Raw genomic sequence first — 108,403 nt, forward strand, 5'->3', positions numbered from 1 at the left:
ACTTAATGAAAATGAAAAATAACATATCAAAATTTGTGGGACTCTGCTAAGACAGTACTCGGAAGGAAATATATATAGTTTTAAATTCTTATTTTAGAAAAGAAAATTCTCAAATCAGTAAGCTTAGCTCCTCCTGTGTGTGTGTGTTAAGCCTCTTTAGCCATGTCTGACTCTGTGACCCCGTGGACTGTAGCCCGCCAGGCTCCTCTGGCCATGGGGTTCTCCAGGCAAGAATACTGGAGTGGGTTGTCATGCCCTCCTCCAGGGGATCTTCCCGAACCAGGGTTCGAACCTACATCTCTTATGTCTTCTGCATTGGCAGGCAGGTTCTTTACCACTAGCACCACCTGCGAAGCCCTAGCTACTCCTAGCTTCTAGAAAAAGAATAGGAAAACAAATCCAAAGCAAGCAGAAAGAGGGAAATAAACAAACAAAATCAATGAAATAGAAACCACAAGTATAGTAGAGGAAATCAATGAAACAGAAAGCAGTTTATTTGAAAAGATCAATGAAATGACAGATTTCTACCAAGAATGACAAAGGAAAAAAGAAGAAAACACATATTACCAAATTCAGGAATGAAACAGTCACTACAGACCCTGAAGGCATCAAAAAGATAGTAAGAGGCTACTATTAACAAATATACACACATAAATTTGACAACCCCAGTGAAATGGGCTGATTCCTTGAAATATAGACTCTCACAATTCACCCTATATGAAGAAGATTATTTGAGTAACACTATATCTATTAAGGAAATTTAAATTGTAATCTAGAAACTCTTGGAAAAGTTTGTTTATTTATTTGGCTGCACCAGGTCTTAGTTGCCACATGTGGAATCTAGTTCCCTGACCAGGGATCGAACTCGGGCTTCCTGAATTCAGAGGGTGAAGTCTTAGCCACTGGACCACCAGGAAAGTCCCTCTTTTTTTCCCCCAACTATTACTTTATTTATATTACTATGCTGAAGTTACATGGATAAAGATTATACCAAATATTTAAAGATTAAACACCAATTCTACATTATCTATTTCAGAAAATAGAATGTGTAGGAGCAATGTTTTCATTCATTTTATGAAGCTAGTATTACACTGATAACAAAAAACTCAGACAAAGATACTGTAAAAAAAACAAAAAAACAAAAAAACAACTTTGGACCAATATCTCTTGTAAATATAGATTCAAATCCTTCAGAAAGTGTTAGCAAATATAATGCAGCGATAGATAAAAATAATTATTTGCCATGACTGCACTGTGAGCTTAGTTGCTTGGTCATGTCCAGCTCTTTAGGACCCCATGGACTGTAGCCCACCAGACTTCTCTGTCCTTGGAATTCTCCAGGCAAGAATACTGGGAGAGGAGGGTTGCCATGTGCTTCTCCAGGGGATCTTCCAAACCCAGGGATCGAACCTAGGTCTCCCACATTGCAGGCAGATTCTTTACCATCTGAGCCACAAGGGAAGCCCATTTGCCATGAATAAATGGGCCTTATCCAAGAATGCAAGGCTAATTCAATAACCTTGGTGAAAGTTTCATAGACATTCCACCAAACACATAATAAAAGAAAAGAAAAAGATCAATGAAGTGGGCTTAAAAGCTTCTGCTCTGCAAAAGGATGCTTCAAGTATGAAAGAACAAGCAACAAATTGGGAAAAAAGATTTGCAAACTACATATCTGACAAAGAACTCAGACCTAGGATATACAAAGAATGCTCAAAAGTCAACAGAGAGAGGCTTCCCTAGTGGTCCAGTCGTTAAGAATCTACTTTGCAATATAATGGACACAGGTTTGATCCCTGATTCGGGAAGAACCCACATGCCACGGTGTGTGCCATAGCTACTGAGGCTGAGCTCTAGAGCTTGTGAGCCTCAACTGCTGAGCCATGTGCTGCAGCTCCTGAAGCCCATGGGCCTAGAGCCTGTGGTCGGCAACAAGAGAAGTCACTGCAGTGAGAGACCTGCACACCCAAGGAAGGGTAGCCCCTGCTCACTGCAACTAGAGAAAGTCCAAAAATAAACTAAATGAATTTAAAAAATCTAAAAAAAAATCAACAGAGAAGAAGGCCGATATGATTAGAAAATGGGTACATGACATGAAGAAATGTTTCACTGAAGAAGCTATTAGATGGCACATGACCACATGAAAGATGTCCGGCATCACTAGAGATGAAAGGATTCACACTGAGACCAGAACAAGATGTCACCCCAAAATTATTAGAACTGCTAAAATAAAAAATAGTGAAAATCTCACAAGCTGGAGAGGATGTAGATAACTGGATCTCTTATACATTGTTGGTGGGAATGTAAAATGTTAGAGCCAATCTAGAAAATTGTTTGACTATTTCTTAAAAAAACTAAAGAGGCACTTATAATATAGCCCAGTAACTGTACTATGGGCACTTATGCCTGTACATGATTATTCATAGAAGTGTTATTTGTAGTAGCTAAAAACATGGAAACAAACAAAATGTTTTACAATGGGTTAGACACAATGTGGTATATCCATACCATGGAATCTCATATGTCAATAAAAAGGAAGTATTTATTAATTAATATATGTGCATTGTTTTTATGGGCTTCCCAGGTGGCTCAGTGGTAAAAAGAATCTGCGGGCCAGTGCAGGAGACACAGGAGATCTGAGTTTGATCCCTGGATTGGGAAGATCCTCTGGAGAAGGAAATGGCAACCCACTCCAGGATTCTTGCCTGGAGATTCCCATGAACAGAGGAGCTGGGCGGGCTACAGTCCATGAAGTCACAAAAGAGTCAGACATGACTGAGCAACTGAGCACACACATCGTTTTTTTAGACATAATGCTATTGCACACTTCCTAGACTACAGTACAATGTAGCAACTTTTACATGCACTGGGGGGGAACAAAAAATTTATGTGACATGGCCCATGATTCTAGGCTCTGGCCGCATCAACCTAGCCCCTAATTCTGGGCAGGAGTGTCTCCCACCCCACAGCCCTTTACCTGACTCACTACTCATCTATCAAAGACAAAATAATCAGTCAATCTAAGAAAGAGATGGAAATTTTTATTTGAGCCAAACTGAGGACTATAACCTGGGATCAGCATCTCAGAAGAAAATGCCTTTCCATTCCTTACACCCTCCTTCCACTGAAAATACACTTCCCATTTTCCTTGCATATTGAAATGTTTCCCTGATTATTTTAGTAATTTTAGTTATATACATTATAATTCTTAACCTTAATCTCTAGTAAGAAACCAAGAAGTAATGGTGAACTATATGTCATATTAGGATTTCCTGATTGGCGCTTATGAATATATTTTATAACCTCTGGAAACATACACCTTCTCATAGAATTTCTTTCCTCACTATGATGCAATGAGTGGTGGGCTTTGGATTATTTCTAGAGCCACACCTCTTGTTCTATAAAGACTAGACTTGTAAAACAAGGACAGTTGTTTTTATTTCTTTTTTTAATTATGAAATTTTATTTCTTTTTGGCCATGCCATGCAGCATGTGGGCTCTTAGTTCCCTGGCAAGGGATCAAACCTGTGCCCCCTGCAGTGGAAGCACACGTATAGCTGCCTCAGTTCAGCTCAGTTAGTTCCGACTCTTTGCGACCCCATGGACTGCAGCATGCCAGGCCTCCCTGTCCATCACCAGCTCCCAGAGTTGATGGCCGCCTCAATGACAGCAAATTCACCTATGTTGGGATGTTTTACTTTCCCTCATTTAGCTTAAGGGGAAAGCCTCCCCTACTCCCCCCCAAAATTCCTATCTGGCTCCAAACATCACATATGGTCAGTTTATTAAGATCAGTGGCCTCTTGTTTTGGTAATCCATTTATAAACACTTTTGAGGATCTTCCCTGAGTTTAAGAATTTCTTTAACTGTGGTCCTCAGCTTGGCCTTTGATCTGAAGAGCCTTGCCTACAGCCTCAGGTGGTTCCATTTTTAAAGATAATCATTTAATCGTGTCTTCTGAGTGGAAAGGTAATTCAGATTGAAGATTGCTAGAATGAGTGCTCTAATAAAGGAAGACAGAGGGGAGCAGCAGATAGTTTTGTTGTTGTTGTTTAGCTGCTAAGTCGTGTCTGACTTTTTGTGACCCCATGGACTGTAGTCCCCCAGGCTCCTCTGTCCATGTGATTTCCCAGGCAAGAAGACTGGAGTGAATTGCCATTTCCTTCTCCAGGAGATCTTCCTGACCCAGGAATCAAACCTGCATCTCCTGCATTGCAGGCAGATTCTTTACCGCTGAGCTATCAGGAAAGCCCCAGATAAAGTTTTAAGTACCTTTTAGATCATTGCTCTTTCATTAGCCTCCTACAGAAACCTTTCAACGAGGCTATTTTGGAATTTTGAAGGCTTTTTGGGCTTCTGAATACCAATTTTAAAAGGTGCCAAAAGAAAAGGTACAATAGTTTAAAATGAGAGCTCTCTAAAAAATTGTACCAATTTAGATATTTCTCCACTTCAAAGGATCCAAGGAGCTAGCCCTAAAATATTTGTCCTTGCAACTCACTCCAGTATTCTTGCCTAGGAAATCCCACGGACAGAGGAGCCTGGTGGGCCGCTGTCCATGTGGTCGCAGAGTCGGACACACACACACAGACACACAAAACCTAATTTTAGAAAAATGAAAAACTCTTACCACTGCTATTTCCAGTAGACCCTGCCAGCACAGATACAAAGACTGCTGGCTTTAACTGTGAGCTCAAAATCGTTCTGGGGGGGGCCCAAAACAATCGGCAATGTTAGGGCCCAGTTTCCTGCAGTTCCCAATTAAGTGCTTGCAAGCATATATAAACCCAGTGGTCATTCCCCGAGGTGGTGGTTTACACAGGAGCTGTCTGCCCTTTGAGGCACAGTTTCCCAGTATTAATTCTATGGCCTGACTCGGATGAGAGTTATGATCTGAACAACTTTCTGAGGACAGTGTGGGTGCTGCTTCTGAGCCTAGCTCCCTGAGGAGTTACCCTTCAGTTCGACTCTTTCCCATGGCATGCCATGGCCTATTGTTGCCAGAGCTGCTCCAGATCTTTGCTCAGACCTGCCAACCCCTGCCTTTAACAGGAGTTCATGTAAATATTTTGAAAAATATTTATTTATTTGGCTGCGCTGGGTCTTATTTGCGGCATATAGGATCTCATTTCCTGACCAGATATTGAACCCAGGCCCCCTGCATTGGAGGCTCAGAGTCTTAGCCACTAGACCACCAGAGAAGTCCCTAAAGTAAATCTTTAAAGGGTCCAGAGATAAGAAAGGAAGATAGATACAAACAAAAGCCCAGATGGAACCAGCTGCAACCAAGATGGTGAGGAATCCGACCTCCAGCAGACCTTGAGTCTCATTATATGTTGATTTTGTGCTGTGCTGTGCTTAGTCACTCAGTCATGTCCAAATCTTTTGGAATGCATGGACTGTAGCCCACCAGGCCCCTCTGTCCATGGGATGGATTCTCTAGGCAAGGGTACAGGAGTCATGCCCCCCTCCAGGGGATCTTCCTGACCTAGGAATTGAACCAGGGTCTCCTGCATTGCAGGCAGATTCTTTACCAGCTGAGCTACCAAGTAAGCCCACATATTGATTTTACTACATATTAAGTGACACACCAGCTGGTGTCCGAGACGTGACATTAAGGACCAAAAATGGATAAAAACGGGGTGTTTCCCCACTCCCTGGGAAAAGCCGCCTCTTCCTGGTGTAGACTAATGCATTCACCTTCCCATCATTAGCCTCATTCCTCCTCCCTTTTTCTTTACTTTTTAAAATCAAATCCCTCCTACCAGGTGGGCGAGAAGTTATCAGCGAACTTAGTTCCCGGCTCTCCAGTCATTGGTCATTGAATGTGGCTTGTGCTGTGTAAACCTCAGCATGTGTGTATGTGCTCAGTTGCGTCAGACTCTTTTCGACCCCACAGACTGTAGCTGCCAGGCTCCATGGAATTTTCCAGGCAAGAATACTGGAGTGGGTTGCCATTTCCTATTCCAGGAGATCTTCCCAACCCAGGGATCAAAACTGTGTCTCCTGTATTGCCACTGGGCCGCTTGGGAAGCCCAGATCTCAGCTTAGATTTCGTTAGTCATCTACTTAAACCCTCAGGGAAAAAGAACCCTCCCCCGCAGCCCCTCGCAGAGACAGAGAGCCTTGGCTGGGCTAGGGTGGAAGCAGAGGCCCTATGGCTTACTTCAGTGACACCGTGACAGCCTCAAACTATCGTGGCTGCTCAGAACGCTCAGTTACCAGCCTCTCTCTCATCCCTGGATGAGCAGCATTTACTAAACGATTGGACTGAGTCTCCCTTATTCTTCAGAGTTGAATAATTCAGCTTCTTGTTTCACTACCAAAAGTTTTGTTCAGACCTTATATCAACTCATTTTTTTGTGATTTAAGTCAGTTTTAACAAAAATCCAGCCTCCTGTGTTTCCCTAGGCATCTTACCCAAACACCCTAGGTCCTGCCGAAGCAATGTACTGGTATCCCTTAAGACTCCAAGTCTTGAGTGAAGCAGCTCAAAATGTTCAGGATTCTCACTCAAACAATGAAATCCATATATCAGGAGAACTCACGGGAACACCTGGAGAGTACCGAGAAGCTGGTGGGGATCAATGGGCTGTGCTGGTTCCCGTTCTGGGTAGACTCTAGGGGGCCCTCTGGAGGGCTGATATCCTGCTGGTTATGTCATGCATGTTAATGAAAATATTCATCAGCCCAGCTAAGAAAGAAAATGGAAAGTATTATTCATGCCAAATGGAGGATTATAACCCGGGAACAGCTCCTCAGAAAGTTCTGAGAACCATTCCACTCATTAGAAGGCAAGGCACAGTTATGCAAGTTTTTTGAGCTGGAGGGCTGGACATTAAATGATATATTATTGACAGTTTACACAGTCCAGACCTAAGTGTCATTGTGGCCCCTTACAAGATCAAAAATTGATGCTTTCGAACTGTGGTGCTGGAGAAGACTCTTGAGAGTCCCTTGGACAGTGAGGAGATCTAACTGGTCTATCCTAAAGGAAATCAGTCCTGAATCTACATTGGAAAAACTGATGCTTTGGCCACCTGATGCAAAGAACCGACTCATTGGAAGGGTCCGTGATGCTGGGAAAGATTGAGGGCAGGGAGAGAAGGGGCAATGGAGGATGAGATGGTTGGATGGCATCACCAACTCAATCGACATGAGTTTGAGCAAGATCTGGGAGATGGTGAAGAACATGGATACGCTGCAATCCATGGGATTGCATAGAGTGGAGACATGACTTAGCGACTAAACAACAACAAGATCAAGAAGGAATGTTATCTTTTGAGAAGTTGTCTTGGCGTTAGGAGAGTGTGGCTCAGGCCGGCCGAGATGCCTAGGCTACTGGCCAGCAGAAGTGTTTTAAAGAGACTTTGACCCTGGTGCTGGGAGAGCTGGCCCCTGACCCTGCAGGCTCGGGGCCGGGCTCTCTGCCACAGACTCCTTCCCTATGGCGCTGGGTGCTGCAGTTTTACTGACCGATCCCCACCCCCTGTGCCTCCCACAGTGCCAGTGCTGGGCGGGGCTCCAGGGCTAAATGCTTGCAAGGTCGCCCATAGCCTGGCAGGGGAGACGGTGCTGGGCATGTTGGCCCTAGGCCCACTCCTCCCTCCAGGGCCCACTGGAGTTCGGGAAGCACCTTCACCATGCACAGCTGAGCCGGACGTTAGCGGCTGTAGCAGTTGAGAATTTTTCAGCTGAAAGTGCCTGTCAACCCACTTTTTTTTTTTAACTGGCTTTGTGGGGAGGGTGGAGCTTATCTGTGGCTCTCACGAGTGAAGGGTCTAGAGACTGAGGGGGGCACTTGCTTAAGGTGCAGTTTGACGTTGAGCTCAAGGGCTGACCCGTCCCCCTAGCCCTCCAATCTTGTCTTCCGTCTCTTCACCCTTCCCTTCTGCAGGCCTTCATCCCCACAGCTCCTAATGATGGCAAAATGGCCGCCACAGCTCTAGGGCTCACCTCCCGGCTTTAGTGAGGGAACCATGTCTTTCCTAAGCACTCCCAGCAGCAGAGGTCTCCCTGGGGCCTCGTCAGCTTTACCTGGGAAGGGGTGCCCCCCACTCATGCCCCAGAGTTGTGGGGGTAGGTAATGTACCAGCTTACTTGGGCTGGCCTTGGAGGTCAGGTGAACCCTAGGACTGCACAGATAGAGAGTGGAGGAGGGGTCCCCAGGCAAGACTGAGGGGCATGGCCAGGAGAAGAAGGAGGGTCTGGGGAGGCTCAAGACTGATGTCCAATCAGCTGTCTTCTTCATTGCCCCCAGACACCCACGTCAGCAGGACAGAAGTTCCCAAAGGCCTTTTCTTACCAGGGGAACGGAGGGGTCATGTCGGGGAGGGATGGATGGGCAGACAAAGATCATGCATCCACAGAGGTTCAAGAGAGGTGAACTCTGTACCCAGGACGAAGTGTAAGAGCAAAGACAGGTAGGGTGGTGGCAGGTGAGTTAGAGGGAAGCTGGGCTTTCCTGTTTGAGGAACAGACAGAATAAAGAATACAGTGAGACTTCCCAGGTGGTCCAGTGGCTAAGACTCCATGCTTCCAGTGCTGGGGACATGGGTTCGATCCCTGGTCAGGGAATTAAGATCCCACATGCCACACGGCTAGGCCGAAAAAAAAAAAAGGCAAATAGCAGTTGGAAGGGAGCCCAGTTCTAAGACTGGCAGCCCTCCCTAGTCAGGGCAGCTGTTAAGGGGACAGTTTTACGTTGGATGGAGCCCTGACTGGTGTCATCACCACCCAAGAGAGGGCTGTGCTTGAGAGGCCCTGAATATCTTCTAGGGCCACACTGGGCCTTCCTGCCCAGCCCACTCCCCTTACACTGTCCCTCCTCTGGGACCTCTTAGCTCTGGTTTATCACTAAGTTGTGTCCAACTCCTGTGACCCAATCAGGACTGTAGCTCGTGAGGCTCCTCTGTCCATGGGATTTCCCAGGCAAGAATATTGGAGTGGGTAGCCATTTCCTTCTCCAGGGGATCTTCCAGACCCAAGGATCATACCCCTGTCTCCTGCATTGCAGGCAGATTCTTTACTGAGCCACTAGGGAAGCACAGGCTAAGCTCTGGCCACGAGCTAAGTGGTTTCTCCCAGGCCCCCTCATTTTGGCCAGGATGGCTTCCGATCTGGCCCACAAGCACCACTCCCAATGCATTGGGACCCACCTGTACCCCTCTCCTCTCCAATTTCTGAACCCTGAAAAGCTCATCCCGCGGGCGGCTCGAGTCTGTACTTTCTCTGTGCACCCAGCAGCTTCAGATAAAGTCCGTGTGATCTGAGCTGATTACGTGACATCAGAGCTGGCTGGGCCCTGCTGCTCCCCTCACCTGAAGGGCCAAGGCCCCTGTGAGTCGGCTGGAGGGCTGGCAGCTGTGTCCGTGGCCTTGGGGGCTTGCCTGAGATGGAGAAATTTGATGGGGGCAGTGAAAAGAACAGGGACCATGTTAGTATGACAAAACCTGGCTCTGGGAGGGCCTGTATGAAGTCTCAGAGTCCTCCTGACTTGTGGCATGGCTCCAGTCTGGACTGTGTCCATGAGGGAAGATGGACAGACAAGGAAATAAAGGCTTCCCAGTACCATGAGCAGACAGCCCGAACCTCACACCGATGAGTGCATGCTCAGTTGCTCAGTCATGTCCAACTCTTTGCAACCCCACCAGGCTCCTCTGTCTATGGGATTCTCCAGGCAAGAATCCTGGCGTGGGTTGCCATGTCCTCGTCCAGGGGATCTCCCCAACCCAGGGGTCGAACCCATGTCTCCTGTGGCTCCCGCGGTGCAGGTGGATTCTTTACTGCTCAGCCATCGGGGATGCCCCACTCCTCTGTGGCGGGCTCCTCAACTTCTCACCTGGAGTCTGTTTCCTCTTGTTTTATTCACAGCTCTATGGGAGGCCCCAGTCCCCTGCAGTCCTCTGCGGCAAGCTTGGTCCCCAGCCTATAGCTTCCCTCATGGCCCGAATCACTGCCTTGGACGTTTCTGCCTTTGGTGACCCCACAGACTCGAGCTTCCTGAAGGCAGAGCCTGTGGCTTGTCCACTGTGGTCTCACAACACAGCCCACACCCAGTGTGTGGATGGTGTTGACTAGAGGGAGAATGATGCCTCCTTTTGTGCGGACCTGGGAACTTGGAACTTGGAACTTGGAAGGAGCAGGAAAGAAGGTCACAGGGACGTCCCTGCCTGGTGGGCAGGAATCCCACCCAAACAGACACAAAGCACAGGCCTCCTTCCTTGGGGTCTCAGACAGTCCAGGTGTTTCTCCTGCAGTGCTGTCTCCTGTTCAGCCTTCTAGACCTCCCCTGAGAAGGGGGTGAGTGGGCTCTTCAAGCTTCTTTTCAGGATTTCAAAAGCCTTGGGACTTCTTGGCTGGTCCAGCCATTCCAGGGGGCATGGGTTTGATCCCTAGTTGGGGAACTAAGATCCTTCATGCTGGGCAGCCAAAAAAAAAAAAAAAAGAGAGAGAGAGAGATAGAAGGAGAGAAAAGGGGAGGTTGGGGGGTAGCCTAATAGGTTAAGTCTAGCCTGACTAATCCAAACGTACACTGTATGTGCTTTGGGTTGGAATGAAGTCAGCTCTGTGAGGTAACAGTTATGCAGTCTCATGAGAGTTATGTATCCTAGTTAATGAAATAGAGCCGATAGTATGTCTTGCACCCAGCACCCAGTGGAGAAAGACTGGGATATGAAAATGTCTTCAGGATCTTAAAAGAAATGACAAGTAGCTTCCCTTCCAAGAAGCTTCCCAGGGGACTGAGGGCAGGAAATCAGGGAGAGGCAGGTGTGGTGTGCTCTCGCCCCCTGGTGGTAGATTGGAGCATAGCACTTGGAACCCGAGATTATGGACAGAGGCAGGGGAAGGGGGCAACAGAGGATGAGATGGTTGGATGGCATTCACCAACTCAATGGACATGAGTTTGAGCAAGCTCCAGGAGATGGTAAGAGACAGGGAAGCCTGGCATGCTGCAGTCCATGAGGTCGTAAAGAGTCAGACTCGACAGCGACTGAACAAAGGACAGAAAAGGACTTGGTTCAGCGATAAAGTATCTGCCTGCCAAAGCAGGAGACTTGGTTTCAATCCCTGGGTTGGCAAGATCACCGGGAGAAGGAAATGGCAACTCCCTCCAGTATTCTTGCCTGGAGAATCCCATGGACAAAGGAGCCTGGGGGGCTGCAATCCATGGGGTCGCAGAGAGTCGGACTCGACTGAGCAAATAAACGCATTCACACACAAAACCACAGATGGAAGAGGAACCACAGATCTTCTAAATCACAGACGGGTCATTGCCCTGGAAATTCATACTGCAGAGCAGGGTGGAGGAAGGGTATGGGTGCCTTACTCAATGCCTGTGACCCTTTTCCCATCCCATTCTATAAAGGTTTGTGAGTCAAGCAGGGACATGGGATGCTAAGTGCTGGCTCAGAACCCTGGGCAGGTCAGCATGGCCACGCAGTGAGTGGTGGCAGGAGGGTGGGGCATGCTGATGGCTCTGCCTGACTGCCCTTCCTTAGCTGGCTGACTCCTAAATGGGCCTTGGGGTTACCAGGGAAACTGGGTACCATCACAGATTCATTTGCAGCCCCTGGAAACTTCTTCTGAAATGCCTGTCCTTCCTCTGGTGGTTTATTGGTATGAGTCACCCTCCGATAGAAAGGGAAAAAAATGCATGAAAACTTCTGTAGGACAAGAAAGAAGGATGCTCAGGTTTATGACTGCGTGTGTGTGCTCAGTTGTGTACCACTCTCTGCGACCCCAGGCTCCTCTGTCCACTGAATTCTCCAGGCATGAAGACTGGAACGGGTTGCCATTTCCTTCTCCAGGGGATCTTCCCGACCCAGGGACTGAACTCGAATCTCCTGTGGCTCCTGCACTGGAAGGCAAAGTCTTAACCGCTGGGCCACCAGGGAAGTTCCAGAGGATTGTTTTTCTGCTCATTTTACAGATAAGGCAACTGAGGCTCAGCCAGGTAAACTGACAGGCTTAAGATAGAATAGAAAGCCCCAGAATCAAAGCATGGGCCCCGTGCTTTAGAGACGTGGGCCTCAGAGACATGGCACAGCTCACTGAGCTCTGTGGCCAATCATGAAGTGAGCACTTCAGTGCTTATACCTGGCCTGAGGCCCCCTGCCTGGGTCCAAGCCCTGGCCCCATCTTCAATGGCTGAGGGTTGTCTTAACATCTTCAAGCCAGCTTCCCCATCTGTGCCCAAAAGGCTGTGGCCAGAGCAGGTGCACTCAGTGCAGGGACCAGCCCATGAATTGCAAGACAACCCATCCCAGGTGGCAAGGTCAGGGCTCCCCTGCCTGGATTGTGTCCAGACCCTGGGAGTCCGGTAGCCTGCAGCCTGCTGTGTGTCTGGTGGTAGAATGGGGCTCCTACTGTCAGTCCTCCTGGTTATTGATGAGATTCCCATCAGCCAAATCTGGTGACTCATGGAGGATTAGGTCTGTGCTCACAGTGGAGGTGACGTCACCTGGCTTGGGGTCTGGCCCTTGAAGTGCTGCCAGATGCTCAGAACCTCCATCCCTGAGTTGGGGCTTCCCTGGTGGCTCAGACAGTAGGGAATCTGCCTCCAATGCAGGAGACCTGGCTTTGATCCCTGGAGAAGGACATTGCAACCCACTCCAGTATTCTTGCCTGGAGAATCCCACGGACAGAGGAGCTGATGGGCTATAATCTGTGGGGTTGCAGAGAGCTGGACACAACTGAGTGACTCACACTTGCATTTTTGACTTCTTTCACTTCTCCTCCCCGAAGCTTCTCATTGCCCTTCCCCTGGCATAATCCGCACTGAGTTTAGATTTTTGAAACTAAAACCAAGAAAGGAAGATGTCCTCAGGCAAATTCTGCTTCTGCCCTGTGACCTGCACCCTCCACCCAAGGGGATATGCAGAAATGACTTCTTGGAACAGGAAGAAAAAAACCTGGGAACGAAACACAATGGCACCTCAAGGAGTTACCCTGCCTCACGGCTCTGTATACAGGCTGGAGGGCTGGAGCTTCTCACAGAGGCTTCCCAACTGTGGGCCCTTCTTCCTGACTCCCTTTCAGTGACCATACACTGGGAACTTGGACAATTCAGGAAATGTTAAACACTTACCAGCTCATCTCTGGGCAGGAGCCTTGGCTAACAGCAGCAGGGATGGGAGAGGCTGGACCAGAGTCAGGATAAAGCCACCAAGAATCGCTCTCCTTTGTCAAGTTTATTTTACTAAAATATACAGGACTGAATACTGGTGGGCGCTGAGAACAGGCACCACCCTCCTCGGCCGCGCCCAAGGGAGACACTTCTGCCATGCAGACATGCGGCCAGCCCGCGTCCCGTCGTGGGAGGGGGACCCCTCCGGGGGAACGTGCAGCCCGTTCTGCCCAAGGCAAGGTTGGGGGGGAGAGCGTGGTGGTGGTGACCCTCTGCTTTGGCCTCGGCCCCTTAGAAGCAAAGCCACGCCAGCTGGGAGGGCTGGGCTGAGGGCTGGGGGTGGGGCGGGGAGAAGATCCCTGAGCAGGGAAAGCTGATGTCCCCCCGAGCCCCAGGCAGACTGGAGATGGGGTGTCAGTGCAACTCCAAGGGGGGGCCGCCCATGTCTGGGTGCCGAGGGGTCCCTGCGGCCGAGCCAGCCCATCTCCATGGCCTCTGCCGCATTGCCCTTCCTCCCAGGTCCCCGCTCATCTTCAGGCCAGGCCCAGGCGGAGACCAGGGGCGGCAGCCGATGGAATGTATGATCGGGAATGTTCCTGGGACCGGCCGTGCTGCCTGAGGCTGCGCCCCTTCCTGGGTGGCCTGGGTGGGTGGAAGCAGCCTCACTTTCGCTCCTGTTGGCTTCTGGTGACCTGCCCCTCAGCCCCGCACCGCCCCGCTACCGGCGCTGGCTCCGGCCACCTCAGCCTCCGTCCTCAGGGCCATACCCAGCCAAGCAGAATCCCTGGGGTTTGTGCTTTTGAATGTTGGTGAGCTGGGCTGGGCTCGGGGAGTCGGAGGTTGGGGGGGGCCTCAAGCCACCACCCCCTCAACACACACACAGTGCTCAGAGGCACAGAACTGACTCCCCACAGAACCCCGGGGGCCACTTGATGTGGGCCGGTGGGGCCCAAGCCTCAGCCCACCAGGAGGGCCTTGCCTTGAAAAGCAGACTGTCTTGGGCTCCCCTCATGGGCTGCAGCCTGAGCTTCTGGGGGCACTTGTGCTTTGTGTATGGTGTTGGGGTGAGCCTGTGTGCGTAGGGGCAGCCACATGGCTCCCGGACCCTAACCACGAAGAGGGGGGCTCATCCAAGCCGGGGAGGGCAAGGGAGGTGGGGGCCAACAGGAGAGAGAAGCCCCTTCCCAGGCCTGCTTGGCCCCCCTGGGCTCCCTGGCTGCCAGGCCCTGAGCCCTGTGACCTCTTCTCAGGACCCCTGAATGATGACCTGGGTGCCTGAGGGGTGTGGGCAGCTCCTCCTGCTGTGCCCTCACTAAGCCAGCTGGAGTGAGGGAGGCGGAGTTGGCAGAGAGTTCCCGTCAGATTCCCACCAAGAAACCCAGTCCCCAGACTGGAAGCCCCCTTACTGGGGTGGAGGAGAACAGTGCCTGCTGGTGAGTCCCCACTGGGGTGCACACCAGCCCCGTGGATGGCGGGTGTCCTGACACCCAGGGAAGCATCTTCAGAAAGCATCAGGCTCTGTCTAAGTGCCACCTCTTTCCTGGCCCCAATTCCCTCAACCCTGCGCTGCCCCTCTGGGGTCCTGAGCTGAGGGCCATTCTGGAAGGGTCGTCGATGGGCAGGCAGTGGCTGGGGGGACAAGAAGGTCAGAGCAGCCCCCGGGGCCTGACATGTGAGTGTAGTGGGAAAGAAGTGGCAGAAGGGAGGGGTGGGCAAGTGGGCTCACAGGGGTGGGGCCTTAGCTTTGGAAGCTGGACCCTCATCTGTAGATGACCCAGCGGCCAGCAGCCTGAAGACGACTCTCTTTGAGCTGTCCACCCAGAGGCCTGTGTGGCTTTTGTCCCCTGGACTCAGCTCCCAGCCAGACCCAGCCCCTCTCTCACATCTGTCCCCCAACCTGCCAGCCCAGATGAAGGGTGTGTGTGTGGGGGGGTGTTTGTGTAGGTGTGTGGAGCAAACTATTCACTTTGTGCAAATATATTAGAAAAAAGTTTCTCATGGAGGTTGCTCCTGGCAGGACTGAGGTTTCTTTGGGGGCAGAGGTGGTGATAGCCACTCAGGGACCCGCCCCACCTTCCCCACGCACAAGTCCTAGATGACGTTCTCAAACAGCTGCATGGAGCTCATGATGTTCTCGTCCTGCGTGGAGAGAGAGGACGAGAGGCCTGGTCAGCCCTGAGCGGGGCCCATATCCAGCCTCACTGTGCTTGAAGTCTCATTAGGGACCTGCGACCCTCCGGGGACTCTGCCCGTCTCATTGGACAAAGGAGGATCCGATGACACAGAGCCTGTCTCCAGCTCCAGGGTCTGACTGCCAGTCTGTCTGGGAGCTGTTAACCCACTGATGGACAACCACCACCCACCCAGATGCAGGCCAGGGCAACCAAGGGGAGGGAGGCAGGTGGCCGAGGCCAGCGGAGGCCCAGCGTCCTGCCCCCTGAAAGCTCTCTGCAGAGGACGGTCAGCCGTGATGCCGGGGCAGGGACTCCAGGCTCCTTCCCACAGCCTGACCTGGTCCTGAGGGCCCCGTGTCTGTCCCCTCTGATGGGGCCACTGAGGGCAGAGCTCCGGGACGTGGCTTGGCTAGGCTGTGGGCTGGCAGGAGCGGGCAGGGCAGGCATGGGCTCCGGTGAAACAACACAAGTGGATGTTGGAAGTCTGAGCTGAGGAGAGGCCTGGCGGGGTGGGACACAGGGCTTCTCAAGCCTTGCTGCTGCCTACCTTCTGACAGGTCTCCAGGAACTCGTCGATGGTCACCACCCCATCCTGATTCCGGTCCATTTTCTGCAACTCAAGCCATGCCCTCAGTGAGGCTGGGTCCCACTGGGGCTGGTCCCTGCCCCAGGCCTGAGGACATGGCAGTGGGTGGGTGGGTGGGTGGTATCCATCCACCCCAGCCCGTCCCCTCGGTCCCCTCCCTGGGATCCAGGCCACATCAAGTGCCCTTTCCAACCACCTCCACCGCCAACCACTCTGGTGTCTCCCCAGTCTGCCCCCAACCTCAGCCACCTCCCAGCAGCTTTCCCGAGCTCACACCTCCCAGAATGCACCCCCATGCTCATGGACCCCCTCATCTCCCTGACGGGCAGCTAGGGAAGTGAAGCAGTTGAGGGCCCTCAGGAAGTGGGAGATGGAGCCTCAGTCCCCCTAGTCCCCATGGACAGAGAGCAGTGACCCCAGCCCCCTCCCCTCGAAGAGAAGTCCCTGGTGGAGATGGGGCGGCCGGGGGTGGGAGCTCTTGAGAGGCACAGGAACGCTGGCCGGGGGTGTCGGCTAACTCGGAATCCATGAGCCCAACTGCTCTGAGATGAGGTTCAGCAGATGGGGGGCAAAGGGATGGTTTTAATTCATTCAGCCAGCCAGATGGCGGAAGGAAGCTGCACCTCCCGTGGGAGCAGGAAGGCTCACAGGAGGGGAGCAGCAGGCCCTGAGAGCAGAAGCCCTTTCCTTACTCTTCTGGCGGCCCCTTCCCTGTGCACTCACCTGGAAGAACCTCTCCACGTGCTCCAGGGGCGCGTCCTCTCGCAGAATAGGGTAGGTATGGCGGCCCATCATGTCATAGATGGACTTCATGATGGCCAGCATCTCCTGCAGGGGAGTGAGGGGAGGGAGGAGGGGCTGGCGTGAGCCTGGCTGCCAGGTGGGTGAGCCGGCAAGGCTGTGCAAGCCAAAGAGAGAGATAGGCTCACCCCTATCCAGTCCACCCAGTGCAAGCTTCTGACTCTCCAGGGCATCTGGAGATAGGTTTTTATGTGCAAGCTCTAGAATTTGACACTATATGAAAAGCAACTATTTCATGTACAAAAAGAGTGTTCCAGCCAAACACTCTTTTTTGTATATGAAATACTTCTTTTTTTGGTATAGGAATAGCAACCATTTCCTACACACACACAAGAGTGTTTGGGCCAAACAAAACTGGACTGTGGGCCAGTTGACACCCTACCTTAAGGGACCACACTGCCCTCCCTCGATTGCTGGGAGCCAAGGCCAGCTCCCCCTCTGCTGCCTCCAGCTTCTCCACTCGGGTCTCCCACATGACCTCGCCATAAGAAACAGCGATCGGGGACCTTGTTAAGGGGATGGAGACGTGTGGTGAGGGGCACACAAGCTCCACACTCTGCACACCCAAGTATGAAGGCCCGAGAGCCCGGGAGAGGAGGAGGAGGAGAGCTCCTGGCCACTGTCCCCTCCGAGGATGGGCTGGGTGCTCCGTCTTTGGACACAGAGGGGAGCCGGGAAACAAGGGCAGTGAGAGAGAGGAGGAGAGAGGTTAGGGGTGTGGAGCAGCGAAGCGGGCAGACAGGCTACCCTCAGCTCCCCAGACACCCCATACCTCTTTGGTGATATAGCCATCCTTGTTAATGTCGTAGAGGTTAAAGGCCCACTTGAGTTTCTCATGGACGGTTCCTCGCAGCAGGATGGAGAGACCAATCACAAAGTCCTGTGGAGAAAGGGTGGGGGGGGCGGTGACAACCTAGTGCCCAGATTCTATTTCCAGTTTGCCGTGTGGCTTCCACTAATTGCACATCTGTATAGCTGAGGCGCCTCCATCACAGACCGGGTAAATGGTGCCCATCAGGTGACTACAATGTGAGTGTGTGTGTGTGCGTGTGTGCACGTGTGCGCGCGTGCATGTGTGTGGTGGGGATGGCATGGTGGCTGGTATTGATCGTCTCAAATAAAAGACATTCAAATATGTGATCTTTTTTGTGTGTGTGTGAAGCTTTGAGATCTTAGTTCCCTGACCAGGTATCAAACTCAGGCCCTCGGCACTGAAAGCGTGGAGTTCTAACCACTGGGGCACCAGGGAATTCCTAGACGTTTGCTGTATAAGACCCATTTAATGCATTGCCACTGTCAGAGAAGGCCTGAGGGTGCTCCTTTCATGAAGAGGGTGCTCTGTTCACTATCAAGTGTCTGCATGCCAAAGAGCTTAAGAAACTACCCCTTAAAGACGAAACCAACAGCTCTGGGGTCCTGCTGTACCTGTGCACAGTCACGTCTGAGATGGGACAGATGCGACAAGATATGAACGTTCAAATGGCTTTTCTGTGAAAACTTCAACTGTTTTGTTAGAACATTTGGTGGAAAGCAATTCTTTCCTGTCACTTCCAGAAGGTTTGAAGATTAAGCCCTTCCTGCCCCACGGGGTCTCCCAGGCTGCTCCGAAAGAAGGGAGCTGAGAGGGGCTGTCTTGAAGGTGGGAAGTGGGGGATAGCAGACTGTGAAGGGCCAGACTGACAGGGCCCTGCTCCAAGGGGCTTGGTCCCCACTCAAATTTTAATGTGTACTTTTTGGCTGCACCACCTGCCTTGTGGGATCTTAATTTCCCCAACCAGGGATCAAATCTGGGCCCTAGCAGTGGAAGTGTCAAGCCTTAACCACTGGACCAACAGGGAAGTCCCTCATTCAAATTTTAGATTTTCTGGATCAGAGGAAATCTGTATCATGAGAAAGAAAGACTAAGGAAAACTGAGAAAAGCAGTTTTGAAGAAACAAAAATCATTCCAGGACCAAAAAAAAAAAATTCACAGAAACCATTAGATTCAGAGATTAGAAATCTGGCATCCTTACAATAAGAATGGCTTCCTTGGTGGCTCAGTGGTAAAGAATCCGCCTGCAACGCAGGAGATGCGGGTTTGATCCCTGTGTCGGGAAGACCCCCTGTAGGAGGAAATGGCAACCCACTCCAGTAAAGAAGCCTGGTGGGCTACAATCCATGGGGTCTCAAAAGAGTTGGACATGACTTAGCGACTAATAACAAGAACAACGATAAGAATAGGATGCTATTAAAAAGGAATACTTGATGTCAACTACAAATTGGCACTTGCCATCCATCTTTATAAGGATTAAATCATGTGCTGCTACAGCTGCTGACTTTCAACACCCTGTGAAAGGAGTTCAGGGTGGAGAGCAGGAATGAGGCACTCTGTGCTCAGGGGGAAAAAAACTGGCAGGACAGGTCTTCAGACAGTTAGGTATATTTTCAGGAGCCAATTTTATGAGTCTGACTCTAGTATCTCCTTATGTCTAGAAAAGCTCTAAAATGCTTCATGGTGATGACTGCTCCTTGTGATTAGCAGAAAGTGAAAGTGTTAGTTACTTAGTCATGTCTGATTGTTTGCAGCCCCAAGGACTATAGCCTGCCAGGCTCCTCTGTCCATGGGATTTCCCAGGCAAGAATACTGGAGTGGGTAGCCATTCCCTTCTCCAGGGATATTTCCAAGCCAGGGATAGAACCTGGGTCTCCTGCATTGCAGGCAGATTCTTTACCATCTGAGCCACCAGGGAAGCCCGTGACTATCAGAAACCTTCAGCAAAAAATATGTGCTTGATTGCATGTACTCCCCCTTCACCAAAATCACATATATACTGACCTACACCAGAAACATCAACAACCTCAGATATGAAGACTATACCACTCTAATGGCAGAAAGTGAAGAGAAACTAAAGAGCCTCTTGATGAGGATGAAGCAGGAGAGTGAAAGAGCCGGCTTAAGACTGAATCATTTTTAAAAATTAAGATCATGGCATCTGGCCCCATTACTGCATGACAAATAGGGGGGGAAGGTGAAAGTAGTGACATATTTCCTCTTCTTGGGCTCCAAAATCACTGTGACTGCAGCCATGAAATCAGAAGATGATTGCTTCTTAGCAGGAAAGTGATGACAAACATAGACAGTGTGTTGAAAAGCAGAGACATTACTCTGTCGATAAAGGTCAGTATAGTCAAGGCTATGGTCTTCCCAGTCGTCACATACAGTTGTGAGAGCTAGACCGTAAAGAAAGCAGAACGCCAAAGAATCAATGCTTTTGAACTGTGGGGCTGGAGAAGACTTCTGAAAGTCCCTTGGGCAGCAAGGACATCAAACCAGTCAATCTTAAGGGAGATTAACCCTGAATGTTCACTGGAAGGACTGATGCTGAAGCTGAAACTCCAGTGTTTTAGTCATCTGATTCGAACAGACAACTCTTTGGAAAAGTCCCTGATGCTGGAAAAGATCGAGAGCAGAAGGAGAAGAGAGCATCAGAGGATGAGATGGCTGGACGGCATCACTGATGCAATGAACACGAACTTGGGCAAATTCCAGGAGATGGTGAGGGACAGGGAGGCCTGGCGTGCTGCAGTCCATGGGGTCACAAAGAGTCGGACACTGGGCGACTGAACAACATCTCCTACCTCTTTGGAGCGGTTTTTCAGAGTTGTCTGAAATGCTGCTTCCCTGGCTATAGTCCTCATTTTTGTCCCCAAATGAAACTTAACTCACAACTCTCAGGTTGTAGTTCTTTTTTATGAGAAGCACATGACTCAGTGCCTGCCAATGCAGGAGATGTGTGTTCGAGCCCTGGGTTGGGAAGATACCCAGGTGAAGGAAATGGCAACCCACTCCAGTATTCTTGCCTGGAGAATTCCATGGACAGGGGAGCCTGGTGGGCTACAGTCCATGGGGTTGCCAAGAGTCAGATATGACTTGGTAACTTAAGAACAACTCAGATTGTGTGTTTTTTGTTGTTGTTGTTGTTAAGTTGGCACTGGGAACAAGAAAGAGCTCTTGGGGATTAAAAATGAGAAAACAAAATGACAGACTCAGAAGAAGGGTTCGAAAAGCACATGGAATCTTCCATCAAGCAGCCTGAAAAGGCCAAACTGGAAAAGAGAAGATAAAAGCAGATAACGAGTGGTCCACTCCAGAGGGACTGAAACTTGACCAGCAGGAGTTCCAGGAAGAGGCTGAGGAAATGGAGGGGGCGTGTCCAAGAGGGGATGAAGGGGAAGGCTGCGACTGTTCAGGTCCTGCCAAGGACCTAACAATGAGGGGAAACAGCCAAAGGTGTGGCTGGAATATCACAAGCCATTTCAGAAAATGGGTGCAATGACAGGATCCTATGAACTATGGCCCAAGAGAGAAAAACAAAACCAAACAGAAACAACAACGATCACAAAACCAGCTCCTGTGCACAGGGTCAGGAATCAGCAGGAAACAGCTTCTGTCGGAACTCTGATTGCACACAACAGGTCAAACAAGAGAGCACAGAATGACCTCCCTGGTGGTCCAGAGGTTACGTCTCCGCCCTGCAATGCTGGGGACACAGGTTCGATCCATGGCCAGGGAACTAGGATCCTATATGCTGCAGGGCAACTAAGCGTGTGTGCCACAACGGAAGATCCCACATGCCCACAACTGAGACCTGACGGGCCGAATAAATAAATTTAAAAAACAAACAAACAAAAAGAGGGAGGACAGAACAAAGGTACTTGCAGGTGTCTAAAGGCTCAGAAATGACCTCCCATGTAGTCTTTTGTAGGAAATTCCTGGAAGATATGCTTTTGAAAGGAGCTTCTCTGGTGGCTCAGTGGTAAAGAATCTGCCTGCAATCCAGGAGAAGAGGGTTTGATCAGGAAAATCCCCTGGAGGAGGGCATGGCAACTCACTCCAGTATTCTGGCCTGGGAAATCCCATGGACAGAGGAGCCTGATGGGCTACAGTCCATGGGGTCACAGTCGTGCTTCAGACACTACTGAAGCAAATGAGCACAGCACCTCATGTGCTTTTGCAGAGAAAGTAAAGCAAGGAAGAAGATGAAGGAGTCCAGAACCAGGAGACCCAGTCCAGGAGAGAGGGGAAGAGGTCCACAAAGGATGATCAGCACCACGATGATGGAGCTGGTCAGAGGCTAGGGAGATGTTCATTGAGACGACTAGAAAAGAGTCAAGGGTGAATTACTGGTAAGGTCACAGTTCAGTTCAGTCGCTCAACCATGTCCGACTTTTTGCGACCCCATGGACACCAGGCTTCCCTGTCTATCACCAATTCCCGTGATGGTTTGAGCTTGCTCAAACTCACATCCATTGAGTCGGTGATGCCAGACACCAAACAAATGACTGTTAACTGTAGGCAAAAGAAAAATCTGTGCAGGCAAGGGAAACGTAATCACAATTCACTGACAGGCTCAGCTGGGGAACAAATTCACGTCAGGAGAAAACCAAGAGTGCTGATCCAATCTGAATTCCATAGTTCTGGAAAGCCAGGGGGCAGGCAAGGTGTGTGTGTGTGGGAGACCCAGCTCCTCACTTGTGCAGAGCCAAGGGACAGCGTCTAAACTGGGCAGTTGAGAAGCAGCAATAAAAGGATACTATTAGGCAACAAGGAGACAAATAGGGACAGTCGGCTAAAACAAAGGAGGTGTGTTTGCGGGTGGTAATTGCTGTTTTTTCAAAGCATACCTTGTAAGTCTACTAGAGCCTTTAAGTCTTGTGTGTGTATAAGTGAAGAAAATGAAGATACAGGAAAGGAGAAATAGTGTTATATTTCTTTCATTTTTCTGAGATTTAGATACATATATTTAAATAATATATACATACTTTGATATTATTTTGGTCCACTGAGTATACATATTTTAACAAAAGATAAGAAATCTGGGCTTCATTGGTAGCTCAATGGTAAAGAATCCACTTGCCAGTGCGACAGACTCAGGTTCAATCCCTGGTCCAGGAAGATCCACAGGCCAAGCAGCAGCTAAGCCGGTGCACCCAACTACTGAGCCTGCGCTCTAGAGCCCGGGAGCCGCAGCCACCGAGCCCGCGCCCTAGGGCCCAGGAGCCGCCGCTACTGAGCCCCTTTGCAACCATTGCGGAAGCCCGGGAGCCTAGAGCCCGTGCTCTGAAACAAGCGAAGGTGCTACGATAAGAAGCCCATGGACCGCAGTTACAGAGTGTCCCCTGCTCGCCACAGCTAGAGAAAAGTCTGTGCAGCAGTGAAGACCCAGCACAGCCAAAAAAAAAAAATCTATGTAATCCCATTAAGCACACATAAGATTAGGGTATACGTACTACATCAAAAGTTGATGTTTATAAGTTATAGTTATTTAGTACTTTCCAGAGTGTTCTTTTAATTAAAAAATATTTTAAAACCATTTCAAACATCAGTTCATTTTCCCAGTGCAAGAGAAGGTTGTTCAAGTCAACTTTGTTGTTGTTGTTCAGTCTCTAAGTCATGTTCGACTCTTTTCAACCCCAAGAACTGCAGGACGCCAGGCTTCCCTGTCCTTCACTACCTCCTGGAATATTGCTCAAACTCTCGTCCATTGAGTCGGTGATGCCATCCAGCCATCTCATCCTCTGTTGCCCCCTTCTCCTCTTGCCCTCAATTTTTCTCAGCATCAGGGTCTTTTCCAAGGAGTCAGCTCTTTGCATAAGGTGGCCAAAGTATTGGAGCTTCAGCTTCAGCTTCAGCATCAGTCCTTCCAATGAACGTTTGGGGTTGATTCCCTTTAGGATTGACTGGTTTGATCTCCTTGCAGTCCAAGGGACTCTCAAGTGTTTCCAGCACCAGAGTTCCAAAGCATCAATTTTTCAGTGCTCAGCCTTCTTTATGGTCCAACTCTCACATCTGCACATGACTACTGGAAAAACCATAGCTTTGACTATATGGACCTTTGTCCACAAAGTGATTTCTCTGCTTTTTAAGATGCTGTCTAGGTTTGTCATAGCTACCATATCAATAAACTCTAGTTAACATGTGTCTTATCTCAAGAATATACAAAAAGGATTTGAATTGTTGTAAATATTAATAAGCAGATCTGACTTTCTGGTTTGTTTTGTTTTAAAATATTCATATATTTATTTTTATTTTTGGCTACATTGGGTCTTAGTTGCCCCACAGCATGTGAGATCTTAGTTTCCTGACCAAGGATCGAACCCACGTCTCCTGCATTGGAAGGTGGATTCTTAACCACTGGACCACCAAGGAAGCCCCCTGACTTTCTATTTTCAGGGCACATTGAGAGGTTTGGTCTGAGGCAACGAATTGGGCTGAGTGTCCCCCCACCCCACCCCCTCCAGATCCTTCCTGACCACAGGGGTCCCCACTGTGGTGCATCCAGGATTAGGCCCTGCCCAGTGGAAAGTCCCTGAGAGGTATACCCCAAAAAGGCTTCTGAGAGCAGAACTCTGATATCAAGATCCTGAAGGTAAACAAGCTCCCCTGGAAGGAACCTGAGGAATTAATTTCATGCCAGAGATGCACAACCTCTGGGAAGGTGCATAGCAGAAGGCGATCAGCACCAGCACCCCCAACTCAGCTACTACAGTACCTCCCCAACAAAAATCCACCATCGACCACTTCAAAGGGACCACAGTGAGAGCAGGGACCACAGGAGCTTGACAGAGACCTTCCTGACACCCAGTACTGTGCAAGGGCCTTGCTAAGCGGTCTGGTCCTCCGACTCCTGAACAACAGAAGCCATCATCAAAGCCCTGCTTGGGTGTGTCACACAACTGCTTCTGGCACTTCACTCTCAGGAGCCTCAGGTGCCTCTCACAGGACACACAAGAACCTGGTCACGGTGGAGGCTGGGCTGGGACCAGGGAGAACAGTGAATTTTCCCTGTTGACTCCTTTGGACCGATTGTAATTTTACCATGTGTAGGCAGAACTGAAAACAGAAAAGCTGAAAACACTGTAGGTTCACAGGCACACTACAAGTGTGGTCCAGGGAGGTGGGGCCCCTGTGGCCACAGAGCTGGCGATGCCCTTGGGCCGCCCCGCCCAGGCCAGATGTCAGTGAGCCGGGCTGGATGTGAGCATAAAGGGAAGCTGAGCAGAGTCTCGGGTTATTACCCTGGCCGGTCCAGGGGCTTTCTCTCTCACTTTCTGGTCAGCTGCCCTTGGCCTTGGAAGCTGAGCTGGGTGGTTATCGATTAAGCCCGGCTCTCAGCAAGGTTTTCCTCTCCAAAGAGGTTTCAGCTTTTTGCCTGTAGCTATTTTTAGGGGCCTGGGCTCCGCGGTTGGGGCCTCTCTCAAATGATGCCGTGTGGCTGGTTGTCGGTGGAGCCCACGTGCTGCCTGCTCAGAGCTCAGGCAGGGCCCTCCTGGGGGCAGGTGGCTGCTTTCCCAACGGTGGGGAGCACGAGGCTGGCTCACATTGTGGCTGGGACGACCCCCAAGCCTGTTCAGGCAGGGATGCTCTGCCTGTTTGGGGGCAAAGGGGTAAATTCTGGGCACCGACCTCTAGTTAACCTTGCTCCCTTTTCAAATGCAAATTTCCATTGGGTCACTACCGCTTCAGTGCACCTTGGCTTGGCAGGGCTAGAAGGAAAGGCTGAGAATAGGATGGCAAGACAGCAAACTTGAATTACCCTGACTTCAATCAGGCCCAGGGCCAGCCACACGGAGTCCATGTATTCCCTGGGTGACACACTGGACCGCTGACACCAGGGTCACATCTGAGCCTCTGGATGGCCCTGAGGGGGTGGTACCACGTCCGGGAGATGCAGGAGCCGGGGATGCGGGAGGGGTCGACAGGGACCTACCTCAAAGCGGATCGCCCCGTTCCCATCGGCGTCGAAGGCGTTGAAGAGGAAGTGTGCGTAGGTGGTGGCGTCTAGGGAGACCAAGGGCGAGGCTGGGAGTGTCCAGGCTGCCAGGCCGCCCAGGCCCCAACCCCATGCTGCTCCACTGGGCATTTCCACTGTGTCCTGGGCTGGAGTCCCCCCTTCCTACTGGATGCAGGCAGCACCAGGCAAGGAATGGTGGGGAGGATATAGGGGGCTGAGGGTCCCCTCCCTATAAAAGGGAAGCCCACACTCTGCAGGGCAGCCACAGGGAAGTGGGGACTTCGGGAGGAGCCATGGGCCTTGGACTCACCTCCCTGAGGGAAGAACTGTGAGTAAATGAGTTTGAACGTGTCTTCGTCCACCAGGCCTGTGGGGCACTCCTGCAGTAGGAAGGGACTCCTCTCAGTGACCCCAGCCACCCTGCCCTGCACCCCGACTCCAGGGGGCCTGGCCTCTCTCTTCCCTCTGGCCGATGCCTGCTGTGCAAGGCACTGCTGGGTTCCCCCAGCCCCAGGCAGGGGAAAGCCCAATGGAGTGGGCGTCATGGGAGGGGTAGGTGGGAGGGGGTGGCAGGACCCCTCATGCTAAGTTGGTCTGTCCACATGTTCCTCTATTACGCCAGTACTGAGACACACATAAAGGTAGTGCCTTCAGAACATTGATTCTGGGCCCTGGCCCTCCCTCCAAGACAGCTGTCCCACAAAACATGAGCCCCATAAAGACCCTGGGGTATGCACTGTGCCATGGGGAATTTCCAGAAGCTGTGCCAGCACCCTGGAGCCAGGAACAGGAGAGCCGGGGGATCACGGCCAACCCTGGGGGTGGGGGATGTGGGGCACTCACGTTCTTGAAGCCCCTGTAGAGGCTCTGCAGCTCCTTCTTGGTGAACTTGGTCTGTGCCTGCAACTGGTCAAGCCCCTCTGGCTGGTGGCGCACTGCGGACAGCTCCAGCTCACTGTCGCTGCTATCTGGAGGGGAACACAGACCCAGGAGGGTGGAACATATGGCCCCGCCCCCATCTCTCTCCAGTGTGGGTGCCAGGCTCTGGGTGGAAGTAAGGGGTGGGGAGACCCTCCTTGTGTGACGGCTGCCCAGGCTGTGCACTGCACAAATGGACCGGGTTGCAGCTTAACAGCACACTCAGTTGTGGCTCCTGGTCTCTCTGCTGCCCTGCTCCTCACACAAAACAGGCCCTCCCTGCTGGGCTCACCTGGAGCATGCCAGGTGAGCATGCCAAAATTCTCATATGGATGAGAATCCATATGGTGGGATGGGGGTGGGAGGTGGGAGTGAGTCTTGTACTAGAAAGGCACTAAACAAGGGGAGATGGAAAGGAAAAAGAGAGAAGACAAGTTACAGGGCACCTCGACCTTTAAGACCCAATTCCTGGACCACCTCTTCCATGCAGCCCTCCCTGATTTCCCCCAGGAATAGGAAGGGCACCCCTCTTGGCTCATCACACTGCTGTTTGGCTGCATTTGTTGTTGGGCTTAATTCACATTTGAGTAGAAAGTCAAATTTCACGTTCTCTGGCCGTAGGGTAGGGGCCAGATCTTTTATTTAATCACAACACATCAAAATGGACAGCAGGGTCACACAGACACAGATTAGAAAGAAGAAACCCAAACTATCCCTATTTACAGATGACATAATTATCCATGTAGATAGTTTCAAAGAACATACAAAAAAATCCTCTAATAAATGAGCTTAGCAAGGTTACAGGATACCAAGTCAATACAAAATCAATCACAGTTCTATAGAAAACCTGTATGCAGCAACAAAGACCCAGTGTAGCCCAAAATAAATAAATATATAATTTCAAAAACTGGTCCATATTAAAAAAATCAGTTACATTTCTATTGATCAACAATGTACCACTGGAAACCAAAATTCTAAAAACTTGTTATATTAATTACAATCACCCATCCCATAAGTGAAGTAGGGAAAATAGATTAAAATATTAAAAAATATAAATAATGAAATATAAAATATAAAATGATAATAATAAAGAATAAAAATGATAATATAAAATGTAAAAATGAATGAGGGGTTCGGGAAGGGGAACACATGTAAACCCATGGCTGATTCTTGTCAATGTATGGCAAAAACTATTACAATATTGTAAAGTAATTAGCCCCCAAGTAAAATAAATAAATTTATAAAAAAAAAAAATAAATAAATAAAATCAAAAAAAAAAAAAATGAATAGGTAAAACAATCTAACAAAACATGCACATAATCTGTATATTGAAAACTACAAAATGCCAATAAAAGAAATCACAGAAGATTTAAATAAGTAATGAGACACACTGTGTTCATGGATTGAAAGACTCAGCATTATAAAGATGTCAGTTATCTTCAAAATGATTTACAGATTTAACATAATTCCAGTAAAAACCCCAGGACAGTTTTTTTGTTGTAGATATAGACACACTGATTCTAAAACTTATGTGGAAAGGCAAAATAAATAGATTAGATAAAAGAAAAAAGTGGTAGAAATCAGTCTATCTGATTTCAAGACATTATACCACTATAATAATCAAGAATGTGTGGTGTTGGAGAAAGGACAGACACAGATCAGTGAAGCGAAACAGAGAACCCAGAAATACATCCACATAAATATGACTGAGATGGTTTTTCACAAATGTGCAAAAGCAATTCAATGGAAAAAGTTTAATTTTTTTCAACAAAGGGTGCTAGAAAAATTGGACATCCATGTACTCAAAAAATGAACTTGGACCTAAACCTTATTTCTTATACAAAAATTAACTCAAAATGGAGCATAGATTTAAAAGTCAGATGTAAAACTATAAAAGTTTTAGAAAAAAAAATAGGAGAAAGTCTTTATGGCCTGGATTTAGGCAAAGAGTTCTTAGACATGGCACCAATAGAATGACTTATAAAAGAAAACATTGAAAAAGTGTACGTCTTAATAAGAAAAGTTTTGCTCTGTAAGAGACATTGTTAAATAGAAAGGGAAACTACAGATCTGCAAATCAAACTTCTAACAAAGGATGTTCAGAATATATAAAGAACTCTCCAAATTTATCAATAAGAAAAAGTACAACTCAAATTAATATTAATAAATGGGTAAAAAAAACCCTGATCAAACACTTCACCATAGAGGATATACAGATGGCAAATAAGCATGAGAAAGATGTTTAACACCATATTCAATTAAAGAAATACAAATTAAAGCCACGATGAAACACCACTGTACACCAGTAAGAATCATGTGCTAAGTCGCTTCAGTTGTGCGACTGTGGCCCCCCAGGCTCCTCTGCCCATGGGCTTCTCCAGACAAGAACACTGGAGTAGTTGCCTTGCCCTCCTCCAGGGCATCTTCCTGACCTGGGAAGGAACCCTCTTGTGCCTCCTGCATTGGCAGGCAGGTTCTTTCACTGAAAATACAGAAAACAAAACTCCATTGACCCTACTTTCCTCTGAAGCTGTTGCTTTTTTCTCTCCTTTAACTTACTGTCTACTTCCTCTTCTCTTAGTCTCCCTTGATCTTACGTCTATGGGGCCTGTGCCCCGCCACTCCAAGCAAACTGCTTTTCTTAGATCACCAGTGATCTCCATATTGCTAATCCAGTGATCAGTACAGTCATCTTGACTCCTCATCATACCAGGACAACACAAGAATGAAAAGTATAGTGACAACATGGATGAACTTTGAGGATATTATGCTAAGCGAAGAAGTCTAGAAAGACTAATACTGTATGATCTCAGTTACATGTGGAACCTAAAGAAGCCACACTCACAGAAACTGAGAGTAGGCTGGTGGCTGCCAGGAAACAGGGTAGAGGGTGGTGAGACATTGGTCAAAGGGTACCAGCTTCCAAGTATAAGACGAGTAAGTTCTGGGGAATCTAAGCTACAGTGGTGACTACAGTTAGCAATACTGTGCTGTACCCTCGAAAGTTGCTAAGGGATAGATCTTTTAAAATTATTTTTTAAATTAAGTAATTAACTATTGGCTGCATTGAGTCTTAGTTTCCGTGTGGGCTCCAGAGCTCATGGGCTTCAGTAGTTGCAATGCATAGACTTAGTTGTTCCAAAAGGCATGTGAGATCTTAGTTCCCCGACCAGGGATCGAACCTGTGTCCCCTGCATTGCAAGGTGGATTCTTAACCACTGGGGAGCAGATCTCCAATGTTCTCACCACCACCACAATAACAAAAAAACGGTAATTATGTGAGGTGATGGATGCATCAGTTAACTTTATTGTGGGTGATCTTTACACAAGCTTACACAATGTTAGGTGCAATGGCAACCCACTCCAGTACTCTTGCCTGGAAAATTCCATGGATGGAGGAGCCTGGTAGGCTGCGGTCCATGGGATCACTAGGAGTCGGACACGACTGAGCGACTTCCCTTTCACTGTTCACTTTCATGCATTGGAGAAGGAAATGGTAACCCACTCCAGTGTTCTTGCCTGGAGAATCCCAGGGACGGGGGAGCCTGGTGAGCTGCTGTCTATGGGGTCGCACAGAGTCGGACACGACTGAAGCGACTTAGCAGCAACAGCAATAGCTGGAAAAACAAACAAATGAACAAAAAGAAAATTATGTGCCCATTTCACTTTTGAACATAGATGCAAAATCTTAAACCACATGTTAGGTAACTTAACGCAACTGAATTAAAAAAAAAAAAAAATGTACGCCAGGATGAAAAAGGTTTTATCTGTAAGAGAGTAAGGAGAGAAAATCATACTAAAATCCTAATACAGAAAAAGCATTTGATAAACATCCACATCTATTTATAATCAAAATAAACAAGCAAAACTCTTAGCTAACTAGGAACTTTATAAGGGAACTTTATAAACTTGATGCAGCTTATATTTGTAAAACAAATATTTGTTTACAGAAAATATTAGGTTTAATGGCAAAGGCTCACACACATTTTCTTTATGATTTGGGACAACCCAAGGTTGGCCACAGTTACCACTAATTGATGTCTGGCCAATACTCTAAGGAAATTTTGAAAAAGGAAAAAAACAAACAAAAAACCCCCAAACAGTGTAAGAGTTGGGAAGTGTAAGATAAAATTAACACTATTTATAGATGACATGGTCCCTACAGGGACCAAAAGAATCAATATACATGAGAGTTCAGTATAGGCTGCCAGATGTGAGATTAATTTATGAAAATCAATAGCAATTTTCTACACCAGTAATAACCACCTAGAAAATACAATAAAAATAACATTTGTAATAGAAATAAAAACTAAAAACTATCGAAGTATTAACCAAAACTCAAAGAACCTTTATAAAGAAAGATAATCTGAATAAATAAGACATTTCGTCTTAGATATGATTATAACATTATAAAGGTGTTATATCTCCTGTGATAAATTATAAATTCAACACCATCTCAATCAAAAATCCAGTTGGATTTTTGAGGACTTTGATAAATTTACTCTGAAATGTATAATAAAGAATTTAAAAATCCATAAGAGCCTAGAAAGGAAGAGTAAAGAGAGAGTTTTCCCTATTATATACTAAAACATTTATAATCACTGTAATAAAAATTGTGTGCTTGGTAGAAGAATAGACAAACACAGCAACAAACAGACCAGAGAGCTCAAAACGAGGCTGAGGTATAGCAGGACCTTCCCAGAAGCTTTGGGGAAAGGCCAGTTGTTTAGTATAATAGACGGTGTTAGGAAAACTGACTCATCATATAAAGAAAATAAATCATAAATATAAAGAAAATAAATCATCATATACAGAAAATAAATGCCATGTGCAAAAGCAAGCTCCAGATTAACTAAAGATAAAACGTGAAAAGTGAGCTCTAGAGTTAAAATAAAATGTAGGGGTTTCCTGGTGGTCCAGTGGTGAAGAATCTGCCTGCCAATGCAGGGGACATGTGTTTGATCCCTGTTCTGGGAAGATCCCACATACTGCATGCCACGGAGCAACGAAGCCTGAGTGCCACAACTACTGAGCCAAAGCTCTAGAGCCCGCAAGTTGCAACTAGAGAGTAGCCCTTGCTTGCTGCAACTAGAGAAGCCCGCTTCCAGCAAGAAAGACCTAGTGCAGCCAAAAATAAATAAATAAATAAATAAATAAAATTTTAAAATAAATAAATAAAAATAAAATGTAAAACAGTATCTTGCCAACCTAAAGGTGGGGGAAGATTTCTTAAAACTTCAAACCAGAAACGATAAAAATAGAGGAACTCCATCATATCAAAGGACTTCTGTTCAACAAAGGGCATCATGACCAGTGAGGGATGCTGGACACAATGGAAGGAGAGAGCAGGCAATATTTACAGCTGATGAAAGAAGAATGTCTAGAATTGATAAACATCAGAAAAGGAAACCAGAGAAATGAATAAGTACATGAAAGATGGCACAACCTCCTCAACAAACAGGAAATGCAGATTACGATGAGAAGACCACACCTTCTGATTGACAAGAAACAATAATAATGAAATAAGAAGAGTCACAGGAGAGGACATAGATCAATGGTCATTTTTAAACATGCTGGTGACTGTGTTTATTGGTACAACCACTGTGGAAAACCACTTGCATTTTCACATCTGCATACCTTAGAAAAGGCAACCCACTCCAGTAATCTTGCCTGGAGAATCCCCTGGACAGATGAGCCTGGCGGGCTACAGTTCATGGGGTCGCGAAGAGTCGGGCATGGCTGAGCACCCACAACAAACCTTAGGGCACAGTAATCCTCCCTGGGGTATACATGCCAAAGAAAATTATTGCCTAGGGGTTCCTGGAGGACTCCACAGTAATGATAGCCTGAATCAACCAAACGTCCGTGGACAACAGAGCAGATAAATAGATTGTGCCCCCACCGGAGGAAATGTTACACTGCAGTGAAAATGAATGACCTATAACACAGAGCAATGTGAGTGAGTCTTAGAAACAGTGTAGCTGAAAAAAACATGATTCTTTTTTTTTTTTGGTATAAAATTCAAAACCAAGGGAAATTCCCTCGTGGTCCAGTAGTTAGGACTCCATGTTTCCACTGCAAAGGGCATGGGTTTGATCCCTGGTTGGGGAACTAAGATCCCACATGCCATGCAGTGCAGCCAAAGAACAAGAAAAAATTCAAGAGTAAACAAACAATATATTCACAAGGAGACATAAGAGATAACATTATGAATAAGAACAAAATTAGGAATGACAAATGCTGGTAGCAACTTCTACAGGTGGGAGAAGAAAGGAACTCAGAGAGGCAGGCTAGTGATGCTCTAGCTCTAGGGGGAGAATGGGCTCACTAGTGGTCATTATGTTATTCTTGGTAACTCACATATTGAATATATATATCCATCCTTACATATGCATTTATGTGTTATGTTAATGTTCTTGGTTGCTCAGTCATGTCTGACTCTTTGTGACCCATGGACTGTAGCCCGCCAGGTTCCTCTGTCCATAGGATTTCACAGGCAAGAATACTGGAGGGGGTTGCCGTGCCCTCCTCTGGAGGGTATTCCTGACCGAGGGATTGAACCCGAGTCTCCTGGGTCTCCTGCATTGCAGATGGATTCTTTACCCGCCAAGTCATCGGGGAAACCCATAATGCATTTAGTACAGGTTAATTAAAATATTTAAAAGTAATTAGAGTCCCCAGAGCAAGAGAGGGGAGAGGGAGAGAGAGAAAACACCTTTGGTTGGGATGAACCACTGGTGACTTGGAAAATAAGCACAGCAATCCCAGGAGAAATGGTTAAAGGATATACACAGGAAATTGGCAGATAAGGAAACAGAAAAAGCTAATAAACATGCACATAGGTGTTCAAAATCATGAGTATGAAAAAACGTATCTGAGAACGATGAGAAAAAAAAAAGTTTCACCCCATGAACCTGCAAAATCAGCAAGTTCCTTACAGAGTCAAGCCTCAGCCAGGAGATGTGGGCTAACTTCTCCCCGAGCTCTGGACTCACCTGCCTGCTTACCACCTGCAAGTGGAAATCCAGGAGGTCCTCAGATAGCCCAAACCCAAACTGAGCTCCTAATCTTCCCCTGCAACCCCACTCCACCCACACAGCCTTCCCGGGCTCAGCTGATGGCAACTCCACCCTGTGGATGCTCTCACCAAAAGCCTGGGCATAGACCTTCCTCCCAGCCCCCAGCCCCCACGCAAACCCTGCCAGCGCTCCCCTCAACCTACACTCGCCTCTGAGCCCCCCTTCCACCTCCGCTGGCCCTCCCCCCACAACCGGTCCGGCTCCGTCATCTCTCCTGCCTTGTCTTCCTGCTTCTGCCCTGCATCCTGATGGTCTAATTTCCAAATAGGGCTGGAGGAAGCTGCTGAAAACATATTCTCAGGTCCCCCTCTGTGCAACAGCCTCCCCCAGGCTCTGAGTATAAACACAGAAGTCTGTAAATGGCCAATAACTGTGCTCCCTGTCCCCCCAGCTCTGACCTCATCTCCCGGGTCCCTCCCTTCACCGCTCCCTGGATTCAGCCATGCTGCCCCTCTAGCCGCTCAACCCCACCAGGCACACTCCTCCATTGCTGTCCTCTCTGGCTTGAATGCTCTTCCTCGGAATCCACACTTCCTGCTTTCCTCTGCTTGACTGTTACCTCCTCCAGGGTGTCATGCACCCCACCACTCCTGTCTTCCCTCGTCTCTGTTTTACTTTCTTCATTTGGCCATGACTTTCTGGCATATACACATTTCTCTGTTTACTGGTGTGATGGACAGAATTTTGTCTCTTTCCACAACTCATATATTTTGGTTTTGTTTTAATTGCACTATTGTTGCGTGCATGCATGTCTGACTCTTTGCAACCCTATGACTGCAGCCCTCCAGGCTCCCTTGTCCATTAGATTTTCCAGGCAAGAACATTGTGGGTTGCCATTTCCTACTTCAGGGGATCTTCCCGACCCAGGGATCAAATCCCAGTCTCCTATGTTCCCTGCATTGGAAGGCAGATTCTTTACTGCTGAGCCACTCTGGAAGCCCAGTTTTTTAAAAAATAACTTATTAATTTTTGGCTGTGCTGGGTCTTCAACGCTGTTCCCCTCAGCAGCAATGAAGTTGGGGTAAGGGGAGCTACTCTCTAGGTGGGGTGTGCAGGCTACAGCAGTCACAGCACACAGGTCCAATAGTTGCAGTTCCTGGGCTCTAAAGCACAGGCTCAATAGTTGTGGTGCATGGACTTAGTTGCTCCCAGGCATGTGGGATCTTCCCCTGACCAGGGATTGAACTGGCATCTCCTGCACTGACAGGCGGATTCTTTATCAATGAGCCACCAGGGAAGCACTTCACCCTCCACCCACAACTCATGTTGAAGCCCTAACCCCCAGTGTGATAAGGTCTTTAGGAGGTAATTAAGGTTACATGAAATCCTAATAAAGGTGGGGTCCTACTGCAAAAGGATTTGGTGACCTTATAAAAGGATGAAGAGTGATTTCCTTTCCAAAAGGAAGAGAAGGAAAAGCCATGTGAGGACACAGCAAGAAGGTGACCATCTACGTGCCAAGAAGAGAGGTCTCACCAGAAACCAGTTCTGCCGGCACCTTGATTGGGGACTTCCAGCCTCCAGAATTGTGGGAAAATACATTTCTGTTGTTTAAGGTCCCTGGTCTGTGATATTCTATTAGGGCTTCCCTGGTGGTTCAGATGGTAAAGAATCCACCTGCAATTCAAGAGACGTGGAATTGATCCCTGGGTCAGGAAGATCCCCTGGAGGAGGACATGGCAACTCACTCTAGTACTCTTGCCTGGAGAATCCCATGGACAGAGGAGCCTGGCGGGCTACAGTCCATGTTATGGCAGCCCAAGGAGAACAAGCTAATTGGCCCTCCTGTCTGCTCACAGCTCACCCAGTCTGGAACAGGGCCCCCATGCAGTGTGAGAGGTGCCCTGTAACACATGCTGGGTCAGATCCCTCATAGCTATGTTTTCTTGGGTGGGTTCATGAATTACTGACTGGGATGTCAACTTTTTTTTTTTTTAATTTGGCTATGCTAGGTCTTAGCTGCAGCATGTGGGATGCTCTAGTCGTGACACATGGGATCTAGCTCCCCGACCCGGGGTCAAACCTGGGCCCCCTGCATTGGGAAGCAAGAAGTCTTAGCCACTGGACCACCAGGGAAGTCCCTTGGGTGTCAATTTTAATGTCTCCAGGCTGGGCCTATCTCTTGAAGCAACATTCCCTGTTGCTTACACCTGTTGGGCAGGGGATGGGTGAGGAATCAGAGAGAAGCGATATTCCAAGAATTAGGTGCAATGACAGCAGGGTCAAAGGGCACCCCAGGGAGGGGGTCCAGGGTCTGCCAAGAGATACGTGGGCACAAGAGCCACCTAAGAGCCAAACAGGAGGAATGGCTTGTCTGGTCTCCATTCCAGAAAGACCTCTCTGGCCTCAGGTGTCAAACTAAGTGACACAGAGAGGAGGGACTGGCAAGAGGTGTCAAGAAGGAAGAAGCCACTGACCCTGGCTACCAAGTGGACCAGGGAAGGTGGTCTGGGGCCTAAATAGCCACCCACACAGGTTTCCTTACCACGCTGAGTAGCCTTGTTTGGCAAATCCATGAAGTTAACTTGCCTCTACAGTCTCCCTTGTGCTCAGCCCTCCCCTTCCCTCTCCAAGGGCTAGTCTGGGATCATCCCCTCTCCATCAAGTATTCATGATAACCAGGGGATCAGCAATACAGATTTCACCTCTTTATCAAACAAGCATTTTGTCAAAGGCATGAAAGCATAAGGCTTTAAAAGAAAATTGTTTTATGGTTGAATATTCCATGGTTGTTTGCACTAGTGGTAAAGATCCTGGCTGACAATGCAGGAGATGTAAGAGATATGGGTTCGATCCCTGGGTCAGGAAGATCTCCTGGAGGAGTGCATGGCAACCCACTCTAGTTTCTTGCCTGCAGAATCCCATGGACATAGGAGCCTGGCTATAGTCCATAGGTCAAAGAGTCAGACACGACTGAAGCGACACAGCATGCATGCAAAGTCGTACCATGGTCTGACAGGTTACAAACCAGGCTTTCTTCCCATTGAGTAAAAGCCTTAGTCCCTGTCCCGTGTCTCCGACTCAACACAGCCCTCTCTGTGCAAGACCCACCTGCAGGGGCGTGGGAAGGGTGGCTCTGAGTCTTTGATTCTTTGAGCTAAGGGCACAAGGTACTGGGTGAGGGGCACCCCCATGCGTGACTCCCCCCACCTGGCTGCCCTGACACCCCCGCGAGGCTCTGCACCACGATGCTCCCCCTGCCAGCCAGTCTGGCTTCACTCCCCTTTGCAGCAACGCTCCAAGCTGCTCTGTCCACACTTGCTGGTTCCAATCTCTCTTGAACCCAGAGGTTGGTCAGCCTGCCCTTGGCGCTGCAGCACGTTCCTACAGTGAATGGGCATAACCAGCCCAACACTTGGAACATGTCGGAACCCGCCACCGGGACACTGGCTCTGGAACAGGCAAACCAAACCCCGGAGGCGCTGTCTCCATGGGGCCACCCCCCATCCATCCCCTCCCACTCTGTTCTCTTGACCAGTCTGTGCTCAGGCCCCCACCCCAACCAGAGGGACCCTCCCCTCAGAAGGTGCCTCCCAGGGCCACCCTACAGGGAGGGCCAAGACCCTGCATTTCTGGTGTTCCCGGCCTGGTATACAATGGGTGCTCCATAAGTATGGCTGAAAATGGCATATGATTTATCCAGACTCCACACCTGCTGTTTGGCAGGCAGTGCTGGGCACACCCTGGGGCCACAAGTGTATGGACACAAGTGCTTGCAGCCTTTGGAGAGGTCACCGTAAGTGGGACAGGGATCTAGAAAATTGCAGGACAGTGTCATCTAATACAACCCCAGAGGCAGGGATCCAGAAGGGTCAGGGGGAGTTCCCAGGGGGAGATGGTGCTTCTAATCCCATTCCCCACTTACAGACGAGGTCCTCACTTACAGACAAGAAAGTGGAGCTCAGACAGGAATAGTGATTTTCCCAAGTTAATGTCAGCATGTCAGGGACCACGTCAGAGCTGAAAGGCAGCTCGCCTAGCCCCTGGCCAGTGCTCCTTCTAGAACAAGGTTTCTCAACTTTACCAATGACATTTGGGTCTCAGCATTCTTTAAATTTTTTTTTTTTTTTTTTTACTTTGCAGCCACACTTTGTGCTATGTGGGATCTCAGCTCCCTGACCAGGGATTGAACCCACACCCCCTGCACTGGGAGCACGGAGTCTTAGCCACTGGACCGCCAGGGAAGTCCCTGGGCCTGAGCATTCTTTGTGGTGAGGGGCTGCCTGGGCCGTACCCACTTGATGCCACTGGTACCCTCTCCATCAATTGTGGCAATCCAGAATGCCTCCAGACATCACCAAACGTCCACTGAGGAGCAAAACTGCTCTCAGTTGAGAGCCACTAGTTAGAACTTGGAAAATGTGGACTGAGATAAGAGAGGCAGCAGCCCAAGTCAAGCCTTGGGCCACAGATATGGACAACAAAGTCTGGTGCCTGGGCCAGGCCAGCCTTACCAATGAGCACCAACTTTACCGGTCCAGGCTCACTTTTTACCAAGGTGTCCACACTTATGAGATCACTCAGATTTGTGTCCAGTCGGGAACTTTTTCAAAGTGCTTCAGCTCACCACACCCCTGGGAGGTGTACCGGGGGAAATATTCTATTAGTATACTCATTTTCTTGTTCTTATTTAGTTGCTAAGCCATGTCGGACTCTTTGCGACCACATGGACTGTAGCCTGCCAGGCTCCTCTGTCCGTGGGATTTCCCAGGCAAGAATACTAAAGTGTGTCCCCATTTCCTTCTCCAGAGGATCTTCCCAACCCAAGGATCAAGCCTGCACCTCCTGAACTGCAGGCAGGTTCTTTACCACTGAGCAACCTGGGAATCCGGGAGACTGAGGCTCGAGAAGGCTTGATGCACCAAAGTCACCCAGGAGCTATTGGCCAAGCCAGGCTGGAACTCCCCGCCAATGGAGTCGCCTGGAGGCAGAGACTGGTAGGACAGAGAGGAAGGTCTTTCAACTTCTGCATCTACTTCTGGAAGCCTGTGTCCCCAGAACTCAAATCCATTAGTTCCTAACAATCCCCAGGGGCACCATAACTCTGGTCTCTTACAGATGAGAACTACGGAGGCTCAAAGAGGACAAGAGACAACATCCAATTAAATGCATGTATTCTTGGAGGGGTGCCCTCTTCTCTCAGTGCCAGCTCACATCCAGGTTGGGGCTCCTCACAGCCCGTGACAGTCCCTTAGACACTGTCTGGCCAAGGGGCCCATCCAGGCACTGAGCTGGCATCATTGCCATCAACACGGACCATCTGGTACTCAGAATTCCCTTTCTCTGACGCAGGAAGAGGTGGCTGATCTGAGTGACAGAATGTTTTCAACCGTGACTCAATTCTGCTATTAAGAGTAATCATCCTCTAAGTGGATATGATAGCCATGGTTCACAAAGTTTGTGCATTTACTACACACCAAGAATGATCCTGAGGGCATTAAAGCCTTCAGTCAACTAGTTCGAAGTCTGCTGCAGCCCTTCGGGGCAGGCATTATTATTGGCCCCACTTTATAGATAGTCGGGCCAAGGCTCAAAAAGGTTAAGGGACTTTACGGCCAGTATGTGTGGGTGACAGGTCCGAGCTCAGGGATCTCTGGCTGACTCTGAGGCTCCATGTGCCTCCCACCGCATCGAGACCCCAGAAGTCAAAGGGCATGAATGGACAGATATACCAGAAAAGACAAACTTATTAGAGCCGTAAGTGGGCTTCTCAGCAAGTCGAATAAACCATCTGTGCTCTTGCACGTCCGATCCACCTTGTAAACAAATCCCTTCTTAGAAATAGCAAAGGTAAACTTCAAGCTCCCAGAACCACAAGTACGTTGGGCTCCCTTAAGAAGAGTTTGTCGTGTCAGTAATAAGTAGAGTGAGGCTGGCTGGTGCTCCCAGGCCCTGGTGGTCCCTGGAGGGCCCAGGAAATGGAGGGAGAGTAATGTAGGGGCCTCAGATTCCCTAGTGCCAAATACCCCCCTGCCTACTATGGACTCCAGGTGGGGAAAGGATAGGGGTGGGGGTGCGCTCGTGCATGCAGGAGGCGTGGGTTCTGAGGGCACAGCTGTGTGAGATGCCCCCCTACCCCTTCCTGTATTTCCCATGGAGTTGCCTGTCACAGATTCTTCCTGCCAGGGTCAGTATCCATCCAGCCAAGTGCAGGCCCACAATTATCTTCCCAGTGAAAGTTGCTCAGTCGCTCCAACTCTTTCTGACTCCACGGATTGTAGCCTGCCAGGTTCCTCTGTCCATGGGATTCCCCAGGCAAGAATACTGGAGTGGGTTGCCATTCCCTTCTCCAGGGGATCTTCCTGGCCCAGCGATCAAACCCGGGTCTCCTGCATTGCAGGCAGAGTCTTTACCATCTGAGCCAGCAGGGAAGCCTCTCTCCCGTTGCTGAGAACCACCCTGAGCAAGTCCCTTCTCTCTGGGTCTCCCGAACTCACCTTGAAAAGGTGTGATGCAGCTCAATGCCTTCTGAAGGGCACATGGCCACGGGCTTCAGGTAACAAGTCAAACCTGGGCACTGAACCAAGCCGGGCCTTGCTTCCTGGCCCGGGGGCCCCTTCCTGCCCTCAGCAGCCCTTTGCAGGGGGTTGGGGGGCACATCCCTAGGCCGGAGGGTGCGTTGGACAGTTCAGAGGCAAAGGCAGTTTCTCGCTCCTCCCCTCCCTGAGCCTCTGGGTTTTAGTCCCAGGAGCTGGAACCTGGCAAGGTCAGCGGAGTGCTGAGGCAGGCAGGATGCCCATCCTCCCCTGAGAGCTGCAGGGGCGCACAGGTGACGGAAGGAAGACCTGCCAGCCTCTTCCCCACAGTCCAAAGGAACAGGACACAGAGAAGTTAGAGGTCTGGTGGGTCAAGGTCTCCCTTCACAATGGATGTGCCCTGGAGGGGCTTCCTCTCCTAGCCTGCCCGGAGGGGGGTGGGAGGTACTGCATCCGGAAGCAACTCTTAAGGGCACCCACGTGTCACAGGTCCCAGGGACACCGTTAGTGTCTGATTTAAGAGTACGTCTGCCTCCTCGGTTAATATTTCTCGGGACAAAAACAGTGGTGCCTGAGGGTTTGGTTACCCATTCCTGAGTCTTGCCTGGGAAAAGGGGACTGGATGTGGGCTCCGGGTGAAGGGCCGACCTCATCACGAGACAGAGGTTTTGGGTTACTCGCTGATGCAGTCAGACGCCCTGGGCTAAGGGTCGTCCCTGCAATCTTCACCCTCTGCCACCTCCCACCGCCGGGCGTCAAGCTCACCGGGGGAAGCTCGGACCGGGGATGCCAGCTCAACGCTTCTCCCGGGATCTCGCTTACACCCATCTTGAACACCGCTGCTGCACTCGCTCTGGGGCTTTTCAGAGTCTGAGCCCTCTATGCGCCCTTAGATCCAGACCAGCCCTCCGGAGCAGGAGGGGGCGGTGGCCGAGGCGGGCAGGGCCACGGAGCACAGCGTCCCCGAGGGCCGCTACTTGCCGGGTGGACCTGGGTACCCGCACCCCGGAGCGCAAGAGCTGCTCTCTCCCCTCTGACCGCCAGCCCCCGGCGCAGGGCCGCCAAGGGGCGGGGGGCCATGCGTTACCTTCCATGGACATGGGCTCCAGGATGCCGAACTGCTTGAGGACGGCGATGAACAGCAGTACCACCACGGCCATGGCGCACAGCTCCATGCCCTGGATGCCCATGGCGGCCCGTGCTGCCTGGGGCCGGGGCGTGCCCCTAGCCCTCACGCTGCCTCCGGAGGCACCGGGGCCGATGCAGCCCGCCCGGCCTCTAGGGGAGACCGCGGCTCACATGCCCCCGGCAGGCGGGGCTGCGGGCGTCGGCGGCCCCGTGGAGGGCGGCGGCGGCTGCGGCGAGCTGGGGCCGGCCCGGAGGTCGGATGCGGAGCGGCGACAGAGCCGGAGCGCAACTTTCCGAGTCAGCCGGCAAACTTCGAGGCGCGGCAGCGGCGCGGAGCGCAGCTCGCGTGGCCGGCTCTGGCCAGAGGCGCCTCCATGCCCGGAACGGGCGCCGCGCCTCTTTCGGCCCCTCTCCAGCCCCAAGGGCTCCAGGGCACCGGGGCGCGGCGGCGTCGGCGGGGGTCCCCAGCGCTCCTGGTCGCCCCAGCCTCCATCGCTGCTCCCCGCGCGCTCATTGGCCTAGGCGCGGCGACCACCAGGGGAGGAGTCCCCTGCAGGTTCCCCTCCCATCCCCCCACCACACACACACACACACACACCACGCACCAGACCGGGAAGGGGCGGAGGGAGGTGGCCCCGCCCCGCACGGACCAGCCCCCAGACGGTGCCTGGCGCAGAGCTCTCGCTACCCAGCCAGCCTCCGCGTGGCCGAGCGCTCCGCGGTTTTACAGAAACGCTCGTGCAGGGTGGGGCCGTGTGGCTGGGGAAGGGGCCGGCGCCGGAAGGGAGTCGCAGCGCCACTCCCCGGGGGGAGTCCGGGCTCCACTCTCCCGAGGGAGGGGCGCGGAGCCGGGCCACCGCCGCTCTTCGCCCGACGGGCCAGGACACAGCTGGCCTTCGGAGGATCCGGGAAGCCCTCTCGCCCCAGGGTATTTCCCACAACCATCAGTCCACGGCTCGAGATTGAACTTGGCCCTGGTCTGGCTTCCGTGCAAAATGGAAAAGTTGGTACCCAAAGTTCTCGAGTTCATGCGCGCGAGGCTTTAGGAGGGAGTTGGGCTTTAGCATTAGAGTCTACGAAGCTGAGTTCAAGTCCTGACTTTGCTGCTTGACCTTGGTCGAGTAAGGGACTTGCAGCCTCCTCCTCCTCGTCCACAAAGAGGGGCTGGTGCCTGCCTTTCCGGCTGTGGGAAAGAGCCGAGCGGATGTCAAGTGCTACGCGCGGGCAGTTCGAGGGAGTGCTAAATCATTTGTGGATCGCATTCTTCCTGCCCGGGGACACAGAGTAGGAAAGGAAAGCCGCGCAAAGGAAGGAGAAAGAAAGGGGAGAGGTGGGGGCGTGGCAGGGCGGAGCCCGGAATCCTCCTAGCCCCCAAACTCCGGGACTTGAGGGCCGAAGCCGTGGCTCTCTGCTGCCCTCCGGCGGGCGCTCCGCGCCCGGTGCGCTCACCGGCCCGGGACTCCGAGCGCGACCGCGGTGGGCTGCTGTGAACACTAAGTTCCCCTGTTCTCTGGTTTCTTAGTGGAGGGGGAAATCCAGCCCCGGACCACGCCCGTGAAAGTGAGCCCTGTTTGGACCTAGCGCTTGAACAAATAGTGGCTTCCATTTATGGAGCCTCTGCTACCAGCTCTTTCATTCAACAAATACTGAGCGTGTACTGCGCCCTAGGCGCAGAGAGGTGTGGCGCAGCGGCAAACCGCGGCGTGCACAGCCAAGGGCCCTGCTGGAGCTGCATTACTTGTAATCCTTAAGGGCTCCCCCAGTGGGCATTCCTCTTCTCCCACTTTACAGGTGAGAAAACTGAGACCTAGAGGGTGGATTATGGAAGGGGATACAGGGGCACCCCAGGCCTGCTGAATTCCAGAGCAGATGTCCTAGGGCAGGGCACTGCTTCTGGTGGAGACTGAAGCAGAGAAAGGCCTGGCGTCTCTGACTGTGCAGTTCAACCTCACTGTTTAACACACTTGGGTAAAAGACTGTTATTGGAGATATTTTTAAAGAACTGTAAATCCGCAGCGTTCAATTCCACTTAAGTGGGCATGTGGTGAGTCTCCACTGACCAAAGGCAAGAGGTCTAAGTGGTTCTGTTGGAACCCACGAGTTGCTTGTGTGTAAAAGTCTAGAAAGACTAAAAAGCCTCCTGCCATCTAATTTACACACTTCAGTGCTGAGCAAAGTCTAGCCTGTTTCCCAGCTAGTTCGCCAGTCCTCACTCAATAGCCTGATTAAGAGCCCAGTGGCATGAAACCTCCCTAAGCCTATTCTTCATCCATAAAAGGTGTTTCCATGGTGGCTCAGACAGTAAAGAAAACGCCTGCAATGTAGGAGATGTGGGTTCAGTCCCTGGGTGGGAAAGGTCTCCTGGTGAAGGAAATGGCAACCCACTCCAATATTCTTGCCTGGAGAATTCCATGGACAGAGGAGCCTGGCGGGCTACAGTCCATGGGGTCGCAAAGAGTTGACTGAGTAACTAAGCACTCTCAGATGCATTCATAAAAGGAGTGGTGGTGGTGATGATCCAGACCCTACAGGGGCTTGTAAAGAATTGAATAATACAAGGCCTGGCATCTGTCGCAGGCTCTGATGGCCCATGTTCTCTGAGCAGGGTGCCAGACCTAAGATAGATGGAGAGCAGGGGGCAGAGAAGAGAGCAAGCAAAGGAAGCCATCTCTGGGTGAAGGGGGTTCCTCCTGAGCTGCCCCGACTCTGCTTCCTGCCTCAGTTTCCCTTGGCACTCCCAAACACCTACCCCATGAGAGCTTCAGTGACTACCCATAAACACCGAGCTAGAAACCAGACATCGATCCCTGGCTATGCAGCGTAAAATATTAACGATGCCTAAGTGGGTACCAGGGCTGAGAGGAGAATGTCCACTTGCTTGGCATTAGCAGCCCAGGCCAGGGGCCTAATGGATGGGAAGCTGACTGCCCTTCTCACTCACTAGCCTGGGGCCTGCCAGCTTGGGGGCCAACCCAGGTCCACTGAGGCTGGGCCGGCACCACTCTCACAGCCCACTTGCCCAGGACCTGGAGGGGGGAGCAGGCAGACAACCCTTCAAGTCCCATACATCCTCACCACACCCATGAAGGGCCAGGCTAGGCCTGGCCTTTTCCAGCTGCCTCTGGCTCCCCTCCCAGGGGTCATTTGCCCTGGCACTCATTCACCCCTCCTCACCCCATAAAGGCCTCAGGGGGCAGGAAGCAAGTTGGGTGTTGGCTGTGCTCCCTGATGCCCACTTTACCTTAGGGGAGGGGCAGGCTCAGGGGAGGAGTGCAGACAGAGAAATCTCTACAGGGCAGGGGGCTGAGGGTGGCCGCAGAGGTAGGGACTCTGGGGGCTTCTGGCTCTTCCTCAGGTGACAGGGGAAGGCGGGTGAGGTGGGGTGGCTGAACCCTCACTGGAGACCTCACAGGTGGTATGGGAGGCCCCAGAGGGACTGGTGTCCTGGTCTAATTTAGAATGTTTCAGAGACCCAGCTGCTTTCGGGCTGGGTGGGGTACCCTGTAAACCTAGGCTTGCACCTCGCACCTGAGGTCATAGTCTTCCTTTGGCTTGGAGTATTTTTTTTAACTTTTAATTTGGAGGAGAGCCAATTAACAATGTTGCGAAAGCTTCCGCTGGACAGCAAAGGGGCTCAGCCATAAATATACATGCATCCATTCTCCCTCAAACTCCTCTCCCATCCAGCCTGCCACATGACATTAAGCAGAGTTCCCTGTGCTATACAGTAGGTGCCTGGAATATTTTTGATGCCACTCCAGTTCTACCACCAGGAAGCCACCCTGGAATATGCTTCTAACCCCCCGCATGAACCCTGTCTCCTTTGAACCACCAGGCCTCTGCTGCCTGGGCCACACCTTCCGTGCTCTGTGCTGGCTGTCAGCCCGACACTTCCCATGTCACCCGTGGTCCTCTTTTCTCACCAGCTGCCCTGCCCGCTCCTGTGAGCTCAGACCCTGTTAGCTTGGCCAGCATTCACTGGGTGCCCCCTGCTTACGGTTCCTGACTGCCTAGCTGCCCAAGGATTTCAAGAGGTTTTTCAACTCTTAAGGGAGAAATTGGGACGGACACATGCTGTTCAAGAGACCCATTTCCTACAGACAGCCCAGCAAGTTGTTCCTGTCCCAGCTTTCTAGAGGGCAGGACTTCCTGGGTTCTAGTGTATTCTATTGGGCAGAACGGGCATCATGCAATTTAGTCATCCTTCTCATATTTCATAACAGCCGGACGAGAATGCCCAGGAATTCCACAGCCAAAGAAATGCCTCTAAGATTCCTCCCTGTAATGTCCCAGGGCTCCTGATATGCAGTGCAGCCAAAGCTGATCATGCAATCTCACCCCAAACCAGTTCCTCCTCAAGCTCCCTGTTGTGGCTGCTCAGGCCCAAACCCTGCCTCTTAGACTGGGCTCTGCCTGTCCCCGCTCCTTTCCAGTCTGTCACTCAGCCCTGGCACCGTGCCTCTTCCTCCTCCATCTCTGCTCCTGGTTGCCACCAGCCTGGCCACACCATCATCCCTTCCTCCTGGACCCCGACACTGCCCTCCAAGCCCCCCCACCTCCACTCTGTCCTGTCTCCGTTCAGCAGCCAGAGTGATCATCTCAAGGTGAACATCAGGTCCTTCTCTTGCTTGAAACCTCCAGTGTCTCTCTGACTCAAGCCTGGTTGTGTTTGCCTGCTCAGTATTCCTCCCTTTGATTCGGTAGCAGCACCCTGATTTCAGTCAGGGGCAGGAAACTCCTGCCCCTGCCAGCCTCAGGTCAGCAATTTCAGAGGTTTGGGGACATGACTGGTCCAACAGCAATGATTCTTCTTTTCCAACTCCATAATACCGCTCCACTATCATGTGATTGGCTCAAGGATGGGCACCACATGGGAGCCAGGGTGATGAGAGACCTCCATGGGACTGGCCCTGGGACAAGAGAGAAGCACTCTCTCTTACTATGACAGATAATTGGCCCTCCTGCCACCATGTGAGGACAGCAAGCCTGAGAATGTAGTCACTTCATGAGAAAATAGAGCAAAGGGTGGAGATAAAGAGACTGAGTCCTGCTGACAGTGTTGTGTGCCTGGATCCAGCTGTCCCTGATGGCACATCCAAACCTATTTATTCCAGTTAGAGGAGCCAATAAATCCCCCTATTGTTGCTTAAGCCGATGTGAGCTGGGTTGCTGTCCCTTGCGACCAAGATGGTCCTGATGAATGAATTCTCCACGACTCACAGACCAAAGATCAAAATCCCTAACAAGCCCCATGAGAGCTGCTGACATCTTCTGAGCACTTACCATTACCAGGCACTTCAGTGTAACTTGTCTACAGATTCCGATCTCTTGACAAGAGGAAGACATTAAAGCATAGAGTGGTCAATGCTTTGTTGAAGGGCACACAGCTGATAAACCACAGTGTTAGGATTTGAACCCAAGCAGTCCAGCTCCACAGCCTGTGATTTTTTAAAAAATACTTATTTATTTGGCTGCATTGGGTCCTAGCCACAGTGTACAGCCTTCTCTAATTGCAGCACGTGGGATCTTAGCTCCCCAGCCAGGGATCAAACCCGTGTTCCCTGCATGGGAAGGCAGATTCTTACCCACTCAACCACCAGGGAAGTTCTCAGAGCCTGCGATTGTAATTCAGCACCACCTTATCCCTCTAGACCATACGGTCAGGCTCCTGCACCTCTCCTTTGCTCACATGACCCCACCCATGCCCGCAGCTACCAGGCCTCTCCCATCCCCAGGTCTCTGAGCAGGCTCTTCCCTGAGCCTTAGTGCCCTCCCTCCTCCTCTTCTTCACCCACCCTAGCCATTCTTTGAGTCTCAGCTTAATGTCATGTCTACAGAGGTGACTTTCCTGGCCTCCTCCCCCTTGTTAGTCTCTACATTAAGCTGAGGCTGGTCATGTGAACCAGGGCCAAGTCCCTATTTGCAACCCTGACCTGTTGGGAGACTTGGCCAAGGGATTACACCTCTCCAAGCCTCCTTTCCTTCTTGCAAAATGGGGTCACTTGATGACATTTACCTGCCTATCACACTGTGAGCTATGAGCATCTGACAAGCTGACGGATGTGAAAGCATCCTAAGACACACATGAGGGACCTTGTTCCTGAAGGAGCTTGCTTTCTCAGAGCCAGGACCACCTAGGGAGTGACAGAAAGGGGGTCCAGTTCTCTTTGCCTTATTTCATTGCCCAAGCCCTCCAATCGAACAGACTCGTGGGACCACACAGAACCTATTCACATAATCTCTGTCCCAGCCCAACTTCAGATGAAATATGAGAGGTTTATGGCCACAGGTAACAGAAAACCTCCATTCATTAGCTTAAACCATAAGGAACTATATCATGTCACACACAGGAAGTCCAGTAGGAGGCTGGCTCTAGGGACAGTCAGCTCAGATTCAACAGTACCTTTAAAGATCTGGTTTCTTGTATCTACCTACACTGCAAGCTACAGTGTGTCTGTTTTTATCCACAGCAGACTGACCTCATGATCACAAGATGGATGCCTAGTTCCAGACATCACACCCTGGAATATCCTGGAAAATAAGAAGGGACCATCTCTTCCTATGTCTCTTACTTATAGCAGGGAAGACTTTTCTGTTCAACTTCTCATGAACAATCCCTCATGTTTCATTGGCTGGAATTGTTTCACATGCCATCCCTGAACCAGTTGCTAGCAAGAGGAGTAAGAACACTAGTGTAGCAGAGACTGCTGCAGAAGCCTTAAGACAGCAAGTGGCCCTCTCTAAACAGGGAGAAGGTAAGGAGTATATTGAAACAAGCAACACCGTCTGCACAAAAACCTTCTGTTTACAGTACTTAGGCCCAAGGTCCAAGGTGTTACCCATCTGCCTGCTGAGTAAAGAGATATTAAATAAAGAGAATCAATTTTCTCCAATGCAGAGTTTTAAAAAGGCTTCAGATTGCGTCTCATTGGCCCCTACTGATAGGCCTCTCCTTGGGTGGGGCTTAGATAAGTCAGTGATGTAAGTATTTATTGAGCCCTCACCCTGTGGGTGGTCCCGGTGAGTGTTCTGCAGAGGAATCAGCTTCTTCTTTTTTTTTTTTTAATATTTTATTTGCTTATTTACTTATTTATTTGACTGGGTCTTAGTTGTGACATCAGGTGGCCAAAGTATTGGAGCTTCAGCTTCAGCATCAGTCCTTCCAATGAATGTTCAGGGTTGATTTCCTTTAGGATTGACTGGTTTGATCTCCTTGCTGTCCAAGGGACTCTCAAGAGTCATCTTCAGCACCACAGTTCAAAGTCAGGCTGCATCGGTTCAAACCGTGGCTTCTCCACTTATTAGCCATATGATCTTAGGCAAGTAACTTAGCGTCAATTTGACTCAGTTTCTGCAACCATAAGTGGGAATGGTGATATCTACATCAAGTGAGTGTGAGGGTAAAATAAGTACATGTAAAACACTTAGAACAGTGTCCTTTGCCCCTTTGAGGGCTGTAGCTTCTGTTGTTATTACAGAAAAAGGATTTATTGCACATCCTAATGACTCTCAGAGGCCAAGGAGGAATATGGGTGAGCTTGAATACGTCTGTGTTTTTAACCATACAAATGCCACTATCTCTCTCAGCTCCCTTGAGAGCAGAAAAGGAAGTTCCAATCATAATGGAATAGCTGGCATCAGACCTCTCTTACCATGGAAAACAACTGGAAAAAAATATGTAAAATAACTCTATGCGGGCATTGGACAGCAATTAACACAGGATAATGGTCCTTGAGAGACAGAATCACATTAAATGATCCCCACATTCATTTCATCTTTATCCCTGAGCGTATTTTCCAAAATGCTGAAGAAGTGCAGTAAAACCTCCCAGCACTGGTGGTCACACTGGGTAGAGGAAAAAGAAATCAGAGTTCAGAACTGCTTAAGTGGCCGTGATTTAAGGATGGCAGGGATCTGGAAAGGAAGAAGACACAGTGAAGGATCAGCCCCCAAAATCTATATGAAACTCTCCCCTGGTCCTTAGTTCAGGCTGTACATGAACAGGGGAACTTTGAGAGGAATTGCTGAAAATAGCGGCTGGGAAGACTGATTGCTGAACAAAGATTTCAGAGGTCACACAGCTCCAAGGAAATACTGAGGTTCTCGCCCAGCCAAAACGGAGGACACTGGTGAATCCCTGTGCTTTCCTTTGAGATCACGAAAGCCACACTTCGGGGTTAAGACCATACCTTGAGAAAACAGCGACACTATAAATGAGGAAAAAAGCTGAAACAGACCTGCCTTAACAAAGCCAAAAAGTAAGCTTTGACAGAATTAGTGAGATTTGCCAGGAATTTAACTGCCTGCCAAAACAAAGCTTAACACTCTTTACAGGAAGAGAAACTAATCCAGAGGATCTGCAGCATCTCATTTACAGTGTGCGCCTTGCAATGGAAGATTGTTAAACATGAGACGGAAAAGGTGGCCGATCATGGGGTTAACAGGAACAGAACACAGAGATGACCCAGATGCCGGGGTTAGCACACATGCATGCATGCTCAGTCACTTCAGTCGTGTCTGACTCTTTGCGACCCCATGGACTGTAGCCCACCAGGCTCCTCTGTTCATGAGGATTCTCCAGGCAAGAATACTGGAGTGGTGGCTATGCCCTCTCCAGGGGATCCTCCCAATCTAGCCATTGAACCCACACCTCTTACATCTCTTTCGTTGGCAGGTGGGTTTTTTTTACCACTCGTGCCACCTGGGAGGCCCGGGGTTAGCAGATAAGAACTTCAAAATAACTATAATTAATATTTTTATATATGGAAAAAGAAATAGATGAGATGAATGAAAAGATGAAGTTTAAATTTTAACAGAGAATTGGGATCTTGTGTCAGTTAGGGTTTGGTAAGGGAAGCATACCACCATAAGTGGTATGGAATAAGGGCTTAATTATAAGAATGAGTCCTTACACAACTGTGGCAGTGGGGGAAGAAGTCTATGGAAGGTGGTCCCTCTGCCTATCCTTGAAGTTGCTGTAGGTCAGCAGCTCCAGAAGATAGGAAAAACAAAACAAAACTGGACATGAAGTGAAGGTGAGAACAAATTGGAATCCACATCTGCCTCTCACTGCCTCCAACCCTGACAACACAGGGGGCCCATAGAAGCTGATTCCATCTGCTAAATAGCTGCACATGGCTCAATATTCAACAGAAAGTGAAAAGTCATACCAAGAAACAAGAAAATACAGCTCATATATGGGGGGGGGGGCAAAACAGTCAAAAGAAACTGTCTCTGGGCTTCCCTGGTGGCTCAGTGGTAAAGAATCCATCTGCCAATCTAGAAGACATGGGTTTGATCCCTGATCTAGGAGGATCCCACATGCCATGGAGCAGCTAAGCCCGTGCACCACAGCTCTTGAGCCTGGAATCTGCAACTACTGAACCCGAGTGTCACAACTACTGAAGGGCAAGTGCCCTAGAGCCCACGTTCTGCAACAAGAGAAGCCACTGCAATGAGAAGCCCACGCACAGCCACTAGAGAGTAGCCCCTACTCGCCTCAACTAGAGAAAAGCCCCTGTAGTAATGAAGACCCAGCACAGTCCAAATTAAATAAATAAAAAACATTATAAAAAAGAGGAAGAAACTGTCTCTGAGTATCATAGGATGCCAGATTTAGCAGACAAAGACTTCAAAGTAGTTATTAAAATATATTCAAAGAACTTAAGGAAATCCTATTTTAAAAATTGAAGTAATATATGACTGATGACTTAGTGGATGGAGAATCTCAATAAAGTGAAAGAAAATATAAAAGAACCAGATGGAAATTCTGGAGATTAAAAGTCAAGTAACTGAAATTCAAAATTCATTAGAGGGGTTCACTAGCAGATTTGAACTAGCAGAAGAATCAGTAACATTGAAGACAGATTAATAGGAATTACTAAAACAAAGAACAGATAGAAAAATGAAGAGTCTCAGATACTTGTGGACAAATATTAAACATACCAACATATATGTGATGAGAGTCCCAGAAGAATTGGAGAAAGGAGCAGAAAAAATATTTGGAGAAATAATAGCCCAAAGTTCCCCAGTTTAATGGAAAACATAAATCTACGGATGCAAGAAGCTCAAATAATCCAAAATATACTCATGAAGATATCCGCACTTATACACGCATCATAGTCGAATGGAATACAAAGAAAAAAATCTCAAAAGCAGCAAGAGAAAATGGACACATCATACACAGATGACAATATGAATTTAAGCTGATTTCCCATCAAAATTATGGAGGCTGGGAGGAAGGGATAGTTAGGGAGTTTGGTATGAACATGTACACACTGCTGTATTTCAAATGAATAACCAACAATGACCTACCGTATAGCACAGGAAACTCTGTTCAATGTTATGTACCTGGATGGGACAGGAGTTTGGGGGAGAATGGATACATGTGTATGTATGACTGAGTCTCTTCATTGTTCACCTGAAATTATCACCACATTGTTAATTGGCTATTGTTGTTCAGTTGCTAAGTTGTGTCTACTACCCTGATACAAAATAAGTGTTTTTTAAAATGGGGGCTGGAAAGCAGTGGAATGACATAGTTAAGGTGCTGAAAGAAAACATAAATTATCATCCAAGAATTCTTTATTCAGCAAAATCTATCCTTCAAAAAGGCTTGCCTGGTGGGTCAGGAATCTGACTGCAATGCAGGAGACTGGAATTTGATCCCTGGGTGGGGAAGATCCCCTGGAGAAGGGAATGGCTACCCATTCCAGTATTCTTGCCTGGAGAATTCCATGGACAGAGGAGCCTGGCAGGCTACAGTCCATGGGGTTGCAAAGAGTCAGACATGACTGAGCAACTTGCACTTTTCATCTTTCAAAAATGAAGATAAAGACATTCCCAGATAAATGAAGAGAATTCATTACTATCAGAACTACCTAATGAGAAATACATAAGAAAGACGTTCAAGTTGAAAGAAAATAATTCAAATCCACAAAAGGAAACAAAGGGTGCCAGAAATTGTAATTATGTGGATAAATTTAAATATTGTATAAATATAGTTTTAAAAATTTCTACTCTTAAGTTCTTTAAAAGACATAAGTTTGCATAAACCAATAATTATAACACTGTATGTTTTGGCTTGTAACATATATGGCTATAACATATGTAATGATAAAAAAAGGAGAGAGAAAAAGAAAATATATGGAGGAAAGTTTTTATATTTTATTGAAACTAATTTAATATTACTCTGAGGTAAACTGTGATAAATTAAAATGTATACTGTAATCCCTAGAAGATCCACTAAGCAAGTAACTCAAAATAATAGTTTTGAAAATCAATAGGGGAATTTAAATGGTACACTAAAAAAAATTTGTTTTACACACCAGGTGGCAGTAAAGCAGGAAGAGAACAAAAAAGTGACACTTAGAAAACAAGTAGTAAAATGACAGATTAAATACAACTGTGACAATAATTATAGTAAATATGAATGAACTAAAAATGAATGGAAAGAAAAAAAAAAAAAAAGCCTGGAACGAATATAAGGAAGATGTGGGCAAAGGACAAAGTTGAAAAAGCCTAACAAATGTGTAAACAGAGTCCCAAAATAAGAGGAGAGAGAAAAGGGGACAGAATTAAAATCTGAAGGAATAATGGCAAGAAAATTTTCCAAAACTGATGAAAGATATCACACCATAGTTTCAACAAGCTCAACAAAACCCAGGCAGAATAAATACAAAGAAAACCACAGCTAGGCATGTCATGGTCAAACTGCTGAAAACCAAAAGTAAAGAGAAAACTTTAAAGGCATCCAGATGGAAAAAGACATCCAGTGGGTGGGGAGGAATGAGTACAAATGACGGCAGACTTTGCAACAAAAACCACACAAGCCAGAATACAGTGGAATAACATTTTTTTCCAAAGTACTCTAGGAGGAATAACGGGCCAACCTATAATTATATACCCTCCCCCCAAAAAATGTCCTTCACAATGAAGGATTAAGACATTCAGAGCTTAAACCCGAGAGAGTTTTTCATTTAGACACGTTATACAGGGAGTACTAAAGAAATGAAGTTCCCCATCGTGGAACCAGCTTCTAGGAGTAAGTCTTTGCCCACCACAGGAGTCTCTGGGATCTCTCAGCATCTTGGCCAGAATCAAGGCCAGCGGTCTCTGGAAGGAAAGAACTTCATGCGGCTTAGTTAAACAATTCTAGGTCCCATGGTTCTCATGGTCTGGAAAGACTTGGAAAGCGTGGGAGAACTGAACAACCCGACCAAGTGCCCACATCTTCAGTGTCACCATGCTAGGGGAACCCTCACTGCCTACTTGAGGGGAAAACGGGCTTTTGATTGCCCACTGACCTGCTTGATCCACCTTGGTCAGAAGGAGAGGATCTCTCTTCATGCTTCCACCCCTGTGGAAGGCTTATCCAAAGCCCCATCTATCGCCCCAGGGGCTTCAGAGTCTAGTAATATTACATGAGTGATGGAATGCTTAAGGGCATCATGCTCTTAGAGCCCCTTATCCTACTCACTGGTCCACTGTGATGGAGATTTCCTCAGTTGGAGGACTTCTCACCTCTTCCTGTGTCTTTTCTTAACCTCATCCAGCTCCATCCCAGGGGAACCAGCCAGCTCCAAAATGACAGGACCAGATAGGGACAGCCGTAGTTCTTCTCAGCAACTTCACTTCAGACCCTTGGAGGTTTTGTTTTGTTTTGTTTTTTGCTTTTGCTTGTTTGTTTGTTTTTGGATTTTTAAAACTTAACATCTTAAAAAAAAAAGAATGAATTTATTTGGCTGCCCCTGGTCTTCGTTGTGGCATGTGGGGTCTAGTCCCCTGACCAGGGATTGAACCCAGGCCCCCTGCATTGGGAGCGAGAGTCTTAGCCACTGGACCACCAGGGAAGTCTTGAAACCCTTGGAGTTTATATAATGTCCACCATGTTATTTGTGAGTTTATTTGGGTGCATTTCTATTTCTCGGCTGAACTTGGCTTTCCCACCTCTCTGTGTTGGCAAGAGGACAGGGTAATGGTGAGTCAGGAGTTCTAGGGTTGTGCAGCCTACGTCATGTCGCTTTTCACCTCCTTGGGCCTCAGTTCTTCATATCCAAAGTGGGAAAACATTCTTTAATCCCAGGGACACCCCCCTCACATGTTGTCATGAGACTCAGGTGCATCCATGCATGCGAGAGCGCTCCGAGCAACGAGGGGCTCTACGGCCATACTGACCAGTGCCACGGTATTTTAATGCAGCGCTGAATCAAGGCTGAGTCTCTGCACACAAAAGGTGCCCAGGAAGCATCGCTGGCCAACTCGGAGTCTGCTTGTTCCCCCTGGCATTCGCCCCAGTCACAGGGGGTCATCAATCCTCATGTTTTATGACAACGAGGCTAAGTGCTCTGAAATCACATCTTTGTTGCTGATCTGTAAAGATGTCTGGACACAAGTATTTCTTTGTTTGAACTCGACCCAAGGGCCCAAGGGTGTCCTGGGGAATTTCCACCCGGCTCGCTGTTTACTCGGCTTCTGTGGTGGCCTCCGGCAGCTCGGGGAGGTATGTTATTACAAATGCCCTGGTCAGCTGGATACAGATGGATGACTTGGGAATCAAAACCTTGGGATGGAAAACAGCAGGGGAGAAGCCAGAGCTCCAGACAGGGTGCGGGGGCTGCAAGCCCAGGATCTGAGTCCCGTCTTGGTCTCCAGCCTATGGCCTCAAGCTGTCCGCCCTCCCCCCTGAGCTCAGTGAGGGGAGGGAATTGGGTGATAACTGTAATAGCAGCATCTTCATCTCTTGAGGGCATCTACTGAGCACCAGTCTTCTAGGCACTGACATGTGCATGCTAAGTCGCTCAATTGTGTCCAACTCTCTGCAGACCCATGGACTGTAGCCCGCCAGGCTCCTCTCTCCATGGGATTCTCCAGGCAAGAATGCTGGAGTGGGTTACCATGCTCTCCTCCAGGAGGTCTTCCTGACCCAGGGATCGAACCGACGTCTCTTATGTCTCCTACATCAGGTTCTTTACCACTAGTGCTGTCTGGGAAGCCCCGGGCAGCGACGTACATAATAGCATGTCATCCTCAACATCCCTATTAGCACCCCAGACACAACTGCAAACAACACAGGCTGCAGACTTCCCCACCCACTACTCTCCAAAAGCATCAAGATGCTAACCTGAACAGGTGCTCTGAGAAGGTCCCTGGAAATAGCCAACTCTCCTTCTCAGAGTGCCGGACTGACTGAGGGCAGATACTTCTTTCTATTTTATTTATTAATTTTTTTAATATAAATTTATTTATTTTAGTTGGGGGCTAATTACTTTACAATATTGTAATAGTTTTTGCCATACATTGACATGAATCAGCCACGGGTATTTTATTTATTAATTTTGTTTCGCTCACACTGCACAGCATTCGAGATCTTAGTTCCCTGACCAGGGATCGAACACGTGCCCCCTGCAGTGGAAGCGCAGAGTCTTAACCACTGGACCACCAGGAAAGTCCCTGAGGATGGATACTTGTGAGGCCCTCAAGAGGAGAGGTCAGGGACCAGAGGAGGAAAAATGGTTTTGATTCTTCCTTCAATCTGGACAGTCATAAGAGTTCAGAATAGAAGAGGCCTAGGTTCTTTGATGCATTACGCATTCAACATGCATTTTATTTTCTACCTTGTGTCTGGCCGATACAGCGGTAAACGTAGCAGATACAGCCACTGGCCTCAAGGAGCTGATGTTCTCGAGGGGAGACAGACAATGAAACAGTTATGATAGAGTAGTAAGGACTGTGACGGGAGAAATACATCAGAGGAGCTCCCGGCTTGGACGCGAGGTCCAGACCAGGTTTCTCAGAGGGAGCCTGGATGGGAAAGGTCTAAAGGCCAGGAAGGTTATGCGGAGGATTCAGGGCGATGGGCCAAGCTATGAAGCTTGGGGCAGAAGGGTGGCGGTGTGTGGGACTGAAGGTGAGCTGGTATCATGATCAGAGGGAGCATAGCCCAGGGAGGCAGGGCCGCAGGCGCCCAAGTCAAGCCTGAATTGGGACAGGGCTTCATTTCTAGGGCAGTGGAGCGTTTGGTGTGTTTTGGTTTATTTCCTTTATAGTAACCACGGCAGCATGTGCTATCACTCATAAAATGAAAGTGTCACTCAGTCGTGTCCGACTCTTTGCGACCCCACGGACTGTAGCTCCTCTGTCTGTGGGATTTTCCAGGCAAGAATACTGGAGTGGATTGCCATTTCCTCCTCCAGGAGAATCTTCCTGACCCAGGGATTGAACCCACATCTCTTACGTCTCCTGTGCTGGCAGGCAGGTTCTTTACCACTAGCACCACCTGGGAAGCCCAAACGAAGTGTAACCTTTAAAAATTGTGAATCTCTATATTATACACCTGTAACTTATATAATAAGCTGCGCCGGCGGTGGCGGATGTGCGACAGAGGAGCAGCGGCTGCAGGAGCGGCCAAGAGGAGCTACCCTACGTCCAAGGTCAGGAGCAGCGGCTGGGCTTTGCTGGAGCAGCCATGATGAGAGACCCCATGTCCAAGGTAAGAGAAACCCAAGTAAGACGGCAGGCGCTGAGAGAGGGCATCAGAGGGCAGACAGACTGAAACCACAATCACAGACAACTAGCCAATCTGATCACATGGACCACAGCCTTGTCTATCTCAGTGAAACTAAGCCATGCCATGTGGGGCCACCCAAGACGGACAGGTCATGGTGGAGAGGTCTGACAGAATGTGGTCCACTGGAGAAGGGAATGGCAAACCACTTCAGTATACTTGCCCTGAGAACCCCATGAACAGTATGAAAAGGCAAAAAGAGAGTACACTGAAAGATGAACTCCCCAGGTCGGTAGGTGCCCCATATGCTACTGGAGATCAGTGGAGAAATAACTACAGAAAGAATGATGGGATGGAGCCAAAGCAAAAACAATACCCAGCTGTGGATGTGACTGGTGATAGAAGCAAAGTCCGATGCTGTAAAGAGCAATATTGCATAGGAACCTGGAATCTTAGGTCCATGAATCAAGGCAAATTGGAAGTGGTTAAACAGGAGATGGCAAGAGTGAATGTCAATATTCTAGGAATCAGCGAACTAAGATGGACTGGAATGGGTGAATTTAACTCAGATGACCATTATATCTACTACTGTGGGCAAGAATCCCTTAGAAGAAATGGAGTAGCCATCATGGTCAACAAAAGAGTCCAAAATGCAGTACTTGGATGCAATCTCAAAAATGACAGAATGATCTGTGTTCATTTCCAAGGCAAACCACTCAATATCACAGTAATCCAAGTCTATGCCCCGACCAGTAATGCTGAAGAAGCTGAAGTTGAACAGTTCTATGAAGACCTACAAGACCTTTTAGAACTAACACCCAAAAAAGATGTCCTTTTCATTATAGAGGACTGGAATGCAAAAGTAGGAAGTCAAGAAACACCTGGAGTAACAGGCAAATTTGGCCTTGGAGTACAGAATGAAGTAGGGCAAAGGCTAATAAAGTTTTGCCAAGAGAACACACTGGTCATAGCAAACACCCTCTTCCAACAACACAAGAGAAGACTCTACACATGGACATCACCAGATGGTCAACACTGAAATCAGATTGATTATATTCTTTGCATCCAAAGATGGAGAAGCTCTATACAATCAGCAGAAACAAGACTGGGAGCTGACTCTGGCTCAGATCATGAACTCCTTGTTGCCAAATTCAGACTAAATTGAAGAGAGTAGGGAAAACCACTAGACCATTCAGGTATGACCTAAATCAAATCCCTTATGATTATACAGTGGAAGTGAGAAATAGATTTAAGGGACTAGATCTGATAGACAGAGTGCCTGGTGAACTATGGACATTGTTCATGACATTGTATAGGAGACAGGGATCAAGACCATCCCCAAGAAAAAGAACTGCAAAAAAGCAAAATGGCTTTCTGAGGAGGCCTTACAAATAGCTGTGAAAAGAAGAGAAGCGAAAACCAAAGGAGAAAAGGAAAGATATACCCATTTGAATGTCGAGTTCCAAAGAATAGCAAGGAGAGATAAGAAAGCCTTCCTCAGTGATCAGTGCAAAGAAATAGAGGAAAACAACAGAATGGGAAAGACTAGAGATCTCTTCAAGAAAATTAGAGATACCAAAGGAACATTTCATGCAAAGATGGGCTCAATAAAGGACAGAAATGGTATGGACCTAACAGAAGCAGAAGATATTAAGAAGACGTGGCAAGAATACACAGAAGAACTGTACAAAAAAGACCTTCACGACCCAGATAATCACGATGGTGTGATCACTCACCTAGAGCCAGACACCCTGGAATGTGAAGTCAAATGGGTCTTAGGAAGCATCACTACGAACAAAGCTAATGGAGATGATGGAATTCCAGTTGAGCTATTTCAAATCCTAAAAGATGATGTTGTGAAAATACTGCACTCAATATGTCAGCAAATTTGAAAAACTCAGCAGTGGTCACAGGACTGGAAAAGGTCAGTTTTCATTCCAATCCCAAAGAAGGGCAATGTCAAACAATGCTCAAACTACTGCATAATTGCACTCATCTCACACGCTAGTAAAGTAATGCTCAAAATTCTCCAAGCCAGGCTTTATCAATACGTGAACTGTGAACTTCCAGATGTTCAAGCTGGTTTTAGAAAAGGCAGAGGAACCAGAGATCAAATTGCCAACATCTGCTGGATCATCGTAAAAGCAAGAGAGTTCCAGAAAAACATCTATTTCTGCTTTATTGACTATGCTAAAGCCTTTGACTGTGTGGATCACAATAAACTGTGGAAAATTCTTCAAGAGACGGGAATACCAGACCACCTTACCTGTCTCTTGAGAAACCTGTATGCAGGTCAGGAAGCAACAGTTAGAACTGGACATGGAACAACAGACTGGTTCCAAATCAGAAAAGGAGTTTGTCAAGGCTGTATATTGTCACCCTGCATATTTAACTTATATGCAGAGTACATCAGGAGAAACACTGGGCTGGTGGAAGCACAAGCTGGAATCAAGATTGCCAGGAGAAATATCAATAATCTCAGATATGCAGATGACACCACCCTTATGGCAGAAAGTGAAGAAGAACTAGAGAGCCTCTTAATGAAAGTGAAAGAGGAGAGTGAAAAAGTTGTCTTAAAGCTCAACATTCAGAAAACTAAGATCATGGCATCCAGTCCCATCACTTCGTGACAAATAGATCGGGAAATAGTGGAAACAATGTCTGACTTTATTTTGCGGGGGCTCCAAAATCACTGCTGATGGTGATTGCAGCCATGAAATTAAAAGACGCTTACTCTTTGGAAGAAAAGTTATGACCAACCTAAACAGCATATTAAAAAGCAGAGACATTAGTTTGCCAACAAAGGTCTGCCTAGTCAAGGCTATGGTTTTTCCAGTAGTCATGTGTGGATGTGAGAGTTGGACTATAAAGAAAGCTGAGTGCCGAAGAATTGATGCTTTTGAACTGTGGTGTTGGAGAAGACTCTTGAGAGTCCCCTGGACTGCAAGGAGATCCAACCAGTCCATCCTAAAGGAGATCAGTCCTGAATATTCATTGGAAGGACTGATGTTGAAGCTGAAACTCCAATGCTTTGGCCACCTGATGCGAAGAGCTGACTCATTTGAAAAGACCCTAGTGCTGGGAAAGATTGAGGGCAGGAGAAGAAGGGGATGACAGAGGATGAGATGGCTGGATGGCATCACCGACTCGATGGACATGGGTTTGGGTGAATTCTGGGAGTTGGTGATGAACAGGGACGCCTGGTGTGCTGTGGTTCATGGGGTCGCATGACTGAGTGACTGAACTGAACTGAACTGAACTTATATAACACAGTAAATCAACTAACTTCACTTAAATAATGCTATTTGGCAGAAGCCTGATGGGGTGCAGGGAGCACACACAGCCTACTGCCCCCCAGCAGCAGGAGGGATACTCTCTGGGTGCCTCCTGCTGCACCGCAATGTCCAGGGCTCAAGAGTGGGGCATGGGGCTGCCCAAGGTGTCACTGAAGCCAGCATCCTGGCCTCTTCTCATCCCTCACATGTTTACCAAAAGAACAGACACTGGAGTCCAAACTGCTAAACTGTGTAGGACATTGAGTCTGTACAGCTCCCATCATATCCTGAAACAGCAAGTAGAGGGAGGATTTAGTGAGAGAACTCATGGGATACAGGATGTGTCATATCTTTCCAACCTTACACATTAGGAGCAGCTCCACAGCTATCATTTCCTGTGGCCCCTAAAACCTGGAAGACAGCCAGGGATATCAAGGATGTAATTATGATTCCCATTTAACAGATGGGAAAAGCGAGGCCTGGTGGGTTGGGAGGGTAGGGTAGTGGCACAAAATGTCTCCCCAACCCTCACAAAAAAAAAAAAAAAGAGGCAGAGAGGCATTGAGAACCCAAGTCTGACTGATTCTGAAGCCAACCAGGGCGCTTAGCCACCACATTGCCTTCAAAATAGAAAGAGTGCATCACTCTGTTAAACCTCCTCTACCTAGTGTTTCTCAAATGCATTTGCAACAGAACCCTTTTTCATGGAACACATATTAATATCCCGTGGTCCACACTTGGAGGAACTGTTCTCCCATATAAGCTTCTAGGGAGTAACCAGCGTGTCTGAGTGTGAGTCCAGGTCTAGAGTCAGGCAGGCCCAGAGCAGATTCTAGTTCTAGCTATGGGGCCCTAGAAAAGTCCCTTTCCCATCTCCTCTGGGGCCCTCACTGCATTGTTGAAAAGATTAAATGAAATGACACTCCGAATTTTTCTATTAATATTTCCTCCTCTCTGTTCTGCCAATACCTCCTTTCTGGAACTCCTTTTAGGTGAAAGTTGGAACTCCTGGAAATTGAACTCTCAATTGGAGAGTTGAACTCTCTTCCATGATCTTATTTTGTTTCATATTTTCATGATCTTATGTTTCATATTTTCATCTCTTTGCTTTTTAGTATATATCACTTAAAAAAAATTCTAGGCTATAGTGCCTTGCTTTTCAGGGTAATCATTCTGCTATTCAACCCATCCATGAAATTTTCTAGGTTTCAGCAATTATAGTTTCACTTCCAAGATTGTTGATTCTTTTGTATGCATATAATGTCTTCTTGGGTCTCTGAGAATATTAATTATACTCATTCTGTTGTATACTTTTGTTTTGTCTTAGTAATTCTGCTGATTTGGGAGTCTTTATTTCATTGAGCTTGAGAACCTCCCAGGTGGCTCAGTGGTAAAGAATCCACCTGCCAATGCAGAAAACATAAGTGATGCAGGTTCATTTTCTGGGTTGGGAAGATCCCCTGGAGGAAGGCATGGCAACCCATTCTAGTATTCTTGCCTGGAGAATCCCAAGGACAGAGGAGCCTGGTGGGCTATAGTCCATGGGGTCACAAAAAATCAGACACAACTGAATGACTGAGCATGCATGAATTTCATTGAGCTTAATGCCTCTCTTTAATGTCATTGGTTTTTCTCACATACTGAGCCTGTGTCCAAATCTGCTTGTCAAGTGCATGTGGACCCAGCCCTGTGGGGGGTGGGGGCAGTGGATGGGGTGTGGGCAGGGCATGGGGTTTGCCCATGATCTGTTTTCTGGGACCAGCATCTCTGTGCTTCTTGGGTACTGCCCGTCATCCTGGCACTGCTCTCAGGACCTCATGCCTACACTTAGCTCTGTTCTGCTGTGGCCCCCTCTGAACACAGATGGGAGGGGCGAGGGGGGTTGCTAGAAGCCACCAGGCCTGTAAGTCACAGTTTCTCTGTTCCAGACCTGGGGCCACACATTGTCAAAAGATCTGAGAAGGGCTCTCATTGCCCCAGTCTGGGCCTGGTGCTTGCCCTGCCCTAGGGAGTTTTCCCTCCATGACTGGCTGGCTGGATCATGGGTCCACCTCTAGACCCATAAACCTGTAAACATCTGGGGGCCTCGTCTTGATCAGTGGGTAGAACAAAATGAAGGTCTGGAACATAGATAAGTGCTTTTCAGGACAGAATAAACAGTTGATCCCTTCTGCAGATGCCAGGGGCCAAGCTCAGGGGGTGGGCACAGGAGCCAGAGACCCTTAAATCTTGGTGTTCATGCTTGGCTTGCCCTGGACAACTTCCATCCAGCCTTTTGACTTTAAAATCCCATATTTGTGGGGCTTCCCTGGTGACTTGGTAAAGAATCTGCCCACAATGCAGGAGATGCAGGTTTGATCCCTAGGTTGGGAAGATCCCCTGGAGATAGAAATGGCAATGCACTCCAGTATTCTTGCCTGGGGGTAATCCCATGGACATAGGAGCCTAGTGGGCTACAGTCCATGGGGTCACAAAGAGTCAAACACAACTAAGCACATATACACAAACTCTAGTAGGGGGACATCCTTGGTGGTCCAGTGGCTAAGACTCCACACTCCCAATGCAGGGGACGTGGGTTTGATCCCTAGTCAGGGAACTAAGAGCCCACATATTGCAGCTAAGAGTTCGCATGACACAACTAAAGATCTCTAATGCCACAACTAAGAGCCTGCACAGCAAAATTAATTAAAAAACAAAAGACAAAAAAAATCTCTAGAGGAATTTTGACTTGTCCAGTTCTCTGTTGTGTATTGTGTCTCTAGAGCTCAGGACAGCACCTGGTGGACAAACTCAAGGACGTGCAGAGTGAAAATACGACTGGGTGCTCTCAGCCTGGCCTGGGACTGGAGGGCCGGGTGTCTTGGAGGTTCACACGGGACCAACCCAGAGTCCTCACGAGGATGGGAACCCTGGCCTGTGGTTCCTTTGCAGCAGCGGGTGCTGACCTAGGACAGACCATCATCCCTGGTCCCTCCTTGCTCCCCCGCCGTGGTGTCCACCCCAGTCAGGCCTGGCCCAGTAAGACGCTCTGCTTGAGGGGGTGGGCAACTCCTTCCTAGCACTTCTGTGTCAACCTGGCTGGACCTCGAGGAAGACGGGAAGTGGGGCTCAGAGTGGTGGGGGAGTTTTTTGGCTGCATTGCACAGCATGTGGGATCTTAGTTTCCTGACCAGGAATCGAACCTGTGGCCCCTGCATTGGAAGCGCAGAGTTTTAACCACTGGACCCCCAGGGAAGCCCAGAATGGGGTTTTTAGTATCCCCTGGTCACCCAGATAGGCAGTGCTGGGACCCAGTCCACACAGGCCGCATGAGATGCTTTGCCGCGCCCCCGCCCCAGGCTCCCCTTATGGAGATGGCCCCCAGGGGGCGCCAGAGAGCACCACCAGCCAAGAAGCCCTGGTGCCCAGGAGATGCTGTAGCAGGGATCAGGCTCCACCCCGCTCCCCGTCCGGGGACCCAGGCTGGGTGGCCTTCCCTGGCACCCCGATATGTCCCGTGTCCTCACACCTCCCTCCCGTTCCTCGGCGACTGCAGGGCGTCGGCCACACCTTCCTTTTCCTGCTTCCTCTCAGCCGGGCATCTCCGCTGCTCCAGGTGCCCCTCCCTGAGGCTACAGCAGTCAGATCGGGGGGACACCGGAACCCAGCGAGCCCGGGTCCCTCCTGGAAGTGATCACAGGCCGAGTAGGGGGCAGGGGCTGCAGCAGAAACTGAGTGAACCCCCCCACCCCCGGGCAGGGAGGGCCATAGGAGGACCAGAGAAGGGAGGAAGGCCCTGAGTTGGCATTTTCAGGTTTGCGTTTGGAGACAATTAGGAGCTGAATTATTAAAGATGTGTGAGAGGAGAGGCTGGTTTTAAGAAAGCATGAGTAAGCAGGACTCTCTCACAGCAGAGCACAGAATCGAAGGCGATCAATCGTCGTAATGGCTGTAAATATTTACTCGGCTTAATTGTGAATGTGTGTGCCAACCCTGTGCTTAACCCAGGGGTCCCTGCTCGACAGAGCCCCATCAGGCTGCCCAGAGGAAAGCAGCTTCAGCCCCACCCCTCGGAGCTGGGCCAGCCCTGTGTGAGGGGCCCCCAGGCTCCCCAGGGGTATGGGCGCTGAAGTGCTTGCCTAGCTTGAACACACCTCGTGGGCTGCTCAGCCTCTGGGCCTCTGACTCATCTGTGAAATGGGTTGATGGAGTCCACCTCAGGGCACACGAGCCCTCCCAGTGCAGCGTCCAGGGCTGGCGGGCGGCGGGTCTGGCTTGTAATAAGTGCAAGTCCCTTTGGCCTCAGGGCCCAGCGGTCTGGAGGCAGAGGCTTGTATGGGATGCTTAGGGTTCTGCTCTAACAGGATGCTGGCTTAGTTAAAATACAGGATCAGCTGAAGTCTCAGAAGTGGGATGCTCTCAATAGGGGTCCCATAAATGTGAAATGGGGCTGCTGTGGGGCTGCCCTGCAGCCTTGATCTGGGAGCCAGCATGTTAACGACATACTTACTGTGTACTGGGCACTCTGGGCTGAGTGCTGCTCCTTATTTAATCTTCACGGCAGCCCAGAAAGGAGAATTTGTCTATCTTCACTCCACATTTTACAGGTGAGGAAACTGAGGCTCAGAGAGGTGGAATGACTTGCCCAAGGTCACAAAGCTGGTCAGTGGCAGAGCCAGAACCAGAGTCTAGGTCCCTCTCACTCTTTCCAGGAACCCCTGGGCTGTGCTGAGACCTACCTGTCTTCTGCGCTCTTCTCCTCTACTGAGGCACCTCCTTGTCCTTCCATTGGACACTAGGAGGTGCCCCAGCCCCAGCCAGCTGCCCGCATGCCTGAGGGCATATCTAAAGGCCACAGGTGAAAGGGAGTCCAGATTCTGTTTCCTCCTCTGCCAGGCACATTCTGTCCAGCAGCCCCTGTACTCTAGATCCAGGCTAGAAGGGGGCTGCATGGGCCAGGCTGTCCTGAGGGCACTCAGCTGACCTCTAAGGACCCTCTGGGGCCTTCTCTGGAGGCCCAGTGGCTAAGACTCCCCGCTTCCACTGCCTGGGTTCCATCCCTGGTTGTGGAACTAAGATCCCTCATGCTACACAGTGAGGCAAAAAATTAAAATAAGGACCCTCTCATCACAGACTGAGGCTGTTGCTGCAAGACAGTGCCTGGTCTCTTCTCCGGAAACACGGGCAGTCTCGAAGCCCACAAGGACTATGGAGGCCATGTAGATGGTGAGCACGCACACGCACACAGGCTCACACACACACACTTTCACACACATACACATGCACACACACAGGTTCAATCACATATCCACATATTCTTACACACATACATATTCACACACACAGGTTCATGCACACACACAGGTTCAATCACACATCCACATACTCTTACACACATACATGTTCACACACACACAGGTTCATGCACACACACAGGTTCAATCACACATCCACATACTCTTACACACATACATGTTCACACACACAGGTTCAATCACACATCCACATACTCTTACACACATACATGTTCTCACACACAGGTTCATGCACACACACACACTCTTACACACAAACTCATGCACACACATGCAGCTGAGACAGCACGTGGTGGTCCCCAGCCTCCCTGCAGACTCGTCTCCACCACCTCCCTCTGAGTCCTGTGCTTGGAAAGAGCCCAGCACACACTGCACACCAATGCCCTCCTCAAAGCACTGAGACAGAGCCCTGGCATCCCCGAGTCCCCGTATTTCCTGAGAGGGACACTGAGGCTGAGACAGCCTCGTGGAGTAGGGGACAGAGCACAGTCCTGGGAGTTCCCAGACCTGGACCTTGGGCAACTCACCTTCTCTTTCCAGACTCTTTCCATTTGTGCCACAGGTCTGGGGAAGGGGTGGAGTCTGCTCTCGGATTCCCTTCCCAGGCCCAGGGAAGATGGGGGAGGGAGGATTTTGAGATCCTCGTGGAGGGCGAGGGTAAATTGCACCCAGACCCTTGCCTCTGGCCCCACAGCCACCCAGACGGTGCAGGGAGTCTGGGGCTCCAGGCTTGTCCAGCACAGGCTGGCAGCAGGTGCTCACATACCCACAACTCAGGCCTGGTGCTGAAGGCCCAACCACGGCAGGCTTCCAGGTGTGTGTGTGGGGAGAGGTCGGGGGGGCCCTGTGCGGTGGGGGGAGGGCAGAAGGAAAGTCTTCTCCAGCTCCTCTTCCCTCCCATGGCCTCACACCCTGCTCAATACTGTGCAGGTGCAGTAGGTGCTTCGCAGATGTGATACAGAGTAAAGAGACAAAATAGGCGATCAGCTAATCCCACCAGGGGGTGGTAAGTAGAAAAAAACATTGGACACCCTGCAAGCTAATGATTACTCAAGAAAGTAGGTAGAAAAATGGGACACCCCTGTAAGTTAATGATTGCTCAAGAAAGCAGGCTTGTTTAGCACAAAACCATGCAACCGAAGCACAAGACATGCCCCCAAACAATAAAACAATGGTGGCATAAGACCCACATCTGCCCAGTGAGCTCAGTAAGTCAATGACCTGTAGGACATGCTCTCTGTACACACAAAAAACAATAATTTGTGGACCTAGCTTGACCACGCAGTGACAAGAAAACTTTCCCGCTCCAGTGGCTCAGTGGTAAAGAAACTGCCTGCAAAGCAGACTTGCTGGAGACGCAGGTTCAATCCCTGGGCCAGGAAGATCTCCAGGAGAAGGAAATGGCAATCCACTCTAGTATTCTTGCCTGGAGAATCCCACAGACAGAGGAGCCTGGTGGGTTACAGTCCATAGGGTCACAAAGAGTCGGTCACAGCTCAGCGACTAAACAACTCAAGAAAGACAAAGAAGTTCTTCTCTCTCTTCCTGACTTTTCCTTTGATTATAAAACTGTCGTCAGGTAAGTTCTCAGGGCATGGCACTCCCTCGCCCGCCCACTTGTAAGCCTCACAAGCATCCTATTCTGATAAATCACTTCTTATCTTTCACTTTACCTCTTGCTGAATTCTTTTCTGGGCTGAGACATAAAGGACTATGGTACCAGAGCTCTTTGGAGCCCCCGAAACGACACCTAATGATTTCACTTAGAGGTTTCCCCCACCCCACATCTGGGCTTCCCAGATGGCGCAGTGGTAAAGAACCTGCCTGCCAATGCAGGAGACACAAAAGACACAGGTTTGATCATGGTCGTTCGGGAATGTGACCACGACAGGGAAGATCCCCTGGAGGAGGAAACAGCAGCCCACTCCAGTATTCTTGTCTGGGAGAATCCCATGGACAGAGGAGCCTAGAGGGCTACAGTCCATGGGCTGCACAGAGTCAGCTGAGCACATACACAAGGCAAGGCCCCCTCCACCCCGCACAAAAGCATGGTTCCTGCCTGAGCCTCGTCCCTGACCCATGGGGGAGGACAGCTTAAGAAGGTCTGCTCTCACACCCTACCACTCAGCCGCCTTCCTGGGACCTCCGGAGGTGGCCCGAGAAGGCAGCACCTCCACCAGGCACACCAAACCGAACCGTGGTGACTGGGGCAGCACTTAACAGGCAGCAGCGGTGAGAGGGGGGGATGCCTGTTGGTGAGAGGATCCCAGCCTGTCCTGGGCTTAGCTCAGTGCATCAGCAGACAGGAGGTGTCCTGGAAGACAGGTGTCAGCCCAGGGAACCCCAGATCCCGTGTCTCTAACCCCCAAAGGTGCGAAAATGCTGGGTGGACAGGGAGGGTCATGTCAGAAAATGCAGACTATGCTCAGATGCTCAGTCATGTCCGACTCTCTGCGACCCCATGGACTGTAGCCCGCCAGGCTCCTCTGTCCATGAGATTTTCCAGGCAAGAATACTAGAGTGGGTTGCCATTTCCGACTCCAGGGGATCTTCCAACCCAGGGATCACACCTGGGTCTCCTACATTGCAGGCAGATTCTTTACCATCTGAGCCACCAGAAAATGCAGAGCTGGTGATTTCAGATTAAAACAGTCCTTCTTGAATCTAGAAAGATGGTACTGGTGAATCTAGCTGCAGGGCAGCAGTGGAGACACAGACATAGAGAACAGACTTGTGGACACAATGGGGGAAGCAGAGGGTGGGACGAATGGAGAGAGTAGCATGGAGACAGACACACTACCATATGTAAAACAGATAGACAGTGGCAGTTTGCTGTATGACTCAGGGAACTCAAACTGGAGCTCTGTGACAACCTAAAGGGGTGGGATGGGGTGGGAGGTAGGAGGGAGGTTCAAGAGGGAGGGGACATGTATATACCTATGGCTGATTCATATTGATGTATGGCAGAAATCAACACAACATTTTAAAGCAATTATCCTTCAATTAGCAAAAAAAAGTCCAGCTTAGTGGACAGCTTGGTCACTGCTGCCCTCTGGTGGGAAGATGGGGGAATGCCTGCCAAGAGAGCCACAGGCAAGGAGCAAGGGAGGCGGTCAGCGGATGTGTGGTCAGGCTGACAGGCACTAGGGTGGTGAGCCTGTGAATGTCTGTCTGGGAGCCCCAGTTGCCCAGTCACCAGGGTTCTGCCTTTCTCCTGAACCACCCCAAGCGCAGCACAAACATTCCCTCCCATCCTGGAGCATCTGGAAGCTGTTCTTGTTTTCCCTCCCCCTGCCCCAAATAACCCCAATCCTCCCCAATCCTCCTCCACCCCAGAGGGCAGGGAATTGGGTCCCAGATCAGCAGAGACCCCCCCTGCTACACACACACACACACACACACACACACACACACACACACCATGCTGGGGTAGGCGTCTGGCACAGGACCCTGGGGCAGGTAGCTCCCCAACGCCTTCCTGGGGGTCCCCCCAGAGCATCTTTCCAGTCAGTGCCCAGGAAGCCCTTTCTCTGCATCCCCACCCAGCCTCTCCTTCCTATTCTGAAGTGGCCGTTTGGAGGCAGGCAGTGGGGAGGCCAGGTGGGTAGAGGTTGGAGCAGAGGTGGGGTCCACCAGCAGCCTATTATATCTGTCGGGAGAATCCCAACCTCTTGGCAAATGCTAAGGAAGAGCGAGGTGCTCGAGGTTGACTTTTAATGAACTTTAATTCATTAACAAGGCCCTGGGGAGAGGCTTGACAGATGCTCTGAATGATGGAAGGGCACAGAGTCTTTCAGGGCCCAGAAAGAGCATCTAAGGAGAAACCAGGAAGGAGTGGGCAGTGACTGTAAAGGCAGGAGTCACAGATACATCCCACGCTCCCAGGCCTCTCTATCTGGGTAAAGGGGATGGGGAGAAATCACAGATTTTAGAGCTGGTCCTTGGCCTCGAAAATTGCCTTCTCCAGCTCTAGTTTCACAGATTAGGAAACCGAGGGCCAGAAAGAAGGAAACTCCAGCTCAGAGTCATGCAGTATATCCCCAATGTCACCAACCATGCCCCTAAAATCACAGGGGACAGCATTACCCTCACTGACCCTTTACAGACTCTGGTAGAATCCTCAAAACCACCCTCTGTTGTACCCACTCAATGGGCGAGGAGGTTGAGGCTCAGAGAGGCCAAGCATCTTCCCCAAAGCCACGCACCAACATAAGGTAAGCCAGCACAGGAGACCACTCTGGTGTCAGGCAGAGAAGGCACCACAGGTGCAGGGATTTCCATATGCATATGACAACAACCTTCTCCTTTTATCTTTTTACTTTTCACAGTCTAATTACGGTATGTGTGGTATGAACTTCTATTAATTTGAGTTAGGAGCACTCCACCAACAGGGGCTGGGGGCCGGGTTTCATGAAGAAGAGGCAGAAGCATGACAAGGAAGTTATTTGATTGGCTGAAGTGGTCATCTTATTTGGAAAAGCCTAATCAGCTGTTTGTGATTGGTTGTTCTCAAGTTCTATTTTCTCGAGTTCAAGTACATTGACTCTGGCTAAGGTTTTGGCTTGCTTCCGTAGGCTATCAAGGCATTGGAGGCACCTTGGCCCAATGGCCTCCTTGTTTAAATAGTTAACATAGCTCATGTTGGTGGAGTGCTCCTATTTTGGGCTTGGCACTGCCTGCTTACCTGTGCCCGTGTTTACCTTTTTGCAGCTTGGGTGTCAGAAGTGGAATTTGAATGAGACACCCCAGGCCCCACCTACAGCCCCAGGAGCAACAAGCAACCAGGCATAGCCACCACGTGCTGACCCCTTTGCACTTGCTGTTTCCTCACTACACTTGAAGGTCACGGGTAAGTCCTTGGATAACTGAGCTCCACAGTTTCTGCAGTTATGAGCTCTCTGACTTTCTCTGAGCATTTCCTTGACCAGACTGGGTCCCGAGGTGCACTGGGGCCAACCAAAACATTATGAATTCCTCTGACTTAAACTGGAATGGGTCAGACTTAAGCTGGACTTGCGGTGGGCTTCCCTGGTGGCTCAGATGGTAAAGGATCTGCCTGCAATGCAGGAGACCCAGGTTGGATCCCTGGATCGGGAAGATCTCTGGAGAAGGGAATGGCTACCCACGAGGCCTGAGGTGAGTAAAATTTTGTTTGAAGGGAAGGGGAGGAAGGAGAAAATGGGTTCCTCCAAGTCTAAAGAGTCTGGGCCTCCTCCATCTGGGCTAACTAACTGTTATAACTAGGTATAACAATGACAGGCCCAGAATCCGCGTTTGTCTGGACAAGCGCATTAACCTAACCAAAGATAATCTCGAATTACAGTGGCCACAGTGGAGAACTTTTAACCTAGATGAACTTGTCCACTTACAAAATGCCCGAGGGAAAAATCGGTCACAAACTTCCCCAAAACAATGAGATGCATTTTTTTTTATTGATGTGCAGAAGTTTCTAAGACAAAATGAATCAAAATTGTCTCTTTTAAAGAGTTCAGTACTGCCAGGAATATATCCTGTGTGTCCCAGCTAAAACCTGATGATAAGATATTGGAAATGACTTTTTCTTCAAGAGGAGCTCTAGACTTCCCTGGTGGATGAGGATCCCCTTGCCGATGCATGGGGTGCAGGTGTGGTCCCTGGTCTGGGAAGATCACATGTGCCGCGGAGCAACTAGGTCCACGGGCCGCAGTGACAGCCCCTGTGTGGCGGCAACTGAGTCTCATCCCCTAGAGCCTGTGCTCCGCCAGCAAGAGAAGTCACCGCAGTGAGAAGCCCATGCACCGCGGTGGAGAGCAGCCCCTGCTTGCGGCAACTAGAGGAAGCCCGCTCGCAGCAATGAAGACCCAGGGCAGCCAAAAATAAACATTAATTTAAAAAATTGTTGTTTAAAAAAGAGAAAAGAGGAGCTGTATGGTCAGAAGTTGGCTGGATTAGAGACTGATTCAGAGCTGAAGGGAACTTTTTGAGGCCTTCCTACCCAAGCTAAAATAGAACTATATATACAGAGGGAAAGACAGCATTCTGAAGCCTTTGTGGAACAATGCATTGAAATGTTCCAAAGATACAAGCAGCTCTAAATCTAAAACATAGAATTTTTTTATTTCCATCTTAGTGGGAAATCTTCTCCCTGATATAAAGAAGCAAATTGGATGGGTGGGTTCAGCCCTTGACATTATTATTCAGGCAGCAACCCAGTTCTTTGAGGAACTGAAAACAATGGCTCTTGCCTTTCAAATTGAGTCTTTACAAGAACAGAAAAGCAGCTTCAGAAGCAATTCAAAGCCCACCTAGTCTTTTTACCAATCCCCAGGGAGAAGAGCACCGAGTTCCAGGGAGGGACAGAAAACACTTCTGCCTACTGCATCTTCTTCTATTGGCATCTCCAAGGGAAATAGCACCATCGAGCCCTGGATGGGATGCTTTACTTACATGGAGAAGGAATCAAGCAAGGTACATTCTGATGACAGAGACTTGTCCCCCGGGGCCTGCAGGTCTCTCCTGGCACCTGGCACAGGGCCACTGACCTACGAGCAGCCCTCTCATGCCACAATGGAACAACTCTGCCCCCTCCCCGCAGAGGACAGATAAAACAGAGAGTGGCTGGCTGCCATAGAATGCATATGCCTGGAAAAAAATAGTTGCTCAGTCGTGTCTGACTCTACGACCCCATGGACTGTAGCCCACTAGGCTCCTCTATACATGGAATTCTCCAGGCAAGAATACTGGAGTGCATTGCCATTTCTGTCTCCAAGTGATCTTCCAAACCCAGGGATCGAAACCAGGTCTCTCATACTGCAGGCAGATTCTTTAAGCAGAGACAAAGGAACACTCAAAAAATTAGACAAGGAGGGATATTCCCATACAAGGGGAAAAGCCCAGCACAAACTGTGAGGCCATTTTTTAAAAACAATTATTTATTTGATCGCACTGGGTCTCAGTTGTGGCACGCAGGGTCTTAGTTGCGGCATGTGGGATCTAGTTCCCTGAGCAGGGATCACACTTGGGCCCCTGTGTTGGGAGCTCGGAGTCTTAGGCACTGGACCACCGGGGAGTCCCTGTGTGGGCTTTATGTCTCTTGGCAAAAACGTGTTCCAGGCCCAAGGCCCATTCTCACGTGGCTGAGTGAGGGCATCAAAAGACAGCATATGAGGCTGCCCTACCACCAATTAAGATAAAATACTGAAACATTAGTTACTGAACATGGGTTTACCTATTTTTGGCTTCTTATTACAGACGGACTAAAGATATTTGGGTCTGTTAATAAACAAGTTTTGTGCCACAGTGGAAACTTCACTGTAAGGAAAATATGCTTCTAGAAATTATGAAATGTATTAATAAGTTTGCCAATCTACAGAATGCTGGTATAGTAGTCCATAATTGCTAATTTCTTAGTTTCACTAGAAATTAAGGTTTCTAAGGGATAAGAAATCTAATCAATATATGTAAACAAAACTATGAGAAATGATAAGAGAAATGACTCTGTATACAATAAAAGTAGGATGTGTTTTTGGTAAGAAAAGGTATAAAAGGGGGAGCTGCATTTTTAAGGGAAAAAAGAGTTATTTTGCTTTAAAGTAGAATAACTGGTTGTTTTAGAATGAGAAATTGTATAAGATTTCTAGAGATCTGATATAACCTGGCATAATATAATCATAATTCTAGTTATGATCTTAAAATGTCGTATGTCACAGACATAATAAAGATTCCTTGTCAACTGCATTATAATGAAATCTCATCAGCTATTTAGCCATGGTCACTTTTAAGTTTTTTGACATTTACAGACAGTAATGGTTTTACTCTGATGCTTTTGCAAAAGTGCTTCCTCTTCAAAGAGATTTATGGAAAGAATTCTTACAAGCATAGATTTCTGATAACTTGAAGATCATAATCAGTTCAGTTCAGTTCAGTCGCTCAGTCATGTCTGACTCTTTGCGACCCCATGAATCGCAGCACGCCAGGCCTCCCTCTCCATCACCAACTCCCGGAGTCTACCCAAACCCATGTCCATCGAGTCGGTGATGCCATCCAACCATCTCATCCTCTGTCGTCCCCTTCTCCTCCTGCCCCCAATCCTTCCCAGCATTAGGGTCTTTTCCAATGAGTCAACTCTTTGCATGAGGTGGCCAAATATTGGAGTTTCAGCTTCAACATCAGTCCTTCCAATGAACACCCAGGACTGATCTCCTTTAGGATGGACTGGTTGGATCTCCTTGCAGTCCAGGGGACTCTCAATAGTCTTCTCCAACACCATAGTTCAAAAGCATCAATTCTTCAGTGCTCAGCTTTCTTCACCGTCCAACTCTCACATTCATACATGACCACTGGAAAAACCATAGCCTTGACTAGACGGACCTTTGCTGGCAAAGTAATGTCTCTGCTTTTAAATATGCTATCTAGGTTGGTCATAACCTTCCTTCCAAGGAGTAAGTGTCTTTTAATTTCATGGCTGCAATCACCATAAGCAGTGATTTTGGAGTCCAAAAAAATAAAGTCTGACACTATTTCCACTGTTTCCCCATCTATTTCCCATGAAGTGATGGGACCAGATGCCATGATGTTAGTTTTCTGAACGTTGAGCTTTAAGACAACTTTTTTTTTTTTTTTGCTACTTATTCCTATTTTTTATTCATAGATGTAAAAAACCAAAAGGAGACTCATGTACCATAAGCCACTAAATACAAACACTTGATTTCTAGAGCTAAAGGCACAGGAGAAATTCACAACTATCTTGCTTCACAGGAGACAGGATCATGTCTGTTTTGCAAAGATGGCACGGAAATGGTTAAGATGCTGGTGCCAGTCAACATATAAAGGAGCTCTGTCCAGGGCCTTTCTTATCTGAACAGCTGAAGTCTTTGCATTTTCTTAGGAACCAGAAACACCATGTAAGAAAACGTGTCTTTGCTGACTGGGGGCGGGGGCCCTGTGCTCTGTCTCACATGCTTTGCACACGGCTCTGCATCTTCCCCCTCATCCAAGGGCTCACGGAGTCGCTTGCTTGCTTTCACTTGTGGTTCTTCTACGTGTTTAGTTTTTTGCCCTTCTGAATCACTGGGGCTTGCAGAACTTCTGACAAAGGCCCAGGCTTCCTCCTCTGTGGGGAACTTCTTAAATCTGGCTGCAGGAAACCGGTCCACCTGTGCTCTGCATTCATCCCAGGTCAGGAAGACCCCGGCCTTGCGGCCCCTCCTCACGGCGTAGAACATGGCAAGACTGCGGCAGCTCCGGCTACTGCAGCCCACAATGGCCAAAGCCACTCTGTGCACCACGCCCAGGAGCCAGGTCATCGCTCACTCCTGGCCACAGCGGACGCCCCTTAAGACAACTTTTTAACTCTCCTCTTTCACTTTCATCAAGAGGCTCTTTAGTTCTTCTTCGCTTTCTGCCATAAGGGTGGTGTCATCTGCATATCTGAGGTTATTGATATTTCTCCTGGCAATCTTGATTCCAGCTTGTGCTTCTTCCAGCCCAGAGTTTCTCCTGATGTACTCTGCATATAAGTTAAATAAGCAGGGTGACATTATACAGCCTTGACGTACTCCTTTTCCGTTATGGAACCAGTCTGTTGTTCCACATCCAGTTCTAACTGTTGCTTCCTGACCTGCATACAGGTTTCTCAAGAGACAGGTCAGATGGTCTGGTATTCACATCTCTTTTAGAATTTTCCACAGTTTATTGTGATCCACACAGTCAAAGGCTTTGGCATAGTCAATAAAGCAGAAATAGATGTTTTTCTGGAACTCTCTTGCTTTTTCGATGATCCAGCAGATGTTGGCAATCTGATCTCTAGTTCCTCTGCCTTTTCTAAAACCAGCTTGAACATCTGGAAGTTCACGGTTCACGTATTGCTGAAGCCTGGCTTGGAGAATTTTGAGCATTACTTTACTAGCATGTGAGATGAGTGCAATTGTGCGGTAGTTTGAGCATTCTTTGACATTGCCTTTCTTTGGGATTGGAATGAAAACTGACCTTTTCCAGTCCTGTGGCCACTGCCAAATTTTCCAGATTTGCTGGCATATTGAGTGCAGTACTTTCACAGCATCATCTTTCAGGATTTGAAATAGCTCAACTGGAATTCCATCACCTCCACTAGCTTTGTTCATAGTGATGCTTTCTAAGGCCCACTTGACTTCACATTTCAGGATGTCTGGCTCTAGGTGAGTGATCACATCATTGTGATTATCTGGGTGGTTAAGATCTTTTTTGTACAGTTCTTCTGTGTATTCTTGCCACCTCTTCTTAATATCTTCTGCTTCTGTTAGGTCCATACCATTTCTGTCCTTTATCAAGCCCATCTTTGCATGAAATATTCCCTTGGTATCTCTAATTTTCTTGAAGAGATCTCTAGTCTTTTCCATTCTGTTCATTCCCATTCTAGTCATTCCCACGTCCAAGGTAAGAGAAACCCAAGAAGACGGTAGGTGTTGCGAGAGGGCATCAGAGGGCAGACACACTGAAACTATAATCACAGAAAACTAGCCAATCTGATCACATGGACCACAGCCTTGTCTATCTCAATGAAACTAAGCCATGCCATGTGGGGCCACCCAAGACTGATGGGTCATAGTGGAGAGGTCTGACAGAATGGAGAAGGGAATGGCAAACCACATCAGCATTCTTGCCTTGAGAACCCCATGAACAGCATGAAAAGGCAAAAAGATAGGACACTGAAAGATGAACTCCCCAGGTCGGTAGGTGCCCAGTATGCTACTGGAGACCAGTGGAGAAATAACTACAGAAAGAATGATGGGATGGAGCCAAAGCAAAAACAATACCCAGCCGTGGATGTGACCGGTGATAGAAGCAAAGTCCGATGCTGTAAAGAGCAATATTGCATAGGAACCTGGAATGTTAGGTCCATGAATCAAGGCAAATTGGAAGTGGTCAAATAGGAGATGGCAAGAGTGAACGTCGATATTCTAGGAATCAGCAAACTAAGATGGACTGGAATGGGTGAATTTAACTCAGATGACCATTATATCTACTACTGTGGGCAGGAATCCCTTAGAAGAAATGGAGTAGCCATCATGGTCAACAAAAGAGTCCGAAATGCAGTACTTGGATGCAATCTCAAAAACGACAGAATGATCTGTGTTCGTTTCCAAGGCAAACCATTCAATATCACAGTAATCCAAGTCTATGCCCTGACCAGTAATGCTGAAGAAGCTGAAGTTGAACAGTTCTATGAAGACCTACAAGACCTTTTAGAACTAACACCCAAAAAAGATGTCCTTTTCATTATAGGGGACTGGAGTGCAAAAGTAGGACGTCAGGAAACACCTGGCGTAACAGGCAAATTTGGCCTTGGAGTACAGAATGAAGCAGGGCAAAGGCTAATAGAGTTCTGCCAAGAGAACGCACTGGTCATAACAAACACCCTCTTCCAACAACACAAGAGAAGACTCTGCACATGGACATCACCAGATGGTCAACACTGAAATCAGATTGATTATATTCCTTGCAGCCGAAAATGGAGAAGCTCTATAAAGTCAGCAAAAACAAGACCGGGAGCAGACTGTGGCTCAGATCATGAACTCCTTATTGCCAAATTCAGACTTAAATTGAGGAAAGTAGGGAAAACCACTAGACCATTCAGGTATGACCTAAATCAAATCCCTTATGATTATACAGTGGAAGTGAGAAATAGATTTAAGAGACTACATCTGATTGGCAGAGTGCCTGATGAACTATGGACAGAGGTTTGTGACATTGTACAGGAGACAGGGATCAAGACCATCCCCATGGAAAAGAAATGCAAAAAAGCAAAATGGCTGTCTGAGGAGGCCTTACAAATAGCTGTGAAAAGAAGACAAGCGAAAAGCAAAGGAGAAAAGGAAAGATTTTCCCATCTGAATATAGAGTTCCAAAGAATAGCAAGGAGAGATAAGAAAGCCTTCCTCAGCGATCAATGCAAAGAAATAGAGGAAGATCATAATAACACTGCACTAAATCAGAATGTTCAGAACTCTGATGGAGAAAACTGATGAATTCACAAAACTACTGACCGAAGGTCAAGCATTAATCAGGAATTAATTGCATGGTATTGGGGGAATGTAAATTGGTACAGACACTTTGGAAAACAATGTAGAGATTCCTCAAAAAACTAAAAATAGAGTTGCCATTCAGTTCTGTTCAGTTGCTCAGTCGTGTCCGACTCTTTGGGACTGCAGCACGCCAGGCCTCCCTGTCCATCACCAACTCCTGGGGTTTACTCAAACTCATGTCCATTGAGTCGGTGATGCTATCCAACCATCTCATCCTCTGTCGCCCCCTTTTCCTTCTGCCTTCAATCTTTCCCAGCATCAGGGTCTTTTTGAATGAGTCAGCTCTTCGCATCAGGTGGCCAAAGTATTGGAGTTTCAGCTTCAACATCAGTCCTACCAATGAACACCCAGGACTGATCTCCTTTAGGATGCACTGGTTGGATCTCCTTGCAGTCCAGGGGACTCTCAAGAGTCTTCTCCAACACCATAGTTCAGAAGCACCAATTCTTCGGCGCTCAGCTTTCTTTATAGTCCAACTCTCACATCCGTACATGACCACTGGAAAAACCATAGCCTTGACTAGACGGACCTTTGCTGGCAAAGTAATGTCTCTGCTTTTAAATATGCTATCTAGGTTGGTCATAACTTTTCTTCCAAGAAGTAAGCATCTTTTTATTTCATGGCAGCAGTCACCATCAGCAGTGATTTTGGAGCCCAGAAAAATAAAGTCTCTCGCTGTTTCCACTGTTTCCCCATCTATTTCCCATGAAGTGATGGGACCAGATGCCATGATCTTAGTTTTCTGAACATTGAGCTTTAAGACAACTTTTTCACTCTACACTTTCACTTTCATCAAGAGGCTCTTTAGTTCTCCTTCACTTTCTGCCATAAGGGTGGTGTCATCTGCATATCTGAGATTATTGATATTTCTCCCGGCAATCTTGATTCCAGCTTGTGCTTCATCCAGCCTGGTGTTTCTCATGATGTACTCTGCATATAAGTTAAATAAGCATGATGACAATATACAGCTTTGATGTACTCCTTTTCCGATTTGGAACCAGTCTGTTGTTCCATGTCCAGTTCTAACTGTTGTTTCCTGACTTGCATACAGATTTCTTAAGAGGCAGGTAAGGTGGTCTGGTATTCCCATCTCTTGAAGAATTTTCCACAGTTTATTGTGATCCACACAGTCAAAGGCTTTAGCATAGTCAATAAAGCAGAAATAGATGTTTTTCTAGAACTCTCTTGCCTTTTCAATGATCCAGCGGATATTGGCAATTTGATCTTTGCCATATGTTCCAGAGTTGCCATATGATCCAGCAATCCCATTCATGGGCATGTATCCAAAGAAAACTCTAATTTGAAAAGATACATGCACCTCAGTGTTCACAGCAGCAATATTTACAATAGCCGAGACATGGAAACAATCTACATGTCCATCAACAGGCGAATGGATAAGGAAGACTGATACACACACATAAACACACACACACACAATGGAATAATACTAAGCTTCATAGCTGAAAGAATGAAATAATGCCATTTGCACCAACATAGATGGCCCTAGAGATTATCATACTAAGTGAAGGAAGTCAGAAAGAGAAAGACAAATACTGTATGATATCACCTATATGTGGAATCTAAAATATGACTCAAATGAGCTTATCTATGAAAAAGAAACAGACTCAGAGACACAGAGAACAGACTTATGGTTGCCAACAGGGAGGTAGGGTAAGGATGGACGGATTGGGAGTTTGGAGTTAGCAGATGCAAATTATATAATAGGGTGGATAAACAACAAGGTCCTACTGTATAGCACAGGGAACTGTATTCAATATGCTATAATAAGCCATAATGGAAAAGGAAAGGAATTAATTACATGAGGATGAATGTGCTGATGAGAATAATTATAATTTTACAACTTTGCTTGAGAAACTGCTGACTTTTTAATAATTTGTTTTCCAGATTAAAAGAACCCCATTTCTCCTTTCTTTTAAGTAACCTATATCACAGTAATTTGGTAAAGTATACTTTTGTAAACAAAAATGGCATAGATTTATCCTTTTCTCTCTACCTGATCTCTTCAGAATTTAGACTCTCTTATTGAATGTTCTTAATTTTTATGAAAATGTAGGTATATATATACACAATGGAATAATACTCAGCCATAAAAAATAATGAAATAATGCCATTTGTACCAACATAGATGGCCCTAGAGATTACCATACTAAGTGAAGTAAGTCAGAAAGAGAAAGACAAATACCGTATGATATCACCTATATGTGGAATCTAAAATATGACACAAATGAGCTTATTTATGAAAAAGAAACAGACTCAGAGACATAGAGAATGGATTTATGGTTGCCAACAGGGCAACTGTTTAACTGAACTGACCTCTTCTCAGGACTAAGAGACTGGTTCAGTGAGATGCAGCCAACTACCAACTCAAAGTCTAAAACCGTGAGGCTTCTTGGATAAATTCAAAAGGTGAAGAATGAAGGGTAGGAAACTATGCCACCTCCAAATATGCCTCTTAGACTTAGGGGTTATTTTGAGTCAATAAAGTGATTTCAGATAATAGAACTGCTTTAAATTACCTGCTGGCTGAACAAGGAGGAATCTGTGCCATAGCAATGACCTCCTGGCGTACTTAGGTCAACAACTCTGGTATAAAAGAAACTCAGATACAAGGAATTAAAAAAACAAGCCACCTGGCTAAAAAAAAGGCTGATGCCTCCTCAGGTGTATTATTTGATTTACTTGATACCAACTGATTTTGCCCTAACTAAGAAGTATATTCAGACTTTTGGTATTATCCTCTTGACAGTCACCATTGGAGTCTCCCTGGTGGGCTGTGTGTTCTCGGGGGTCTTAAATACGAGTTTGAATTCCTCAGCAGGACATCAGATGGCCTCACTGAGCTTGGAGTAACAGAAACACGACTGACAATGAGATGAAGAGCAAAAACAACTCTTCCATGGCCAATAGCAAAACCTATGAGGTGCACAATGAGACACATCACCTGAGGGTGACTGAGAATGACAATAATTACAAACTTAAAACATTTTTACTCTTTTTTTGGCCACCACATGGCTTGTGGGATTTTGGTTCCCCAACCAGGGATCAAATCTGGGCCTTCAGCAGTGAAACCACTGGACCATCAGGGAATTCCCAGTAATACCAAGTTGTTGGTCAATCTCTTATGTATGAGAAGATGACCAAAAGGAAGGAATTGTTAAAGCAATTGAACAAGAGGCCAGGGACTTCCCTGGTGGTCCAGTGGTTAAGAATCTGCCTTGCAACGCAGGGAATGCTGGTTCAATCTCTGGCTGGGGATCTAAGATCCCACATGCTTCAGAGCAACTAAGCCCGTGTGCCACAACTAGAGAGTTCGTGCACCATGCTGAAAGATTCCGTGTGTTGCAAAAAAGACTCAGTGCAACCAAATACATAAATAAGTTAATTAAAAAAACAAACAAACAAGAGGCCATTGGATTGAGGTGATTCTAATGCCTTGGTAGCTCCTGCAAGCAAACCAAAACCTAAAAAGCCAGAGTAAAGGCACCTGAATCTAAGAAAAGGCAGCTTATGAGCAACCAATCACAGACAGACAACTAAGACAATTGCTTAAGCTGCAGCCAATCAGTTTCTTTGCTTTGCTTCCGCATCTTCTCTATAAAAAAACCTCCCCACCGGCTCCCTTCTGGGGTATGCTCCTAACTACCTGGCTTCCCAGGGGGCTCAGTGGTAAAGAGTCTGCCTGCAATGAGACACGGTTTTGATCCCTCAGTCAAGAAGATCCCCTGGAGAAGGAAATGGCAGCCCACTCCAGTATTCTTGCTTGGAAAATTCCATGGACAGAGGAGCCTGGTGGGCAACAGTCCATGGGGTCACGAAGAGCTGGACACGACTGAACAACTAAGCACAGCACAACAACACCTTTGGTTTGGTGCTGCCCCACTCAAATAAGTTTGTGAAATGTTGAATGTCCCTTTACCTTATACCTTGTAACAGCCACAAGTAGCAGAGCTAAGATTCTTTGTTGTTTAAAAGTTGTTTTCAAGCATCACTGATCTTCCGGGCCCTGCTGGGGCACTGTCCAATGCCTGCCGAGGCATCTGACTGGCCAGGGGAGTAGAACTAAGCAGTGCAAGGGGGCCCAGATGTTTTACAAGCCTGTAAAGCTGATAAGAGGTGATGACGTCCTCTTCTCTCTGGAGGAGAAGATAACCACACAGGTGGTGGCTTCGCTGCCCTGCATTTTTCTTAGTTTCATACCTGAGCAGTAACATGTCCACGCTTCTTTCATTTCCAGCCCCTCTAAAAATCTCTGTTTCTTTTTTGCTTTGTCACTCTGCTGGTTGCCTCATTAAGGACTTCAGTAGAACCTGACACATGCTCACTATCTATTTGTAGAGTGATATTTTTAACACGTTGAGAAGGATGCTTTGACAATTCAAGCCAGCAGTGCCCAACTTTGTCTGTAACCTGGGGCCTCTGCTGTCTCATTCTGGAGCCCAAGCCCTGTCTCCTGGCTCCTCCTGGCCTCTGCCCCATCCCTGCCTTGTCCCTGGGAACACTGGGCCTGGGCACCTGCTGCAAGGTATGATAAAAGGCCCAGAAGTCGAGGTCCTCCCCTTCTCAGGTGTGGATTCCACGTTTCACATCCAGGTATTAAATGTGACTTTTCCTGTTGGGTTTGGGCAGAGGTCATCAAGGCTAAGACCAGTTCTGCAGGTCACATGAGGGGACTGAGAAACTGACTCTGTGACTCATTCTCTTCGCTCCACCATAGGGCAGAGAAGAAAAAGGCTGGTGAGGCAAAGGGAGGGAATGTCCTTGAAAAGGCTGGTTGGTGTGCTGGGGTGTCTTCCCTCCACCCCTCTCCTCATCCAGGGGGGCTTTGGTCTCTGTCCAACTGAAGGTGTCTATCCTCCTCCAAAAAACATTGCCTGGAGAGGGGAAGTCTCAAAAGTTGGGAGTCGAGGTTAAGCAGCTGCTGGGTGGTGGCACTGACCTGGCCACCGCTCTGAGCGGGAGCATTGCAGAGAAAGAGCAAAGATGCTCAGAGGTGCCCATGCCCTGCCCTCCTGCTCCAACCTGAAGCCTGAGACGAGTCAGAGAAGGGGTTCCAGGGTGAATGACAGTCTGGAGCTCCAAGGCTTCCCTGAGCACCCACCATCAACCTGAAAGATGACCACTGGATGAGCACAAAATTTTATGCAAAGGGGCTGGAAAGAGCAACTGCATAGAGCAACTGAAAGAGTCAGAGGTGACAAAGAATCACACTTCCTTCAGATTGTTTTGCAAGTTGATGTCTAGTACTTGTGCTTTAGCAGTTGCCCCTGGCTTAACTCTCCGCTCCCTTCCCCCAGGCAGCCCCTCCCACCCCAGCTATCCTGTGAATCCCAGAACCAGCATCCTCCAGAGTTGGAAGGGGTTCAGAGGGAGACCAGCAAACCCAGCCTCTGTGACTGTTGTTAAAGGAGGGACCTGAGCCCCGGAGGCAGACTGCAATCTTCGGTGACAGAGGCCTGCAGCATCCTCCTTCCCTTTCTACAAAGACTGAGACAGAGGGAGCGAGAGAAAGCAACCTGAACCTGCAAATGTATCAGGCAGGTAAAAAGATTTAGAAAAGATGCCTAAAGCCACCAGCAATAAAGACGCCCATGGATTGAAGCTCCACTAAGCATGGGTGCTCCCTGACCCTCCCAGCTGCCCGATGGAGCAGGTGCTGTTCCATCCACTCTGGTTAGATGAGGAGGGGGCTCAGTGCGGGCAGGAGAGATGCTCCAGGTCACCAACCAGCAGCAGCAAATGGGAGCAGCTAGTGGTGTAGTCGCTAAGTCGTGTCCGACTCTTGCGACCCCATGGACTGTAGCCCGCCAGGCTTCTCTGACCATGGGATTCTCCAGGCAAGAATACTGGAGTGGGTTGCCATTTTCTTCTCCAGGGGATCTTCCAGACCCAGGAATCAAACCTGGGTCTCCACCGCCAAAGGTTTGGTGACTCCAGGCACCTCCCTCTGCCTCTGGGTCCACCCTCCGGTCGTCTCTCTTCAAGGACCAACATCTTCAAAGTTTTGTCCTCCCCGAAAATAACAACAGCCTAGAGAGGGGAAGTCTAGCAACCGGAAGGCAGGGCTTAGTGGCATCGGGAACAGAGATGGGGTGGGAAGTGACAGGGGGAAAAATTCCCCTTCTTTTGAAAAGCCAGGGAGTGACCCTGGGCTCCCATTCCTGACAACAGCACTGGCCCGAATGCTCCCTGGAAGCCCCGAAGGTTGCAACCAGCCCCATCCTTAGCCTCACACTCCCATCTGAACTCCCTCTGCAAACCTTCACTGTATCAAAATCCTGTCTTTATGTATTTGGCTGCGCCAGGTCTTCCATCTTTGTTGTGGCATGCAGAATCTTTAGTTGCAGCTTGTGGGCTCTAGTTCTCTGACCAGGGATCAAGCCCGGGCCCCCTGCATTGGGAGGGGAGAATTTTAGCCACTGGACCACCAGGGTTGTCCCAGAATCGTCTCTTTTATTCCAAGAGTTTTATTACTGCTTTTGAAGGTTTTAAACCATTATTATTTGACTGATTTTTGAGATGATGGATTATATATTCAATTTTCAATTTTTATCCTTCTTAAAATATCATTCATGAGTTTAACAAGTATTTGGCTCTGTGCCTCTTGAGCACTTTCTATACACAGGCCTTTACACAGTCTGGCTCGTTTCCTCTCATCTGTGCTGCAGACGTCACATCAATCTGATGCAGGAGCAGAGGGGTCTCGAGGAAGGGAGGGACGAGAGGAGAAGACCCCAGCAATGAGGTTGGTGTGTACAAGGCAGGTAGGCTGGCCAGAGAGCGTCGGCTACCTCCTGCCTGAGATGTACCTGAGTCCATGAGCCCTGGAGATGAAGCCCCCGCCCCACCTGCTTTCCTCCCCAGGCCGACGGATGGGGAAGCCCTGGCTTGGTACTCATTGCCCACCTGTCACAGGACAGGACTCTAAGGCTGGGGTGCCTTCCTGTCCTGCTTGCAGGACCACCTCCACCCCCCATCAGCCCTGCCCCATTCCCAGAGGGCACAGTTTTAAGCCCCAAGCCTGCCCCTTCCTGCACCCTGGTTCCCAGTCCAGCCCAAGCAGTCCTCACCTCGAGCCAGGTTCCCCGAGATGAAGAGGAAGAAGACGCTGATGACGTCACCCAGGTGTGTTCTGCAGCCGTGCTGGAGTCCTGCAGCCTCAGGGCAGGTGCCGAGCTGGGCCCGGGGTCTCCCCACGCCCCGCCATCCCTGGGCCGGGCCCAGGGACCCCTCGTTCTGCCGCCCCCCAGCCTCTCTGTCCCCTCTCTGCCTGCCTCTCTCCAGCCTGAGGCGCTCAGAGCCTTTATTCTAGAGAACTCTCTCCCGCCTCTGGGCTGTCTCCATCTCAGCGTCAGTCCTATGGGTCTCAGTCTGTCTAGCTGTGTCTCAGCCTCTTCAGCTTGTCCTGCCCTCCTCTGTGCTCTGTCTTCACCTCCTCCGCTCTCGGCCTCTCTCAGGACTGCCCTTCCACCCAGCTCCTCACCTTGCACCTGACCCTGGCTCCCCAAGACCTGGGTGCTCCCTCTCCCTGGAGACAGAAGGGCTCCTGCAGCTTCCCGGGAAGGGAGGGTGTGAGGGCGGGATGGGCACTGTTCCTGAGTTCCGCCACCACCGGGGGAGGTGCCCTTGTGTGATTTTCAACTGAAGGTGTGATCACACTGCACAGGGGCCTTATCCAGGTCGTGGGGCTTCTATACAGCCAGAAAGGGAACTTCCCTGCCCCTGCCCAAGTCCCCGCCTGGGAGGCTCAGGGGCCAGGGACCCTGGGCAGAGCTGGGGGAAGGGTGGGAACCTGACCTTTGGCTAGCTCTTCCCCTCTGACCTGTGCTCATCGACTCCAGCCCCAAGCCCTGCTGGCACCTCTGCGGAGTAGAGAAAGGGGAGGTGGGAAGGGATCCCTGTTGCTGATGACCCCTGGCCCCCACATTCCTGGAGCACCCAGTGAGCACAGGCAGCTCGCTAAGGCCCTTCTGGGCATCAGAACAGCACCATGTGGTACGTGTGGCAGAGAGCATCACTTCAGTAGTCTCCTCTGTTTTTTCACCTACAGAATTCAGATTGTGTTAGGGGCAAATATGCTCAGGTTTTTTTTTTTTTTAGAGGCAATCCTCACCCCTTCCCTGCAGTCAGGGTGGCTCAGTTCTGCCCAGCAAAATACAGCATAAATCTTCCAGAGAGTTCTGTGAAAGTGCTGCTTTCCTGAGGTAGGCACTGCCACTTCCTCCTTTCCCCCAGTTTTTCCTTTCTCTTGTCAGGAACAAAGCCACAATGGCTGGAGCCAGAGCAACAACTGTGAGGGAAAGTGTGCGTGTACACACACACACACACACACACACACACACACACACACACACACACACAACCGCAAGACCCTGACTCTGATATCCTCAAGCTGCTAAACCAGTGCCAGCCACTGCCTAGCCCAGATTTCTCAGATAGGAGATATTAATACATACTTCTGTCTAAATGAAGCCACTGTTGTTTGGGGTTGCTGTTACATGCAAGGGCAGGCAAGTCAAAATATTCCAAGAGAAAGACAAACTGTCACACCTTGCACTCTCAGCCAGTGAAAGAAAGCAAGTGTTGGACAGGGCTTCTTGTGGACCGCAGGTAAGTGAGCGGCTCCAGGCTGTTTCTCAGCACAGCAAAGGCTGTGCGGTAGGTCCAGGCTCCGAATAAGCAGGTCTCCCCTTGGGTTGATGACTCAGCACATTCAATGGCGCACAGTGTATCTAAGAAAAGTTAGGATGCTCTGCTGGGGCCAGGGCAGGCCCCAATAGGAGCTATGGTTTTGAGCAAAACCAGGCATTTTCTTTGGGCAAAAATCTCTTCTTCTTTTGACACTACTTTTGGCTCACTCCTGGGCCCTCAGGGAGATGGAATCTCTGACTGACACCAGGTAGCCCTGAGACCTCAGCTGTCTGTCAGGAGCTGAGTGTTTGGGACTTTGCTGGTGGTCTAGTGGTTTAAGAATCCACCTGCCAGTGCAGGGGACACAGGTTCGATCCCTGGTCTGGGAAGATCCCACATGCTGCAACTGTTGGAGCCTGTGTGCCCTACAGCCCATGCTCGGCAACAAGAAAAGCCTCCACAACGAGAAGCCTGCAGACTGCAATGAAGAGTAGCCCCGGCGCCGCAACTAGAGAAAGCAGGAGAACAGCACCGAAGACTGAGCACAGCCAGAAATAAGCAAATACACAAATAAGTCAATAAAACCTTAAAAAAAAATAGAGAACCGAGTGTCCATCTCTCCCCCAGCTCTAAAGACACATGCGTGTACAGCCCTTCACCATCACACACAGGTGCTGAGTATGAGCTCAGGGTTGGGGGTCCAGAAGTCTCAGGCAGGTGTATGTTCCATACTCGGGGCTCAGACAGGCAGACTCTTCACTACTGGACCACTAGGGAAGTCCTGGCATCTCACTCTGAAACACGACGTCGAGTATATCTTGGTCTTTCAAATGCATCAAAATCCTGTTAGCCTGTTTATGTATTACAGACAAGCTAATTTACCTTTTTGTCCCTATACCTTTCCTTTTTTGTAAGGTGTTATTTTTGTTTTTTGATGTGGACCATTTTTAAAGTCTTTGTTGAATTTGTTACGATCTTGCTTCTGTTTTTACCTTTCGGTTTTCTTGGCCAGGGAGACATGTGGGATCTTAATCCCTCAACCAGGGGTCGAAGCTGTACCCCCTGCATCGGAAGGCGAATTCTTAACCCTGGGCTGCCAGGGAAGTCCCCCCCCACAAACACGCCTTTCTACTACCACTTTTTAAACCAGGGGTGCTGGTGGTGGCAGTGACTTTGTGATCTTACACGGGGTTGATAAAACCCCAGAAGAAATGAGTACCTCCCAGAGACGGAAGCAGTGGCCAGGAATTTGGGTCTCCATCTGGGGGAGGGGGCACTGTGTCCCTTTGTGCGGGGATGGTCACACTGTCACGCAGGAGCAGGCGGCTGCAGCTCCACTGTCCCTACCAGAATGGGTGGGGACGGGGGGCGTCTCCCATAGCTGCAGGCAGGACCCTGGCCTTGTCCCATCCAGGCCTCTTCCTCTGGTCCTCTAGAGTTTCTGCAATGTTCCTAACAGCCTAGAGCAAATGCCTCTCTGCTTAAACCAGCCTGGCTGGACCCCAGCTTACTCTGTGGATGGTGTTACTATTCCAGGCTTAGAGTTAAAAACACCCAGTCTCACAGGCCTCATGGGAGCCAGACTTGAGAAACAGGTCGGTCCAATTGGTGGCTCAGCTGTGTCCCTGGAGAGGCCACCTAGCATCCTAATAGGAAGGACTTTAAGATGCTGGGGAGATAAGCAGAGCAGCTCAGAGTCCCAGCCTCTGGGTCACTGAGGATGGGCCCCCAGTGTTGGGGAGGGACACACTGCTGGGCCAAGGACGGGCGCTCCTCCTGAGTAGGGTGGGGGCCACGCCCCTGCTCTGGGCTGCCGGGACCTGGGTCCACCCAGCTTAGAGATCACCACTGCTGAGCTGCTGCCGACCCCATGCTGAGACTCTTCACAGCCACGGTTGACCCCCCAGCAGCGCAGCAGCCGCTGGCCTGGCCCCTGTCTTCATGCACCCCGGCCTCTGAGTCCCGCACACTCCTTGCCATGTTGCTGAGGCTCAGGACACCTGTGTGTTCCACCAAGCCCAGACCCCTGCACCAGGGTGTCCCAGAAATCTGTGTCTCAGGTGCCACTTCTGCTGATGGAAACCACGCCCACCCCCAACAAGGGCACAGTGCCCTGGCCACCCGCTCGCCTGCTGTAGGCACTGGCCCAGGACACCCAGCCAGGCCAGGCTGGGCTCAGGGACAGAGTGACGCTGAATGGCACAACTCTCCTCTGCACCCAGAGCCCGGAAGGCTCCCAAAGGAGCGAGAGGCACCTTGTCTGTGCACAGCTGAGTGTTCCATAAGAGCCCTTGGAGTGACCATGCCAACACTGCGTCCTGGAGGAACGCAAGGGAATTGTTCAGACTGCGGAGCCGAGGCCTGGGAGCAATGCCCAGTGGATATGGGGGCACATTGGGGGTCTCTGCTTCTCTGCTGGCAAGAGCGGCTGCTGCCTCCATAGACCCTGAGCCTCAACCCCCATTTCCCACAGCTCCTGAGAGAAAAGACAGGGACGATGCATCCGGGTGGGCACCCTGTCCGAAGCGCATGGAAGATGCTCCAGGTCAGAGCCCTCCCTCAGCCCCTGACCGGTGTGATCCACTGACTCATGTGACCTTCCTGAACATTTGCTCTCTAGGTTTAGTAAAACAGTGTGGCCCTCCACGCCTACCTCACACAGCCAAGGATCTCGTTTTCCGTGCCCTGCATGCCCCCTCAAGGCCTGGTAGGGTGTCTGGTAAACAGGTCGCCAGGGGAATGGGCAGGGATGGGCAAAGCCCTTGGTGGTGTACTAGGCTGTGCACTCCTCCACTGTCCCCACTGCCTCCTGGCCGTGACCAGTCATTCAGCAAACACTTCTACAAAGCTCTAGAAGGAGCTGAAGGGGGCAGACCCTGCCATCTAGGAACGCACCTGAGCTAAAGGTGGGGCCTGTGGGTGTGGTCCCCTCTTGTGACCCTGGACACACCCAGCCTGTCCCCCGGCTTGCTGTACTGTGTGTCCACCCACAAGTAGGTGTGCGAGAGGCCTCAGTGAAGGACACCCCAGCACTGTCCTGAAGACCACAGCATGTCAGACGTTCCTCCCGGAAGTTGGAAGCCGGGGCTCAGCAGGGGAGAGTCCTAGGGGTCGGGAGAGGGCTGCTGGATGGAGAGGACCAGGGAGGGAGCAAGACAGACACGGGTCACAGAGGGGCCGCAAGACCACAGGAGGAAAAGGAGGAGCCTGTGCTGCTGCCAAGAAGACCCTGGAGAATTTGAGCCTTGAATAAATGGATAAAGAAGATGTGGAAAATATATGTGTTCACTGGAAGGACTGATGCTGAAGCTGAAGCTCCAATGTTTTGGCCACCTGATGCGAAGAGCTGACTTGCTGTAAAAGACCCTGATGTTGGGATAGATTGAGGGCAGGAGGAGAAGGCAGCAACAGAGGATGAGAAGGTTGGATGGCATCACCGACTCAATGGACATGAGTTTGAGCAAACTCCAGGAGACAGTGAAGGACAGGGAAGCCTGCCGTGCTGCAGTCCACGGGGTCAAAAAGAGTTGGACATGACTTAACAACAACACAAAGGAATATTACTCAGCCATTAAAAAGAATGACATCCTACCATTTGTGGCAACTTGGATGAACCTAGAGACTGTCATACTAAATGAAGTAAGTCAGAAATAGAAAGTGATATGATATCACTTGTATGTGGACTCTAAAATACAAAGCATATGAACTTATCTGCAAAACAGACTCACAGACATAAAGAACAGATTTCTGGTTGCCATGGGTCAGGGGAGGGATGGAGTGAGAGTTTGGGATTAACAGATGCAAACTGTTGTATAGGATGGATAAACAACGAGGTCCTACTGTATAGCACAGGGAACTATGTTCAATATCCTGTGATAAACCATAATGAGAATACGGAAAAGAATATATATATATATATGTACGTATGTATGTATAACTGAATCACTTTACTGTGCAGCAGAAATTAACACGACATTATAAATCAACTACATTTCAATCAAATTAAAAAATTTGTGCCTCCAGTGAGGTCAAGTGGGGTCCATCAGAGTCCGTCAGAGCCGACTCAAGTCCGCTAGGCGCATCGGACTGGCCACACGAGGGCGCCACTGCTCACGTCTGCGCCTTGTTCCTAAGCTGATGGAAAACAATTGCTTTTACTCTGCTGCAGAAAAAACCGTCCGTGAAGATGTGAGCCTCCCAGTTGAGCTGTTTGCACAACTTTTAGTGACTTCATGTTTCTGCTCCATCCCGAGAAGTGGAGAACCCCCATGGACCTCACACGTGTATTCACAGGCTTCAGAGCCTCCATGGAGGCTGCTGCGGAGAAGGAAAGGGCAGAGGAGGGTGGCAAAGCTGCACAGATGGCAGGGGCTCTGGGAAGCAGCTGAAGGGGCTGGAATCGTGCTGGGAGTGTGCCGTGGAGCAGGGCTGCAGGGCAAGGACGGGGCCTGGCCTGCACACATGGCTGACCCCCCACCGCATCAAGCTTGGGGTGCTGGGGTCATGAATGTCCCCATTTTACAGTCAAGGGGACTGAGTCTCTCTGGAAATCACAGAGAGTGTCTGAGACACTGAACGAGACACAGCACTCAGGGGTCCAAGTCCACACCTTTTCCTTAAAGTCAAAGAGGCAGACTCTCAAGCATGCCTTGTTTTGTGGTCACTGGAAGTGTGCGTGATATGTGTGCCTGTGTGCGGTATGCATGCCTGTATTGCCCACAAGTTCTTAGTGGGTGTGCATAGGTGTGAGTGTGTGGTATGTGCACATGTATGTGAGAGTATGGGGCTGCACGAGGTCCCTTCTGCATCACTTACTGCATCACAGACAGCAAGTGTCAACAGCAAGAACCGGGCAGCCATTTCTGCTGCCAACACCCACAATGCAGCCTGAAGTACACAGCCAGTCCTCGGGCTGTGCTGGGCAGGACTGAGGAGAGGCTGAAGCCCGGGCCATCTCCTCACCAGGCTCCTGCATACGTTAGCGCCCTGTAGGTGGGTATCAGCCCCTCTTTTCACAGAGGACTTAGGAAGAGTGCGATGCTAAAGGTCACCCAGCCACCAAGGCTCTGAAATCCCTTTCCATCCTCCTGGCTGGAAGAACCCCAGTGAGGTCATTGAGTCCTGCCTTGAGCTCTGTGCCCCTTGGGGCACAGACAGCGATGCACGGGGACAGGCGTGAATGAATAGAAGCATCTTCCTGCAGAGGTCCAGGCTGGGGTCCTCAGGTAGGTCTCTGAGCTCAGAACAGACACCCACCCTCTCCGCAGGTGGCCCAGCCCCTACCTGAGCCCTGCGGGGCCGCGCTGGACAGGATCCACTTGACCAGGCAGCACCGCATCAGGGCCTGGCGGGTGAGCCTCGGCCGCTGCCACTTCACGCCCTCTTTCTTGCTCAGCGGAGTGCGCCCGGGCTCCCCCAGGAGGCTGCCATCAGACACCTTCATCACCTCCTGCAGCAGGAAGAGGCAGAGTGACTGTGAGCCCTGGCTCACCAAGGGGACCTCCAGATCGTCCCCAGGATGCCTCGAGGCCATCCTTCAGCCTACTCAGGGCCTTACCTTCCAGGGGGGCATGAGAGGAGCCCCCTGTCCTGCTGGACAATTCCCAGGGCGCCACTGCCCCTGGAGTTGGTCACCTCCTGCTCCATCTCTCAACCCTCCCCCTCTCTCTCCAAGAACCCTCTGTCCCTGCATGGCGAGGCCACCTTGCAAGCGCAGACAGTGTCCGCCAGTGATCCAAGCTGGAGGAGCGGGCTGAGAAGGATGTTCAAGGCCACCTTGGGGCTGGGCACCCTCTGCTTGCATACACGTTCCCTGCCAGCCTTGCTAGGCTGCACTGTGAACACACACTCCCTCCACACACAAGCCCTGCTCATGCTTTGAGATCCAGCTAACAGGGAATCCCCTGATGGTCCAGTGGTCAAGAACCTGCCTTACAACGCAGAGGACATGGGTTCAATCCCTGGTGGGGGAACTAAGATCCCCCATGCTGTGGGGCAACTAAGCCCTTGGGCAGCAACTACTGAAGCTTGTCCATGCCCTAGAGCCTGTGCTCTGCAACAAGAGACCACCACAATGAGAAGACCACACACCACAATTAATGAGTATTCCCCACACGCCACAACTAGAGAAAGCCCACACATAGCAATGAAGAGCTTGTGCAGCCCCAAATAATAATAAATAAATTAAATAAAAATGTGAACGTGTTAGTCGCTCATTCATGTACTCTTTTCGACCCCATGGACTGCAGTCCACCAGGCTCCTCTGTCCATGAGATTCTCCAGGCAAGAATACTGGAGTGGGGAGCCATTCTCTTCTCCAGGGGATCTTCCCCACACAGAGATGGAACCTGGATCTCCTGCATTGCAGGCAGATTCTTTACAGCCTGATCCACTAGGAAAGCCCAGGATGAAAATAAGTAAAACTTAATAAAAAAGATCCAACTAGAAAGTGATCGCTTGCATGAAGCACTCCTGGCCTCTAAAGCTGAGGGCGTTGGGACTATCCTTGCATCCACAGTTCCAGCACAGCATAGACTGTGCAGTGGTGACTTGCTGGAGGAACTCCCAACTGTGGGCAGGGTCTCTGGGTTTCTCTTCTGGGCACCTGCTCTGGCACATGATGGGGCCCCTGGAAGGAGGAAAGTGAGGGTCCAGATGGCTCATCAACCTCCCCCCGACCCCGACACAAGTCTGGATGTCAGCCAGAGATCACAGTCCAAATCCCTCACTGACTAAGCCCAGAGAGAGGGGTAGATCCACACAGGGCCACACAGCAAAGCCGGGCCTCCTTGCTTCACCCCAGTATTGAGGAGCCCTCAATATTTTTTGCTTTCATGCTCAGTCACTCCGTCATGTCCAACTCTGCAACACAAAGGACTGTAGCCCGCCAATCTCCCCTGTCCATGGGACTCTCCAGGCAAGAATACTGGAGTGGGTTGCCACTTACTCCTCCAGGGGATCTTCCAGACCCAGGGATCGAACCTGAGTCTCCTGCATTGGCAGGCAGATTCTTTACCACTGAGCTACGTGGGAAGCCCCTGATTTTGATTTTTTTTTTTTTACCTTGAGGCAAACAGAGGCTGCAGAAGGGCCTGACGACTTCCCCAGGAGGGGGCACGCGGATGGAACCCACTATTCGACACTGTGCAGCCGTCTGCAGAAACAGCTCAAACTACTGGTGGGTGGAGTCTTGGAGCAGGGAGCTGTGGGTGAGTTGTTAAGATGCTGGGCTGTGAGCTCCACTGCGTGTGGGTCGGGAAAGGACAGCCAGCAGTCACAGTGGACCCCGGAGCTGTGAGACTTGTTTTCCTACATTGATAACTGGAGCGCTCTCACCTGGCCCGCCCTCTCGTGGCCCATCATTAGCCCACCATCCTCAGTGCCCATGCAGGCAGCAGGGTGGCCCCTCTGGGCATCTGCTGATCTGATTTGTGGCCCATGTGTAATGCCTCCTGCTCAGGATGGCTGTGCCCCAGTTGTGCCTGTTGGGTCACGGCCCCAGGTAGCCCCCAGGTTCACTGTACCCAGTATGCGTGGCCTGAGTTCCAGGCATGGGAGGAAGCAGCGCCCCCACATGGGCACTAGTTCTGAGTGGGTAGGTTGACCGGCCAGGATGATGGCCAGTGGACTGATGGTGGTGATGTTCTTCCAGGGTCATGGGCTTTCACTACATTTACGCGTGCTCAGTCACTTCAGTCGTGTCCGTCTCTCAGCGACCCCAAGCACTGTAGCCCGCCAGTCTCCTCTGTCCATGGGACTCTCCAGGCAAGAATACTGTAGTAGGTTGTCATTTCCTCCTCCAGGGGATCTTCCAGACCCAGCGATCCAACTTCTCATGTCTCCTGTGACTCCTGCATCGCAGGCAGACATTTATATGGTCCTGAAAAGTATGTGAGTGTCCGAAATACATCACAAACAGATGTACATTCGAGCAAGTTCTGCAGATGCAGAGACTCCAGCACGGCCCCTGTGATGGTTGGGTTCTCGGGTTCAAGGACCAGGAAAATGCACCCAGGTGGATGGTAACTGGAGAGGAATCAAAGTGAGGGACCCAGGCCATTCGCAGCCTGCCCAGGACAGACAGAGCCAGGCTTGGAAGACAGACCACAGCAAACAGTAGGCTGATGGACAGCAGACCTCAGTCATGGTCACCCATGGGCCAGGACGAGGACCTCTGCTGCCGCTGGCACTGCCATCCCAGGGGCGCTGGGCCTGGGAACCCCACTGGTGTCACCACCCTTTGGGAGTCTCAGTTGAGTTACCGGCTCCAGGTTCGAGGTCAGGAGCACAGGAGACAGACTGTTCCAGCCCATGTCATGTATCTCATCTCTGGCTGCAAGGAGAGCTGCGAAAGCAAGCTTCTGGCTTTTTAGGTTCTCGCCTGTCCTCTGCAGTGGCTTTCCTAAACTTTCCTAAACTAGGAATACGAAAAACCCTACAAACGTCCCCTAAACTGTGGAATCTGAGCAAACGCGGAGGTGAGAAGAGGCTGGTGTGTTGCCTCCTGCAGGCTCTCATTAGATGGGGGAAGCCTCCAGGAGCTGAGTTGGCTCATGGCCCCATGAGGGCGGTCCATATTTGGGGCTGGGCAGTGGGCCTCCTGGTCAGCTTTCGATGAAGCAGCTGTCTAGACCGGACAACATCCAACCGCTTATCCTGACTTTCAGGATCTTTCCAGCCGGGTCCCAACTGCCCGTTCCCCCTCCTGTAGTTGTCACCCCCTCAAGCTGCGCCTCCAACACACACGCTCAGCGGCACCTCCACATTCTTCCTCTTCTCCAAGGCTTAGCCCGGCATGGTGCGCAGAGCTACAGCTAGACTGGGCGCTCACCATCCCCATAGGGCAGAAAGAGGGGGTTGGTGGGGGTGGCCAGGGGCCCCAGGTGCCAGGGATGCTGAGGGAGGTGCCCTACACACTTACACACACACACTCACGTTCACAGGCCCTGCCCAGGCTGACAGAGACCTTCTCCATTATTAATGATCTTATTGAGGAGAGAAAAGGCCTCAATGAATCAGGTCTTTATTTCAGCCCAGGAGGCAGGTGGGGGGAAGATGGGCAGCTGGCACTTCATTATTTCATGAATTCTTTGCTGAACGCTCTGTACATGGTTGAGTGCAGAAGGTCAGAGGGGGAAACCGAGGAGGGCCTCAGAGCCTGGGCAGGAGCTGTCTGTCGGTGTCCCAAGCCTCAGGACAGCCCTGGGCGGTTGGCAGGAGCAGCCCTCATGGAGCCCGGGGCTAGTCCTGGGGACTCTGTCTTGCAGTCAGGCCTGGGCTGATATGGGGAGACCCAGCAGGTGACCCGGGGTTCTGTCCTACCGGGAGGGGGGCGATGCTGGGAGGGCCCACAGGGCAGGGCCAAGAACCCCACTCCTGCACTTCTGGGCCTTAAGGTCACCTCATTGTTATGACAACTATAGGAGGTTGGCAGCACCTGCCCATTTTAAAGATGAGCAAACTAAGTCTCCCAGGTGGCTTCCCAGGTGGCTCAGTGGGTTAAGAATCTGTCTGCAATGCGGGAGACACAGTTTGGATCTCTGGGTCAGGAAAATCCCCTAGAGAAGGAAATGATAACCCACTCCAGTACTCTTACCTGGAGAATCCCATGGACAGAGGAGCCTGGCTGGTTACAGACCACAGGATTGTAAAGACAGGACTGAGGGACTAAGCACAGAAGCACAAACTAAGTCTCAGATGCCTGGGGGCACGCCAGGGACACATTGTACTCATGGCCTCCTGGTTCCAAATTTCAGGGGGCTCAGCCACGGGCAGTGCTATGCGGCTTTCTGAGGCCTTGGAAGTGGGGGATGGATGCCTAAGCCCCCCTCCCCCTGCACACTCCCCCCTCCCCACTGCACACTCCCCCCTCCCCACTGCACACTCCCCATCCCGCTGGACACTTCCCCTCCCCCCTGCATACCCCTCTCCCTCCCCCTGCACACCCCCCTCTCCTTGTACACTCCCCCTCGCCCTGTACACTCCCTCTCCCCACTGCACACTCTCCCTCCCCACTGCACACTCCCCCCTCCTCCCTGTACACTCTCCCTCCCCCTGCACACTCCCCCTCCCCATGCACACCCCTCTCCCTCCCCCTGTACACCCCTCTCCCCATTGCATACTCCCCCTCCCCCTGTACACTCTCCCTCCCCACTGCACACTCCCCCCTCCCCCTGTACACTCTCCCTCCCCCTGCACACTCCCCCTCCCCATGCACACCCCTCTCCTTCCCCTGTACACCCCTCTCCCCACTGCACACTCTCCCTCCCCACTGCACACTCCCCCTCCCCCGTACACTCTCCCTCCCCCTGCACACCCCTCTCCCTCCCCATGTACACCCCTCTCCCCACTGCACACTCCCCATCCCCTTGCACACTGCCCCTCCTCCTGCACGTTCCCCCTCCCCCTGCACACTCCCCCTCCTCCTGTACACTTCTCCACACCTCTACCTGCAATTCCTCCCCCTCCCCTGCACATTCTCCCCTCCCCCTGTATACTTCTCAGCACCTTTACCTGCAATTCCTCCCCCTCTCACCTGCACACTCCTCCTGGACATTCAAGATGGACTCCTTTTCCCTTTCAGGCCTCACTTAGATCAGGTACTGGGAGATCGCCATCTCATCACCCACATCAGTACCTGCTGTGATCCCCAGCATACCTGGCTGTTGAACTTACCCTATTTATTTGTTTACCTGGGTGCATTTCTGTCTCTTTCTCCTGGAATGTTGGCTCCTAGAGCTGGCCATGGCCTGCTGTGTGAACTGCTCTTCCCCATCACAGAGCTTGACACCCAAAAGACCCTCACTTCCAAAACCCAGCAGTAAAAGAACAAAGCCTCTAGCTAGCAGATGGGCAGAAGACCAGCACCTACATGTCACCAGGGAAGACAGACAGGCGGCAAAGAAGCCCATGAAAAGATGTTCCACATCATGAGCCGCCAGGGAGAAGCAAACAAAACCATAAGGAGATATCACTCATACCATTGGCATAGCCAGAATCTCAAAAGGTCACATATGGTATAATTCTATTTATGTAACATTTCAAAGTGGCAACAGTTTAGAAATGGAACAGGTTAGTGGGACAGGGGTTAAGAATGGGGGGAAAGGTGGAAGAGGGGAGGTGGCTGTGGCTATAAAAGGTCAACATGAGTCCTTGAGGTGATGGAACTGTTATGTGTCTTGACTGCAGTGATGGAAACACGAACTGACACACACGATACTGTGTGTTTGTGTGTTTAAGCAGCCCCGCTAAACACACACGAGTGCATGTAAACTGGGTAAAGGGTACTTGGGATCTGTTTTATTTCTCTTTTAAATATTTGTTTGGCTATGGCTGGTCTTGGTTTCAGGACACGGGATCTTTTTTATTTGTCGCACCACGTGGGCTCTAGTTCCCTGAGCAGAGATCAATCCCAGGCCCCCTACATTGGGAGCTTGGAGTCTCAGCCACTGGGCCACCAGGAGAGTCCCTCTGTTTTATTTCTTACAACTGCAGGTGAGTCTGCAATGGTCTCAATGAAGTTTCCATTTAAAAAAATACTTTCATACATACAAAAAAAAAGAATATTTAAAAAATACAAACACACACAAAACCCTCAATAAATATCCTAAAACGCCTGAGTGAAAGCCCCCTAATGCTCTTGCCATAATTCACTGAGGCTTTCTCCCCTCCTGCTCTCGTCTGATGCATTTAACAAGGATGGAGCCATCCTTTCATCCTCCATGGCCCTCACTGGAGGGGATGGCCAGAGCTGGGTGGCAGAGACCAGTGAAGCCAAATCTGGGTCGTGAGGTCACACAGAGTCCCCAGCAGTGAGCATTCTGAGCCAGGTCCCAGAAATGGCCGTAGGCTGGCCCCGGAGACCTGCAGCCTCCTCCAGGCTGACAAGGTGCCTTCAAGGCAAGTGCTGCAGGCACGCTGAGACATTTCCAGCCACTTGGGCTGCACTTGCAGCTCCTGCCCTCCAGGGTGTCCAGGGACAGGTATCAGCTTCCCTTCTTCCAAGTCCCAGGTCTATGAGGAGTCAGGGGAGCAGGGGGTGTACAGAAAGGGCACCATGCTTTTCCATGGTGAGGCATCTACTTTCCAGCAGGCACTGTGTTGGGTGCTTGGAGAGGTGCCGTATTTAACACTCACATCCATCTTTCAGGGTTCCTTAGGCCCTCCTGCAAATCACCCAGCTGAAGCACAAATCCTGGAATAGGTCTTTCTCTTACCCTCTCACCAAGATCACCATGTTCCCATTTTGTATGTTCTCTTTTGCCCAAGGCCAACAAGGAGTCAGCCCCACTCGTTCACATTCAGGTGTGTACTGCTGGGCTTTGGCTGGAGGTCATTGGCTCCAGGGGGTTTCCCAGGTGGCTCAGTGGCAAAGAATCTGCCTCCAATGCAGGAGACATGGGTTCAGTCCCTGAGTTGGGAAGATCCCCTGGAGGAGGGCATGGTAACCCACTCTAGTGTTCTTGCCTGGAGAATCCCCTGGACAGAGGAGACTGGTGGGCTAAGATCCATAGCGTCGCAGAGAGTCAGACAAGACTGAAGGGACTTAGCACGCACACACGCATTGGCTCCAGGAAGGGAACACCTGGCAGAATCTCCTGTCTGGGAAAGGGGATGACTTAGACCAGTGGTCCTCATCCTTTTTGGCACCAGGGATGGGTTTTATGGAAGACAATTCTTCCATGGAATGGAGGGGCAATGGTTTGGAGATGACTCAAGAGCATTACATTTACTGTGCACTTTCTACTATTATTATGTCAGCTCCACCTCAGATCATCAGGTATTAGATTCCAGAAGTTGGGGACCCTGACTTAGGCTCTGGGTGCCTGAAGCCTCCCTCTAGCTTCAGCTCAGAGCCTCAGCAGACAACAGAGTGGGAGGCAGGAGGGTTGGGGGGCCGCTGGAATTTAATGCTGTTTTTTGTTTTTGTGGCGTTGTTATGGTTACCTCACACCTGCTACCAGCTCTCCTTTTACAAGAATGATCTACTGATTCCCTTTTAACCGAATTTATGGAAATTTAAAATATGAGTTAATTTAAAGAAAAATAAACTATAGCACAGGTTGCAGCAGGTAAGACAAAATCTGTGAAGGCAGATAAGACAAAATCGGTGAAGGAATACAAACAGCTAGAAGACTTGCGGTCTGAGGGCTCCCGTGCTCAGCTCAGCTCACAGGACTGAGTCCCCTGGGACTGGGTGTCCCACGCCTCAGCCATGCGCTGAAGGTGGCTACTGAATGCCTGAAATGAGACTAGTCCAAATGGAGACATGCCATTAGTGCAAAAACACACTGGATTTCAAATTCTTCTTAGTAGGATAATAGCATATTAACAATTTTTACATTGAGCACACACTGAAATAATATTTACATTGGATTAAATAAAATACATTATTTTAAAATTTTCTTTTTTAATTTACTTTCTTTAATGTGTCTGCCTGACCATTTAAAGTGACACTTGTGTCTTGCAATTCACTTCTTTAAAAAAAAATCATTTATTTTTGGCCATGTTGGGTCTTAGTTGCATCATGTGAGATCTCCATTGTAGCACGTGGGCTTCTGTCTAGTTGAGGTGCACAGGTTTAGCTGCCCCATGGCTTATGGGGTCTGAGTTCCCCGACTAGGGGTCGAACCCGAATCCCCTGCATTGGTAGGTGCACCCTTAGCCACTGGACCACGAGGGAAGTACCACGAAATTCATTTCTACTGGCCGGCACTATTCTAGACCTTCCAGCTGTTGGGGTTGTGGGCTGCTTTCTGCTACCAGGGCACACCCTACCCCAGCTCCTCTCTTCCACCCAAGTCCAGACTAGGGCCTGCCACAGTTGTTTCAGAAAGGTGGTCTGGTGGAGTGTGGAGGGGAACTGGGGCACAATAAGGCCGAAGGCCAGCTTGGGGTCTACCCAGGTTGAGGGGAATATGGTGGGGCATGGAGCAAGGTGCAGGCAGTGGGACAGGCGGGGGCATATTAGTGTGGTGGGTATTTAGGTTCTGCCATAGATGTGGGCAGCAATGGGAGGGTCGAGGTGACTCCTCAGTAACTTTGACATCGACACCATGGAGATGGTACAGGAAGAATACCCCCGGGCCTTCCAGCTCCCCGCAAACGTGGTCCAGACTCTCCATGAGAACACTCCATTCTCAGTCATCATCTGAGAATTTTCACCATACCAGAGAAAGAGGCCAGATCATTTCAGACAAACCACTGGGACCTCAACTGGGACATTCTACCTTGTGGCTCCCCACAGCCACACCACAGGCCCCCAGAAAGGCCAGCGGCCCACAGGGCAGCTGCCCCCGTGCACTGCCCCACGCCCAGGGGGCACAGCTCCATCCTGTGGAGGCCCGTCTGGTCAGGCTGTTAGGGACACACCTTTGAGCAACTGGCTCAGTCTTTGTGGTTCTTGTCAGCTAGGCTCCAGAAAACCCCCAAAGAGCATCTCAGAGAAGGCTTGGCAGAGGTGACCTTTGGGCACATAGGTGGCAGCCTGTGGGGTGAAAACATCCAGGCTCCTTTCCCCAGAGGTAAAGTGATTGAGTTCATGCATATGCAAAAGGCACGGCTAGCTTCTCCCAAATGTTTACAGGTGTTTGTGCATGAGAAACAGCATGAACAGCTTCTTAAGGGCCGCCAGGACCCACTGACCTCTAATTCAGAAGACACACCTAGCTGGGGAGGGAGGGAAGACTTTTAGGGGGCGGGGGAGGGAAGATTTTGAGCAGAATGATATTTCAGTCAAGTATGGTGGGAAGAGGTCTGTGGTCAACCAGACAGGGACTTGAAACCTGAGCCCTTTTCTCCTGGCTGGGAGACCTTGGATGAAGTTCTTGACCACCCTGAGACTCATTGTGTGTGTGTGTGTGTGTGTGTGTGTGTGTGTGTGTGTGTGTGTGTGTGTGTGTGTGTGTGTGTGTTCAGTCGCTTCAGTCATGTCCGACTCTTTGTGACTCTATGGACTGTAGCCCACCGGGCTCCTCTGTCCATGGGATTTTCCCATGCAATGATACTTGTGTGGGTTGCCATTCCCTCCTCCAGGAGATCTTCCCAATCCACGGATCGAACTCATGTTGTCTGTGTCTCCTGCATTGCAGGCAGATTCTTTCACGAGCCACTGGGGAAGAGCCAAAGCCTCAGTTTGCTTATCTGTAAAATGGGGATAATTCATAGGACTATGGGGGAGGTTAAATGAGGTGATACACCCTGCCCCCAGCAGGAGTGATCAGCACTGTTCTCCACCCTCCTGGTGCCGAGTGAGGGTCTGGCCACCCCATGCAAGGGGCAGGGCCAAGCCCACGGCCCAGTGATGTCAGCAGGGGCACCCAACTTGTTCTGCTTAGCTGGCTGCACGTCAGAATCACTTGGGATGTCTCCCCACCTCTGCCTTCCCCGGGGGCTGCATTATTGATTCAGCAGGGCCTGCACCACTCTATTTTTATAAAGCTCAACAGTCAATCTGAAAGTGCAGCCAAGGTTTAGAGTGCTTATCCCACCAGATAGGGAATTCTGGGCCTTATCTGTGGGAGGAAGGGGTCTCGCCTTCACAGTCTCCCTTCCTCCCAGCGGGGGTGGGGAGGGGACTGTCTCGAGCCCAGAGCCTGGGCCAGCAGGGACGTGCAAGCTCTCCAGGTGTGGGGTTGCCTGGCACCCTGACCCCATCCACGGGGACTGCTGCAGTCAGGCTCGTGAGCGCCCACTCGTCTTTGCTCGCTCTATTTCCATCACTCGGGACAGATGGCAGGAAGTGGCAGTGGGCGTTGTGTCATGCAGGCCCTGAGGATTTGGGATGGGAAGGCTTCGCAGGAGGAAGGGGGAGCACTCGATTCTCCTCCCACCCTTGGGCATCAATAGATGCCAGCCAGGCAGCCTGCCTCCTGGATGGGAGGGGAGGTGAGACTGTCGTGAGCCCCTGCAGAACTCACACATGCACACAGGCACGCATACACACTCACACACACACATGCCTGGGTGCTGCCCCACCCAGAACACTGGAGCCGAGGAGGGGACCACGGGGTTGTCGCTGCCCTGCCTCTAATGCTGCCACCTCTGCCAGGACACCATCTCCTCACCTGCCCTTTACTGCCCAGGCAATGAGGGCTTCTCACCAACCCAGGGGTGGACTTGAGCCACTCACGGATTGCACTATCCCCTTGGGGTGCCCTTCACAGGCTCGACTCAGTAACCCAAAAATGACAACACTGGTACTCGCACCATTTACAGAGCTCTCGCTATGCATGGGGTTGTGGGGGTGCTGTGCCAAGTGGGTTGGAGGAGGATCTTATTTACCAAGGGGGAAAACGAGGAGACCGTGGAACAGAGAAGCTAAATAACTTGTCTGAGGACACACAGCTACGGCGTGAGGAGCCTGGAACTGAGCCCAGAGGCACAGTCATGTTACTTCCGCAGCTACGTTCGCTCTTGGCTGGCTCGTCAATTCCAAATGCTGGGGGTGGGCTCTGTGATAGGCCAGGGGGCATATATGTATGTAGCGGCAGGGTGATCTGCACTACAGCCCCATAGCCCCCACGGCTCAGCACAGGGCCCAGCCTCAGGTGAGGGCCCGGCAGAGGCTATGAGCATATCTGAGGCCCAGGGAGGGGATGGACACTTCCCAAGCTCACAGAGTCACCTGGGCAGAGTTGGGGCTAGTACTTGGCTCTCTGGAGTCACTGCCCAAAGGGCCCATCTGGAGACAAGATCTTTTTTTTTTAGCCACACCCTGTGGCGTGCGGAATCTTAGTTCCCTTACCAAGGATAGAACCCATGTGTGCTAAGTTGCTTCAGTCATATCTGACTCTTGGCGATGCTGTGGACTGTAGCCCACCAGGCTCTTCTGTCCATGGGATTCTCCAGGCAAGAATACTGGAGTGGGTTGTCATGCCCTCCTCCAGGGGATCTTCCAGACCCAGGGATTGAACCCATGTTTCTTGCATCTCCTGACCAGGGATCGAACCTGAGCCCCCTGCAATGGAAATTCAGAGTCTTAGCCACTGGACCACCAGTGAAGTGCCGAGAGAGGATCTTAACACAGGGCCAGGGTGGACTGGGCACAGGACAGAGCAGCAGCAGCAGGTCTCAGATTTATCCCTTGCCTGCCTCGAAAGGCATGTACTGGGGGGCCAGGAGGGCAGGGGTGGCCGAAGAGGTGGAGGTGAGGCCGGCAAAGACCAGCAGATGCTCTGCCTGGCTGAGCATGGCACGGGTGTGGGCCTCCTGCCGGAGGGGAGCGCTGGGCAGACCTCAGGCAACAGATCAGAGTTGGGCCAGCTGGGGAGGTGGGACAGGCCCTTTCAGCCGTCCTCCTCAGGTCAGCTCAGCTGACCCCACACCCACCCCTCGCTCCGGCGCCCGCAGGTCCCCTTGGTTCTCTCCCCATCACGTGGATGCTCTGTGATGCTCCGGGATGTGGGCTGATCCCAGCTGACAGATGCACCTGCCTGTTCCAGAGAAACATCAGTCAGCTGGAGATGGGGGAGGGGAGGCACAGTGACTCACTCCACACTGCACCCTCCTTTGTACTGTCTCCTTCCGGCCGGGGCTGCAGGACCAGCAAAGGGAGACGTGCCAAGTTCTTTCCCTTCTTTTTTCTGCACCTTGGAAACCGGGGTCTCCCCTCTTCCTCACAGAGGCCACATTCAGGGCTGTGCAGATGCTCCTGGGCGTGGGATGGGGTGGGAGAGCAGATGGCTCCCCAGCCCCAGTTGGCAAAGCAGCTCCTATGCTTGCAGCAGATTTGGATAAGAAAAGGGCTCCTGGTGTCAAAACATTGGGGTCCTATCCTTTGGAGTCCCCAGAAAAGGGGATGTGGCTGGCTCAAGGTCACATGAATAATCCAGAAGACATGGTTGGGGTGGGGTCTGACCCATGTGTACTCACTGAAGTATTCGGAGGGTGCAATAGGCCACAATTCCATGGGGCAAGCCCCCAACTGGGGTGTGGCATCTCCTCAGTTGCCTGGTTATAGGCACACTCCTCTCTCCCTGTAGCCTTCTCCCAAGACATCCCCGTCCATCCCCCCCAAGCCATAGGGAACTGAGCTTTGGAATAAGACAGAGCAGGGTTCAAATTGCTGCTGTAACACTCTGTAGCTCATAATCTAGGGTGGACCTTAGTTTCCTCATCTGTAAAGTGGGTACAATACCAAGCACTACCTGGGGGGCCATGTGAGGGTCCAGAGAGATAATCCAGGTACAGAGCCTGTTGGAAAGACCCTGGAGGGAGGAGTGGCCACGTCAGGGCTTCTGCCCTTCAGCCCTGACCTTGTCCCCGTGAACAGTCAGAACCACTTCACTCCCCATTTCAATTCAGGGTTGTGATTACTATACTTGGAAATAAGGGGAAAAATTAGGGACCACCTCCCACAACTCCCTGCAAGAAGGCGGGAACCTGGGCAGGTAGAGGGTCCCAGTGGACGTGCCAGGCCGTGAAGACATCTCTCCCTGAAGATCCAGGAGCAGAGCGAGGGTTCTGTTTGCTCCTTCTTCCTAAGATCTCGGGGAGTTCACGTCCTGGCACTGCGCTGGACGAGCTGCACGCCCACCCCGTCACCCCCGGGCCTCGTGTCTGTAGAAGGGGAAGTGGCAGGGCCCACCCTTGACAGTGACAGGCAATGGGGATGCATGAGTCGGGCCGCCTGCCAGCCTGTGCTCTGAGCTCTAGCCCCTATTGCCACTAGTGGTGGTGCTAGTTTAGTCGCTAAGTCGTGTCCTATTCTTGTGACCCCACAAACAGTATGTAGCCCCTCAGACTCCTCTGTCCATGGCATTCTCCAGGCAAGAATACTGGCGTGGGTTGTCATTTTCCTTCTCCAGGGAATCTTCCTGACCCAGGGATCAAACACGCATCTCCTGCATTACAAGCAGATTCTTTACCGCTAAGACGAAGCTGATTTTTCATAATCTCCCTGCTGACCTCGGTGACAGTGGTGATCACTGTCCCTGCCTGGTCCACAACTGAAGGTGTGGGGCCTGCTCCAGTCTCCAGCCAGGCCATCTGTAGGAAGGGCACTGGCAGGAACCGTGGATCCACTGGGGACTGGCTGTGAGAGAGGGCAGGGGCCAGTGTGGGGTCACAATAACCAAGGGAAGGGCCAGATGCACTTGGAGGACTGGAACCACTCATGACACTCATCTGGCAGGGACAGGGCGTGAGAGGTCACGCCCTGGCAGGTAGGGGCCAGTGGGGGAAAGGCAAGAGAAGGAGGATTGTCGAGTGGCTGGTGGACAGAGCAGGCTGAATGCACACCTGCATGAAGCTTGACTCAGTCGAAAGCCCCACCTCTGCAGGTTCAGCAACCCAGCAAACTATGGGTACAGCCATGGGGTGTGGCTGTGCATTGCAGGCTCAGACTGATGCCCAAGGACACACGTGACCTGTGATGGTTGTGGCACGTGTGTACAGTGAGCACATGGCGTGTGAGCCTGCGACAAGGCTCTAAGTTTCTCTACTCCTGCCCTGTCTGCCTGGAGGTGGCAGGGGAGACTTAAGGCGACAGGGGGAGAAAAACACCTTTTCAACATGCCCTGCCGGCATGCTCGAAGGGTCTCATGTCATCACCTCTGTCGATCCTCCTGGCACCACTGAGTGACGGGGCAGAGAGTGCAGGGGTGGGTAGCCTGGGGTCAGGGGCGGGGTGGCCTGGAGCCAGCAGCCACAAGCCCACTCTGGACTGTTTGTCCTCAAGAGTGACAGAGAGGTAGGAATCCATCTCAGGGGGGAAGGGCATGGAGTTGGGGGGGAGACTGGCAGACACCAACCGAGTATCCATTCTTCTTTACACTCAAAACCCTGATTTTATTAGAGGGTTTTTTGGGGGGCCCTTCCTTCTTTCTACTTCCTGCTGCCTGTGTGTGTTGGCTGGAACTCCAGCAGCCATTTTGGACCTTAAGGTAACCTCTAGAATGGAAGCCAGTGAGACAGATGGAGCCTGAGTCCCTGTGGATCATAGGGCTTCCATGCCAGCCCTCTATTGCCTCCCTCTGGACTTCTGTGTGAGAAATGCAAGCAAATGTGTTCAAACCACTGTTGTTTGGGTTGTTCTGTTACAAGCAGCCAAATCTAATCGTGGTGCTTCTTCTTCCCTCCAAAGCAAAACTGTCCCAAACATGTGGGGAGGTGGCAAAGCATCACAGGTTTTCTGAGTATTCACTGTCTTCTGGGAGGGGGGAGCTTATTTTCCTTTTCCTCGTTATTCTGCATTAATTATTCTTCATCCTTCCCAACTCCTTGACACCATCTCTTGAACTCTACTCCAGGCATTTCCCTTGCTTTCTCTCTCTCTTCAGCCTCCCAACAGCCCCCGAGTGGGAACTAACCACATATGTCCTTGTCAGGGGTCTTCTAGTCCTTCAGGAAGTGGATATTCATTAATTACTTGGATAATTAAATGATGCACTCATTGACAGCCTTCGAAGGTAAGACACCCCCTCCCAGTATTCAGCCTTTCCCCAGCGCTAATGAGTGGAAGGCTTGGGGTCAGCACTCTGGCACTTGCCCCAGGGACTTCACTGAACCACATGGCTGACCCCAAGCTACTCCTCTGTCCAGCTTCTGTTCCAGGAACACCTAAAACCTTTGCCATCTGAAGGGGGCCCCAGGAGTCTAGCCTCCCAGGCAGGACACCCCAACACTTACTTTTCCCATAGCGACCCTACAGGGGACAGCAGGGAATGGGGTCAAACAAAGAGGCACAGCAAGGCTCCCTGGTCCAGGGGAAACCCCAGAAGTCCCCACTCCCCAGCCCTGGGCGAGCGCCCAGCCCCGCCAGAGCCTACCTTGGCCCGCTGCATCCTGGACAACCGAGAAAACTGTTGCCGGCTTCCCCTCCGGCTTCCCCTCCGCGCAGCCGAGAACGGGACTGCCGGCCGCGCTGGAAGCTGCCTCATGTTTGCCGGGACCCAGACGTAATTGTTACTGGCGGCTCCTCGCCCGCCCCCTGCCCACCCTCCCTGCCAGTGCGCTGCTACCCTAAGCTCCGCCCCTTCGTGCTCAGCCTCCCTCCGTGGGCACCTCTTTCCGTCACTCTCTCGCTCATCTTTCCCGTCCCTCTCCCGGCCTCACTGCCCCACTCTCTCTGTGTAAACCATTCCTAATCCGGCTCTCCCTCTGGGTCGCCCCTCTGCCCCTGTCACCCGGGGTCTCTGTCTACGCCCACCCTCCCTCCCATCTATCTCTTTCTCTAACACACGCTCTGCTCCCTAACCTTGGATGGGGGAAGGTTGAGGGTGTGGAGAGAGCCCCGGCAGGGCATAGAGGAGCTCCAGCACAAGTTCCTGCCCAACAGAGGGAAGGACAGCAGTGCAGGGTGGAGAGCCTCCCAGAGCATTTTCCAGAACAGGCCAGCTCCTTCCCTCCTGGCTGCCCCCTCCCTCATGCTACCAGTCCCTTATGGACCATGGGTGGAGTGACCCCAACCCCTGCCTATGACCTTGGGCCTTTGCAGTCAAGGTGGGCTTTGGAGAGGTGTCTCTCTGGTCTCCCTCCAGCAGCCCTGAAGGTGACTTCTGGGCACCCCGGGCATCCAGAGCATGCTCCTAGTGGGGACATAGCTCTGGGTGCTGGGCCCTCAGTGGCCCCAGCGATGGGGACTCACCACCCAGAGATGGTGAAGGCTATCAAGGCCACATCATGCGGGTCAAAGGCCAGGGGGCCTTCAACCTGTTTCACCTGTGCCCCCTTACCTGTCTCCTTTCACCCTACATGGGAACTTGCCATGGGGGGAGCTCTCCCCAAACCTGAACTCCTTATACTCTCCAGGAAGCCCAGCATCTCTTCCTGCTGTGTCTGAGGTTGGGACCACATCAGGGCAGCTGAGGGACCTGGCCAGACCTTCTGGGGGCAGATGTGGAGGAAAGGGGTGAGGGTCCCTGGACATCCTGGGGAGGGAGTCTCCTTCCTGCCCCTCAGGAGGGCAGACTCCGGGGCATTTGCTCAGCCCCCAGGGAAAGCGCCCAGGAGCCAGGTGCCCAAAACCGCAGCCAAGTTTCCCTTTTCTGCACCCCAGGAAGGAGCCAGCCTGTGCCATTGGTTCCCATGGAAACAGAGCCCGGAGCCACCCCCTCCTCTGCGTGCACTTGCACACCCTTCTCCATTTGTGTGTGTGTGTGTGTGTGTGTGTATTTGTGCCAGCCAATCAGCTCCAACTTTCAGGTCCTGGGAGGAAGAAAAGTCTGGAGCAGTTGACCCACCGAGGGAGGAGGAGTTCGGACTGCCTGGGCCTCACACCATGCAGGGACTCAGTGGACCCTGGAGCTGACCACGGCTGCGCCCTGGGCAGAGGTGAGCGCAAGCCCCCTGCAGCTGTCGGGTCAGGGCAGAGGTGATCTCGGCTCTGAGCAATTGGGCCCCCCCGAGCATGTTGAGTCCTCACAGTGGCCTCGGCAGGGAAGTGTCATTATCTCTATGGATGAGGAAAGTGAGACCCAGAAAAGGTAAAGGATTTGCCCAGTCACTCAGTCATGTCCGACTCTTTGCAACGCCATGGACTGTAGCCCACCAGGCTCCTCTGTCCACGGGAATCTCCAGGCAAGAATACTGGAGTGGGTTGCCATATCCTCCTCCGGGGGATCTTCCTGACCCA

The 108,403-nt window shown here is 50.1% G+C and overlaps 1 protein-coding gene and 1 long non-coding RNA gene across 4 annotated transcripts; one reads left to right on the plus strand and one right to left on the minus strand.

The window, feature by feature from the left end:
• The first annotated feature begins 10,151 nt into the window (after window positions 1-10,151).
• Window positions 10,152-13,178, plus strand: LOC145503954 (uncharacterized). The gene is made up of 2 exons (XR_014051952.1): window positions 10,152-10,302; window positions 12,748-13,178. It is a non-coding gene; the product is annotated as an uncharacterized LOC145503954 (long non-coding RNA).
• Window positions 13,175-92,826, minus strand: KCNIP3 (potassium voltage-gated channel interacting protein 3). 3 transcript variants are annotated; one of them, XM_081484772.1, is made up of 9 exons: window positions 92,812-92,826; window positions 91,114-91,279; window positions 26,309-26,433; window positions 25,776-25,845; window positions 25,442-25,512; window positions 17,463-17,570; window positions 16,613-16,717; window positions 15,851-15,913; window positions 13,175-15,268 (listed from the first exon to the last, which is right to left on the minus strand). In XM_081484772.1, the coding sequence occupies exons 1-9, from the start codon at window positions 92,824-92,826 to the stop codon at window positions 15,221-15,223; spliced, it is 771 nt and encodes a 256-aa protein (XP_081340898.1). In that variant the 3' UTR covers window positions 13,175-15,220. The 3 variants fall into 3 exon arrangements, with proteins under 3 accessions (XP_081340898.1, XP_081340900.1, XP_081340899.1); XM_081484774.1 differs by lacking the exon at window positions 92,812-92,826 and adding an exon at window positions 91,651-91,659; XM_081484773.1 differs by lacking the exons at window positions 91,114-91,279; window positions 92,812-92,826 and adding an exon at window positions 41,026-41,687.
• Between the last annotated feature and the right edge of the window lie 15,577 nt (window positions 92,827-108,403).

The sequence above is a fragment of the Giraffa tippelskirchi genome, chromosome 4, assembly GCF_054371585.1.
Source record: "Giraffa tippelskirchi isolate mGirTip1 chromosome 4, T2T-mGirTip1v1.2.pri, whole genome shotgun sequence".
NCBI lineage: Eukaryota > Metazoa > Chordata > Mammalia > Artiodactyla > Giraffidae > Giraffa > Giraffa tippelskirchi.

Excerpts from the sequence above, each read along its gene's own strand:
- KCNIP3 (XM_081484772.1), bottom strand. Across the intron at positions 26,434-91,113 it reads CGCGGCCCCGCAGGGCTCAG|ATAGCAGCGACAGTGAGCTG; the intron begins GTAGGGGCTGGG and ends GTTCCCCTCCAG. Across the intron at positions 25,513-25,775 it reads ACAGTTCTTCCCTCAGGGAG|ACGCCACCACCTACGCACAC; the intron begins GTGAGTCCAAGG and ends TGGTCTCCCTAG.